At 36.9% G+C, this 108,494-nt stretch overlaps 1 protein-coding gene across 3 annotated transcripts; it reads right to left on the reverse strand.

Moving 5' to 3' along the window:
* Nucleotides 1-4,671: 4,671 nt before the first annotated feature.
* Nucleotides 4,672-69,623, reverse strand: YLPM1 (YLP motif containing 1). Of its 3 annotated transcripts, none has more exons than XM_017651737.3 (21): nucleotides 68,583-69,623; nucleotides 57,479-57,715; nucleotides 56,544-56,720; nucleotides 54,890-55,875; nucleotides 36,824-38,932; nucleotides 34,111-34,231; nucleotides 26,096-26,516; nucleotides 25,892-25,984; nucleotides 25,471-25,585; nucleotides 24,870-24,988; nucleotides 23,831-23,985; nucleotides 21,964-22,026; nucleotides 21,553-21,672; nucleotides 21,134-21,310; nucleotides 20,955-21,038; nucleotides 20,589-20,672; nucleotides 18,420-18,500; nucleotides 15,305-15,356; nucleotides 10,106-10,236; nucleotides 5,388-5,570; nucleotides 4,672-5,056 (listed from the first exon to the last, which is right to left on the reverse strand). In XM_017651737.3, the coding sequence occupies exons 1-20, from the start codon at nucleotides 69,450-69,452 to the stop codon at nucleotides 5,424-5,426; spliced, it is 6,342 nt and encodes a 2,113-aa protein (XP_017507226.2). In that variant the 5' UTR covers nucleotides 69,453-69,623; the 3' UTR covers nucleotides 4,672-5,056; nucleotides 5,388-5,423. The 3 variants fall into 3 exon arrangements, 2 of the variants coding, with proteins under 2 accessions (XP_017507226.2, XP_017507225.2); XM_017651736.3 differs by having other exon boundaries at nucleotides 25,471-25,666; XR_005053879.2 differs by lacking the exons at nucleotides 4,672-5,056; nucleotides 15,305-15,356 and having other exon boundaries at nucleotides 5,404-5,570; nucleotides 25,471-25,666.
* Between the last annotated feature and the right edge of the window lie 38,871 nt (nucleotides 69,624-108,494).

Here is a 108,494-nt window from a genome sequence, read left to right on the forward strand (position 1 = left end):
GAATATTTGGTAGAAAGTTCAAGCTTCTTATGTAGAAAACTTAAAATCACGCCTTTCCTTTTACAGCAAATTGAATCTACAGGCTTTTCATAGGACCACAAATGTAAGGTCCTGCTAGCAGGCACAAGACTGTGCATAACTATAGAAGCTCAGCCCCAGTCATGAGAATGCTCTCTGACAAGGGTCTATGTGAAAGCAATGAGCCTAAAACTGAGATCAGATCAGTCAATAAGGTGCAGGTGCATTAACAACCAGAGGACAATGACTTAAGGTTTTAACTGTCCGTTATATGTGGACGAGGGAACCATCAGAATCTCTGGCCCTTTCTCTCTATTGGCCAGTTCTCTCTTTAAGACACACCATGGTTCTTTGCTGTCAAGATCCTATCATGCTGGATTTTCCAAGAAACAAGATCTACTTTGTCATTTTATTACTGTCAACTCTCTCCAGAGTTCACCACTGTGCTGTGCTAGCTCTTAAGTGCCTGCAACCCTCTGAGGATGCCTATGTAAAGGACACCTTCAGTAGTATTCCTTCATTCCTAGAAATTAGGCAGGTATTGGGAAGTGGCAGAGTGATAATGATATATGAAATCCACAATGTTTAAGAGCAAAAGACAGCATAAATACTCATCAATAGAGACCTGGCAAATTATGGCACAAAGTAAAATATTCTGCTGCTGAAAAAAAGACTGGAACAGAATGCTCCTGAGTAATAAAAAAGAACAATACTGACACACATAACAACTTGAATGAACGCTGAGCATTATCCCAATCGAAGTAAAAAAGCCAATCCCAAAAGAGTATATACTATATGACTTCATTTATAAACCAGTCTTTAAATGATAAAATTATAGAAATGGAGAACAGATTAACGATTGCCAAGGGTTAGAAATGGGGGTATGGGTGGAAGGAAGATGGGCATGGATACACTAACCTACAAGTGTGATAAAACTGTATGGAAATACAACCACACAATATATTTTCCATGCTATGTAAGAACAGAAACATAGATGAAGCAATTCCTAAAAACTTTCAGTAAAGCTCCTACAATAAGAAGGTACTTTAGGAAATTTAAAGAATGAGAAAATGAGAAGGGAAGAAGAGCTGGAGAAGGGAATAGACAGGAAGAGAGGAGGGAGAGAAGTGGGGAGTGGGAATGGGAATGCTCTATGTATGACATGAATGGCCTCTAAGACATACTATTAATAAGAAAAACACAAGGTGGTATGTGTAGCATTCTACCAACTGGATAAACCTAAACAAAAATGTTAATATTTAACATTTAAGCACATAATTTTTCTTAAAGCACACGAAACAGGCAACACTGGTTGCCTCTATATAGATAGCACAGTAGGAGGCTGCAGGCTGGGATGGAGGGGAGACTTTTAGACACTTTTGAACTTTCTGAATTTATATGAAGGTATTACTTATTCATAAAATCTCCTATTTTCTTTTTGAATATGTGGAAATCGAGGTAAATCAATGCTTCAGTGCCATCACCTTGGTATACCCCTATGGTCTTGCAACTGCTTTCTGTTATCACTCATTCTTTCTTGGGTACTTTATTAAGCCTCCATACTCAGTTTGATTGGTTACCTGAAAATGCTTCTGAATTATTTTTCTTTCAGTGCACACACACTGCACCATGTAATACGGCAGAGCTCAGTCTATAGTAGCTGACTATAAAAGGTGACATACATTTTCAAGCCAAGTGAAAGTTTCGAATTTCAAGTTACATATGAGAACAAGTAGAAAAGTGATGATAGTGATCAGCTACCAATTTTTAAACTTTTACTATGTCCTTGGTACTGTGTCAAGCAGCTTACAAGCATTATCTCAACTTCTCACAGCAACTTTAACAGGTGAGTTTTGTTATTTTCACTTTATGTAGATGAGGAAACTTAGCTCAGACAGGTTAAATGATTTGGCTAAGGTCACATAGCTTCTAAGACAGGAGCCTGAACTTGTACTAGAGTTTGTCAGTACTAAAAATAAGGAATTATTCTTCTATGACTTAGTAAAGTTCATCTCAGTTTTGGTAACTCAAAACTCTAAAACCTTTCTGAAACAGCTGTATGATCTCTTTGTAGCTCACAACCTATTGCTTTTACAGTCCCAGCAGTAAGCCAGGCTCTAGACACCAGTTATAACCAAAATATTTACCACTTGCATAGTTAGCAGGATAAAATACTTGACAAAAAAGCTGAGGTGACTCCAAAGTAAGAAAACCTAGGCTGAAATTTCTAGTCAGCAATTTAGAATTTAATACTTGGTCTTCAGATGAGATGGCACGTACTTTGGTTTGCCCAATTGGCAATAAGAATTCTTTCAAAAGGTAAAAAATCCAACTAGAAAATGTAAGATTTTTATCTTTGTCAGTAAACTTCTAAATTAACCATTGATACCTGAAATCAATTTTGAACTTGTAGAAATGTGTATCGTGTCACCAGTTTACCATGTATCAAGCTTTTGATCTCTAATCAGTCACAATATATTTTGAATTATACCAGCTTAAACCTACATAAATGATTCACAAATGGAAAAATTTCTGCACCTCATCTATCACCAAAGTGAGAAGTTTTAGTTTAAAAGATCTGAAACGTGAAAGATATCAAAAACTTCCCCCAACATTGTATTATTTTGCTTAAAGACACAAGAAATACAAAATATTTTAAATAAACTTCATATGATTAAAGTAAAAAAATTTAAAACACATACCAAGAAGCTTTCTGAGATGATAAGGAAAGCAATGTAAATAAAACAACAGTAAAATCCTAGTAAATAAATGGAACCCAAGTTAGGTCCTCTGTATTCCAAGGACATCTCTTAATAAACTTAAAATATTTGTGTTATCAAGGCATTTTTTACCCACACCAAATTTCTCCAAGACATTCTTAGAATTTTTATTCTTTTCTGCTTCTAGTGATAATGCAAATTGAAGAATTTCTTATAGTCCCATAATGGACTAGCAAAGTCAAATACCGACTGACAGTCTCTATTATTTCCTTTCTGGCACCCAACCTTCTTTTTCATTGATCTTCTTACATTGAGGTTATTTGTTATATCGATTTCCTAAAGTAGGCAACATTCTATGTCCATTCCTGTCATTTCTGACTCTGTTCACCCTTCCCCATCCCCTCTTAGCATTAAGATCACAGACCCAAGGCCATGACTGCAAGGCAACAACATGATGGATTTAAAGTGATTAATGGGTGATTACTACTTCTCATTTCATTGGCATTCTGAATACTGTCAGTCTGAACATAAAAAGTTGAGAGAACTGAAGTTAAACATCCTTTATAAGAACATATATGCCCCCATTTTCTTCTGACCTGGAAAACACATTCTGGAAATTTTGTTTTTGATGAGAACAGACATTTGGTAAATTTAGTAACTAGTACGTGGGTCTTTGAACAAACAATAATTCTATTGGCTATCTTGTTATAGATTTTCACTCAACATAATGAAGGCAGCTGAGAAAGATTGGTACATAGAAATGTATTGTCAGCCAAAAAGCAACCAAAGTAGCTTGTCAAACACCACAATGGAAGTTATTAAATATAGCAAATTATATATTCAATATTGACTTGCTAATGAACTTAAAAGCCTCTTAAGTGTAAACATTCAGAATTTCAGGGAAAATAAAAGTATAGAAAGTTGTCGGGATATCCCATTAGTTTTCAGTACTATAACTTCAAGTTCTTTAACCCAAAGTGATACCATTTGATTGCTAATAAATATTATCTCTAGTCACACAGTATTTAATGTAAGTCATAAGACTAAGGTTTTTGTCTGTAGCTCAAAAGTGAACATTTTGAAATATTCAAGCTTTCTGGGAACAAACTTACAATTTGCTGAGTTGGATTACCAAGTGGAAATGGTGTTTGAGGAATAAGGCTCTTCTCTGTCTTCTCTCATGTTAGAAAGTAACTTTTCTTTGCGGAATGAATAAGAGAAAAGAGCTCTTTTCCTGTTTTTAAATAGGAATGATATTTGGATTTTAGCTCTGTACGTTTCTAGATTCCAGCTGGTACTATCCACAAGAGAGGAAATTCTGTGCAAAAGGCCATGTTTTCCAATAATGAGCAATCTGGCAAGAACCTGCAAATTTGACAGGCTTAAAGGCTGCCTGCCAGAGGGCTCTGCATCTCCAGATTCCTTTCCTGCAATCCTGATTTTTAAAAAATCAACAATCAAGTTCAGCAGTAAGGCAACAAACTCCTGAGTTCTACGGAGTACATCAGTTCTGTCCACAGGAGTCAAAGCCAGATTAGGGAAAAATCAGACTATAACATAGCATGAAGAGAGAAAGTAAAAAGAGGGAGGAACAGGAAGAGGATCAAAACAAACAAACAAACGAACAATAAAACAATAAAATACCTTGTTACAGAACAGATGTGCTCCAGAGAACTGATAAATACTTGGAGTTGTCTCTACTAGTTTTCAAGACGCAAAGACAGAGAAAGAAATCAGCTATAAAACAGATCACTGAGCCTTGTGTTTACAACGTGTGCTATGGAATCATTGAGCTATATGATCTTCAAGGGGAAAGAGGTTTAGGGATGTTCAGCTAGCACGTAATTAGAACACACCATATTAAAAAGAGCAATAAAAATAAAATTAAGAAAACAAGAGAAAGGGGCCCATGCTGTATAGCCCATGAATCTCATCGGCTTTATCATGAAAGTTTATTGTTTTTAATCCTAGTACAATCAGCTACCAGTTACATACAGTAAAAAACAAAAACAGCCATAAAGCAATGATGATATAGTCTGTGACACTGTACAGTGGAGGAAATTTTCTGTTGGAATCCTCCAGCACACACACACCTGGCTTCAGCAGTTAAGCTATCACTCCCTCCCTCCCCAAAATAGTTAAAAAGAAAAATTAATGTCTTGCTTGGGTACAGCAAGATTCTAATACCTCTTGGGGACACTGGAGAACTTTAAAAAACTAAAGCAGTAGAAACAAAACAAAAACTGAAACGTGGTAGCAAGGTGACACACATGAAGTTCCATGAGGCCTTGGCTTCAGAGCACCTCAAAGCGAACCACCTGGAAAGAAAAGAAAAGGCTGTCATGCAGGAAAGAAAGGTAGAAAGAAAGTTCAGTACCTTAGTATCTCACCACTCCACTCCTTCCCAAATCCACAGAATCCAAACTTTTCTTAAGTCTTATAGTTTCCTAAGTGAGCCAGGTTGCAGAAAATTGCTTCCTTTCCAAAACATTGTATTGTAAATGTTGACAACTAGCATATACTTACTCTTTTAGAACCAGAAAATAATATAGGAAGAGAAGCATTTTTAGCAAAGCATGCTGTCTTTTTTATTTCAAACCCTTTAGAACAATCACACAGTAGGCTATTTATATGACTATATACCCTTACCTTAAAGTATCAGTGACTCCATTCAAAAACTAAGTCTCATATATATTTGGTTCGATTGAGGGCTTTTTCAGCCAGGTGACCACTTTCATCTGTGATCTTCTCCCAATCAGTCTGTCCGACCACAAAACCTATGGCCCTTTTCCTATCTGCATCCTTCTTTTCTTCCAGATCTGCCCATCTCACCTAAAAAGAACACAGCATTAGGTTGGGCTTTAGGAAAAATAAATATGCAAAGGGCCTCTTTCCTCTCTGGATAGTGTAAGGGGTAGGATAACTAATTTGAAACCAGGAGTTAAAAAAATTAGACACTAACTGGGGAGAACTGGAGAAAGCCATAAATCCTACATCAAAAAGAAAACTCTTTAGTTAATCACCAAGTCCTAACCAATCCAGCTCCTGAGCAGTTCAGTACTCAGCTCAGTCCTGTCCCCTCCCCTTCCTCTGTCACTCCTTTTTAGTTCAGTGAGCTCATTTTTTACCTGAGGTAAACAATAACCTCTGACTAGTCTTCCAATCTTCATTCTCACTCTCTGCCATCCACTCTGGTAGAGTGATGTTCCTAAAATACACACAGCTGTGACTCTCATCTGTTTAAATCCTTCCCCTGCTTACATAATAAAATCCAAGCACACAGGTCCCTTTGCATCTGGCTGGCCCTGACTATTCTCCTGCGGCATCTCTGGGCAGTGCCTATGGCATTTTGTATAAGCAACACAAAATTACATCTAGCTCTCAGAGCACACAAGGCCATGTCCCATCTACATAACCTTGCATATACTAGTCTCTCTTCCTGAAACTTCTTTGCTCTAACCTTGTCCACCTGCCATGAGTTCTAGTCATCAACCCCTGCTTTATCCCTCTTATCCTTTGCCAGTCAAATAATCATTGCTTCTCTGGAGCTAATTCTGGATTTTGACATGTCTATTTTTGAACTTCTGCACTATATTTCAATTATCCATGTATTGATCTGTCTTCCCTAACACACTATTAACACCTTAGATGAAAGACTGACTTTTCTTTATCTCTACACAATAAATATTCCTTGAAATTTAATCTTAGAGAGAAAACAGGGAGCTGGTATTATTACTTGCAGTCATGGAATAAAAAGGCCAAGAGATGGACTTGACTGATATCATTTATGAGAAGATTATAACCACAAATATATACAGATAAGGGATATTTCCAGTTGGTGATTTGATATTTAAAAAATACAGTTTCTTACATGTTATATTAATAATTTAAACACAGTATTTAAAATTTTAATACATGAAATATAGATTCTTATATTAATAATTAAAAAAATATAAGTGGATATATCATACTTTATACAAGTTGAAATGCTTAAAAGAGAGACTATGAAATTGTGGTTTGCAGTATAGTACCAAAGTCTGCAGATATTGTATTTTAAATATGGCTTGTAATTTATTATCTTTGACAAGGAAAGGGAATCAGAGCATGCATACTCAATGCTCTTCACATTGCATCTACAAATGCATTACTGCTCCTAGAGGCACACTGACCTTCCCTATTACTATTTACAGGACTAGGCTTCTCCAAACAGCAACCACTTGGTCAAAGATACATAGTTCTAGGAGTGGGGAAAAACTGGTAACACCTGGCTCCTTTCAAAGTAGATATTTATTGTGTGGAAAACCTATGGCTCAATTTCCTTCATGCATCTTAGTAAAAAGCCTAATAAATAATGTGAGATCTTTTGCGTACAAAGATCTCTCAATGTTCTGCTCATTAATGCTGATGTACTTATTTTGATAGAGTCATACTTCTCTCAGTTCCCCTTGGAATCAAGGGGACACATTTTAGCAAAAATAACTATGATTAAGAGGGATGAAGGATGGACAGATGGACAGATATTATGGCAACTGAACAAAGAACAAGTAACGAGTCCCCAGTACATCCTTAGCACAGAGTTAAACACACTGATCAACCTCATCCTGAATAAATGGAGAGCTAACTTTTAAATCTGCAGTTTAAATCCTACGCCTCTAAATTCAGATAAAATAAAGAATATGGGATTTTAAAAAATATGTAATTATTTTTTAAATGAGCTATTTTAGCATATTCTCAATTTTAAAGTTGAAATTTAAATATTTCAGAAACTACTGTATTTTGTTCACATCTCTAATACATACTGATGCTGTATTAATTATTTATATGATGGACTTCTCCACTGGACTTCTTCTTTAGAGGCCTCATCCACAGACCTACCACACAGACACTGAACCCTGTAGAATGAGCAATTACCAAACACTAAAAATATAAGGAGCAGAATAATGACTTTTCAGCTAGAAATGGCTTCGTATGTCAGAGTCCCTCCTAATCTTCCTAGAGGTACTTTGAGATTTACAATCTCAATTGTTTGCCATTTATAGTAACTACAAAAAAAGTTGTAACACAAAAAAATCTTGATAACACTCAAAGGTGAGTTCAACAAACAAGGGAAATGTTCACCTTCTACAGTTATCAAAGAAACAGAAATTAAAGTTCATTTGAGTTACCACCTTATATCCAACTAAGCAAGTGAAATTTAAAAAAAAAGGAATTGTATTAAAAAACCCAGCCATTTTGGTAAGTATCTAATATGATCAACTCTACAGAGCTAGTTTTTTGTTAATACTGGAAGTTAATCTCAGAAACTCATGCAGTATTTGTAAAAAGCTGAACTATAAAAATCAAGAGACCCCAGGAAAGGAATTAGTAAGAAATCAGCACTCCTTGCTACCTGTAGGATCTCCCTGTGCTCTGATGTTGATTTTGCTGAGTGGTTTGAGGGTTAAAAATTACGTGAAATGAGGGTATGAAGCAGGGAGAAAAGTTAAAGAGGAGCCACTTTGAAGAACTAGGATGTGCACAGTTCAGTTCTCTTTGCCCATCCAGCTCAAGTAAATTATATGGAAGCACATACTCCTTATTGAAGAGAGTGATATTTATCTGACTAAAAATAAATTAGATGAAAAGATTTCTCATTTGGGATTATTCATTGATACTTAATTACACCAAATTATTATTCCCAAGAGAGAGCTATTTCTACTTCTGTTGCCCCAACCTTAAAACTGTACTAAGAGGTGTCAATACAAGCAGTCCCTGGGTGGAGCTGGGCACAAAAAGACTCATCAGATCTCTTCTCCCCATCCCCTCAAGCCACAAAGACAAGGGCAGGCCTAGGGACTGTCTGAAGAATTTCAAAGAGCTTTGAAACCTGGAGTTCTTTGTAATGATATTCACTGTAATGAAGTTTTACTGGCACTTTTATTCTTTTTAAAGTTCTGAGGAAATTCATAAAGAAATGATGTGTAAAGATGAATGATATGCAACCTCATTCTTAATTAAAGAAATGCAAAATGAAATACTATTTTTTTTCACCTCTCAGAGTGTCAAAAGTTAAAAAGTTTTTAAATAATAGCACTGCCGGTCTAAGTGTGAAAAACAGGAATTTGCTTACATGGGGTGTATAAATAGGTGTAACCTTTTTGGAAAGCTATCTCATAATATCTATCAGAATGATAAATCATATTCTATGAGCTTGCAGCTTTAGTGCTAAAAATCCACCCTAGGGATGTAATTTCACAAAAATGCCAAGACATATATACACCATGACTTCACCATAGTATTTATTATTAGCAATAAAATGAAAAATGAAACAGCATAAGCATCCACCAATAAGAGACTGGATAAATAAATGATAGTACAAAAATGATGGCATACAAGGTAGCCATTTAAAAAGAACAGTAGGTCTGTACATTCTGATACAGGAAGATGAAGACAAATTAACTGGGAAAGGCTTATGCGAATCATATATAATATGGTCCCTTTTGCTTTGTTATTTTGTTCTAAAGGATATACACAAATATCACTTTTCATTGACTATGACATCTATATGACATCCTGGCTTCATCTCTCTGCTTGTTTCTTAGCAAAACTTCTTCAAAAGGTTGTCCACATTTGCTGTTCTGTACTTCTTCATTTCCTATTCCTTCTCTAATATGCTCCAAACTGGCTTCTGTCCTTCAACTAAGAAAACTGGACTAATTGTTGATCAATCATCAATGATAGCCGTGTTGCCAAATCCAAAGGCCATTTCTCTGGTCTCAATTTATCTCCTCTGTACCATTTAACAACTGACTATTCTTTACTTCTTGAGACATTTACCTCTATCTGTATATCTAAATTTTGGAGTCCTGAGTCTTATTATCATTTCTAACTTAATTGGTCATTTAACTGAACTTCTGATTTTTCACTATCAAATTTATGACACCCCTTATCCTCCACCAGTTTTCTCTATCTCAGTAAATGGCATCACATACATGGAGTGCTTATGGCCAGAACCCCAGAGTCATCCCATCCACTCCTGGACCCTCTACATCTAATCCATTAAGAAGTCCTACAGATTCTCGTCAACATTCCACTCTGCACTTGGCTTTTTTGCCCCCAAGATAAAATGGCACAAGTGGCCACTCTACTCCTTCAATGTTGACAAAATGCTCATCATGTGAAGTTCTATTGTCCACTTTTTAAGTTCCTTGTACATTTTCACCTCATAAATTATAAAGTCTGACTCATTTTTTTTGGTGTGTAATATGATATAACATAAACTAAATCACTCTAAAAAACTAGCATTCATGTGATTATCTGCCTACAACTTTCTCAACCAGATGCCTACATGGGCCCTTTATCTGTTGGCAATAATGATAGTCTCTTACCCTTTTCTTCCCAGGCTCTGAAGCACGAGTATCATAATCATCAGGGAGCTGAAGATAATCCTCCATTCTGCTGGCAATTGCCTCCCAGTCACGTTTCCTTTTAGCACCAGTTCTCAAGCCATCCAACTTGTCTGAGGGACAAACACAGAGCCGCAGCATTAAGGAAGAGTGTGAGTTTGCATACAACACACAAACAGGGAAAAGAAGACTGGAGCACTGTCAGAGGGCACATCCATATTTTTGAGAGCAGCATCACTTGCAGATCCAAACTATCTTCTTGGCTGAGAGAGTATCAAGTTCTGTGCAATTTCCATTGTTTATTTGGTGTTCCTACTGGCAGCTATTACATTACAATGTTGGTTTAAGTAACAAATATGGACAGAGCAAGGAAGGCACTTGTCTCCTGGCCTCCCCACAGGCCCCCTCAACCCCTTCCAACCTCCCCCCGCCAAATCACATTTCAGGTTTCATGTTCTGAAGGAAAAGGAAAAGTTGGGTTTTTCTAAAAACAATTTCTTCCACCCCTCCACCCACCCCCGCTTTAAAACAATATTACCACCACCCATTTGACTGCAGTCATGTATGAGTGATCCTGTGTCACATGAAAAGTAGTATCAAGAACTTAATGAGCCAAACTAATGTTTTTAAGAAGGTCTTAGATTAACAGTTTCTTGGGATTTTGAACACTGTTAGAAGATCTGCTGTGAGTTCATGTTTATGAATAAGCTGATGGTACAAATCACCACTTTCTCTAGCTACACTATGAGGTGCCGTTGACCATTCTGAGGCTGAGTTAATTAGCCAAAGTGACCAGACCTGAAATTTCTTTCTGAATCCTCAATCTGAGAGGGCTAGGCTTTCTGAAGGCCCAAACTGTAACCAATTAAATGAGCAGGGATTGGTGATTCAGAAATTATGAGATATGAGGTTAGGTGTCTTTCAAGAACATGCAATGAAAATGTGTGGTCTTTTTATTGGTTGTTAGTACTGATTTTGAATTCTTATGTGTGAAATTTTATGAGTTTTATATATTTTTAGCTACACTGAAGCCCTAAGCTTTTGAATCATCTGTAGTTATATAAACACATAATTATTAAGAAGGTCAATAAAAGAAAACCTAAAAACTTCAGAAACATAATAACTACACTTCACTGAACTCCATAAAGGGTGCAGAGAGTATATAATAGAAATCTTTAGGCACCAAGTTGGAAAGAACTTGGTATGAAAAGAAAAGTACAATGGAAGCAGTGGCAGGAAGGAGGGTGAGTTTGTTTTAAATGTGTAAGTTTCACACACAACTAACTGTACCATACTGTACAGGCTTCAAAAACGAGTACGACGTTGCATACTTGGCAACACTTTTACTTCCTAAACCCCTCCCCTATAAAAGCAATATTAATGAAAAACCAGCAAGGCAAACTATAACACTTTACACCTCAAGAAATTGTTATCATATCACTTTGGAAAATTTAACATGGATGAGTTCAACAGAAACAGTCCTCTAATCTCTTCAGTAAATCACATGTTGTACCAAATGGCTCTATCTACATGTATACGGCAGGCCATATTATACAAGACCTTTATGAAGTGACCCCTTGATTGTACAGGGACACAAAATATGGTATCAGAAAATGAACAAAGTCCTACCAACAAAACCATTCTAGTTCAACAGGGTACAGTATTATCAGAAGAGTAGGAAGCTTCAACATACTTATTAAATAAACCTCAAAGGTTTTCCAAACTCATTAAGATCAACTTTGACATTAACATACTTAAAGGAAAACTTTCACATTTCAATTCCAAGAATAGAGTATGGCCAGGCAGCAATGCAGAGGGACAGTGTGAAAACTGCAAGGACTTTTCCTCATACACTGGGCATATGACAGAAGTTACAGACCAGGAGTCCCATATTTGCAATGGGAAAGTTCAGAAAACCATGTATTTCTAGTCTGAGCACCCTTTTTGTAATGTTTAATCTGAAATTTTAGTATGCACAACATGTTTAAAGTTTACTTCTTGGGGGTGAAGAAAGGTTTATACCTTTTCACATGGCATCCTGGAAACCCAAACACACAGATGTATGGCATAAGGTGAGGGAAGAGAAATCTGGGGTGTTAATTACAGAAGACGATTGGTGTCCAATACACTCATACTAATGATTTTCAAAAGTTTTAAGTTTCAAAAGATGAAGTTTAAAGATGAAGATGAAAGTTTAAATATCCAACTTGGCAATACACTTTACCACATCTTGAAAACAGTATATTTATTACAGTACAACAGAAACAAATTTTAGATACATCTATGTATTTTTTAAACATAAATGTCATTTCCAAAATTTTATTCATGGTGAACATACAAGGGTTATGCACCTATACAAATAATTGCATTCCAACTGTGAAGAAATGAAACTGCCTGACACACAGAAGGCCAATACACAATAACTCAAAGCAGAGACAAACGATAAAGATGAGAAAAGCAAAAGTACTTGATGTGGAGAAAACTAAATTAGGATAATAGTCTCAAATATTCTTTTAGTTTCTCAAAGTTATGTCATTGGAATTTAATTTAAGTAGCTTCATTGCTAAATCCCAGCATCTGATGTCGTATATACCACCTTTGTGTTTGGGTGTCTGTGTCCTAGCTGGGAAGGAACCAGTCAGGTGTGATTGAAGGTGGGCCAGCCACAGGCAGTCTTCAACTACTCCATGACACCCTTGCCAGAAACAGCTCAGGCCCATTCCAAATTTTTAAATTAAACCACTTCCAATTTAATATTCTGACATAGGCTTAATTGTATATAGTAGGCCTAATGAACACAAAGAATCTGCAGTGAGATTTAACCAGCTGCCTGAAAGATTATGGGCAAATGAGTATTTTCTCACTGGCAGACTCATTTGTGAATCAAAATTCCTCAGTTACAGATTCAGCTCTTCTAGCTCAATGTGTGACATTGCTAAAACTTAATGTTTCCAGCCAGCATAATCGTGTTACCAAGAGTAACTTAAGAATGTTGGTAAAGTACTCAGAAAAATAAGTCGTACCTCGTAGTCAAATCTACTGAATTTGTTATAAGGAAGGCAACATAACTAGGCTAATTCTCAGATGAAGATCCTCATATTGGAGAGAAGAATCTTCTTCTCAAGTGGCTCCATGGACCAATCTCAAAGAAACAAGTACTTTCAAGAATCCGCAAACATCCTGATACTTTCAAGAATCAATTTGCTTTCCACCACATGTGATTAGTTCTCAAGATAATTCAGTGGTTCAAGATGCAAGTGATTATATGAAATATCACTGTTACTCTTATTAAAAACAAAAATCCAACTGCAAACATGTTAGAATTTATTTTCCAACAGATGCATTACTAGATCTTCAGTACCTTTAACTGAAATGGTTTATTTAACAAATCCATTTCTGGAATTAATTGTCTAACATTCTGACTTTAAAATGGACTGAATTTGTATGTTTTTTCTGAGAAGCAAATGGTAGACAGGCTAGAATTTTTTTCCAGAAATTGATATCAAGATTGATATCATATTTTCTTGAATAATCATCACAACTAAATTCCATTTTTCTTTCTCTTCAGAAATTAAAAAGGAAAATAGAAAATGGCCTGGCTGAAGTTAAAAAAATATTATCCTAGGTTATATACTACATGAGGCCTCTGAAGATTATATGCTTAGCTAAAATATTTACCACTTTTACAACCCCCTTGTCTCTTTATGTATGATCTATTTGCCCCAAAAGACGATCACAATTTAGAGAAGCAGAAAAGAGGGCAATGATCTTATCGTCTTACAGGTTATTCTAAAAGTATAGAACTTCAAATAGACCTAATGACAAAAAAGCAGATCTAAAGCATTATTAAAAAAAAGTAATTTGTGATTATTTTTCTACATATTTAATTGCATTTAAACACATATAAATGCTTTAAGAGTTTAGGGAGGGAGATAATTGGTTATTATTAAGATTTCCCAGAGTGGAGGAATCTATCAAACTATCAAGTAACCACATATAATTTTCACATGACATATACTAGAAAAAACTTCTAGACTTTACAACAAAGCACCTATTCCAATAATAATATTACAATTTATGGTACTACCTTTTAACATAGAACCTGTTCAACATAAATTGCTATCACGATCAGTTGGGCAAAATAAAAGGCAGAGCCTATGCAAATATGTGTAAAATGCACCTCTCTGACGTCAGAAATACAGACAATGTGTCCCAAACAGTGAAGCAGCAAAATGACTCAAATTTGTTCTATGAATTTAAGGTATTTAGATGATTACTTCAGTTTTGGAATAACAGATTATCAGGAAGAAAAATGCAGAGACCAAGAGTCATACTTCATACATTAGTATGGTCAATCATCTCAGAAAGTCCTTTATCACATTTTCTTAGATTATTTATTAATACAGCTTAATCAGCATGTTAAATGCTTCTCTTTAAGTGAAATAAAAAAATAAAAAAATTAAAGAAAACTGAGAAAATGTTCTACAGTAAATCATGAAATACTGTAGAAAAATCTGCTGGATATGGGTGATTTTCTGCTTGACAGATAACCTCACATTAATCAACTCCAATTTTTGATTTAGACAATCTTTTTAACCAGTTAGTTTACCTTGTAGTATGGCACTAAAGACAAGCTGAAGGAAAATTTAAACAGAATCTTATAGAGAAGGCTCCTTGAAAACCTAAAGTATGTATCTACCTCCCCCTACCCAGAAACTCTAACTTACTATACAAGGAAAATAAATGCCTTTTAATTAATTTTTAGATTTCAATATTTATTATTATTACTACTATTATTACCTGAAGTATTCATAATCAGGTTCAACTTTGGACCACAGTTAAAAATTCTTTTAGAAAAGCAGAAATCTCATTGGTACCAACATTTCTGATTAATATAAAAGAGTAACAGTATTTACTACTAAATTTATCACAAATTTCTGTTTACTCTAAAAACCTTAAGTGGTATTGAAGGTAGTTCTTTTAAAATGTTCTTTTATTCTTTCACAAGATACACAACTAATTTAACTGAAAGCTAGCAAAATAGACTGAGGGTGTTAAGGTAGGCCAAAAATCTTGGTTTAAAGCAGAAATTTTAGGAAATTTCCTCCTCTTACAGCAGAAAGACCTATGACCATTACCAGCAGGTATCACATATAAAAACAGGAAAAAGGAAATACCCACCTAGCTTTGCCTCAGATGTGTCCATCTCCCATTTGCTTTTCGGAATGTAACCCTAAATCGTACACAGAGAGAAGCTCGAAGGGTTAGAAAGAGACACACATATGCATATCACTTTTGAACTGGAAAAGCATTAAAACTGGGAATGGATTCAGTTTCCACTCACTGATTACAAATATATCCTTAGGGAAAACACAGTCTCATTATCTTTGAAGAAACTGAATTACCAAATTCACCAAACTTCACTACCCAGATTTCAGAACAGTCACTTCAGAATAGTATCATGAAGGTGATTTGAGGCAGCTACAGCTCAGGACACACAACTGCAGTCTGAACAACAGTGTATTGGTAAGAATGTACTGTCGTGACTGTGCTGATATTAATATCATTCAGAGTAGCAGAGGATTTATAATACTAGCTAGGTTATTTTCTAAAAGTGATAGTAGTCATGAGTTACAAAGAGTGTTCTTCAAGACAGTTATTTTATATTCCAGTGTAATTTTAAATACTTGGAAGAAAGGAGAAAACTTGGTATCACTGAATACAACTATGAAGTTCAACTTCATTTTAAAACCACTCAATCCATTGTAAGTTAGATCTTACAAAGATTAGTTTTACTGGGTCAATTTCAGAGCATTTTCTTCCTCAGCTGAAAGTAGATTATTATTTCTGATGTCTTTTAAAATTATGTTTTCCTGTTATATGAAAACCCGAAATATCCACAGCCATTTTACATCTTATTTACTAAAATAACTGGGTGGTTTATTTCAAACAAAGCGTCACAGGTTTCAAATTTCCCAATGTACCTATTAAACTATGTAGTAATCCTTTCAGTTTATTCACCTAGCAAGTGTGAGTTTTTTCCACAGAATTTGTAATGAATCCCCTTTTCCTTCATTTGGACTCTGTTATCTCTTAAATCTTAACATACAGGATTTTAATATTAGGACTTAATATATAGGACAGATTCATCAAAGGTGTCAGCATCTTCTTTCAAGAATCAGTATACCTCTCTACTATAGGCAATATTCAAGTTCATGGGCTGGACTGACACACAGGTAAGCTGGAACATAGGTAACATTTCATGACAATACCTTATGTGGAAGACTTTACTACAGCATCATAATTCAATTTCAACTTACTAGGTAGTATTCAGTTTGTAAATTATAACATCTTTTCTAAATACAGTTTAGAACAAACCAAGACAGAGCTATGCTGAAGTGATGGTGCTAAAAGTTAAGTACTGATGAAATTTGTACAAGTTATATCTCAAACATCATCTGAAAACCTTAAGCATCACTAGAATAATATATTTATAAACTCTAAGTCATACCTACTAGGTTTGCTGAAGTGCTAAAGAAGGCAAAATATCATACCAGTAACCCGCCCCCCACAAAAAAGGATTCTCTTAACCAAGAAAAGTTTGGATTTCACCCAGCTGTAGTATCAATACAGAGCTGAAAATGCAAGGTTTATTGAGAATTCCATTAAAATGGTCTGAATGACATAAGACTTTCTCTTAACCCTTTGGTTAAAATTCTCCAACAATCTTTTACTCTTGGAATAGAACCCAATAGTAGAAGATCTGGATTCTGCATTTTTTAAGGGGTTAAGCGAAGTTTTATAACATAAACAAAACAAGTATGTTACTTTTCCCCTGATGAAACCACCCTGTTCTTCCTTAAACTATGTCATCATCTCACTGCCTGAAATGTTAGGCCACTTGGAAATAAAAGAGAGAGTCCAGCAAGGTAGACTTCTAAGGCCTCCTTGCCATGTTTGTGATGTAAAAACATAGTATTACAGTGTATTTTGCTTTTTAAAATACAGTACATTAAATTAAAAGTTCCAAGTTTTGACCTATACCTAAGCACATCAGATATTATGAACCATATCCTGAACTGAAATCTCCACAAAAGGAAGACGGAGCTTCAGAAAGCTAACATTATAGACTTCTCACGTGATCACTTTCTAGTACACACACTGCAAACGTCTAAAGAGATCATCAGCCATATTCCAGAACAGTGTGGAACTTTTAAGTGAATTTCCTGCCTGTGTTTTAGTTCATAAATGTCAAAATACAACCTAATTAAGAAAAAATACTTTGTTTAAAGAAAAAAACATACTGAGACTCAAATGCCATTAACTTTAAAGCTTATTTTTTAATCCACATATGAAATCTAGGAATGTAGAGGATAACACCATCTCTATATATAAACACACAGTTTCTTTCCAGAGTCCTCTATATCACACATGAGTCTGATGGAACTACTCCTTAGAGACTCTGTATTCTCTAAGGGGTAGGAATCAGGGTTCTTGCTTTGTACATTTTCAGAAGAACATGAGAAGCAGCTTTAGCAAGGGCTGATGTATTAAATAAACCAAATAATATTTTGAATTATAAAAGCAACATGATTCCAAGGCATTGCTAATCTCTGTACCTCATTAGCAAACACTTAAAACATAACTCTATAGGTCGCATATTCTTGAATGACAGGGTAAGGCAAACATCTCTACAGAGGTATGATCGAAAGCATTTACAGTAGGTACACGGGAACTCGAACTCCACTATATAAACCTCTAATCAGCCTAAACAAAATACATTGCCTACATAGTCAAATCATTTTCCCCATCACTTAATAGGATAAAATGCAGAATTAAAAATCCAGCAGTCAGTGGCAACCCTCTGCCTCCTCATTCAATAAGTTCTTCTGCCTCAATTAACAGAAACTCAATTTTGAGATCTTATAGCAGAAAAGAGACAATTACGAGTATGTTGGGTAGGCTGTACCACACATCTGCTGGAATGTAAGAAGACCCTTCCATATGTAATTGGTTTTCTTAAAAAGTATAATCCCCTAAAACTATCCACAAATAGTTGAGTGAATCAAGGTAAATTTCTTAGCATTCTTAAAATTTTCTTGTAACAATACAGTAGAGGGCTCTTTAGGTCAGGGGAAAATAAAAAGTACCCAAAAGTCTCCATGAAGATGATTATGGAAACTTTTACCATTAAGGTACACATCAACAGTAGTAATCTGACCACAGATTTGAATTTAAACCCTTGAGAGTTTTAATAAAGAGACACTTTGTTCAAAGTGGTTGGTCTGTCTCCTACCAGTTCGCTTTCCTCTTCCTCTGCATCTTTCTTTTCTTCCTTCTGTTCTTCAATATTTGCATCAAAATCTTCCATCTCTACCTACACCATCCCAATAATCATTAAAAAAAAAAAAAAGATTGAGTTAACAGGAAAATGTTGAGTCCTTCATTGAGACCTGAAATGAGTCCAATTACCAGAGCAGTACAGCACAGACTCACTGTTATATACTATTCACTTTTAACACCCTAAACTTTGCAACAAAACTGACAAAAGACAGAATGATATTCCTGCCTTTCATTTTCCTGAGGTAGGCATTTCATAGTTCCCTATGAAGTTGAGTACAACAATCTGTTCTAAGCTGATGGTTATCTAAGATGATGGAATGTCTATGGATTACTAGGATCTCTTTTTAAAACCCTTAGCAAGTATTTTTCCAATCAAGTAAAACATATAGATTCAAATTTCAAAATATAAGAAAGGCTATAGTGAAAAGTAAGACAGTATGTTGCTCTAGAATGGTAGCAATGCATATAGAAAGTAGATGGGTTACAGAAATATTTGTAAGGTAAAATTGACAAGACTTGTAGAAATGACTAGATGGTGGAGGAATAAATGGCAAAATTTATATGCTACCAAATATAATTACCAATTACATTAAATATAATTGGTAAAATGGAAAGTAAATAGTAAAGGAGAAGGGAGTAAAGTGTCCAGGTTTCAGTAACAAATGATTGGTGGATCTAATTACTAAAATAGAAAATGCTAGAGGAGAAACAGGTTTGGATGAATAACATATTGGATATGTTGAGTTTGAGATGCACTAAAGTAATATATGTTTTTGGTAGAGAATTTGGAATATGGCAGAATTGTAAAAATCATCCATAATCCCCACTCAGATAATAATTATTGTTAAGATATTGATGAAATTCATTCTAGTCTTTACAATTTATTATAAATGGCAATCCAAAAGAAGGTAGTAGCAAAAGCAGCCAGCAGAGGAGACTGAAAAGGGATGGCCAGAGAGATAGGAGGAAAACCAGGAGGACTCACGAAAGCCAAAAGAAAAATGTTTTCAAGAAGGTGAAAAATGTTTTCAATTATGTCATATGTGGCTGCAAAGGTAAGCAACAAAAGTGAGAACTGCCCACTGTCATGGAAATCTTCCATGAGAGTCTCCAGAGCCAGAGAAAAATGGCTTAAGGAGTGGCATAGGAGGTAGAAACACATACAAATACAATGTCAACAGCGAATGTAGAAAATTCTCATTCACAGGAGGAGAGCAAATAAAACAGATGTACACAACTGATTAAAAAACAAAAATCTCTCCTCTTCCATAAATAAAGATATACTTTCATCAAATTAATAATTGATTTAGGCAAGACTTATCAATGAGTGAAAATTAATTTGGGCATAGGAGATTAACAATTTCAAAGAATCTCCCTATATTTATTTATTTATTACAAAGAGAAAAAGGTAGAAAAATTTGATGGATACCACCTGCATCAAGTGATCAACACAAATCACCAATAATGAATAAACTGAGATCATATGGCTCCTGACATGATGCAGTGAGAACCCAACACCACTTCTGTAGCATTCCTACTAATGTTTAACCTAAAACTAATCATGTGCAAACAATCAGACAAACTCAAATTGAGGGGCATTCTAAAAACAACTGGCTATACTCTTCAAAAAAACTTTGTCTTTCGTGACAATGACAAGACTGAGAAAATATATTTTATATTAAAGGACTGGATCCTGGAGTTTAAAAAATTGTTAGAAAGCATGTTTTGGAAATGGTAAAATCTGAACATGTACTTATATATAAGATAATTCAGGAAATTTATATTACTTAATATAGTAATTTATCAATGTTAAATTTCCTGAATTTGATAATTGAGACTTCTGGTTTTGTAAGAGAATGCCCTTATTGGTGGGAGATACCTACTGTGAGGTCTGCAACTTAATTCTCAAATGGCTCCACAATAATAGTGAGATCAGTAATAAGATGTGTGTGTCTACATAGAGAATAATGTGGCAAAATATTAACAATTGGTGAATCTCAGTCAAAGTTGTACAGGTGTTCTTACACTATTTAAGCAACTTTTCTGTGATTTAAAAATGTTTCAAAGTAAAAGGTGAAAAACATGGTCATCTGTTCACTGCTTTGAACCAAAGGACACTCACCTCTTCAATAGCAGCATCTTGCAGCAAAGAACGAATGTCCAGACGCATCATATGACGAGGTGCAGTTTCCCAATGATCAGCCATCTATGGAGAAATTCAGGAGGTCAAGTTATCTCTGGAAGCTACCCAAAGAAAGACCAAGTGGGCATCCAAGAGAAATTTAACTAATATTGTGAAGCCAAACATGCCAGTTCCAGGAAGAGCTTGGCCACTGCTTCCACTTAGATACAAAGGATAAGAAATACTAAGGCATACAGAACAGATATTCTGGAAGTAAAGGGACAGACAAGAACTTTCAGTCAACAGTAATCAACAGACAAAATTAAGTTTAGAAAATATAACACCTTCTGTATTTGTAAAAATCACCTTATTTATTTCTTTAAGCTTTCTTCCATGGATATTTCTTTTGCCACAAGTCTGGTTATCTGCACTCATTTCAGCTAAATATACCTAAGAAAGAACAAATGATGATTAGGCAAACAAATGCAGTACTTACATGATAACACAAAGTACTCTAAAGTTTTTTTTTTTTTTGAAGTGTATACCTCAAATCCCTTGGTTTTTGCTGCACTCCAAAACTGGTCAAAATGTCTAACTCTGTCATTGATGGCATCCAGGATTATGAAGGGGAAAAAGCCATCATCCAGAGTCTTTTTGAAAGTTTTGAACATGCTGGTGCGGTAGGTCTCCTCCATCTCAGCTTCGTATTCATATTCCATTACCTAAGATCCCCCCAAAGAGACAGAGTTAGAAAAAGCGAAGAGTCATCCTAAACCTCTTCCCTGGTTAGCATCTGGATAGAGATGCCTTTGTAGTCTTTCCTTCACACCTGAGTACTAGAGTTTGTGTTCAAAAAAGAGAGAAGTCATTCTTTGTCTTCCAAAAAGCCACATTTCTTCTGAACATATTTTCCCTCCAATACTATTAATGAATCAGGATATAATCTGAGAGGAATATACCATACCTTCTTTTTCACTTTCTTTCCAGAATCTGGATCTTTCTCTTCTTTTTCTACTTCAGTGATGAAGTAATCATCCAGACTTAGAACTCTAGGTGCAGGTCCTCCAAATTCTACCTCCTTATCCTAAGAACCATATAGTTAACAAAGTTAAAAACTATAAGTTGTGGAATAAATTGATGAATGTTTGCACCAAAGTCTTTTGTGGCTAAATAATATGCAATTTTCTGGTGATTTTTAAATCAAGCAGAAGCAAAAATATTTGCTTAGCAGATCAAAATTTGTATGGGATGTCATCTACCACAGAGGTCAACTAGAATGGATCAAACAGGAAATATCTGTATTGATATTACACTGCTTGTTAAGAAGGCAAGTGGCTAACAGAAGCAATAGATTGTTTGGCTTTCCCATACTTACTCGAATAAGTTTTGCAACATGTGTCTTTCCACTGCCAGGCAATCCTCTCATTATAACAACAATCTGAAACACAATGAAAAAATAATACCCAGATAAGATTTTTTTATAATGAGGTCTTATAGTTAACAGTAACTTATTATTCTCCAGGATAGACAGTAAAGAAAAAAATAACTTAGACAGAATGCACAAATCCCTAGAAAGACCAAGACTATTGAAAATGATCAAGAAGAAACAATCTGAATAGACATATGACAAGTGAAGAGATTAAATTACTAATTCAAAACACTACCCACAAAGAAAAGCCCAGAACCCAGATGGCTTCATTGCCGAATTCTAACAACATTTAAAGAAGAATTGATATTAACTATTAACAAACTTTTCCAAAAAAACAGAAAAGGAAGGAACAATTCCCAACTTATTTTATGAGGCCTGCATTTCAAATCAAGCAGATACCCTGACGCCAAAACCAGGTAAAAACATCACACAAAAACTACAGATGTCTCAAGAATATAGATGCAAAAATTCTCAACAAAATACTGGCAAACTGAACCAGCAACACACAAAAAGAGTTATACACCATGACTAAGTGCGATTTATACCAGGGATGCAAATTAACATCTAAAAATCAATTAATGTAATACATCATATCAATAGAATAAGAAACAAAAATCATACAATAAAATAAAATCACACACAACACAGTAAAGAACAAAAATCACAAAAATCTCAGTTGATGTAAAGAAAGCATTCAACAAAGTCCAACATCCTTTTATCATAAAAACATTCAACAAACTAGGAATGGAAGGGAACCTCAACCTGACAAAGGACATCTACTGAAAACCCAGTTAACATCGTAACAGTGAAAAACTGAAAGTTCTGCTAAGATCAGGAATAAAACAAGGATGTTCACTTTCACCACATCTGTTCAACACTGTTTTGGAAGTTCTATCCACAGCAAGAAAAAGAAATAAAAAGCATTCAGACTGGAAAGGAAGAAGTAAAGCCATCTCTTTCTGCAGGTGACATGGAACTTGTATACAGAAAAATCTTAGGGAAATCTGCTAAAAATCAGAACAAGTGAGTTCAGCAATGTTGCAGGATATAAGATCAATACACAAAGATCAATTGTGTTCCTATACAAATTGAACAATCTAAAAATGGAATTAAGCTAGCTATATCAATAACATTAAAGGTGAATGGAATAAACAATCCAATTAAAAGGCAGAAATTGTCAGATTGCATAAAAAAATGAGATCCAATTACATGTTGTCTACAGGAGATATACTTTACATTCAAAGACAAATAGTTTATAGTTTGAAAGTAAAGGGATAAAAAAAATGTATCATGCAAACAGCAACCACAGGAAAGCTGGAGTAGTTACACTAATAGATGAAACAGACTTTAAAACAATGACTTACATGCAAAATATACAAGCCAAAATATCTGATGGAAATCTCCAGTACCTGTTTACTGAAATGGAATCTAATTATTCTGGAATATAAATTTAAGAATGTACACATTTGGAGGTCACTATGAAAATAAGCCTAAGCTAAGCAAGTCTCCTAATTCTTCCTCTTTTTGTTCTACATATTACAAAAGCAAATCCACTTTTCTCTCCTTAAAATGCAATTAACTGAGCTTTTATTAATTATCTTCTGAGTTTTCAAGATCTCTTTTGCCTGGCAATTAGCTTTAATTTTTTAGATTCTATAGGTTAGGCAATTATATGATCATTTGGAGATGGTAAGATGCCTTGAATTTGATAGTATGTCACAGAAAAACAGAGAAATTCTGTTCAGGATATTAAAAAGATCTCTTACCAGCTTTTCTGATTTGCAAGAAAACTAGTTAACTACATAGGACTCACTCTCTCAGGTCTGCTCTCTCGGCCAGGTGGTTTCAAAATATCATCAACATTCTTGGATTCAGGTTTCTTCTCAACCCGTGGAGCTGGAGGTGGCTGATGGCTTAGTGAAGGAGCTGGAAGGGGCATTCGCTCCTCTGGATAAGTTCTTCGTTCTCCTAGGATTTCAGCAGATGAACAAACTTACTATTTATATAGTAATTATTTTAAATTTGAACTTTCTCACCTCATCTGAAGGTAACATAGTTCATAATGATTTGGGGGCCACTTTTAACTGTAATCAGAGAAAGTTTAAAATAATGTAAATATACTGAAATCAAGAAAAAAAAGATTTATGTAGGATTTCAGGCTGTTCTGAAAAATCACTGAACTCATCCTTGTTTGTATTAAACTTAGGAAAAAAGTTAATCAACAGGACACAGAATAATATATACTTTGCTAGACAGTCCCAAGACTTAGAGTCATTTTGCAACTTCTGCTTTGCAGTTTTAAGAACAAGAGTCACTAGCTTAGGAAACCTTGCTTTTATAAACAGGTGTGAGTTTCTAATTTAAGTGTAATTTATAGCTGTGAAAAACTAAAAGCAACCTAAATGTCCAACAATAAGGGTTTTATATTTTCTCTACCCAATGGAATATTACAGAGCCATTAATATAACAGGTTAACATTTGGAAACGTATATGGTACAATATCAATGGGAACAAGCATGATAAAGAAACTGTATTTATACTTATATTGCAACCTCACTAGTGTTTGTGAAGAGAGAATGACAGGAAATATACAAAATTGTAATAGTTGTAGTCGAGTGTGTGGTGGAATTATAAGTGATTCTGTTTTATTTTCCAACATCTCTTTAATAATGTACAAAAGCAATTTGTTTTATTTAATTAATTACACTGATATTTTTGATGATAATGCTTCCATCTCTGAGAAATCTGTGAGTACATTTTACTTTGAAAAGTTTAAATCCATAGCTACAACAGAAAGGATCTTCCATTGTTAGCTTTCTCAACATCCTTATAGTAAATAGGCACTGCTCTACCTCCAAACATGGACGGTCCTTCGTAGGCTGGTCGGTCAGACTTCCGGTCATAGGATGGCCTATCAAATCCCCCTCTTCTGGATGAAGAATGGTCTTTTTTGTCTCGATATGACTGAGTCCTAGAAGGTGTAAGAGGAAGTGCAATGGTAAATAAAAATATCTGGAGGTCTTGCTTATAATTTAATACCATTATCTGCCCAATTTTCCCTACGGGTAGTTACTACATATAGTCAATATTTTTATTTTGCTTTTCATCTACATCTGCCTTGCATATACATATCTAAAGAGCTCACAAATTGCCAAAATAAATTGTTTGCCTACTAATTAAGTAATGACTACACCTTTATTGACAAAACTATTTCCCTTCTTTTCTGGCTATCTCCATCTCCAATTTAATTCTATGGAGTTTAAGCTCACAAACTCAAGCATCTAGTTTTCTGAACACTGTTCCAGAACTGCTCTTCCCCTTCCAAATTACACACACACATTCATGAAAAGAATATGTCATTACTAGACTTCCTTTAGATACATTGAATTTTGTGTAACTTAAGTATATGGTAATTTACACACCTGGCAAAGGTATTTTTCATAGCCTACATACCTATCATCTCGAGGTCGGCGTTCTCTATCAAATCGATCCCGGTCATAGTCAATAATGCCACGATCCCGATCTCGGTCTCTATGTGTCTCCCGATCCCTTTTGAAATCTCGATGATCTGCCATGACATTACTTTGACGATCAAAATAAGGCTCACGGTCTCTGTCTCTATCATAACGATCGCGCTGGCCTGCATGCTCTATAAAACAATTAGTACAAAATAAGACCTACATCTCTTTTCCTGAAATAAAGGCAGAGAAGTACAAATCTAACTTTAAAACAAGTATAAATTGTTGCCCTAAATGCAACTTATGAATCTTTTAGCTATATTAAAGGGAAACCCAAACAATCATACAAAAAGGAAAAACTTGTGATAATTAGGTCCTATAAGAATTACAAATACTGATCTCTCTGGGACTCCTACCTGTCTCAAAAGTTGATCTTTCAGGTAGCGGATCTGGGCGCAGAGTTATTCTTTCTCCATAGGGTATCTGTTCAACTTTATTAGTGGATATATCTGGTAAACAAAATCAGAATAAAACAGTGTAAAAGTGAAGCTTATGGAGGCCAAAGCTGAAGCTAATAGCTCTTTTACAATCCCAATTACAAACCTGCCACCATCACTCACCTCGGCCATGACCATAATCAACAGTCTGCTGCACTGGTGGTGGTTTGGACATTGGTGGCATACCCATAGGCATGGGGCCAGGAGGGGGAATGGAAGGGTGAACATGTGGTGGTGGTAATACTGGAGCTGATGGAATTGTTGCAGTTTCTGATTTAAATTCTGAATTCAGTCCTTGTTCATCATTTGTATCCCAGAGGCCATAGAAAGAATCTTCATCCCAGCGTTCCTGTTCCACAGCTGAAGTCTGTGGCTTTATCACTGGAGGAGGAGGTGGAGGTGGAGGAGGAGGGGGTGGTGGTGGTGGTATTGGGATGGGTGGCCTGGTCATAGGAACAGATGATCTTGCTGGTGGAGCAGAGGGTCTTACAATCGAACCTGGTGGTTTACCCATAGGAGGGGGTGGTCGATAGGACCCTGGAGGCTGGAGGACAAAATAAATGGCTTAGTGGACAAGCACACCACCATGTTTTCATATATCAGTAGAAATTAAAATCTGGTTCTTAATCCATAAAAGAAAAAGTTGATAAACTGGACTTTTTCAAAATACAAAACTTTAAATATATGCTTTAAAATACATGCAAATCATTTATCTAATGAAGGGAGAAAATACATGCAAATCATTTATCTGATAAAGGACCTGTATTCAGAAAAAAAAAAAAACTTCTATAACTTAGTACAACAAATAATAAAATACATACAGGCAAAAGATTTGAACAGAACTTCTCCAAAGAAGATATATGAATAGCCAATAAGCACATAAATAGATGCTCAACATAATTAGTCATTAGGGAAATGCAGATTAAACCCACAATGAGATACCATTTCATATCCAGTAGAATGGCTATAACAAATAAAACAGACAATAACAAATGATGACAAGGATGTAAGAGAAACAAGAATATAAAGTGTGCATGCCTACTCTGGAAAATGGTTTAACAGTTTCTCACAGTTAAACATAAATTTACCACACAACTCAGCAATTCTTTTCCTAGCTATCTATTCAAGAAAAACATGTCTACCCAAAAGACTTGCACAGGAATATTCATGGCAGCATTATTCAATAACCCGTAAGTCCATCAAGTAGTGAACAGATGAACAAAACAAAACAAGGTATGTCCATATGAAAGATTATTACACACCAACAGAAAGAAATGAAGTAGCAGCGAAGGCCGTGCTAAGAGGGAAATATATTGTAATACAGGCATACCTCAGGAAAGACGAACAATCCCAAATGAACAGTCTAAACTCACAATTAATGAAACTAGAAAAGGAAGAACAAATGAGGCCCAAAGTCAGTAGAAGGAGGGACATAATAAAGATTAAAGCAGAAATAAATAAAATTGAGAAGAATAAAATAACAGAAAGAATCAATGAAACCAGGAGTTGGTTCTTCGAGAAAATAAACAAAATAGATAAACCCCTAGCCAGACTAATCAAGAAAAAGAAAGTCTACAAACATAAACAGAATCAGAAATGAGAAATGAAAAATCACCATGGACACCACAGAAATACAAAGAATTATGAGAGAATACTATGAAAAATTATATGGTAACAAATTGGATAATCTACAAGAAATACACAACTTTCTAGAAAAATACCACCTTCCAAAGCTTACCCAGGAAGAAACAGAAAATCTGAATAGACTAAGCACCAGCAATAAAATTGAATTGGTAATCAAAAAACTACCTAAGAACAAAAGTCCTGGACCAAATGGTTTCATTGCTGAATTTTATCAAACATTTAGTGAAGACCTAATACCCATCCTCCTTAAAGTTTTTCAAAGTGTAGAAGAGGAGGGAATACTCCCAAACTCATTCTATGAGGCCAACATCACTCTAATACCAAAACCAGGCAAAGACACCATAACAAAAAAAATTACAGACCAATATCCCTGAACATAGATGCAAAAATACTTAACAAAATATTAGCAAACCGAATTCAAAAATAAATCAAAAAGATCATCCATCATGATCAAGTGGGATTCATCCCAGGGATGCAAGGATGGTACAACATTTGAAAATCCATCAACATCATCCACCACATCAACAAAAAGAAGGACAAAAACCACATGATCATCTCCATAGATGCTGAAAAAGCATTTGACAAAATTCAACATCCATTCATGATAAAAAACTTACAACAAAATGAGTATAGAGGGCAAGTACCTCAACATAATAAAGGCCATATATGACAAACCCACAGCCAACATTATACTTAACAGCGAGAAGCTGAAAGTTTTTCCTTTAAGATCAGGAACAAGACAAAGATGCCCACTCTCCCCACTTTTATTCAACATAGTTCTGGAGGTTCTAGCCACTGCAATCAGACAACACAAAGAAATAAAAGGCATCCAGATTGGCAAAGAAGAAGTCAAACGTCCCTATCTGCAGATGACATGATATTGTACATAAAAAAACCCTAAAGAATCCACTCCAAAACTCTTAGATCTAATATCTGAATTCAGCAAAGGTGTGGGATACAAAATTAATACACAGAAATCTGTTGCATTCCTGTACACTAATGATGAACTAGCAGAAAGAGAAATCAGGAAAAAAATTCCATTCACAATTACATCAAAAAGAATAATATACTACCTAGGAATTAACCTAATCAAGGAAGTGACAGATCTATACCCTGAAACTGTGGGACACTCTGGAAATTCATCCCACGCTCTTGGGTAGGAAGAAATAACATTGTCAAACCAGCTATCCTGCCTAAAGCAATATACAGATTCAATGCAATTCCTATCAAAATACCTACAGCATTCTTCAATGAACTAGACCAAATAGTTCTAAAATTCATATGGAACCACAAAAGACCCCGAATAGCCAAAGCAATCCTGAGAAGAATAAAGCAGGGGGAATTATGCTCCCTGACTTCAAGCTCTACTACAAAGCCACAGTAATCAAGACAATTTGGTACTGGCACAAGAACAGACCCATAGACCCATAGAACAGAATAGAAAGTCCAGATATAAACCCAAGCATATATGGTCAATTATTTTATTATAAAATAGCCATGGATATATAATGGGTAAATGACAGCCTCTTCAACAGCCAGAGTTGGCAAAACTGAACAGCTACATTTAAGAGAATGAAACTCTATTGTCTACCCTGTACACAAAAGTAAACTCAAAATGCATGAAACCATAAAACTCTTAGAAAAAATATAGGCAAAAATCTCTTGGACATAAACATGAGCAACTTCTTCATGAACATATCTCCCTGGGCAAGGGAAACAAAAGCAAAAATGAACAAGTGGGACTATATCAAACCAAAAAGCTTCTGTACAGCAAAGGACACCATCAGTAGAAAAAAAAGACATCCTACAGTATGGAGAATATATTCATAAATGACAGATCCAATAAAGGGTTGACATCCAAAATATATAAAGAGCTCACACACCTCAACAAACAAAAAGAAGCAAATAATCCAATAAACAAATGGGCACAGGATCTGAACAGACACTTCTCCAAAGAAATTCAGATGGCCAACAGGCACATGAAAAGATGTTTTACATCGCTAATCATCAGGGAAATGCAAATTAAAACCACAATGAGATACCACCTCACACCAGTAAGGATGGCCAACATCCAAAAGACAAACAACAACAAATGCTGGCGAGGATGTGGAGAAAGGGAATCCATCCTACACTGCCGGTGGGAATGTAAACTAGTTCAACCACTGTGGAAAGCAGTATGGAGGTTCCTCAAAAAACTCAAAATAGAAATACCATTTGACCCAGGAATTCCACTTCTAGGAATTTAGCCCAAGAATGCAGCACTCCAGTTTGAAAAAGATAGATGCACCCCAATGTTTATCGCTGCACTATTTACAATAGCCAAGATATGGAAGCAACCTAAATGTCCATCAGTAGATGAATGGATAAAGAAGATGTGGTACATATACACAATGGAATATTATTCAGCCATAAGAAGAAAACAAATCCTCCCATTTGTGACAACATGGATGGAGCTGGATGGTATTATGCTCAGTGAAATAAGCCAGGCAGAGAAAGACAAGTATCAAATGATTTCACTCATCTGTGGAGTATAACAGCAAAGCAAAAACTGAAGGACCAAAACAGCAGCAGACTCACAGAACCCAAGAATGGACTAACAGTTACCAAAGGGAAAGGGATTGGGGACGATGGGTGGGAAAGGAGGGATAAGGGGGAAAATGGGGCATTATGATTAGCAGACATAATGTAGGGGGTTGGGGACATGGGGAAGGCAGTATATGCAGAGAAGATATGTAATGATTCTATAGCATCTTACTATGCTGATGGACAGTTACTGTAATTGGGTATGTGGGGGGGACTTGATAATAGGGGGAGTCTAGTAACCATAATGTTCAAGTAGTTGTACATTAAGAATATCAAAATAAAAAAAAAAAAGGGAAATGAAGTACTATTCATAATTATGACATGGATAAACCTTGAAAACATGCTAACTAAAAGAAGCCAGGCAGAAAAGACCACATATTGTGTGATTCCATTTAGGTGAAATGTCCAGAAAGGCAAATCCACTGTCAGAAACTGGATTAGCTCTTGCCTGGGACTTGGGATAGGAATGAAGGTTAACTGGCCTAAGTATCTTATCGAGTTGATAAAAATGTTCTAAAACTGAGATATAGTGAAGGCTGTGTAAGTCAGTAAATTTACTAAAAAATCACTAAATTACACACTTACAATTGGAAAATTGTATGGTGTATAAATTACACCTCAATTAGGTTATTAAATAAAAAGGGAAAAAAGTTGTCTCCACAGTATCAGTCCTCCCACAGTGTACCACTCTCTCTTTCTTCTTTGTCCAGAAAATCTACGGTGCTAAGCCACTTAGACAAAATGTCCAGGCCCATCCCAAACCTACTGCATTTCTGTGGGAGAGGTCCTGAAATTAATTTAAAAAAACCAAAACCAAAACCAAACCCTTCATGAGTAATTCTGATGTTCACCATTTGCTTAAGAACCTCTGCTATAAACAATCTCCCCACTCTGGTGACCCATCTCCTTCATAAAAACAGTGAATTTCCTGTGATAGAAACGAACTCTAGCTAGCCTCCTCACTTCTATTCAGTTGTCTGGTTGACAACAGTAGTTTGTGGCAAGGCTGGTACCAACACATAACATGTGCAGCAGGAAACAACAAAACAAAGAAATCAAGTGGGACATTCAATGATCTCTTCAAGAAGGATGCCACTGTAGTGTGCAATGTTAACATTATTTCTCCCAAAGCAATCTGGGAAACCTTGACAGAAATACGTATTAGAGAGGTAGAGAACCCTGTGGGAGATGGGTGCTATGTACTTAATATACTGAAACCCAATTGTCAAATTTTATTTTAATCTTTGTAAGCCTGATTCAAACACTTATTGCCCATTTCTCTTACTTCATTGTTTCTAGTTTCCTTGTTCTTCACTGACAGCTATTTCAGATGTTGGAGAATCAACAATATACATTATTTATATATTTACTCACATATAGGCTATGCTTTAAAAACAAATTTTTTTGAGTAACAAAATGGATTTGACTAATATGTAAAAACATTACTTAATGGCCACTATAGACTAGAGACATATGGCTTTACCTAAGGTAAACTTTAGGTTATGGCACTTTGAAACTTTAAGAAAATGTCTATATAGAACAAAGCTATTATGTCTGGAACACAGCTATCCAGACATGTTTTCAATATCTTAAGAACTCTTGGGATTATGTGTACAAATAAAACAAAACGTGTCTTCTTCATACTACACAGTGAAAGCAACAGTTACAACTGTAAAAAAAAACAAAAAAACAAAAACACCCCTACAGTGTTTATATGAGAAAGGATTAATATATATATTAAGGATGATATAAATTAGTAAGAAAAACTGTAACAGTCAAAAAGATCAATGGCTAAAGAAAAAAGAACTTCCATAAGAAGGAATATAATGAATAAATATGGAAAAATATTCATGCTTACTAATTATCAAAAATGAATGTTAAAACATTTGATTAAAACTATTAAATCTATCAAGAATATTAAGTAGCTATTGCTTGCAAGGCTATTGTACAGATGTACAACTACCTTAGAGAGCTGCTGGCTATATTACAGGAATCATTAAAAATGTCCTTATTCCTTAACTGAAATATTTCATTTTGGGAATTTAATTACTTTTAAGAACTTATCTAAAATAAGAACTTGATTCAAAGACACTCATTGAAGTTGTAATAATAACACTAGTGAAAGATTAGAAACAAATGTCCAACACAAATGGAAGTTTTAATAAATTATTATGCACTGAAAGTAATACAGTATATGGCAATATGGAAAAATGTTTATGATTTGTTAAGTGAATAAAGCAGAAATGTGGATCTATAATCTGGAGCTTCTACTATTTGCCAAGAGATGCAAAAATAAAAGACATAATTCTTATCCTTAGAAGGAAAGACAGACAAGAAAACAGACAATCAAAATACAGTATGATAAAGGCTATGACAGAAGCCCTAACAAGATGTTACGGGGTACAAGTGCAGGCTGTCATCTTACACATGTGAAAGAGAAGATACAGAGCTGAGTTCTAGTAAATGAACAATAATGAACTAGTTAAAGAAGGGGATAGGAAGAAAAAGAAAACAAACTCCAGGTTTAGAGAACAACATGCATGTGTAAAGGCATGGAAAAGCCTGGCACCCTCACAGAATTGTAAGAAGCTCCATGTGGAGGGAGGCGAAGTAGGGTGTAGGAGAGTGGAGTAGCAAGTAATGATAAGCAGAGGTCAAGCCAACTTGCTCAGGAAGAACATAAAAGGCTACGCATAAGAATCTAAATTTTATCCTGAAAGCCATGGGAGAATACTAACAAGTTCTAGAGCCAGGGCACAACATGGTAAGATTTATGTTTTAAATGTCCATTTGGGCCAGAAATCACATCAGTGCTGCCTAAAGTGGAATGTTGGGGTAGTCTTGACTACAAAGTGGCATGACAGAACTTTTTTGGGTGATGGAAATTTCTTTATCTTTTGGTATAAATTTGTCAAAACTCAAACTGTAGGCTTAAAATGGGTTATGGTATATAAATTATACCTCAAATTTGATTAAAAAATGCAATAAGATAATTACTCTGGCAGCAGAATGGAGAATGGATCAGAGGGGAATGACATGGAAAGAAATGAATTATGAGGCTTTAGAAATAATCTAGACAAGAACTGATGGGTAGAATTGAGGTTGTGGGAAGGAGAAAACAGAATATTTGAACCATATTAAAAAGGTAGCCAAATCAATCAATAGAATGACTGGACATGGAAGGGTAGGACAGAGGAAAGAGTTAAGGTTGACTTCCAGGTTTCAAATTTGGGTGACTAGGTGATGGGAAGAGAAAGAACAAGTTTATTAGAGAATGATAAGAGCTCCATTTGGAATATGCTGAGTTTGACTGGAGACACATCCAGAGAGAAACCCTGCAGGCAGATGGGTGTATACACAGGTCAGGAGATACGATTTGGGGGATCAACATCATGATACGCGTTGATGTCAACAACTATGTATGAGTGTTATATATCAGACTAGGATAGAAGGGAACTTTGAAATTAAAAGGGTTAATTTGATGAAATGGTTCAATAGTGTTTTTTCTCTCTTACTGTGTTTTTATAAAGTTATTTGCATGGAAACATTTTTAAAGCCCATCACTGGCTTAAAGGTACAACAAATAACAATGACGACAAAAACAAAACAAAGGGAGAGTTTAATCACAGTCTTTAACATAACTTTACTGCCTAACCTAGGGCCTGATGTCTGACCTCTTCCATAGCTGAAGGACAAGCAACCTGAAGAGGTGGGAGACTATGAGGCTCACATAAGGGTTTGTCACACTTTTGACCTTTTTCAAAGGTCAACTGCCATTAGCTTTTTACTTTTCCAAATTTCACATTTTTTGTAGAGGAAATTTATACTTATTGTAATACAAGAAAATCAAACAACATACAAATATACAAAGTAGGAACCATTTCATTTTCTGAGCACACATTTTTCCATACCAGATACATTCCAGGTCTTGAAGTTGTGTTCTGCAATCTAGAATCCTGAGGTGGTAAGTGGTCAGGCATCTGTGGCTCAGGCCCAAAGTCCTTCATCTTTTGAAGCTGTTCTTTCTGTTCCCTGTAAACAAATAAAATTGCCATTGTACATAAGGCATGCCTACTCCATTCCTAAATGACTACAATTAATATCGAAGAAAAAAGACCTAAAAAACTTGTTCATTTAAAACCCTCTATGTTGTCCACACAGCACTTCTGGGCTAACACACTCTTCTCTTTATGTAGCTAACAGGTCATCTACATCTTACAAATAATTATAAATTACTGAAGATCTTCAAGGACAGATTCTACAATCTGCCTCACTAGTCTATTCTAGTATCTCATTTACTTGTCATGTTTTTCATTCATCCAACCAAAAGCTCCCCTGGTATTTTTGTGGTCGTTCAGTACTCTTTAGCCCAGAGATTGCAAAATCGTAGCTATTATAAGCCAAATATGGCCTAGAAAGGTTTTTTAAATTTGATTTTCACGTCAGTTTTAAAAATCTGAATTAATTGCAGTTATTTATAAAGCAAAATATCTCATATAAATTCAAATTTTAAAGAAATTTGCTAATATTGGACCTACGTTCCACATGTCAACTATCAGCTGAGTGTAGTAGTAGTTGTCCACTTTAGATGAAGCAATTTGCCACAATCCACACCACACTCAGTAGTTATACTGGTCCACTTTTCCTTATTTGAGGTACCTGTTTGGTTCTTGTGGGCATTTTAGCTTATGGCCCTTGCTGCATATATGGTAAGAACAATTGTCAGTGTATACCTTTAAGAATAACACTTAGTATTCCTAAAGCGTAATTATGTCACTCTGCAAGTTTTTCTTTAAATCTCTGGTAAAATTCCTTTTACCTTTCCTTACAGTGACCACCTTAAACATGTGTAACCTCTACTGCAACCTCTTCAGACTTTTTACAATTGTCTCCCTATATTTTGTAAAGTGTAGTGACCCAAACGGACACAAAATAAGATCTAAGTATATAAAAAGATTATTTTTAGCCTCATGTAAATCATATTACAACTTTACACCAATACAACAAAGCTTACTTGTGTTCAGCTATGACCACTCTTATCTACCACTTCATATATTTTAATTATGTTTATGTTTGCTTAATTATATTAGAGCTTTAAAAAAGGGATGATGAAGAAGAAGTACCTTTTATTGAGCATTTCTACACAAAGCATAATGGATAAAAAGGAAATTTCAAAAAGAAAAGTAAAGAAACCTTGGCAGCTTAGCAACACCAATTAGCTTGGTGTTTTCCATAAACAAAGCAGATTTTAGAGTTAGACAGACTGGGTTCAAATTCTGAGTTTGCCACTTAGTAGCCAAGTGGACTTAACCTTTCTGAGCTTTAGTGTCACTTGTGATTTGGGGGTAATACTACTTATTATTGCAGGCCTTTGAAATATAAGGATTTGAGACAGGAGGATATAAATAATATATGCTTAATTATGAGCACACAGATGTTAAATTAAAGGCATCTATAATTGAGAAGTGAATTAACTGTTGTATGGCATGCTTTCCCCATCTTCTTCATGAGTAATCTGGCAAAGTCAAACCTCTTAGAGCTTATCTTCTATAGACCACAAAAATTTGTTTTGCGACTGAGACACTTGATTTGTCATCTTAACCTACAGGTATTTTCCCTCATATTTTTCTAGTCATAAAATTCAGTTATTTTAATTGTATAATCCACAAATGCAGACCAAAATTGGTAAATGAAGGAAACATAATGTATTGGAATATATCAAAACCTAAATATTAGTTTATTTTCTCACAACACTGCTAATTTCTAGGAAATTACTCAAAAAGCTTGCAATTTGCCAATGACTCCTCTATATTTTTATCTCAGGATATAACTGGTTTAAGGACTAAATGAATTAATATACAGAAAGCACCTAGTATAGTTCCTGGCACACAGTAAGCATGCAATAAATGTTAGCTTTTATCATTATTGCTACTACATGGGAAATATTATATAGATACCTACACACAGTAAGGTGATTTTAAGTCAAGAAATCCAAATTCTATTCTCCATCTCACAAAGAAAATACTTGATTATATGGAAACAAGTAACATCCTCAAGTAGAGGTATCTGCTTCTAGTTACACAGAAAGATAAAATATCCCCAAAATAAAGTGTCAGTGGTTAGACAAATCTGAGGCTGCTTCCATCTAAACCATTCTGAGCTTCAACAGAGAAAAACATAAATCCTCAAAGCACTTTCCAAAATCATATCAAAGACTGGTGAATAGAAAGTCTATCAGATCTAGTACCAAAACACAAACTTCCCCCTTGGTGGGGGTGGGGTGGGGGAGTTGTTACACACAAGCTCTGTGAAATCCAGAGTACTTGGAAAGCTTGAAGTTTGACACTTAAAACATGCACAGGTATGGCATGTCAGCAGCACATCTATAAAGGCCAAGAATGGCTATTAAATTTTCACAACCCAGGACAAAAATTTATAATTAACACACTTCCTAAATGTCCATTCTAACCCTAAGGCAGCACTGAGTGACCAGAAATATAAACTAAAATTATTTGCTAAGACCTCGAAGTAAAATGATTCCACTCAAATATATCACATCACTTTAAAAAGAGCAGCCTGAATGTGGTCTTGGCTAAAAGAAATAATCTTAAGCAGTCAACTTACCGAAGCATTTTCAGTTCTTGTGCAGCTTTCAAAATGATTTCATGCTGCCTTTGACTGAGAACCATTACCCCTCCAAGGCCTTGGTCAGAGTCTAAGTTTGTATCCGACCCCATCATTTCAGAAGAATGATGTGAGGAGGCCATATGTTCCACCATGGGGGAATGTCTATCCACATCAGATGGGTACCATCTGTCTGACAACCGTTCTCTTTCCCAGTCCATTCTGTCAGGAATATAATCTCGTTTTTCCTGCCATGTATCTCCTCTTTCTGGATACTCTCGGATCCTCAACTCACCCCTATCACGGAAATCTCGATCATACCCATGGTCTCGATTTCTTTCTTCTCTCCATCTATCATCCCGATATCTATCCAAAGGTGGAAGAGGTGGGAGGGGTGGTAAAGGTGGAAGAGATGGAATATCCCGTTCATGAAACTGTGATTCTTGTTCATCCAGTGGTCTCCCATAATCTCTGTCCCATTCATTATCCAAATTTCTATCATACATATCCATGGGTCTTCCAATCCGATCCACATCCCTGTCCAAGTCCCTGTCCATTTCCCTGTTGTAGTCCTCATCCATATCCTGATCTCTTTCCCAGTCATCCCACCAAGGGCCTCGTCTATCCCCATCATGAGACCGAGATTGTGGTGCTGAGAATCTGTCCTCTCTGTTATACGGATCTAGTGTATCATCTTGATAGTCACGTTCACATTCTCTCCAGTATCTTTCTCTATCCCAGTCATCAAGTCTTTCTCGTTCCCCCGGAGCATTTCTACCATCTAATGGGAAATCTTCATGCCCTCTCTCTTCTCCATGGTTCCATGGAGCCCTAGGCTCATCTCGGTGATATGGATACATTTTTTCACCACCATCCCCTGGTTCTGGTCTAAATGGACCTCTGTCACGACCAAAATCTGGTCTTCCCTGTCCCCTTTCCCGACTGCCAGGTGCTCGAGGTGGTCCCCTCTCCCTGCTCCCAGCTCTTCGGGGTGGTATTCTCTCCCTACTCCCAGCCCTTCGAGGGGGTCCTCTCTCCTGACTGCCAGCCCTCCGAGGTGGTCCCCTTTCTCGGCTGCCAGCTCTACCCCTGTCCTGGCTGCCTTGCAGGACACCTGACACTTTCTCCCGACTGCTCCCTGATCTCACCAACCCTCTGTCCCGGCTGCCTTCTCCTCGGCTCATCTTCTCTCGACTGTCTTCTCTTCTACCCATCATCTTTTCACGAAAGTCTTCTTGCTTGACCAACCCTGGGCCACGGCTGATTGCCTGGCCTCGACCTCTATTTACTAGTCCTTTATCCCGTGTGTCTTCCATCCTGCTTTGTCCAGGACCTTTGTAAGAAGAGTTGCTGCCTCGACTGCTTTCTAATCTATTATCTCTGCTATCTGGCTGAGGTAGCCCTTTATCTTGGTTGTTTTCTGAGTGGGGCAGACCAATACCCAAAGGTTTAAAATCAGTATCTGCAGTTAATGATGATGATGTTGCTACAGTTGCTCCTCTCTCCATCCCCCCTGTTTCTGATGAAAAAGTAGACTGAGTAGGTACAGGTTTATTTGCAAGGGGTACAGGCTGAGTATCAGCTTGGGCTTTGTCCATTTGAGTCTCCATACTTTGAGAATTCTGGTCCCAGTTAGAAGGCTCTATGGGCCCTTCTGAGACTTCGCTTTTAGGTGGCTCTTGTTGAGAGTCACTTAGATTCTCATTTGACTGAGCCTCCTTGGCATCCTTTACATCTGCAGCAATGGAAAATGCAGCTGACTGCATTTTAAAATTCTTCTGCTGGTTACTACTAGTGTCTGCTGACGAGTCTTTGTTTCCTGAAAGAGGTTCTGCTGGAGACTTAGACTGCTGCTGTCCATAAGCTGGTTTGGGGCCTTTCCACTGTGGTCCACTCTGTCGAGGACTGAGGGGTGTATTGGGAGTAATATAAAACTGAGACGCAGGCCCCCGGGGAATCATTCCCCATTTGCTTTTAGTGCCCTCTGCTGGGTGACCTTCATATCTGGGTCTTGGCCCATCAGGGCGATTTCCTTCAAAACGAGGCCCTTTGGGTCTCGGTCCTTCACACCTTGTCCCTAAATCCTCAAATCTTCGAGGACCATCAAATCTACAAGTAAAACAAAATATATTACTCAAGACAGAAAAGCAGAAAATTCTCCATGTAAGAATACTTAAGGCAATCTTGCCTTAATATCTGTTTACAACAATGACTCTTTCAGTCATTAAACACATTCTGAGTTATCTACGTCTTGCAACCAGTACACTAAGGTGGCAGTGCTCAGGTCTTAGGACAGACTTTGGAAATCATGTCAGTATTAGATCTAATTCACTTCAACATATCGCCTGCAGCAAATCACTGATAAACTGAATTGTTAAAAAGCAATTATAAACATTGTGCCTTAGCAGACAGAAAAACCCACTCGTTTTAAACAGAAAAAAAATCCCATAGTGAACTAAGAGTACTCTTGGAATGAAAATATAACTAAAAACTAAATATGAAACAATTAAGATAATATAGGATGATTATTACATTGTTGGAGCTAGCATTATCATCTTAACTAATTGATGAGGTTTAAAAAAGAAAACAGCCAGCTGAATCTTTGAAGTGTGCCCGGACATTTTTAAAGTTTGGACAGAGATATTTCTGTTAGAGACCCATTTGCTCATTCAGTAAATATTTAGCACATATCCCCTGTCTGTCAGACACCATAGTACATCCAGGGGATATATGAATAAAATGTTATCTGTGCCCTCAAAGGATTTACAATCTAGGAGAAAGAGAATCTAAGTATAAATTAGTACCAAAAGGTGCAATTATTAAAGTCTATCTGCATATAATAAAGACAACAAAGGAGGGAATGGTCAATTCTACCAAGATGAGGGGAGTGCTGTCCAACAAAGGCTTTACACAACAGAAGATGGTTAAATTAAGTCACCAAAGACAAATTCTCCAAAGGCTAATAGAGTGTAGTGGAGCTGAGGGGAGTAGATGGCAAGGACATCTCAAGCTAAGAAGGCATTATGAGGAAAGGCAGAGAACTACGTACCAGCACAGCATATTTGGAAGTACAAACAGTTTAGCATAGCTGAAGCAAAGAATAGACAGAATCAGGAGAGCTGGGGAAGAGGTCGGAATAGAAAAACAGGGCACTAAGAGATAAGGTAAAAAGGCAGTCAAGGGTCATCTCTAGAAGACCTTGTATGTCTCATGTAGTAGACACTCCTCCAATATCCATTCCCCCTTTTCTTACAGTAATTGAGCCTCTATTTTTAGCTGGACACAAAGCCAGCCAGACTTATGGCTCTTTTTCTCAAACTCTTGTAGCTAAAACTTGCAGCCATGTTCTGGCCAATGGGTTGAGAGTGGGTTCTTAGGGTTGTATCTTAGTCTGGGTTGTACCCTAATTTAAAGGGAACATTGCATCCTCCTCTTCACCATTTCCTTTTTCATGCTGGCTTTGACATGGTGGTGAAGCATCCTGAAACACGTAGATAAGAGCAACATACTAAGGGATGGTTAAGCTACAAATTAGAAGGAACACGTGTTCCTGACACTGTAGAGCCATCACATAAGTCCTGAGGGACAATAAATCTCCAACTTAGTACAGCCATGTGACTTTGGATCTCTGTTACAACAGATGAATCAATTTAGCCAGGTAAGAAGTTAGGAATTACCTTATAAACACTTAGAGCCATTAAATATGCTCTAACAGAGAAGTAGAGATGCCAGGTGGGAAAAGTTTATTGCAGATCATTTCTACAATGTGGGTAAGTGAAGGTGAATGCTGTTTTAAGGCAGTGACTGATATGAGGATGTAGAGAAAGAGATAAAAATTAAGAGATGTGAGGGAAGGTAAAACTAATAGGATTTTCTAACAGGTGGGATAAAAGAATCGAGGAAAAGGGAAGAATTTAGGATGATTTCAAGGTTTCTGGCTTAAGTGACTGAGTGGATGGTAATACCTTTCATGTCTTTAATGAGAAATAGAAGGATTTTTCTTTCATTTGTTTGGGAATTCAATGACTAGTAATAAATTCAGTTTCACCAAAATATTTATTTCCTAGTCCTATGACACTAGGCTTTGCTGGTTTTAGTTTCAAAGAGAAGAATGCTTCCATCCAGGAACACAACTATGACTGTATTAAACTTAAGTTGAGACTGCCACCTGGCCACTTTGGGTTCTGAATCAACAGGCAAATAAGGGAGTTACTATTCTGGATGAGGGTGACTGATTGATCCTGACTTTCAAAGGGAAGCTGAGTTACTACTACACAGTGAGGGTAAAGAGGAGTATGTCTGAAATGCAGGGATCCTCTAGGACACCACTTAATATTTCCATGTACTGTGATTACATCAATGGAAAACTACAATAACTTAGTTCAGCAGGAATTTGAAAAGCCCAGACCTTCCAATAATGAAGGTTTAGGTCACCAAACAAGGAACCAGGCCAGCTGAGGTGCTTGCTCAGAGCAAAGGAAATATAGAAAGGGTTGCGGAAAAGATAGTTATAAGACCTGTTGCAGAAATAAGGACTGACAATTATGAATATTTCTTCCTTAATTTGACATGTTTAAATATATACATATGTATTACTGAAATATTTTTGGTTGACTTTTCTTCTTGTCTAACACAAGATAAATTCATAAGAGTTAGTTTTATATCTCAGAATTTAAGTTACAGAATATCAAAGAGGGAATGTGAACCACCTAGAAGAATGAAAATTTCCCCAAGGGGTTAGAGTGTTTTGGTTGTTTGGGATAAATGTTTCATGTTAGATGCAAAATCTCCCTTGTGACCCACCCTGAGCAGAAACATAAGAAAGGGACTCTGGGAAATGTACTTCAGCCTAGTGAGGATGACTTTAGAATCATTACATGGAATTTAAATATAAATAAATCCACTATAAACAGAGAGGAGCCACCAGCAGATGAGGATTTTGTTTTTAAATTCTGGAAGACAATGAACAAACATGAGTGGTAACATATGGAGCAGGAAGAAGCTGCATTCAGAGTGCTGGTGGCAGAAGGAGATACAGTCAAAAAGTGGCTTACTCACAAGAAACCCACAGAAGGTCAGGATTCTCTGTGCCAGGGATGCTGGGGATGGACAGGAGAAAGACTTGGGGCTAAAAATATGTAAATTAAAATCTTTATTCAGAACCATCAACCAGACTTTCCCTAGGCCAACAGTTTCTAAGTTCTTGAATCTGAGGGTCCCCTAGCACTAGCAAAGTTTATTGTTCTATAACGTGAAGCAAATCCACACTACCATACACAGAGGTCCCAATCAGACTTCTCCCACTTTTACATATAAATGGACAATCAAGGAACACTAGATATTTGAGGAATGTCTCCAAAATGAAAGAAGAGATAAAAAAAAAAAAACCAGAACATGAATCTGGAGCAAACAGATAATGTAAAATATAGAAGACAACTTGAAAAAACAATCCTCAAATAATTACCCTTAGAGAAATTCTTATAGGTATAAATGAAGAACAATTTTCTATATATATAAAGAGGGATCAGAACCAGAAGAACTGTAGAAACTTTAAAAAATTCTCCAATGCAATAAAAGCATTAGAAGTCTCAAAACTGGACAGCTACATGCAAGAGAATGAAACTGGATTATTGTCTAACCCCATACACAAAAGTAAACTCAAAATGGATCAAAGACTTGAATGTAAGTCATGAAACCATAAAACTCTCAGAGGAAAACACAGGCAAAAATCTCTTGAATACAAACACGAGCAACTTTTATCTGAATACATCTCCTCAGGCAAAGGAAACAAAATAAAAAATTAACAAATGGGACTACATCATGCTAAAAAGCTTTTGTACAGCAAAGGACACTATCAGCAGAACAAAAAGGCATTCTACAGTATGGGAGAATATATTTGCAAATGTCATATACGACAAGGGGTTAATATCCAAACTATATAAAGAACTCACAAGCCTTAAGACCCAAAAAGCAAATAACCTTATTAAAAAATGGGCAGAGGATCTGAACAGACAATTCTCCAAAGAAGAAATTCAGATGGCCAACAGGCACATGAAAAGATGCTCCACATCACTAATTATCAGGGAAATGCAAATTAAAACCACAATGAGATATCACCTCATACCAGTTAGGATGGCCAACATAGAAAAGACTAAGAACAACAAATGTTGGCGAGGATGCAGAGAAAGGGGAACCCACCTGCACTGCTGGTGGGAATATAAACTAGTTCAACCATTGTGGAAAGCAGTATAGAGGTTCCTCAAAAAACTAAAAATAGAAATACCATTTGACCCAGGAATTCCACTCCTAGGAATTTATCCTAAGAATGCAGCAGCCCCGTTTCAAAAGGACATATGAACCCCTATGTTTATCGCAGTACTATTTACAATAGCCAAGAAATGGAAGCAACCTAAGTGTCCATCAGTAGATGAATGGATGAAGAAGATGTGGTACATATTCACAATGGAATATTATTCAGCCATAAGAAGAAAACAAATCCTATCATTTGCGACAACATGGATGGAGCTAGAGGGTATTATGCTCAGCGAAATAAGCCAGGCAGAGAAAGACAAGTACCAAATGATTTCACTCATCTTTATTTGTTTCTTTCATAAGAACAAAGAAAAAATTGAAGGAACAAAACAGCAGCAGACTCACAGAACCCAAGAATGGACTAACAGTTGCCAAAGGGAAAGGGATTGGGGGGTGGGAGGTGGGAAGGGAGGGAGAAGGGGAATAAGGGCATTATAATTAGCACACATAATGTTGTGGGGGGGGCACAGGGAAGGCAGTACAGCAGAGAAGACAAGTAGTGACTCTCTATAGCATCTTACTACGCTGATGGACAGTGACTGTAATGGGTTATGTGGTGGGGACTTGATAATGAGAGGAATCTAGTAACCACAATGTTGCTCATGTAATTGTATATTAATGATACCAAAAAAAAAAAGCATTAGAAGTCTCTCAGCAAGTACAGCAAAATGAGAGAGAAGAGACAAATATAATCAATCTAGCACAGCCAAAATCCTATTAATGAGGAGTGCCAGAAAGAAATCAACAGAAAAGAAGAGAAAAAATTAATAAAGAAATAGTACAAAGAGATTTTTCAGAGTTAAGGGACTATAAGGGCCAGACAGAAGGGGCCCAGCTCATTAAGTCTTCAATACAATTTATAAAACTAAACAAATGAAAAATAAGCAAAAAAACACTATTAAGTTTTGGAATACTAGCGATTAAAAAAAAGTTTCTGGCAGTAGGGAGAAGGCATCTGAAAAGGAAAAGAAGCTGAATATCACAACAGCTATACAAGGTGACAGAATAAAATAAAACAATGATCCTCAAACCTTGAGGAATAATTATGTCCAACTTCAATAAATGTCATGTAAACAGTTTAAACAGCATGGTATTGTCATAACAATAGACACATAAATCAGTGTAACAGAATAGAAAGCCCAGAAATAAACCCACATATATGGCCAATTAATTTATGACAAATGAGCCAAGGATATATCACGAGGAAAGGACAGTCTCTTCAATAAATGGTGCTGGGAAATCTGGACCAACACATACAAAAGGATGAAAGTGGACCACTGTCTTACACCATACACAAACATTAACTCAAAACGGAGTAGAGTTGAATGTAAGACCTGAAACCATAAAACTCCTAGAAGAAAACACAGATGGTAAGCTCTTTGACATAGGTCTTAAAGATGTCTTCTTGAATTTGACACTGGCAGCAAAAGAAACAAAAGCAAGAATAAACAAGTGATACCATATCAAACTAAAAAGCTTCTGCACAGCAAAAGAAAGCATCCACAAAAATGAAAAGGCAACCTACTAAAAGGGAGAAAACATAAGGGGCTAATATCTTAAAAATATAAAAAACTCATACAACTCAGCAGCAAAGAAACCCAAATAATCCTATTAAAAAATGGGCAGACTAAACTATGTTTTCTATCTTTATCTTGCATCTACCCACCACTTCAGCATTTTATTTAAAAAAATAATAATAATAATAATAAAGGGAGAAATGTGGGATTCACATATAAATCAAGTATAAAAATCAAACAAATATTCCTATTTGACCTGATTGTTTATAGTTCATAATGAGTGATCAAAACCAAAAGTTTTTGTGACGACTGCCCTTGTACTGTTCACCATGTAAGAACTTATTCACTATGTAAGAATTTGTTCACCATGTAAGAACTTGTTCATTATGCTTCAGAAGATTGGAGACTGACGAGAATTAGGCTGGGGGTGGATTAACGATTGTGCATTGAGCATTGACTCCCCTATACAGAATTTTATTGTTGTTAACAACTATTTGATCAATAAATATGAGAGATGCCCTCTCAAAAAAAAAAATCGTATCTTCAGTGTTAAATAAAAAAGCAGAATGGAAAACTTTACATTTCAATCTTGTCTAAAGAAATAACTACTCTTTTCTTTAGATATATTACTCAATAGTGAAAGTCAGGATGATTTAAATTTTTAAAAAAATGGGCAGAAGATCTGAATAGACATTTTTATAAAGATGGCCAGTGGGTACATGAAAAGATGCTCTATATCAATCATCAGGGGAATGCAAATCATAACCACAGTGAGATATCACCTCACACCTGTTAGAATGGTTATTACCAAAAAGACTACAAATAACAAGTGGTGAGGATATGGAGAAAAGGGAACCCTTGTTGTGCACTGTTAGTGGGAATGTACATGGGAGCAGCCATGATGGGTAAGAATATGGAAATCACTCAAAAAATTAAAAATAGATCTACCATATGATCCAGCAATTCCACTTCTGGGTATTTAGGCAAAGAAAATGAAAACACTAACTGGAAAAGATACATGCACCCCATGTTCACTGCAGTATTATCTTCAACAGTCAAGACATGCAAAGAGCCTAAGTGTCCATCAACAGATGAAATGGATAAGAAACTGTGCTGTGTGTACACATATACATACATACATATAAACAATGGGATATTATTCAGCCATAAAAAAGAATGAAATCTTGCCATTTGCAACATGGATGGACGTTGAGGGCATTATGCTAAGTGAATTAAGTCAGACAGAGGAGGACAAACACTGAATGACCTCTTATATGTGGAATCTAAAAATAAATAAATAAAAACCCAAGTTCACAGATACAGAGGACTACTGGTTGCCAGAGGTAGCAGGTGGGGAGTGGGAGAAATGGGTGAACTGTTTTTGTTTTATTTTTTACTTAAATAAATTATAATTTTAAAAATGACTTCAAATTCTATATCCAAATTATTAATCAAGTGTGAGACTAGAATAAAAATATTTTCAGACAAGCGTGGACTAAGAAAACTTATCTCTAACCCACAATTTTTTAGTAAGTTACCTGAGCATGTACTCTGGCAAAAAGAAGCAGTACACCATAAACAGGAAGCTATAAGATTCAATAAACAGTGAATCCAATTCAGGAGGACAGCCAAGGGAAATGTTGGAGTTACAGACACATGGCAGATCTTGAAAGCAAGCAACTAGCCATACAGACCAGGCAAAAGCAAGGAAATACATGAATTTGGAAGAGATCTCCTCAAGAGAAAAAGAAATGATGCTTTTGAAGGAATATTTTAAAGACTTTGCAAGAAGAATGACAACTAGAAATTCTAAAAGAAATTACACTAAAGAAAATGTACTCATAGTCCACTGCTTACCTCTGTAAAGAACAACACTGTTTACTGATTTATCCAAATGTAGTGATATAAGTACATTGGATGGATTGGGTTAGAGAGTAGTGTAAGAACTAAACTTTTATCTACAGAACAGAAGCAAATATACAGTTGTACCTCATTTTATTGCACTTAGCTTTATTGTGCTTTGCAGATATTGAATGTTTTACAAATTGAAGGTTTGTGCAATCCTACCTTGAGCAGGTCTATTGGGGCCATTCTTCCAATAGCATTCACTCACTTTGTGTCTCTGTGTCACATTTTAGTAATTCTTGTGATATTTCACATTTTAAAAATTATAATTATGTCTGTAATGGTGATCTGTGATCAGCAAATACAACTCATTCAAAGCTCATATGGACAGTATTTTTTAGCAATAAAGTATTTTAAAACTAAGGCATTTGATTTTTTTTTTTTTTTAGACACAATGCTATTGCACATGTAACAGACCACAGGATAGCAAAAACCTAACTTTTATATGCACTGGTAAACCAAAAAATTAATTTGACTTGCTTTATTGTGATACTCACTTATTGAGGTGGTCTGGAACCAAACCTACAATATTGCCAAGATATGCCTGTGTAATATCTAAAACGTGTAAGTCAGGCAAGTAGCCACATATTATTTAGTGATATAAAGATAACTATCCAAAGAAACAGCTAAAGAATTAAAAGAAGATGTCAATAGGAAACACATCGAGGATGGCTTGGGGTAGTGGGTGCCTGTTTTTCTTGATTTTTTAAACTATGTGTATAAATCACTTTGATAAAAATGTGAAATGTGTTTCTTTAAAGGATACAGAGAAAGGATTAGCCCTAACCAGAAGAAGGGCTGCTTCTGAGACTACAAGAAAGAAGATAAGGATGGTAAGGTAAGGGGAAAGGAAGAAAGTGAATTTTACTGGGCTTAAGGCACCTTGATTTTCTCAGTGAGGCAGAAAGCTAAATTAAAGATATAAAGCAAAATTAAAGTGTTTGCTAAGACAGAGAAAGCAGCATTAGCATAGACAGTCTATGTAACAGTAGTGAAGGCTTGGCACAGCTGGGCAAAGCAAAAATGAGTTGGCCAGAGATTTATTTGTCTTGAGATCAGAAGGATCTCAACACATAATTACTGAATTGCCACCTGTGGGGCAGGAAAAATAGAAATTTGAAAAGCAAAAAATGACAGGAAAAGGATTTCAGACAGAGAGGAACATGTGTAAAGGCCCGAGGAAAGGATAAATGAAGCAGGAGGCACTAGGTGTGCAGATAAAAAGGAAAAATAGAACATAGCAAAAAGGTTGTAAAAGGTAATGAATTCATTACTGCAAGCCTCAGGCCTGCACATACAATGTGAGGTTTCCATGAAAAGATAGGGTGTTTGCTTTCAGATTAAATTGCTGATCAACAGCTAGAGTCATCACATTATTCTTATTTTAGGGGTCAGAAAACTTCAAACCAACTGAAATATACTTTCAATACTACATATAAATGGCAATTATCAATACTTCACTTTCATATTTTCAAAGTTCAAGGATGTTATGAAATGTTAGACTATCAAAACCTTTTTGAGATATAAAAGTAAAGAGTTTTTAGGACTTTGAAATAAGTATATTAAGAGAGACTCATATTAAAAATATGTACAAAATAAGTCATCTTTACATCAATACAATGAAATACTATGTTCTTTAAACATATAATAAATGTATTTGAAGTAAAGTACAAACAGTATAAATTCACTAAATATAATCATAAATAAAATGCATGCATTGCACACCGGTTGGATGATAACAAAAGTAAACAATATTTGGTGTTTAACTATTTAGAAAACTTTGTACAGTTAAGTATTTATAAACCTCTAAAAAATAAACCCCCTAAAACTAGGTATGAAACCATTAGAGCTTGGTATAAATATTTCAGAATTCAATATAAAAAATATACTCCAAATTCAGTATTAAAATTAAAAAGGCATGAGAAGTACCCTTAAAAAGGTAATGTTTGATTATCACAATATCTACATAAAAATGCTCAAATCAGCAGGCCATGGAAATTACAAGATATTAAATTCTGGAATCAAATTCCTGACCTTTTAGTTTTCATATGAAATAATGCCCATTTTCTAATATGTATAATGGAGATCCTAAAATCAAAATTCCCAAAGAGAAGTAATCACTATAAACAGGAACAACCATGACAAAAGGAAGCATAAAGTAAAACTAGTGTTCACAGTCCCTTCCTAATCCTAGTAAGACAGCTATAGAATGGAAGAGGCCCACATTACCAATCCTAAACCAATAGGAAAGTAAGATGTGACCAATAAGGAAGCCTTGATACTATAGAGGTCAATTTCTCAAAATGGTCAATAGATTAAATCAATGCTCATCAAAATTCGATCAGGCTTTTTAAAATTGACAAGCTGATTCTATGAGTTGTATGGGAAACAGAAAAGGACCAAGATTGGTCAAGACAATCTAGATTAGGGGCCAGCAAACTATGGCTCACAGGCAAAATCCAGTTAAGAGTGATTTTCCATATTTTTAAAGGTTAAAAAGAAAGGAAAAGGAAGAAAACAGTTGAAAGAGACCAAACACCCTCAAAACTTTAAAAATATTTACCATCTGGTCCATCACAGAAAGTTGGCCAACCTCTGATCTAGAAACAGAATTGGAGGACTTACACTAAGATATATCAAAATTTACTATGAAACTACAGTGAGTAAAACATGACACAGGATAGGGACAGACAAATAAACCAAAGGGAGAGAACCCAGAAACAAATCCACATATATAGTCACTTGGCTTATGATACAGGAAAAACCACAAAGTAGTAATGAAAGGATGACTTCAATAAATAGCAGAGGGGTCAATTGGATAACCATATGGAAAATCATAAACTTGACCCCTACCTCACAGCATATATTAACAAAAAAATCAATTCTATATGGATAGTTGATTTAAAAATAAAAGGTAAAACAATAAAAGATGGAAGATAAAATAGGTTAATAGGGTAATTGTTATTTATGGCCTTGGAGTAAACAGAAATTTCTTAAACAGGACACAAAAAAGTATTAACTATAAAGAAAAATACCACTTAATTGGACTACTAAATTAAATCAAGAATTCCTATAAATCAAAAGGCATCATTAACCCTTGTGGTTCTCCTGGGTTCACTAGATCTAACTATAGTTTTTGAGTCTTTTTTTTTTTTAAACAGTTCTATTTGTAAGGATTGACATTTCATGACTTCTTTTCTTACAGGCCTTCTCAAGAACACATAGAAAAAAAAGAAAAAACCTTATATTATCTTGCAACTACCACATAGGTCCACTGGATTCTTTCATAAATATAAGACACATTATGGGATAGTAAGTGATTTTTCCCTTATATCTTAAAACATCTTACAATTTCTTTATCCTAGAAGTATTACTCATCACTACTTATCAATTATCCCCAACTATGCTTAAGAAGATTAAAATATGAAAACAAAAGAATGATGGAAAAACCTAGAAGGATGAAGCAAAACTGAAATAAGCTGTCACACCCCTTGCATTACCCAAAATATTGCTGCCCGCTTTTAGGCTTCACTTAGCACAACTGAGAATTCAGAAATTTTCATTTCCTGACTGTGATGACAAAGAAAAGTGACAGAGAAAGTTGTGTCAATATCAAAAAATAAATGCTGAGATAGCAGCACTCTAGGCTCTAATAAAGATACGAAACTGACCACGTAAATGAAATCTCAGACTCTAAGTCCTCAGATGACAACATCCTAGATAAATATTCATAAAGTTAAGATGAGGACAGAAAGGAAATGTCATCCACTTAATTATTACACAGGAAGGACTTCACATAATATTTTATGGCAAGAAGCTGGACCATCCTGCATTGCAAAAAGAATATGAGAATTATTTCATCTTTTATGATGTTTGCATGCCCAACTTTATTTGACACAGTTTCCTCTCTCAAAACTTTTATTGAAATTTCTAATAAATTATTTTAAAATTTAAAAACTAAAAAGGGTCCACTGGAAAATGATGAAACTTACTTTTCAGGAACACTGAAGAATAAGAAAGGAAAAAGAGCTGCAAAGTGAGAAATAGTCAAGGCAATTGGGACATATAATGGCAAAGAATGATATTTATAAAGTTATATCTATAACTGATACACACAAAGAACTACAAATCAGTAAGAAAAACCATAACCCAATAGAAAAATAGGCAAAAGACTTAATAAACATTTCACAAAACAGGAAATCCAACTGAACAATAATCAAGTGGAAATGAAGTCAAACGCATTCATCACTAGGGAACTATAAATTAAAACCACTAGACATCCACCAAGATTGCTAAAATTTAAAAGTTTAACAATAACAAGTGTTGAGGACACAAAAAAACTGAACAAGGAACACCTGGTGAGAATGTGAACTGACACAACCACTTTGGAAAACATAATACCTATCAAAACAGAACATATACATACCCTATGATCAAGCAATTCCAATCCTTGGTATGCATCCAAACAAAATTAAATACACACACACATATGCATCTGAAGGGACACAGAGAGCATCAAGACACAAGCAGTTTATTTCATAATAACCAAAAAACTTAAATGACCATCAATATCAGAATGGATAACCAGACTGTGGTATTTCATACAATAAAATGTTGCACAGGAATGAGAATGAACAAACTACAGCCACACACACAACATGGGACAAATCTCACAATAATATATGTTAAGTGAAAGATGCCAGACTCAAAAGGGTATATATGGTATGATTCCATTTTTATAAAGTTCAAAAACAGGCAAAACTAATCTATGGCATAAAAGATTGGTATAGTGGCTTTCTTTGGGCTGAGGGAAAATGGGAAGGGACATAAGAGGGATTTCTCAGACACTAGTAATCTCTATGTTTTGTTCTGAGTAGCAATAACATGGTGTGTCTACTTTACGAAAATTCACTAAGCTGTACATTAATGATTGTGCACACCTGTATGTTACCTTTTAATAAACAAGTTTTATTAATGAAAAATATAAGGTTCTAGGAAACCAACACTGACTGATAGTTCATTGGAATAGTAATAGCCTTCTAGAAGACTTGATGGATCAAAGGGAGACACAAACACAAATACATAGTTTCAAAACAGCTGCCCTAGATGTCCAACAATGTGGTATACTATTTACACATGATGCAGTTATATCACTTGACTTTTTGGAAACCTTCAGTTTTTAGCAAGCAGCCTAAATCTGGATTTTGCAGAAACTCCAAGTAATTTACAATACTTTATTTTATAGCATATTCCTGGTAAATTAGTTTGCAATTCTTGTCTTCATACCCATCTTTGTTTAACAAATAAGAATGGTCTTACCATATCAGTTATTCATTCATAGCAAACTATGAATTCAACCAATAAAGGAAATTTACAAGTTCCTTAATAGCGTGGATTACCTCAGTCTCTCTCACTCACTAACCAGCTTTCTATTAATGTTTTTTATTTAGTTACATGGGAGAAAAAAGAAATATGCCTGGAGTAACAGTCATGAACTACACTTCTTATGGGTTAAGTGAGCAAAAGACATACAAGGTTAATAGAAATGACAATGACATAAACTAGATTGGGGAAAGGTTTTTAAAACAAGGTGGATAATGTGAGCAGGATCCAATTCCAGGACAGAAAAAAGCATCCTTATTAAAGATGCAGGTGAAAAAGCTGGGGAGGGATATCTCATACCTCAGAATGATATAATCAACATCCAACAAGATTTCAGCAGACTAGAATTTTGGCCCAAATTTAACTAGATGAAATGTAAAAATTAGGTAGTAGAAGAAGAAAAGAGCAAAACAAAACAAAAACAATTGTATAAGTTCAAGATGAGAGACTTGGCTTAATAACAACTAATGCAGAAAAGACCTGGGAAGCCAAACTGAAATCAAGCTCAACATGAGTCAAAACGGTGAGTATGCTAATCACCACCACCACAAAAGCAGTTTGTTCAGCTATGTAAGTACATTTATAATGAACTTGGTAATAGGTCTGTGGTCCTATGCATCTTAAGTGTCATTCTGAAGGAGATTGACAAACCAAGGCCCTTCAAAGGATAGTGAGCAATACAATAAAGCAGGAGGCAGCTAGAACCAACATCAGTGTGAAAAGAAAGGAAGAAACCTGAGCTTATGTGATGGCAGAGCAGAGTAGGTAAGGGAGGGCCAGGGAGACGAGAGGGTAGTGTTTAAATAACTGCAGGGACAAACTGCAAAAGAGGTATAAGATCATTCATTATGTGCTGCACCAAGAGGCAGAATCAAGTAGAAGTTACAGCAACACATTTAGGTTTAACGTAAGAAACGAACCTTCTAGAAAACTGTTAATATCTTAAGTGACAGTTTTCCTTTTCATGTTCAATGTTCAAGCAGAGGCCATCAACTGCTTGCCATAGGAAGTACAATAGACTTAAAAGTAGATAAGAAGGCCTTGGATTCTAATCCCATCTCAACCACTTACTAGCTATGTCACCTGAGGTAATCTATAATCTTTCTAAATCTCAGCTTCCCTTATTTGCTTCATGAGGTCACTGAGAGGAATAAATAAGGTAATATGTGCAAGATCCAGGATGACAAACTGAAGTGCAAAAAAATGTGAATTGCAATAAATAATTGCTCGGATCCTCCTAGCACTGAAACCTTGAGCCAAGAAAAAACTTAAAACTGGTCCTAAATTTATGAAGTCAAGATTTGGTAGGTAGGTAAATGACAGAAAAAAAAACAAAAAAAAAAAGGAAGGAGGAAATCTATGCTTCATGAGGTGTTAGGAATGTACTTTTCTGATAGCAAATTAGTCACCAGATCTAAAAGGCAACATTCAATCCAGAAGACAAGCAGGAATTCAAATAAAAGATACACATGCCAAATAAATCAAGACAGAAGAATGTATTTTCAATCACTGACAGTACAAGTATCACTGAACCATGGCAATAAACACAGCATTTAACACTCTGGGGAGTTTGCTCTGGGAATCTTCTGGACTGAGCACCCACTGGGTGTAGACTCAGGCTCTACTGTCCCAGTTACACAATCCTGAGCAATTTATCCAATCCTTTTAGCCCCAGTTTGTAAAGGGTATATGTAGGGTATGAACCTGCCTACTTCACAGCCTGTTGAGAAGACTCCATGAGATAATGTACATAAAGCCTTGGGCAAAGCGTCTGGTACCCAGAGGAGTTCATGTTAATTGCCTCTAATCAGCTTTGATTTTGGATGGAGTTTTGTGCCATGTTGTTTTCAGAATTACAAACTTGGGGAACAATAAAAGATGTACTTTGCTTTCAAATCTTGAAATTAAGTCTGAATTAAAAATTATATAGAACCACTGACATCGGTGGAAAACTAACCAACGTACTGACAAGTGGAAAAAGCAAGTTAAAAGACAATATACTAAGTATGATCTCATTTTTACGATATATATATTATAAATTATCTCTATGTGGCAGAGTTAGGCGACCTACTTTTTTCAGTACTCTTCTGTACGGTCTGAATTTTGCATAACAAGTATGTATTTCTATTACAATTTCCAGTTCGAAAAAAACCTGATTGAAAATGCTTTTCTATAGGAAAATTATCATTTAAGTCAACTTGGGGAGAAAATATATTATTTTTACAAGCTTGGAAGAATGAGTTAATGCTTTTAAAAGGTAAAGAGAAAAAAACTTAGAAACTGCAAGTATATTTTTTTGTGTGCTTTTTCTAAATAAACTGTGGTTCAGACCAAAGAAAAACATCTCCCAAATTGAGGAAAAGAATCCATGGGGCAGAAACTTTCTGTTTTATTATATTCACTGCTATAAGCACAGAACAGGAACTTAATATTTCCTGAACAAATGAATAAAATAAAAGTCCTATTTACCCTTACACTAAACTTAATTGCCTTATTTCACTAGCAGGTACTTGTTATTCATCTTTATCTTCCAAATAGCTAGCATATTACCTAACAAAAAGAAGGAAGTTACTAATTCAGTTATTTGTAAAATAAATGAAAAGCAGAAAAGACAAATAGAATAATTATTACTTCTGAAGCTGAAAAGACAGTAAGAAATTGATAAGCATTACTCTAAAATATAACTTTCATCCTGGACTATAATCTCTACATATAGAATAAAAGCAATGATATCAAAGAAATGGGGCCAAGTTACCATTTCTAGATTTCATTATGTCATGTCTAAAGAGTGAATAATACATTATTAATTATAAACCAGCAATGTACATAAAAGCACAAAGAGAATATAAAAGTTGTTAAATTAAGTTTTTAATACTATTAGGGCCTACTCAGCCTAGATCAATAAAAAAGCCAAACCAAATCAAACCAACCAAACAAAAGGCAGACCTACCTTGGGCCTCTTGGACCTTCCAAGTAACTGCTTCTAGGAGGATCTGGAAGTAGTCCACCTGACCTCACTGGCAGGTCCGTGACTGGCTGACATGAAGCAGCTGAAGACTCCCCAAGTCCTTGCTCAGATGAGAACGAACCATATGGCAGGGCAGACTTGCTCCGAGGAGCTTTAGAATTCACTTGTTCTGATGGGCCAAGAGCTGACGGCACTGGAGGATGGTAAACGGAGGGAGGGGCTGAACCAAAAGACACAGGAGTAGGAAGCAGTGCTGGTCTAGGTTTTTCTGGAACTTGTGAGCTCTGAGAAACAGAGGCTGGTGGAACTGGGGCTGCTGCTAACTGTGGAGGCATCCCTTGTGGAACCCCAGGGGGAGGTATTCCTGGAGGAGGTGTGGCTGAAGACAATGGTGGGAGGGGCAGGACAGGTGGAGGTGCTGTTGAAGAGAGGGAGGGTGGGGGAAGGACTGGTGGTGGCCCTGCAGAAGAGAGGGAAGGTGGGGGAAGAACTGGTGGTGGCCCTGTTGAAGAGAGAGATGGAGGCATCACTGGTGGGGGCACAGAAGTTGGCAGAGCGGGTGGCATCACAGGTGGGGGCATGCCAGGCGGTGGCACTGTTGCAGGTAGGGCCGGGGGCATCACTGGTGGTGGCAAGGATGGAGGCAGGACCGGGGGGGGCATTGTTGGTAGAGGTGGAGGCATCTGAGAATATGGAACAAAAGGAGGTGGCATTGACATGTTCCCCATATACTGGTTCTTCATGTTCTGAAATGAATTGACTTTTTCCTGGAGATAGGTCTGAGTCGCCTTCATATGTCCCTGCCATGTCTTCCATTGCTTTTCATACTCCTGAAGCTGATCTTTATGAGGATAGGAGTGGAGCTGTTCCTCCCATAGCTGAAACTCTCGCTCCCACTCTTGGTAGAGATGCTGAAACTGCTGGTGCTGCATTTCGTAATGCCGCAGCTGCACATCTACAGACATGGTCTACAAAGGAAGGGACAAAAATTACTTCAAGGTATTCGTCTAAGAGAATCAATCATAAGTTCATATATTAATGAATCAAGGGCATTTGAAGCCTTAGGAAAACACTAAAGACACTAAGGATAAGTTTGTTAAAGCTTTCTTTCTTTGATTTATTTATATAAGTTATCACAGAGTTGGAAAATGCAAATATTAAAGCAAATAACCTATCTCAGGAATAAGTACTTTTCAAGTTTTTAATATTCTATGGATAATTTTAGAAACTTGAAAAATGATTATTATAGACATATACACAAAAGGTTTATACCTCAAAGATAAAAGACAAACAATATGTAAGTCACTTCCTCTTTTATGGTATATTTGTTCAGGTTTTGTGGTGGCTGCTTTGATCTTTCTGGTTGTTACTGTAGTGGTTTGCAGGTGAAACTCGGGTTAACTTCCAGCTACACAGTAAGAACCCCTCGTTCTCCAATCCCTTAGCAACAGCACTGTAACATTTGCCTGGGTTGACAGGATCCGGAGTTGCCACCATACCTGCCCGCCCCCCGGCCCTCAAGAGAGCTGTCAGCGTCACACTTCCCAGGTAACGCGACAGACAACTATGCGTCACCCCTGGGCAGCCTTCCTTCTTCACGTGATCCTCCTGGTGACAAGGTCCGTGGGGCACTCGCCTGCACAGGCGGTGGCTGCACCACCTGCTGGTACCGCTGCAGGAGGCGCTGCAGCTGGCCGTGCTTCTGCATGATCCCCTGGTACTGGACGCCTACGCGCTGCTGCCGGTGCTGCTGCCAGTGTGCCGCCGCCGCCTGCAGCTGCTTCAGCCGCGCATCCTCCTCCGGGTCCTCGGACTGAGCATCAAATACAGGGTATGCTTTTAAGTAGTCATAAAACAACCAATTTAACAAGAAGTCTAAATATTTTACAAAGTATTAGGCTGTCCTGTATTACAAAGTCCAGGATTCCCATGACTCTGACAGAAATACTCTTCTGCCTTCAGGTGAAATACCTCACTCTATCTTTACTGTGATCATGGATACAGTACAAAGGGGTTTATAAATCCACAGACTTCACTGGAATAACCACCTCACTGTTCCTAAATAGGAAAACCATTTCCCCAACAAAGTCAATCTACAGTTACTGTTCTTTTCACCCAATGAGCAATCTCTTTTCACCAGTCACTTTTCACCAACAGACTACAGTGTAATCATTACAGTTCAATAGTGTTTCCACATTAGGCTCTTGGGAGAACAACGACCTTTGGACCAATGTGAGAACTTCCATGTACCCAGACTATAACCTGGACAGTCTGACATTAAAAGCTGAAGCCCTGAGCCACCAAAATGAAAATTCCCAGCATCCCCTTCGTGCTTAGAGACACTCAATTCAGAAGAGTGTGTAATTCTTCACTCTCACTTAAACGATGAAAAAAATGCCTTTTCTAAACCAGAGAAGGCAGGCAGCTCATTATTCCACAAATGGAATTGTACATGTACTTGAAAAAAAAACATGAAAATACACATCAATTTATGACAAAAGTATATATAAATAAATCAGGAAAAATAGCTGAACAATTTAATAAACACCGAGTAATTAATTTTTTGGTTACCTGGGGTTCCTCAGGTGGGAGAGGAGGTGGTACCTCCTCATTAGGAGGTGGTAATGGAGGTTCCTCAGATGGAGGGGATTCTGGTACTTGACTGGTGGCAGGTACTGTGACTTCTTCTTTTACAGGCTCAGGTGTATCCTTTTCTACAACAGGAACTTTCTTGTGTCCGGGCAAATGTACTTTTGTCCTCTGCTGCAAACTAAGCAGGTGCTGCCGATACCAGTATTGCTGCTGTTCCTACAACAGAAGCCATTTTTAAGAAGTTTAACTGACAGTCCTATATATCTGCAACGTGGTGTTGACAGAGAACTACGTTTGTTTGGTCCATATGTAACAAAAGGCAAAGCTGGACTGAGAAAGGCAAATAAGTAAACAAATCTTTCAATTCCTCCCCCAAATTTACACATTTAAGTTAAACCATACATATTAATTCAACATACTTCTCTACTCTCTTAAAACACATGCTTCTGGAGGTAAGAACAGTCTTTTTTGATACGTGCTCAGAGTAAATCAGTATTCACAGCTACTTGTTTTTAACCTGCCTTTAGTTGGCTCAGATTTATCTGCAAGGGTCTTGTAATTAATGAACGTAAGCAAATAGTCCTACGTCTTCTCTCTGCCTTCTCTCTCCTCCAGTGCTCTTCCCTCTTTTAAACACTGCTGTGTCACCAGTCTGGCCATACCCAGATATGTACTCATAAATGACAATATACTGTCTTTAAAATGCTTTCTACCTATTTTTTAAAGTTTCAGCTTTGACTTCCAAATTATACTGTAATTTAATTCTCTGGAAGCTTGTTTTATGCTTTCACTTCAAAAAAATTACAATAATAATAAGTGTTACGTGGAAAAAAAATCAGGAAATACAGTTGATCCTCATTATTTGAAGATTCTGTATTTGCGAATTTGCCTACTTGCTAAAATTTATTTCTCATTCCAAAATAAGTATTTGGGGAGCTCTGGTGATCATCATGGACATGAACAAGGTAGTGAAAAATCTGAGTCACCTGACTTGTACGTTCCCCACACTCTGCCTTTTTGTTTAGCTCTCATACTGTAAATAAGTGTCCTTTTCATGGTCTTTTTAGGACAACGTTTTTCACATTTCTGTGTTTTTTGATGGTGATTCTGCTCTTTAAAATGGCCCTCAAGCATCATGTTAAAGTGCTGTCTAGTGTTCCTAAGTGCAAAAGGGCTTCATGTGCTTTTTTGAGTGTGTATTAGATAAACTTCATTCAGGCATGTATTACAGTGCTGATGGCTGTAAGTTCAATGTTAATGAATCAACAATGTATATTAAATAATGTATTTTTAAATAGGAACATATAAAAAACAAGGTTATGTATTGATTGATTGATGAAAATGTGACCAAAGGCTCACAGGAATCTAACCTTGTATTTCCCCTAGGAGCAATGGTTCAGTATTTACTATCTCAGCACTCCTGGTGACTTTCTAGAACACAACTACCTCAAATACAGAAAATAAACTCTGCAAATAAGCAATAACTAATTATTTAAAATTAATAAAAAGTATCACCACTCAGAAATAACTACAGGATCTTCAGTATCCCAGTATTGATTATATAATTTCCCATGCTTTGAAGGTTGCATAAAGGAAAAAAAAGTTGTCATAACACTAAATTATTCACTAATGAACTGCCCTATGTATTTCTATAATGAACAACAACAGTATATATTTCTGCCACAATTACAAGGATGCAGGATTTTATGAAAGTGACATTGGAGAATTTCAGAACTCATTACTGATAGCTGAGGATCTAACAGAACTCTGACCAATTAACAACTAAAGGAATTTTTATATTAGGAATTACGAAAGAGAATGATATATCAAAGGCCAAAAAATAACCCCTGAGAAAATTGCTGAATCCCTAAAATATTTTTTGATATATCCAAAAACAAAGAAAAGATTATATATAATGCTGCCATAATTTTGTCACAAAAATTACGGTACAGAAACCCAATCTACATCTTATTTATTCTTTGTTTATTCTAAGACTCAGCTATTTCTTTATGATTTTGAGATTCGTTTTTCAAGATTGTGTCCCAAATCAAATTTTTTTTTTTAGTATTTACAATAAACTTTTGGTCCCTGTGTTGAAAGACTTATTTCACTTATTGGGATTCATTATCTTTGAATAACTAGGATTTCCTATATTAATATTTTGCATTCTCTCCAATTTTACATATGCAAACAAATGCATAAAATACATATAATAACTTTTCTCATTTAACATAATATTTTATTATCTGTTCTTTCACTTGAAGAATGTAATTTTCTTGGGAGAAAGATGTCACATGCTTTTTTTATGTCCTATCTGGTACTTCAGTATAGTGCTGGAGCACACAGTAGAATATCAATAAATGCTTATTGATCAGCTGAAGACTTCCCTCTTAGGCCACTCATTTCTATGACCTGAAAACCTGCTCCAAACCATTGAGAAGAATAAATTCCATCTCACTAATTACATCTTGCAGTTTGGGTCATGATTGGCATTTTTTTGTCTTTTAATTATCATGTACATAACCATCAGCTCCCAGGATATAATTATTTTTACTATTCAAAATAAAAAAACACCAGCACACTGCCCATGATAGTCAACAATAATGTAATATTAAAATATTTTCAACTTTGTTCCATTATTTTAAGGAAATACTGAAAATAGCAACAGGTATACCTTTCAGCTTAAAAAAATTAATAAACTCAATCTCAGGCAGAAGTTAAAAAGTTTCCTTTTTTTCAAGTTGCTTTAAAAGCATCACTAAAAGATACAAAGATGCAAACTATTTGCATAAACTAGAAGCCAATGGCTACAGATATTAAGACTATACAAGTCTAGATGCTTTACCAATTTGTATTCACCTTATTCTCATGCCTCCCATCTTTGTCTTAGACCTAGTCTAATGTTAAGAACCTTGCTAGGAACTCAAAATACTTGTTGATTTACTGACAGTATGAACTGTAGGTCAATTTTCTATTTAATATGAACCCAACAAACAGAAACCAGATCTAATTCAATCCTAGGACTAGGCTTCGGCACATTTTTAAAGCTCTACAAGTGAATAATGACATCATTCAGAAATGTCCTCAGTGACCCCAAGAAAAGAGTGATTTATCTCTATTTTAGAAAGGAAAAAACCTGCCTGGACTTGCTAATGAAGCTGAACTAGCAGCCAGTTCTTCAGAATGCCCCATCTTATCAGACAACTCCATCTCATGGGATATTAGTGCACAGGTTGAGGAAAATCATGGCAAATGTCACATTCAAGAGACTGAATGAAGGGAATTAAAGAGGAAGGATGTAAGAACTATTTGTCACAAATATCATTACAAGAAAAGATGCTAGTTTATTCAGCAAGCCCTTACAGATCACTTGCTACCAGTATAGTAACGAACTAGGTTCTAAATGATTTTCAATTAGGGAAGTATAAAGGAGGAGAGAGGGAGAGGGAGAGAGAGAGGGTGAGAGAGGCAGAGAGAGAGTGTGTGTGAGTGATATTTAAAAGATTATTTCTGGAAGACTGCCTTTTCTATCCAGGTCGATTATTATGAATGCCTGTAATACTAAATGTTCTATGTCTTATAATGTTCTAAAGCAAGGTGGTGGCAGTGGGGAACCTAGTAAAATAATGAATTGGATTTCCATATTTTAAATTTATTTAAAATATATTTACCTTCAATATTTTTGAGGTTCACATTCTACTTCAGGAATTAAGGTCACCAGATAAACTTAGTCCCATTTAAAAATAAAAAAACCTCCTTTACTTCACCTCTTCCTCCAGCTCCTGCCCTCATTCTCTCTCTCTCCTTCAGTCAAACTTCTTGAAAGAGTTGTCTATACTCACCATCCCCATTTCCTCACCTTCCATCACTCCTCAAATCAATGCAATATGGCTTCAGTCACTATGAAACTGCTCCTGCCAAGGTCAACAATAATCTACATGTCAGTAAATGCAAAAGATAGCTCACAGTCTTTATCTTGCTTGACCTCTCAGCAATACATGACACAGCTGACCACTCCCTCCTAGAAACAGTCTTCCCTTCACTTCTGTGGCACTGCACTGTCCTGATTTTCTATCTGCCCATTTGGTTCCCTTAGATACTGCAATTCTGCAGGGCTAGGCTCAACACCCTTTAAACTCTATTCCTGTTCTACACACATTCCTTGGGAGACTTCATCTATTTCTGTGCCTTCAAATACCATTTTTATGCTGATGACTCACAAACCAATCACGTCTCCCAGATCTCACTTCTAGACTCCAGACCTATTATCTAACTTCCAACTGGACATTTCCATTTGGAATCTTAGGTCTCAAGGACCTCAAACTCAGTATGTCTAAAATGTAACTCATTACTTTCTCTTCATCCTCAGACCTGTTCTTCCTCCTCAAGATTTTCCCATTTTATTCAAAAATGGGACTCTATCCCAGTAACCCAGGAATCATCCCTGACACCTCCCTCTCCACTACTGCTCAATCTCCAACTGGATTCTAGCACTTAAATATTTCGCCAGTCTTTCCATCTCCAGTATTTCCATCTTCTCTCCATCTCCACTATCACCATCCAACTGCATGCCACTATTATCTCTTGCCTGGATTAGTCAATTAACTCTTCTCTCTAAATCACTCTTGGTTCTTTCCATTCCACTTTCCACACTGTAAGCACAGTGAGCTTTCAAAAATGCTAATCTGTCATATTTGCCTATATAAAATTCTTCATTGACTTCCTACTGCCCTTAGGATAAACTCCTCACAGGCCCTCCCTGATCTGGTTTGTGTCTACTATTCTCACCCTAAGTTTCTAGTAAGCCTTACTGAACTTAACTATTTGAACTCTATCTGGTTAATTCCTACCCATTCTTCAGACTTCATTTAAAACACTACCTACAAAGGGAGGCCTCTTCAGTTGGTTAGAGCTCCCAGCTATATCCAATCATTTAAAAAATATTCATTCTTCAAATACTTTGTGCTAGACACTGAGCAAGGCACTGTGAATACAATGGTGAGCTAAACAAAATACTCATCTTTTCCCATTCCTTATGAAACAGTCTAGTGATATTTTACATTTTATAATCCCATAGCACCCTGTACTTCTCTTACTTACTTATTAAATATCATTTCCCCCCATCAGAACAAGTCAGTGAGGGCAGGTACCATGTCTATCTTGTCCCCTATTTCATACTCAGTACTCAACTAAGCACAGAATTTGGCACATAGTTGCTATCGAATACATAATTGAATATTAAATAAAAGACTAAAAACTCTAATCAAAGTCAACAGCTTTTCCTCAAATACGTTTTGAGAAGAAAAGGATAAATAAAATCATAATTCATGGTAGAAAGGCTAGTATGCACTTTACCATGCCAGTCCATTAAACATATAGAAAGTAAATTCTTCAAAAGAGACATAGTGATCTCAGGGATGCAAGGATGGTACAACATTCAAAAATCCATCAACATCATCTACCACATCAACAAAAAGAAGGACAAAAACCACATGATCATCTCCATTGATGCTGAAAAAGCATTTGACAAAATTCAACATCCATTCATGATAAAAACTTACAACAATGGGTATAGAAGGCAAGTACCTCAACATAATAAAGGCCATATATGACAAACCCACAGCCAACATCATACTTAACAGTGAGAAGCTGAAAGCTTTTCCTTTAAGATTGGGAACAAGACAAGGATGCCCACTCTCCCTACTTTTATTCAACATATTACTGGAGGCCCTAGCCACAGCAATTAGACAACACAAAGAAATAAAAGGCATCCAGATTGGCAAAGAAGAAGTCAAACTGTCTCTGTTTGCAGATGACATGATATTGTACATAAAAAACCCTAAAGAATCCACTCCAAAACTACTAGATCTAATATCTGAATTCAGCAAAGTTCTGGGATACAAAATACACAGAAATCTGTTGCATTCCTATACATTAATGATGAACTAACAGAAAGAGAAATCAGGAAAACAATTCCATTAACAATTACATCAAAAAGAATAACATACTACCTAAGAATAAACATAACCAAGGAAGTGAAAGATCTATATCCTGAAAACTACGGGACACTCTTAAAAGAAATTAAAGAGGACACTAATAAATGGAAATTTATCCCATGCTCTTGGCTAGGAAGAATTAATATTGTCAAAATGGCCATACTGCCTAAAGCAATATACAGATTCAATGCAATCCCTATCAAAATACCTACAGCATTCTTCAATGAACTAGACCAAATAGTTCTAAAATTCATATGGAACCACAAAAGACCCCGAATAGCCAAAGCAATCCTGAGAAGGAAGAATAAAGCAGGGGGAATTATGCTCCCTGACTTCAAGCTCTACTACAAAGCCACAGTAATCAAGACAATTTGGTACTGGCATAAGAACAGACCCATAGACCAGTGGAACACAATAGAGAGTCCAGATATAAACCCAAGCATATATGGTCAATTAATTTATTATAAAATAGCCATGGATATATAATGGGGAAATGACAGTCTCTTCAACAGCTGGTGTTGGCAAAACTGGACAGCTACATTTAAGAGAATGAAACTGGATTGTTGTCTAACCCCGTACACAAAAGTAAACTCAAAATGGATCAAAGACCTGAATGTAACTCATGAAACCATAAAACTCTTAGAAAAAAATATAGGCAAAAATCTCTTGGACATAAACATGAGCAACTTCTTCATGAACATATCTCCATGGGCAAGGGAAACAAAAGCAAAAATGAACAAGTGGGACTATATCAAACTAAAAAGCTTCTGTACAGCAAAGGATACCATCAGTAGAACAAAAAGATATCCTACAGTATGGGAGAATATATTCATAAATGACAGATCCAATAAAGGGTTGACATCCAAAATATATAAAGAGCTCACACACCTCAACAAACAAAAAGAAGCAAATAATCCAATAAACAAATGGGCACAGGATCTGAACAGACACTTCTCCAAAGAAGAAATTCAGATGGCCAACAGACACATGAAAAGATGCTCCACATCACTAATCATCAGGGAAATGCAAATTAAAACCACAATGAGGTATTACCTCACACCAGTTAAGATGGCCAACATCCAAAGACAAACAACAACAAATGCTGGTGAGGATGTGGAGAAAGGGGAACCATCCTACGCTGCTGGTGGGAATGTAAACTAGTTCAACCACTGTGGAAAGCAATATGGAGGTTCCTCAAAAAACTAAACAGAAATATCATTTGACCCAGGAATTCCACTCTTAGGAATTTACCCTAAGAATGCAGGAGCCCAGTTTGAAAAAGACAGATGCACTCTTATGTTTATCACAGCACTATTTACAATAGCCAAGAAATGGAAGCAACCTAAGTGTCCATCAGTAGATGAATGGATAAAGAAGATGTGGTACATATACACAATGACACAATGGAATATTATTCAGCCATAAGAAGAAAACAAATCCTACCATTTACAACAACATGGATGGAGCTAGAGAGTATTATGCTCAGTGAAATAAGCCAGGCAGAGAAAGACAAGTATCAAATGATTTCACTCATCCGTGGAGTATAACAGCAAAGAAAAAACAGAAGGAACAAAACAGCAGCAGACTCACAGAACCCAAAAATGGACTAACAGTTACCAAAGGTAAAGGGATTGGGGAGGATGGGTGGGAAGGGAGGGATAAGCGGGAAAACAGGACTTTATGATTAGCACACATAATGTAGGGGGTTGGCAGTATAAACAGAGAAGATAAGTAATGATTCTATAGCATCTTACTACACTGATGGACAGTGACTGTAATGGGGTATGTAGGGGGGACTTGATAATAGGGGGAGACTAGTAACCATAATGTTGTTTAAGTAATTGTACATTAAAGATATTTTTTAAAAAAAAGAGAGAGACAGACATACTGCATTAAATCACCAATATTTAGTCTGAAAATTGGAAATTAAATGGAGGAATATCCAACATTTACCCTGTCTTTCCTATACTAACTGTATTTACAGTAACACAACCCTAGTTCATGAGTAAATGGTTTTCTTCACAGAATTCCATGTGGTAAATGTAGAAGAAATAGAAAAAAAATTACCATGCTACAACGTCTAATGAAGAATTCACTCACTCAGGCAAAGACTATCAATGGATGACACTAGATGAAACCTCAGATGCGAGACTAATGGGAGGCTTCAGAGTAGAGGAACCAGACTGTTATCCCTGATCAATGTTAATGTTGGCACCAATAATAGGACAACGAGGCATTGCATGTCTTCTGTCGGCATGCGAAAGAAGTACACACCACCACCGAGGTTAGGAAGTACACTTGCCAAAAGAAAGGTATGCTTAAATCTAAGTTTTCAGACTTAACTTCTAGTTTACAAAACACACGGAGGATGTGGAACAAGTCAAATGACCCCATGAGAAAGGAGATGTAACTAGACATTCCATTGGACAAATGACACAGGTTTTACTGGCATGGGGTAAAAAAAGAACAGGAGAGACTGAACTAGATCAGGAGTTCACAAATGAGAATGATTTAGCCCCCAAGGGACAATTTCTAGAAACATTTCTGGGTGTTACAACTGGGGGCTGCTAGTAGCACCTAGTAGGTAGAAGCCAGAGATGCTGGTAAATGTCCTATGATGCACAGGACAATGCCCCCCACAACAAAGGATTGTTGTTCTCAATAATGTCTCTGTCGGGTCCTGATTTGAAGAAACCAAAAACATAATTAAGTCCACTGGGGAATTTTAACATGGATGCTGTCAAGGAATTATTTTTAATTCTATTGGTATGATGAGACAATGCAGAAATTTTGAATGGAGCAGGAATTAGATGATACAAAGGAACTGTTGTTAATTTTGTTAGGTGTTATATTTACCTAAGAAAAGGTCTATTTCTTTTTTTTAAAGATGTCTAATTAAGAATGTGAGGATGAAATGACATGAGAGCCAGATTAACTTTAAAATATTTCAACAGCAATAATAATAAAGGCATAGGTGAAGTAAACATGGCAAAATCTTGATAGCTGTTGAATCTGAATGATGGTTACATAGGGGGAATCATACCATTTTCTCTACTTTTGTGTATGTTTAAAATCTTTCACCATAAACATTTTTAATGACATTCCAAAAATAAATAAGAATCAAAGAATAATAAATACACAGAAGGGTTCATTGTTAGAGATTGACGTAGGCATGAAGAAAATATTCATCATCTAATAAACCAAAGTATCCTAAACTTAGAATGTGACAACTCTTGTATCTTATTCAACAAATCTTCCTGGAGAGTTTACAATTTGCAAGGCACTGTCCCAGGTACTACAGGGGATTTAAAAAAATGAGTGAGATAGTCCCTGTCTGCAAGGAATTTACAATTGGACAGAACCAAACCAGACGAGTGAGCACAGGCATGGCTTCACAGAGACCAGATATTTGAGATGTGCCTTGAAAACAATACAACTGTAAGTGGGGAGAAAGGGTTGAGATGTTGGGATATGAATTCTAAGAATGCCCAAACAGGCTTATAAGGCCGTTCTTGACCTGGCCCATTTATACCTCTCAAACCTCATCTTCCAATACTTTTCTTTCCTGCTTTCACGGAAGAATTGGAGGCAATGAATATTCTAAGCACTAAAAAAAGTTCACTATGAACAAGAGTACAAAGGCAGAGAAGCAAAAGCAGTGTTCATTTTTAAGTGTTTATATTAAGGACCAGTCTGTTTCCTCCTCTTTCCCTCAAAAAACAACTCATTTGTCTTTATAAAAGGCCAGAAAAACAGTCTAGGAGAGATGAGGACATAAATGTTGTATTTTGGCTTGGACTAATTCTGAGAGTGTTTGACAACAAAAGCACTGGGAATTTCAGCATAGGATGGGGAAGAGGACATAAATTCTGTGTCTATAATAGAAGAATATGAGAAAATAACCTGGTGGGATGGTACTAATTAGGTGTAAACCAACAGAATCACTTATTCTACTACTTTACTCCAGCATCTCAAGTGTTTTCTCCTGACGAAGGGCCAAGTACATCACTTTGCTTACTTAAAACAACTTGTTTCTGTTCCTAATTTCGAATGCCAAACTACTATGAAATTAGAGTACAACATCCCTACATTTTGGAAATCTTTTGTATGTAAATCTGAACTTGTAGATTAAAAGATTATTTTTTTGTTAGTGAATCTAAGGTCGATTAGTAATTGTTAAAAGTGTCTATTTTAAGAAGCTATAAAAAATTATTTATTCCACCTTAGTTCTATCTTTCTTAATGGAGGTAATCACTTACTACTGCTACACTATCAATCTCTGACCATTCTGTGAGAAGCAGAAGTTTAGATAAATGGCTCTCTTGTGAAGGAAGAGATATCACAAACTTTTTTTTACCCTGGCCAAATTCCAGTGCTGTTACTCTGGAGTGAATGGTAACAATAATGCAATGCAGCATGATTGGTCACATCTTAAAACTATCTGTAAATGATGTGAGGAGAGGATACTGGGTCAATCCCTTAGATGACCCAAATTCCCAAAAGGGTTAAATGTGTACAGACTCCCCCATGTATTGTATATATATAAACATAATTAGGATGCTTCTGATTAAGACCAGGATTTCCATCCTTCACTTTGCTGACATTTTAATTCAGGAAGCTGACAGCTATCAGTGGACTCTAAATAATGTTTATAAAAAGCTAATTAATTGGTCATTAGGCTTATATGCATTTCAAGTGTCAGCCGTTTGAGAAGCTTCTTTTTTATGCTGGTTCTCAAATGTAAATTTTAGTTTAAAAAACAATTTTAAAACAAAGCCATTTGCAACAGCAACAAAATCTGGGAGGCTCATCAAAGGAAACCAAAGAATATACATGAGAAGTAACTCTTGAGCCACTCCACTATTATGTAGTGTTTAGAAACACCTTCTACTACTGTTCTTTAATAATCCACATTTAGCATAATTAAAAAGTTGGGATGTTAGACTTCTGACTCTTAGGCAATCCTTTGGAGTGTAAATAAGCTAGTCATTGTGTGCTGGAATTAGGCTAAGCAATGGTTAAAGCCCGGAGGCCTGCTTACTTAGAGCCCTCTAGGTGAAAGATGTGGCTCAGGCAGATGCTCTTACCTGTGGAGTCATTGTAGAGGGATCTGGCTCAGGGGCAGCTTGCTGCTGTTCAGCGCTCTTGCTCTTGGCTCCACTCTCCAAAGGTTCTTGCTGGACAGTTGTCTTATTCCCAGAAGGGACAGACGGTGGTGGTGGAGCTAGTAGTTGGGATTTAGAATGGCCCTGGGAGGGGCGGGAAGGAGATGCCTGAGAAGGGGGCAAGTAGGACTGGGAATGGCTCAAATAGGATTGCGAGGACGAGGAAGAGGAAGAATAAGAGGTGGGCGCCAGATAGGACTGGGAAGGTGGGGACTGGGAAGGGGAGGGCTGAGCAGGAGGAAGGTACGGCTGAGACGAGGTCGGGGGGTAATACGAGGGTGGCGGCTGAGGTGGGGGCATGTAAGATTGAGACGGGTGCATATAGGACCCCGGGGGTACAGGGGGAGATTCAGGGGGGGAATCCAGCTCCATGGGGACCAAACCAGGAGGCCCGTCTCGTTGGTGATGGAGCATCTGGTGTTTGTACTGCTGCTGCTTCTGATAGCTGAGGGTCGGCCCGGGTGGCGGGGGCATTGGTGGCGGCGGGGGCTGCCATTCGCCGTAGCCGCCCCCCGGCATCACCGGCGGGGGCGGCAGGGGGGGCGGAGGAAGATGATGGGGCTGGAGCACGCACTGCATTTGCTTCTGATGCATCTGCTGCAGCTGTTGGAGCTGCGCCAGGTGCTGCTCGCGAAAGCTCATGAAGCCTGAGGAGGAGGGAGCCGTCGGAGTCGTCGAGCTCGAGTACCCGGGCCCCGGCGAGGCCTCAGGAAGCGCCACCGGCGGCGGCGGTGGGACCGGTGGTGGCGGATAGTGGCTGCTCCCGCCATACCGGCCCCAATTAGGGTACATATCGGAGAAGAAGGCGCAGGGCTCGTCCCGGCGCCGTTACTCGTCGCAACCGACCTCCAGGAGCCGCGGTGGCGACGGCGAAAGCCGGAACTCTCGGCGCCTATAGGCCCCGGAGCGTGTAAACGGAGCACGCCAATGCGCCGGCGCTACCGAGCTGGGCCCACGACCGGGAAGGCGGGGACCGTACTGGGATGACTACGCCTGCGCAGTAGCCACAGAGAGGAGAACAAAGGCGAGATAGAGTGGCCCTTTGCTTGACGACTCCCGGTTGCCATCTTTCCTCAGGTCCGGATAATGCAAGTATGAGTAGAAAGTTCTCATGGAACAGGGAACCATAGAGTCTCACAGCGGAAAGGAGTGGTAGAGATCCTACTGCTGCACGGGTTCATTTTTGAATGAAAAAAAAAGGGGAAAAAGATTCCATTCACAACAGCAACAATCGCAACAACAACCAAAATCCATGAAACAAGTGGAATAACTCTAATGAAAAATGTATTGAATTCATATGAAGAAAACTACAGAGCCATACTGAATCACATCTGAGTGGAATAAATTAGATGTGAAATAATGGAGATGCTTACCATGGTCTTGAATGAAAATAGGAAAAATTGTAAAGGTGTCAGTTCTTCTCAAATTAAATGAATAGATTTAATTTAATTCTAAAAAAAAATCCAACTGAGAACAAATCTGTGAAAAATGGAAACGTATTTTGAAGATGTAATTTTGAAGACAGAATGTAACACTACATAGATAACAGGCGTATAAATGGTAATATCTGCATGTATTGTAAAAGGAAAGAAATGGAATTCTTTAGAATAACTCAACATATAAAAGTTCATGTTGGAGAATCTCAGCTAAAGGAAAGATACGGAAAAGCAGATACAAAGATTGTTTAGAGAGGATGACTTAGAAAATAATCCAGTACTAAGTCTAATACAAAACATGAACTCCTTGGGCTTGAATGAATCACTGGAAAACAAAGTTGATACACACTGACTTCTGAAGAAAAAAAAAGCCAAACTCTGAGAATATTAAGTGTGTCAGTGTGTCAGTTGTGCACCACTTAAAGATTTGACCTTGCTTGTGCCTCAGCAACCCAGATCTTCACCTCTCTTAGGAGGGGGGTGTGAGTGGAAAGTGGGGCATCTAAGCATTCTACAGAGGAAGAAGCCTCTCATTCTCAACTAGGAATTTAGTTGGTTTTAAAACTTTTTATTGAAGTATAATATATATATATACATAAAATTTCCATAAGTGTACAGCTGAGTGGATTTTCACAAACCAATCATACTTATGTAACCAGATCAAGACACAGAACATTATCCAACTCAGAAATCCCATTGCCTTGTAATTTTAATATTTTCAGTTGAAGTTCTCATTTGAAAAATATAAAAATAAATGTAATAAAGTAATAAAGTAATAGTCCATGGGGTAAAATCAGACAACCATCTTATTAGATGCAGAAAAAGAAAATGATAAACTTCAACATATAGTCATAATCTTTAAAAAGCTTAGCAAACCAGAAATAAAAGGGAACTTCCCTTAATAATCTATAGAGTGTTTACTTAAAAAACTACAACAAACATCACACTTAATGGTGAAAAGTTGAAAGTTTTCCCACTGAGATCAAGAACAGATGTCCACTACCATCACTTCTGTTATGGGTTAATTATGTGCCCCCCAAAAAGATGGTTAAGTCTTTGGACCTTGGAATGTGTCCTTCTTTGGAAATAGGGTTGCAGATGTAATTACTTAACATGAGGTCATACTGGTCATAGGGTGAGCCCCAATCCAATATGACTAGTGTCCTTATAAAAAAGTGGCCATGTAAAGATGCAGACACACAGAGAGAATGCCATGTGCCACTGAAGGCAGCTGCAAGCCAAAGAATGGAACAAATGAAATTCTCATACACTGTGGTGGAAGTGTAAATTGGGACAACCACTCTGAAATACTATTTGTCAGGATCTACTAAAGCTGAGCAGACCCACAGCCTATGACCCAGGAATCCCACTCCTAGGCTTATACCCAACAGAAATGCATATATGTATTCACTAGAAGGCATGTAGAAGAATGTTCACAGCAGCACTATTTGTAATGGCTGAAAACTGGAAAACAATCCACATGTTCACCAATAGTAGAATGGATAGTCAAATTGCAGTACATTTAAACAATAGAATACAAAATAGCAATGAGAATGAATGAATGATAACTACATGCAACGACTCAGATGGATCTCACAAACAATGTTGAGCAAAAGAAGCCAGGCAAAAAAGAATATATACTTTATGTTTTCACATATATATGTTTAAAAATAAGCAAAATTGATATACAGTGTTAGAATTCAGGATTGTAGTTACCCTTGGTGTGGAGGGATAGTGAACAAAAGGGGCACAAAGAGAAATGCAGGTAATGTTCTGTTTCTTGATCTGGGTGGTGATTACACAGGTATATTCAGTTTGTGAAAAGTTCATCAGACCATACCACTCATCATTTGTGCACTTTTCTGTTTGTATAATTCAATAAATGTACCTCCAAGAAAATTTTGCAAGATGTCTGTTCAAAAGAATATTTACTGTATAACTGTCTTTGAGTATAGTTCAAAAATGAAATCAGAATGTTAAAAGTGAGGGTAGTGGTTACCTTTGGAGAGAAGGAAAAGGGTAGTGACTGGGAAGGGGCATGAGTAAGGTTTGTGAAGCACTAACAATGTTCTATTTCTTTAACCAAGTGGTATTTACAGAAATATTTGCCTTGTCAAAACTTATTTGAACTGCACATTCATCATTTCTGTTTCCTATTTATATGCTGCACTGAAATTTTTTTTAAAAAAGTTAAAAAAAACAAAGGTGGAAAGGAGAAAAGTGATGGTAGTCACAAGAAAGTAGAGAAAGATAAGATCAGGTGGGGGAAGGTGAAAAGTTTCTTGTTGCTTTTTCCTTTCCCACTTGGCATGTAGGTTCTAGCTGTCAGGTCCTCTTACCCAACCCTCAGTGAGTATTTCAGCACCTACTTGAGAGACAGCACCTCTGTTTAAATAGGCCTTCCACATTCCCCTCATTGTTTTAAATAAATTTCAAATTGGGCATTGTTCTAGAAGCTATAGGGAATCCTACCTGCTAGAATCTTACTCAGGGAACTAACATGCAAACTGGCCACTCAAATAATCTAGCCTGTACAATTTAAATAATCACAGCCATCTTCATTATATAGAACCCATCTCCAGAAAAAATTTTAAAAGACGCCTCATTTTGTAATGCTCTCTTCATGACGTCGTTTTAGTAACTAATTTCACAGTACATGACCAATCACAGGCACATTTTTTTTTTCGTTTAGTCAAAACTTTACTGGGCATCTTCTCTGGGCCAGGCACAAACTTAGGTTCTGGGGATACAGGACAGATGCAGACGCCGCCCTTCTGCGGCTTAATGAAAAAGAAATAAGGCTCTAATGCGATGTAAGTGTAAAATGCTATGGGGATGTTAGTTACTAGGTCGCTCTGACTACTTTTATTGTTCTTCACTTTTACTAACTGTTGAGATTTATTTGCAAATTTTTTTTTGAGAGGGCATCTCTCATATTTATTGATCAAATGGTTGTTAACAACAATAAAATTCTGTATAGGGGGGTCAATGCTCAATGCATAATCATTAATCCATCGCAAGCCTAATTCTCGTCAGTCTCCAATCTTCTGAAGCATAACGAATAAGTTCTTACATGGTGAACAGTACAAGGGCATTCATCACAGAAACTTTCGGTTTTGATCACGCATTATGAACTATAAACAATCAGGTCAAATATGAATATTCGTTTGGTTTTTATACTTGATTTATATGTGGATCCCACATTTCTCCCTTTATTATTATTATTATTATTATTTTTATTTTTAATAAAATGCTGAAGTGGTAGGTAGATGCAAGATAAAGGTAGAAAACATAGTTCAGTGTTGTAAGAGAGCAATTGTAGATGATCAGGTGTGTGCCTGTAGACTATGTGCTAATCGGAGCTAGACAAGGGCAATAAAACATCCACGGATGCAGAAGCTTTCTCTCAAAACAGGGGGGGTGAGGTTCTAATCTTCACCACTGTTGTTCCCCGATTTCTCACCTGATGGCCCCCCTGCGACTGTGCCTGTCTTAGGTTGTTCCTCTCTTGAGGAATCTTACCCGTCTCTGGCTAACCAGTCATCTTCCGGGGCACAGGCACATTTTTTAAAGAAACTAATTTTACTAATCTAGAATGCAAAAAGCAAAGAACAATGACAATATAAAGTGACCTGATTCAAAATGAGCTAAGGGATGAATTAAAGCACAAATTACACAGGTTTTCTATGGGAGTCTACAGAGGGGCTCCTTTTATCAGGTGTTAATTGTCAGTACTATCACAGTCAACTTGCATGAGTCTTCACTGGACTGTGTTTATGACCCAAATGTACTTCTCTCTTATGTCATTCCTGCAGTTACTAGGGGGACTTGGGTGAGGGGTCGGAGAAGAAGGTGGCATTTGATTGGTTAGTGGTTTGAGGCCATATTCTAATTGGCTGGCGGCTTGCATACCATTTTGTGCAATGAAAATCCCTGCTGGCTCTTGCATCCTAAACAACAGGATCTAGAGGCATATTATATACTATTGGGTCTATGTACATTTGGCAGGCAGTACCTCAAGATTTTGGATGGATAATGTCTAGACTCAGAGTAACCTGTTATACATAACCTTGCAATATAAGTGCTTTGTCCCCTTTCTATTACCATGGAGTCACGTTCTCATTATACTAACACATAGGTGTTCATAAGCAATCTCCCTTGCCATGTAGTCAAATCCTTCCAACTGTTCCCAATGGATCTGCACAGTTTAGGAGAGCCTGGCCTGGCACTTGAGGGTGATTATATCCATTACAATTCTTTGGATGTTATCCAAAGCAACAGCTGAAACTTAAAATGTATTGGAAAAATATTCTGGAAGTCACAAAGTGGACAAGAAGGCCATGTAACTACGTATAAAACTGGAAAAAGCCGAGGCTGGAGCTATTTTACCATCAAAGCTCTGCATGCTCTAAGAAACAAGGTTCAACTCTTTTTTTCCCCTCTTCAGCCACTCAGTATCTTCTCAGATATACAGGGTGGTAGGAGGAAGAATTTGGAAGAAGGAACCTTCAGTGCTTTCCTCAGCTTCTACAGTGAAAGGGCTGGGCACTCTGATCTAAGTCCTGATACAGCTGCATACAATCTGGGAAAATGTAACATTCCAAAAAAAGTCTGGGTGCTATTAGGAAGGAGTGGATGTGGACAAACAAAAACAACAAATATCTGCTATCCTGAGGAAGGGCTTCCTTTGTCAGGTAAATGTACTTTTTAAAGACAGGGACATAAAGAGGACTTTAGCACTATAGATCAAATGCAGAAAACATAATCAAAAAGATCTTGAGAGAGAACAAAGTCTCTCTGAGCATGGTTAAGTTGGTAATAACTTTAAAATTGAAGAACTAATGTATTAATCAGGATGCCATCTAAGTCTCTGTAACAATGAGACTCTAAAGTACAGTGGCTTTAACAAAAGTTCATTTTTCATTCATAAAACAATTCAGAAGCAGCCCAAAACTGTCATCTTCAACATAGACCTTTCATCTGTTCATCTGTGAGTTCAAGGTGATTGCTCTGTCTCCTACTGTCAAATCTGCATCTAGCCATGGGGAGGCAGAATGGGTTAGAGGAGCCTAACTTTTAGGGAGCATGCCTTCTAAGTCAAGACCCAGAAGAGATACATATCATTTTGTTACATCTATTGGCTGCAACTTGGTTGGCCATGCCTACGTGCAGGAAGGCTTGGAAATAAAGTTTCTACCTGGGCAAATGACCTAAAACATATGAGATCCATTATTAAAGGAGGAAGAGAAGAGTGGATACTGGGAACAACCGACAGTATCTGCCACAATGACAATGCCAAGTTCTAATGAGGCTGTGGAGCAACAGAAAGTTCCATACACTGCTGATGAGAGTGCAAATGTGTACTTAAAGAGTAATTTGACAGTATCTGCTACAACTGAAGAAACACAATGCCTTATGATACTTTTCAATTCTACTATGCATGTTGTACCAGAGATACTTTTGTATATATGTACAAGGAGGCATGGAAAAGAATGCAGCCCTGTTTGTAATAGCAAAAATTGAAAACTTTTTTTTTCAATAAAGGACCACCTATATGAGAATGGATAAACATTTTTTAATATTCACACAATGAAATATCATACAACAATTAAGGAGAAAATCAGCCACACATATTAACATGGATGAATCTCATAAACATAACTCAGCAAAAGCTTGAAAGTCAAAACTTGAACAGTTATTTGTATACCCATGTTCATAGTAGCATTATTTACAATAGCCAAAAGGTCGAAGCAGCCCTTGTCCATTGACAGTTGAGTGGATAAGCAAAATGTGGTATATCTGTACAAAGGAATATTATTCAGCATTAAAAGGAAATAAATTCTGACAAATCTTACAACACAGATGAATCTTGAACATTATGCCAAGAGAAATAAGCCGTTCATGAAAGAAAAGGACTATACTAATCCATTTACATAAAGTAGTCAGATTCATGGAAACAAAAAATAGTATCATGATTGAAAGGGTTGGAGGAAGAGGGAATGGGGAATTATTGTTCAAAAGGGGCGGAGTTCCAGTTTGGGAAAAGGAAAAAACTTCTAGAGTTGGATGGTGGTGATCATTGTACACTAATGTGAATGTATTTAATGACACTGAACTGTATACACTTAAAAGTGGTTAAAATGGTAAACTTTATGTTATGCATATCTTCATATGATTTCATTTATAGGCAGCTAAAAAACAGACATTACAAACATATTGTTAAGGTATACAAGTAATGGGTAAAACTATAATGAAAATCAAGAGGACAGCAAATACAAAATGCAGGATAGTGATTACCTCAGAGTGGGGCTGGAGTTGAGGGAAGAATATATAATCATGAGGAAGGATTACATAGAAAGCTTCAAAGTTATGGAAAATATTCTTTTTCTTAAATAAAGTTATGGGTGCAAGGGTGTTTATTTTAGTAATATTCTTTATGCCTTAAAATACTCTATATATGCAATGTTTTATATTATCCAGATATAGTATACAATATTTTAAATTCAAAGGCATACATGTGAATATATATAATATATATTTAAATATTTAATATAAATCTATACCTTCAAATGCATAAAGTATTACCTCCTTTTATGTGAGAAAAAGGCAAATGGAGAAATATTCAAGTGGGTTGAGGAAAAATTAGAAAAATTACTGTTAAGACACTTTTTCTACACTTGCAAACATAGATTTAACTTGTGCAATTCCACCTTAAACACTCAGGTTTGAGTGTTTGAGAATGAGGTGTAGTGAATACTATTGTTTGCTTAAAGAACATCCACTTCCTTCCTTCTTATTAAAATCCCAGTTTTGTTCAGGTGTGGACATCTCCCATGTCACTCAGAAAAAGCTAACCATCTCCAGCTCCAAGGAAGAGTAGGTCCCAATTAGTTTAAGTCAATCATGGTTATATCATTCCCTTTGCCAGTTATTGGTTCAGAGATTCTGGCTTGACCTGATCAACAGGCGGCATTTCTTTGGCTATCTAAGAGTTGGCATCTACCCAAAATTGGCACAATCATACTGAAGAGAAGGGTTTTCATTACATGGTTAGGCAAGAGGTTCTCTTTCTCTTCTTTGGATATGAACAAGGAGTACACTGCTGTTCACAACCAACTGGGGGCTTTGATGACAAAGTCAACAGAGGGCAAAGGTCAGAATTGAGAACATGGAGCTTTGAGCCTTGATTGTACAGTACAGAGAGCTGCACTACCTTTGAAACTGCTGTTATTTGAGATGAATTTCCTTATAGTTCAAGGCAGACTGAACTAGGATTTTTTTTCTACTTGCACTGAAAGCACCCTAACTGAAACCTGGAGATATATTCAAAAGGATACATATGGAAACAGGAACCTCAGACACATAGTTGGACTCCATGAAAACTCAGGAACCTCAGTAGGTACTACAAAAGCGGCATATTTAAGCCTCACAGAGATTGTAATGTGGTTCAGGACCTGGATGGTGCTTAGGACCCAGTGTAGATCTAGCTGGCCCTCTCTCAACTTTCAGAGTTCTTGACTAATTCCTATATGATGACTCTGCCATCGTGGTACTCTGGTGACAGGTGCACCCCTGCTTTTCTTTAGTATTGTTTCTACTCTGGCTATAGAGGTTCAACTCTTCATGACTTGAGATAAAAATTCTCCAAAGAGGATCTATTTCCTTAGGACAGAACTTTCCTAACAGTTCACTTCATGATCTCCTGGCCAATCTTTAGATTGAATGTTTGTGGGGAAAGATGCCCCTACCTTTGACTCAACTCACAGAGTCAAGTTTGCTGATTCTGAAGTACCGATTTGGCAATTTATATGGAAGGAACCTCCTAGAACTGGCCTATGGGTGTGCCATTCATGCTGGGCTTCTGTTCAGTATGCAGATGGGTGAATTACTGGGCAATTCAGGATTAAAGTTCTTTCATCACATGTATCTCAAAATCTTATCTACAGTTGGTACCCATAGTAACACCAGCCCTTGTCTTTGTTAGAATGGTTCCACCTCTAATATTTTCTGTCTGAGTCTTTTATATCTACAGCCCTCTCACTTCCTAATTTTTAATATATCTGTTGGTCAACCTCCTTGAGCCTCCAGTCCTGTGACGGATCCTTTCCCTCATGTTCACCACTCCTTTCATGATTTTACTTCACTTCCTATCAATTCCTGAACCTATGATCCACCAATCCAACCTCACTTGCATGCACCCTCAACTCCTTGTTCTATTGTGGTACTTGCCCTGTAAATTCCCAACTATAACTCATTCCATGCATCTATTTTCTTTTGTTGAATGGTTATGGAGAAACCGCACAACACAAAATTAGTCTCACTATTAATTCAGGTTCTGCAGTCCTGTCTGGGTTCTCATCATTATTTTGCCATCATTCTTTGTCCTTGACCTCCTCTACTCACGAGAGTAGCTCCTTCAATCCTTCACCACTACCCCATGACTTGTCTCTCAATAAATGGCCTTGCTTTCAATTTCGCATAGAGTTAAGGCCAGTAGACACAAAAGTCTACTTTTGTGTCTACTGGGCTTCAACTGCTGCTCATACACCCAACACTGAACTTTACTGGCAGCCACCCCTGCTTCTCGTCTTCTAGTGTTTAGAGTGGCTCTTCTCCTGTCCCAAGTTAATCCTGGCCTTCATGCTCTAGATCCTATCTCTTTACACTATTCTGCCAGTTATATTTTCTCTCTGTTTCACTTATCTTTTCAATTGATTTTATTTCAAAAATTGCCAAACCTACTGAAAAGTAAGAACAGTAAATAAACACCCCTCTTACCCTTCATTTAGGTGTATCATTTATCAATGTCTTGCTACAGACTCTCTCTCTCACCATCTATCTTCTTTTTCTTTCTTTCCCTTCCTCTCTCTCCCTTCCTTCCTTCCTTCTTTCTTTCTCCAAATCATTAAAGGTATTTGAAGATATTGTGACCCTTCCTATCTAAACATTCAATAAGTATTTCCTAAGAAAAAGGATATCCTTACATAAACTACAATATAATGTTCATGCTGAAGAATTTAACATAAATGCATCAGTTTTTAAAAATCCCCAGTTGCCCCAAAAATATCCCTTATAGTTCCTAGTTATATTTTAAATTTATAGTCCAATCAAGAATCACATTGCATTTAATTGTCATGCCTTGTTAGTCTCCTTTAATATAAAACAGTTCTCCAGCGTTTTTTGACTTTCATGACATTGACATTTTTTAAAGAATATAAGCCAATTCACAAGAATGGTAGTACAACATGGAGAATATAGTCAATGACTGTAACATCTTTCTACGTTGATAGATAGTAGCCACACTAGAGGGGGTGAGGATTTAATAATATGGGTAACTGCTGAACCACTGTGTTGTATATTTGAAACCAATATTAGATTATGTATCAATGATACTTGTATTAAAAGAGACAAACCATAGTCTGGCAACCAAAAAAAAAAAAAAGAATATAAGCCTATTATTTTACAGAATGTCCCTCATTTTTGGATCCTCATAACTAGATTTAGGTAATTTTTTAAAAATTCGTGAGGACAAGAATACTACATAGGTAATATATCCTTCTGTACATCACATCATGATATACATTATGCTAGTTTGTCCCCTCAATAATGATATCAAGTTTGATAATTTGTTTCAGGCAGTGTCTGCCAAGTTTCTCTAATGTAGAAGTATATATACTAATCTGTGGAGTGATACTTTGAGGCTCTGCAAATATTGTGGTCCTCCCAGGTTTTCACCAGCGGTTTTAGCATTCATTGATGATTTTTGACTGAAAGTTATTACAATGGTGATTGTAAAACTTAATTTTATATTTCTATCATTCATAATAGTTGTCATATTTTTATATAAAAAAGGTCTTCAATCTCTCTTATTTTGCTTATTCTTAGGCTTATATCTTATATACTCATGGATTCTTTATTAAAAATCAATGTGTACCAACATATTGTATATCTTGAATTTATATATTATGTTAAACATATAACAATAAAAATCAATATGTGATAATCCACTACTGTTATTAATTTTGATGGCTAAATTTTCAACAGTATGAGCCTTTTCAAGCTGTTTTCTGTTTCTTTTGAAAGTCCCCATCTATAATTAAAAGTTTTTCTCATTATGGAAAGAGACTAAGATGGTGACATAGGAGGCTCCTGACCTTCCTTACTCTCATGACACACAGAATGTATAGCTACACACACAGCAGTTCCCTCTGAGAGAAATCTAGAAATTAACTGAGTGATTCCTACACATTGGGTGAATGGAAAATTACCTCAAAATAGGTAGGAAAGGCTGAGACACACTCTCACCATGATCCTCACAGTAAGCATACAATTGGGAGGGAATCTCCAACTCCCATCTTCTCCCTGAGGAGCAAAGTTTGGACCACACATCTAGTACCCCGCCTTTTAAGGCACCCACACCAGGGATGGGTTCCCAAAACACCTAGCTCTGAAAGCCAATAGGGCTTGTGTCTATGAGTCCCACAGGACTACAGCAAATAAATGGTTCTTTCTGGGCATCTGACTTCCTTTGATATTTACATTCATTGCCCACTGTGCATTGCTTTGATCTTGCCATGTATATTTTTATTATAGTAAAAGAACATCACATTAAATTTACTATATCATTTTTAGTGTAATTAGTAGTGTTAAATATATTTACATGGTTGTGCAACAGATCTCTAGAACTTTATAATCTTGCAAAACTGAAACTCTATATCCACTAAATACTAATTCCCTCTCTCCTCTGCATCTGGCAATTACCTTTCCAACTCTCTGTCTCTGTGATTTTTGATATGTAGATACATCTTATGAGTGGAATTAAGCAGTATTTATCCTTTTGAGATTGGCTTATTTCGCATAGCATAATATCCTTAAATTTTATCAATGCTGAAGTATGTGACAAAATTTTCTTCCTTTTTAAGTCTGCATAATATTCCATTGTATGTACATACCATTTTTCCTTTCATTCATCAAATCGATAGATAGGTTGTTTCCAACTCTTGGTTACTGAGAATAATACTGTAACGAACAAAGGTATGCAAATATCTCTGAGATCCGGCTTTGAATTCTATTTGATATATACACAGAAATGGGATTGCCAGATCATATGGTAATTCTTTTCTTTTTTTTTTGAGAGGGCATCTCTCATATTTATTGATCATATGGTTGTTAACAACAATAAAATTCTGTATAGGGGGGTCAATGCACAGTCATTAATCAACCCTAAGCCTAATTCTCAACAGTCTCCAATCTTCTGAAGCATAACGAACAAGTTCTTACATGGTGAACAAGTTCTTACATAGTGAATAAGTTCTTACATGGTGAACAGTGCAAGGGCAGTCATCACAGAAACTTTTGGTTTTGATCACGCATCATGAACTATAAACAATCAGGTCAAATATGATTATTCATTTGATTTTTATACTTGATTTATATGTGAATCCCACATTTCTCCCTTATTATTATTTAATAAAATGCTGAAGTGGTAGGTAGATGCAAGATAAAGGTAGAAAACATAATTTAGTGCTGTAAGAGGGCAAATGTAGATGATCAGGTCTGTGCATATAGACTAAGTACTAATCCAAGCTAGACAAGGGCAATAAAACATCCACGGATGCAGATTTTTCTCAAAACAGGGGGGGTGTGGTTCTAAGCCTCACCTCTGTTGATCCCCAATTTCTCACCTGATGGCCCCCCTGCAACTGTGCCTGTCTTAGGTTCCTCCTCCCTTGAGGAATCTTACCCGTCTCTGGCTAACCAGTCATCTTCCGGGGCCATACAGGGAAATGTAAAGTTGGTAAGTGAGAGAGAAGCAATATTCTTTGAAAAGGTTAGCTTTTTACTTCTTTGCAGATTTATGTCCTGTGGCTTCTATGCCCAGCATTTGTCTTGAGGTATCTTTACCACTTGGAAGAATTATGATACTTGGTAATTTTCAATATGAGGCACAAATTCTACTTAAGGGTTGTAATTAGGAAGGAAGGAGAGAAGCTATAGAAGTAGCAGATGGAAGAAAACATGGGAAGCTTGATTATTTCTTTGACATATCTTCTTGTAGAGTAACATAAGCATGTATAGGTTTTAAACTACTAATTAAATTGCATACACACATAAACATAATAGGAATACAGCTACATAACAAAAGCAGACCTACAATTACCAGCCATATCCAGTGAAACCAAGAACACCAGTTAGGTACCCTAGGCATTTGTGAAAACTTATCAATGATATGATGGATATTGTCTAACTGAATTTGAATAGTTTGAGAAAAATCAGACAAATTAAAACAACACATTCCTGGGAACTGATCACATCCTGTATGTTCTTTTAACAGTAGATAGTCTATAGTCGCATGATTTTGGAGTGCTGCAACTTGCACTTCTCCTAATTCTTGGTTGAGTTCCAACAGTATAGATCCAGTCAAATTTGTTGTTTTACTGTGTGCACAGGCCAGCTTAGATATCTCCTTCTTCATTCCAATGGCAAGTCCAGGAACCGGTCGGATGAATGCAGCTACAACTGCAACAGTGCCATGATCCTTGTTGAAGTTCTTTGATGATCATCTTCTGGAATGACTCTTCCATAAGATGTTGATGTCGGAAGTTCTTCTTCATATAGTATCTTAATTCATTTTCTGGGTAGCCAAATTAGGCATTGATCCTCTGTATAAACACAAACAAACCCTTAGCCCACACTTTGATATGACCTTTATACCATTGTGAAGAATCTATTGGAGATCACCACACAGGAACTGCTTTTATTTTTAAGAGAAAGGAATATTATCAGAAAAATGTACTTCCATAGCTGATCATCTGACACCCTTTATTTTTTTTATTTTTTTAAATCTTATTTTGGTATCCTTAGTCTACAATTACATGAAGGACATTATGTTTACGAGGCTCCCCCTTCACCAAGTCCCCCCCACATCCCGGTTCACAGTCACTGTCCATCAACATAGTAAGATGCTGTAAAATCACTATTTGTCACCAAGTTCACAGTCACTGTCCTTCAACATACAAAGATGCTGTAAAATCACTACTTGTCTTCTCTGTGTTGCACTGACCTCCCCATGCCCCCCCACTATACATGCTAATCGGAATGCCCCCTTTCTTTTTTTCCCACCCTTATCCCTCCCTTCCCACCCGTCCTCCCCAGTCCCTTTCCCTTTGGTAACTATTAGTCCATTCTTGGGTTCTGTGCTTCTGCTGCTGTTTTGTTTCTTCAGTTCTCTTTTGTTCTTATACTCCACATATGAGTGAAATCATTTGGTACTTGTCTTTCTCCACCTGGCTTATTTCACAGAGCATAATACCCTCTAGCTCAATCCATGTTGTTGCAAATGGTAGGATTTTTTTTCTTATGGCTGAGTAATATTCCATTGTGGATATGTACCACATCTTCTTTATCCATTCATCTACTTATGGACATTTAGGCTGCTTCCATATCTTGGCTATGGTAAATAGTGCAGTGATAAACATAGGGGTGCATCTGTCTTTTTCAAACTGGAGTGCTGCATTCTTGGGGTAAATTCCTAGAAGTGGAATTCCTGGGTCATACGGTATTTCTATTTTGAGCATTTTGAGGAACCTCCATACTGCTTTCCATAATGGTTGAACTAATTTACATTCCCACCAGCAGTGTAGGAGGGTTCCCCTTTCTCCACAACCTCGCCAACATTTGTTGTTGTTTGTCTTTTGGATGGTAGCCATCCTTACTGGTGTGAGATGATATCTCACTGTGGTTTCAATTTGCATTTCTCTGATGACAAGCGATGTGGAGCATCTTTTCATGTGTCTGTTGGCCATCTGAATTTCTTCTTTAGAGAACTGGCTATTCAGCTCCTCTGCCCATCTTTTAATTGGATTATTTGCTTTTTGCTTGTTGAGGTGTGTGAGCTCTTTATATATTTTGGATGTCATCTCTTTATCAGATCTGTCATTTACGAATATATTCTCCCATACTGTAGGACACCTTTTTGTTCTATTGATGGTGTCCTTTGCTGTACAGAAGCTTTTCAGCTTGATATAGTCCCATTTGTTCATTTTTGCATTTGTTTCCCTTGCCCGGGGAGATATGTTCAAGAAGAGGTCACTTGTGTTTATGTCTAAGAGATTTTTGCCTAAGTTTTTTTCTAAGAGTTTTATGGTTTCATGACTTACATTCAGGTCTTTGATCCATTTCGAATTTACTTTTGTGTATGGGGTTAGACAGTGATCCAGTTTCATTCTCTTACATGTAGCTGTCCAGTTTTGCCAGCACCATCTGTTGAAGGGACTGTCATTTCCCCATTGTATGTCCATGGCCCCTTTATCGAATATTAGTTGACCATATATGTTTGGGTTAATGTTTGGAGTCTCTATTCTGTTCCATTGGTCTGTGGCTCTGTTCTTGTGCCAGTACCAAATTGTCCTGATTACTGTGGCTTTTTAGTAGAGCTTGAATTTGGGGAGTGAGATCACCCTCACTTGATTCTTCCTTCTCAGGATTGCTTTGGTTATTCGGGGTCTTTGGTGTTTCCATATGAATTTTTGAACTATTTGTCACAGTTCATTGAAGAATGCTGTTGGTAGTTTGATAGGGATTGCATCAAATCTGTATATTGCTTTGGGTAGGATGGCCATTTTGACGATATTAATTCTTCCTAGCCAGGAGCATGGGATGAGTTTCCATTTGTTAGTGACCTCTTTCATTTCTCTTAAGAGTGTCTTATAGTTTTGAGGTAAAGGTCTTTCACTTCCTTGGTTAGGTTTATTCCTAGGTATTTTATTCTTTTTGATGCTATTGTGAATGGAATTGCCTTTCTGATTTCTCTATTAGTTTATTGTTAGAGTATGGGAAAGCCACAGATTTCTGTGTGTTAATTTTGTATCCTGCAACTTTGCTGAATTCCAATATTAGCTCTAGTAGTTTTGGAGTGGAGTCTTTAGGGTTTTTTATGCACAATATCATTTCAACTGCAAATAGTGACAGTTTAACTTCTTTACCAATCTGGATTCCTTGTATTTCTTTGTTCTGTCTAATTGCCATGGGTAGGACCTCCAGTAATATGTTGAATAACAGTGGGGAGAGTGGGCATCCCTGTCTTGTTTCCAATTGCAGAGGAAAAGCTTTCAGCATCTCGCTGTTCAGTATGATGTTGGCTATGTGTTTATCATATATGGCCTTTATTATGTTGAGGTACTTGCCCTCTATACCCACTTTGTTGAGAGTTTTTATCATGAATGGATGTTGAATTTGTCAAATGCTTTTTCAGCATCTATGGAGATGATCATGTGGTTTTTGTCTTTCTTTTTGTTGATGTGGTGGATGATATTGATGGATTTTCGAATGTTGTACCATCCTTGCATCCCTGGGATGAATCCCACTTGGTCATGGTGTATGATCCTTTTGATGTATTTTTGAATTCGGTTTGCTAATATTTTGTTGAGTATTTTTGCATCTACGTTCATCAGGGATATTGGTCTGTAGTTTTCTTTTTTGGTGGGGTCTTTGCCTGGTTTTGGTATTAGGGTGATGTTGGCTTCATAGAATGAGTTTGGGAGTATTTCCTCCTCTTCTATCTTTTGGAAAACTTTAAGGAGAATGGGTATTATGTATTCTCTGTATGTCTGATAAAATTCTGAGGTAAATGCATCTGGCCCGGGGGTTTTGTTCTTTGGTAGTTTTTTGATTACCACTTCAACTTCGTTGCTGGTAATTGATTTGTTTATATTTTCTGTTTCTTTCTGGGTCAGTCTTGGAAGGTTGTATTTTTCTAGGAAGTTGTCCATTTCTCCTAGGTATCCCAGCTTGTTAGCATATAGGTTTTCATAGTACTCTCTAATAATACTTTGTAGTTCTGTGGGGTCCATCGTGATTTTTCCTTTCTTGTTTCTGATTCTGTTGATTTGTGTTGACTCTCCTTTCCTCTTAATAAGTCTGGCTAGAGGCTTATCTATTTTGTTTATTTTCTCAAAGAACCAGCTCTTCGTTTCATTGATTTTTGCTATTGTTTTATTCTTCTCAATTTTATATATTTCTTCTCTGATCTTTATTATGACCCTCCTTCTGCTGACCTTAGGCCTCATTTGTTCTTCTTTTTCTAATTTCGATAATTGTGACATTAGACCATTCATTTGGGATTGTTCTTCCTTCTTTAAATATGCCTGGATTGTTATATACTTTCCTCTTAAGACTGCTTTTGCTGTATCCCACAGTAGTTGGGGCTTTGTGTTGTTGTTGTCGTTTGTTTCCATATATAGCTGGATCTCCATTTTGATTTGGTCATTGATCCATTGATTATTTAGGAGCATCCATGTGTTTGTGAGCCTTTTTGCTTTCTTTGTACAATTTAGTTCTAGTTTTATGCCTTTGTAGTCTGAAAAGTTGGTTGGTAGGATTTCAATCTTTTGGAATTTACTGAAGCTCTTTTTGAGGCCTAGTATGTGGTCTATTCTGGAGAATGTTCCATGTGCACTTGAGAAGAATGTGTATCCTGTTGCTTTTGGATGTAGAGTTCTGTAGATGTCTGTTAGGTCCATCTGTTCTAGTGTCTTGTTCAGTGCCTCTGTGTCCTTACTTATTTTCTGTTTGGTGGATCTGTGCTTTGGAGTGAGTGGTGTGTTGAAGTCTCCCAGAATGAATGCATTGCATTCTATTTCCTCCTTTAATTCTGTTAGTATTTGTTTCACATATGTTGGTGCTCCTGTATTGGGTGCATACATGTGTATAATGGTTATATCGTCTTGTTGGACTGAGCCGCTTATCATTATGTAATGTCCTTCTTTATCTTTTGTTACTTTCTTTATTTTGAAGTCTATTTTGTCTGATACTAGTATTGCAACACCTGCTTTTTTCTCTTTGTTGTTTGCATGAAATATCTATTTCCATCCCTTGACTTTAAGTCTGTGCATGTCTTTGGGCTTGAGGTGAGTCTCTTGTAAGCAGCATGTGGATGGGTCTTACTTTTTTAATCCATTCTATTACTCTGTGTCTTTTGATTGGTGCATTCAGTCCATTTACATTTAGGGTGATTATTGAAAGGTATGTACTTATTACCATTGCAGGCTTTAAGTTTGTGGTTACCAAAGGTTCAAGGTTAGCTTCTTTACTATCTTACTGTCTAACTTAACTCGCTTATTAAGCTATTATAAAGACAGTGTGATGATTCTTTATTTCTCTCCCTTCTTATTCCTTCTCCTCCCTTCTTCATATGTTGGGTATTTTGTTCTGTGCTCTTTTTAGGAGTGCTCTCATCTAGAGCAGTCCCTGTAAGATGCCCTGCAGAGGTGGTTTGTGGGAGGCAAATTCCCTCAATTTTTGTTTGTCTGGGAATTGTTTAATCCCTCCTTCATATTTAAATGTTAATCGTGCTGGATACAGTATTCTTGGTTCGAGGCCCTTGTGTTTCATTGCATTAAGTATATCGTGCCATTCTCTTCTGGCCTGTAGGGTTTCTGTTGAGAAGTCTGATGATAGCCTGATGGGTTTTCCTTTGTAGGTGACCTTTTTTTTCTCTCTGGCTGCCTTTAATACTTTGTCCTTGTCTTTGATCTTTGCCATTTTAATTATTATCTGTCTTGGTGTTGCCTTCCTTGGATCACTTGTCATGGGAGTTCTGTGTACTTCTGTGGTCTGAGAGGCCATTTCCTCCCCTAGTGTGGGGAAGTTTTCAGCAATTATTTCTTCAAAGACACTTTCTATCCCTTTTTCTCTCTCTTCTTCTTCTGGTACCCCTATAATGCGGATATTGTTCCATTTTGATTGGTCACACAGTTATCTTAAAAATATTTCATTCCTGGAGATCCTTTTATCTCTCTCTGCATCAGGTTCTCTGCATTCCTGTTCTCTGTTTTCTAGTCCATTAATGGTCTCTTGCATCTCGTCCATTCTGTTTTGAAGACCTTCCAGAGCTTGTTTTATTTCTGTAATGTCCCTCCTTAGTCCTTTCATATTTCTCTGCAAGTCCATCAGCATGGTTATGACTTTTGTTTTGAACTCTTTTTCAGGAAGACTGGTTAAATCTATCTCCCTAGGTTCCTTCTCAGGGGAAGATGTAGAAGATGTCGAAGCTGTCTGGGTCAGTCTTGTGTGGATCAAAATTTATTGCCTTTTCATGTTGATAGGTGCAGTGGAGTGCTATTGTCATGTCTATCAGCTGGGAGAGTCAAGCCTCTTTGCACTTGGCTCTTGGCCTTTCTTTACTGGGACAACTGCGATCCCTAGTGGCTTGTGTTGGGCAATTGCGTGTAGACTGGGTCTCTGTATCTTGCCCGGCTGGTATGGAGGAAGCTACCTTGCTGAGGGTGTAGCCAGCCTCACGCTGCTGTTCTGCTATGGCAGGGCCCTGGAGGGGTAATGGACAGGGGGCTGTTTGGCTGTTTACCTCCGTGAGGGGTCTCAGAGCTGTTGCCCAGAGGGTTAGTGCGCCCGGAGTTCCCTGGAATTTCCAGCTGCTGGACTGTGACCTGGGATGATTCCGTCCAGACATAGGGTACCTGTCCCTTTAAGACTTTCAAAAAGCACTCACTTTTCTTTGTCACAGGGATGCTGGCTTCGGAACCTGCTCACAGGTTCTAATGTCCTGCTTCCCTAGTTTCCAGCACCCCACGCATGCATGGTGTCTGTGCTCTGGTGTGGATGGCTAGGGCTGTGTGTTTAGCAGTCCTGGGCTCCCTCTCCCTCCATGCTCTGACTCCTCTCCTCCCACCAGGAGCTGGGGTGAGGGGCGCTCGGGTCCTGCTGGGCTGCAGCTTGTATCTTACCCCTTTCACCAGGCACTGGGTTCTCGCAGGTGTGGATGTAGTCTGGCTGTTGTCCTGTGTCTTCTGGTCTCTCTTTTAGGATTAGTTATATTTGTTGTATTTTCAAAAATATATATGTTTTTGGGAGGAGATTCCCACTGTCCTACTCACACTGTCATCTTAGCTCCACCTCCCATCTGACACCCTTTAAAAGATCAAAATTAAGGATATGTAAAGCATGCATTAATTGTTGATTTGCAGTTAGTTTTATCCTATAAGGGAGTAATCCCCCTTTTCTTTCTCTTTTTTTTCATTATCATTAATCTAAAAATTACATGAAGAATATTATGTTTATTAGGCTCTCCCCTACACCAAGTCCCCCCCACAAACCCCATTACACTCACTGTCCATCAACATAGCAAAATATTGTAGAATCACTACTTGTCTTCTCTGTTGTACAGCCCTCCCCTTTCTCCCACATCCCACATTATGCATGGTAATCATAATACCCCCTTTCTTCACCCCGTTCTTCCTCCCTACCCACCATCCTCCCCAGTCCTTCTCCCTTTGGTACCTGTTAGTCCATTCTTGGGTTCTGTGATTCTGCTTTTTTATTTTTTCTTGAGAGGGCATCTCTCATATTTATTGATCAAATGGTTGTTAACAACAATAAAATTCTGTATAGGGGAGTCAATGCTCAATGCACAATCATTAATCCATCTCAAGCCTAATTCTCGTCAGTCTCCAATCTTCTGAAGCATAACGAACAAGTTCTTACATGGTGAACGAATTCTTACATAGTGAATTTTAGGATTCAAATTCATCCTAAAATGGTGAACAGTAGAAGGGCATTCATCACAGAAACTTTCAGTTTTGATCATGCATTATGACCTATAAACAATCAGGTCAAATATGAATATTTGTTTGATTTTTATACTTGATTTATATGTGGATCCCACATTTCTCCCTTTATTATTATTATTATTTGTATTTTTAATAAAATGCTGAAGTGGTAGGTAGATGCAAGATAAAGGTAGAAAACATAGTTTAGTGTTGTAAGAGAGCAATTGTAGATGATCAGGTGTGTGCCTGTAGACTATGTGCTCATCAGAGCTAGACAAGGGCAATAAAACATCCACGGATGCAGCAGATTTCTCTCAGAATGGGGGGGGGGTAGGTTCTAAGCCTCACCTCTGTTAATCCCCAATTTCTCACATGATGGCCCCGCTGTGACTGTGCCTGTCTTAGGTTGTTCCTCCCTTGAGAAATCTTACCTGTCTCTGGCTAACCAGTCATCTTCCGGGGCCATACAGGGAGATGTAAAGTTGGTAAATGAGAGAGAAGCCATATTGTTTGAAAAGGTTAGCTTTTTACTTCTTTGCAGATTTATGCCCTGTGGCTTCTATGCCCAGCACTTGTCTCGAGGTATCTTTACCACCTGGAGGAATTATGATACTCGGTAAATTCGATATGAAGCACGAATTCTATTTAAGGGTTGTAATTAGGAAGGAAGAAGAAAAGCTATAGAGGCAGCAAATGGAAGGAAACATGGGAGGATTCATTATTTCTTTGACATATCTTCTTGTAGAGTACCTTAAGCATGTATAGGTTTTAAACTACTAACTAAATTGTGCACCCATATTAACATAATAGGAATACGGTAACATAAACAAAGCAAATCTATAATTACCCGCCATCTCCAGTGAAGCCAAGAAAACCATTTAGGCACCCTAGGCATTTGTGAAAATTTGTCTCTGATATGATGGATATTGTCCAACTGTACTTGAACAGTCTAAGAGAAATCAGACAAATTAAAGCAGCCCATTTCTGGGATCTGTTCACATCCCATATGTTCTTTTAACCATAGATAGTCTATAGTCGTAAGATTTTGGAGCGCTACAACTTGCACCCCTCCCAACTTCTGGTTGAGTTCCAACAGTACAGATCCAGTCAAATTCGTTGTCTCACTGTATGCACATGCCAGCCTAGACATCTGCCTCCTCATTCCAATGGCAAGTCCAGGAAACACTGGGATGGACGCAGCCACAACCGCAGCATCGCCCAGATCCCTCTGGAGGCTTTTTGATGATCATCCCCCGGCACGAGTCCTCCAGAGAGTGCTGATGCCGGAAGCTCCTCCTCTTATCATATCTTAGTTCATTTTCTGGGTAGCCAAGCTAGGCCTTGATCTTCTGCATACAAACAAACAGACCCTTTGCCCACACTTTGACATGCCCTCTATACCACTGTGTAGAACTCATTGGAGGTCACCACACAGGAACTGCTTTTTTTTTTTTTTGAGAAAGAAATATTACCAGAAAAGAATATCTCCATAGCTGATCATCTGACACCCTTTAAGTGATCAAAATTAAGGATATTTAAAGCGTGCATTAATCTTTGATTTACCAATAGTTTTATCCTATCAAGGAGTAATCCCCCTTTTCTTTCTTTCTTTCTTTTTTTTTTAATCTTTAATCAACACTTACATGAAGAATACTATGTTTACTATGCTCTCCCCTATATCAACACCCCCCTAAAAACCACATTACAGTCACTGTCCATCAGCATAGCAAAATGTTGTAGAGTCACTACTTCTCCTCTCTGTGTTGTACAGTCCTTACCTTTCTCCCTCCCCCTCATGCATGCTAATCTTAATACCCGCTTTCTTCTCCCCCCACTTCTCCCTCCCTGCCCACCCATCCTCCCCAGTTCCTTTCCCTTTGGTACCTGTTAGTCCATTTTTGGGTTCTGTAATTCCACTGCTGTTTTGTTCCTTCAGTTTTTCCTTTGTTCTTATACTCCTCAGATGAGTGAAATCATTTGGTATTTCTCTTTCTCCGCTTGGCTTATTTCACTGAGCATAATACTCTCCAGCTCCATCCATGTTGCTGCAAATGGTAGGATTTTCCCTCTTCTCATGGCTGAGTAGTATTCCATTGTGTATATGTACCACATCTTCTTTATCCATTCATCTACCGATGGACATTTAGGTTGCTTCCAATTCTTGGCTATTGTAAATAGTGCTGCGATAAACATAGGGGTGCATCTGTCTTTCTCAAACTTGATTGCTGCATTCTTAGGGTAAATTCCAAGGAGTGGAATTCCTGGGTCAAATGGTAGGTCTGTTTTGAGCATTTTGATGAACCTCCATACTGCTGTCCACAATGGTTGAACTAATTTACACTCCCACCAGCAGTGTAGGAGGCTTCCCCTTTCTCACAACCTCGCCAACATTTGTTGTTGTTTGTCTTTTGGATGGCAGCCATCCTTACTGGTGTGAGGTGATACCTCATTGTAGTTTTAATTTGCATTTCTCTGATAATTAGCGATGTGGAGCATCTTTTCATGTGTCTGTTGACCATCTGTATTTCTTTTTTCGAGAACTGTTCAGTTCCTCTGCCCATTTTTTAATTGGGTTATTTGTTTTTTGTTTGTTGAGGCATGTGAGCTTTTTATGTATTCTTGACATCAAGCCTTTATTGGATCTGTCATTTTCAAATATATTCTCCCATACTGTAGGGTTCCTTTTTGTTCTATTGATGGTGTCTTTCACTGTACAGAAGCTTTTCAGCTTAATATAGTCCCACTTGCTCATTTTTGCTGTTGTTTTCCTTGCCCGGGGAGATATGTTCAAGAAGAGGTCACTCAGGTTTATGTCTAAGAGGTTTTTACCTATGTTTTTTTCCAAGAGTTTTATGGTTTCATGACTTACATTCAGGTCTTTGATCCATTTTGAGTTTACCTTTGTATATGGGGTTAGACAATGGTCCAGTTTCATTGTCCTACATGTAGCTGTCCAGTTTTGCCAGCACCATCTGTTGAAGAGACTGTCATTTCGCCACTGTATGTCCATAGCTCCTTTATCAAATATTAATTGACCATATATGTTTGGGTTAATGTGTGGAGTCTCTAATCTGTTCCACTGGTCTGTGGCTCTCTTTTTGTGCCAGTACCAAATTGTCTTGATTACTATGGCTTTGTACTAGAGCCTGAAGTTGGGGAGTGAGATCCCCCCTACATTATTCTTCTTTTTCAGGATTGTTTTGGCTATTCGGGGTCTTTGGTGTTTCCATATGAATTTTTGAACTATTTGTTCCAGTTCATTGATGACTGTTGCTGGTAATTTGATAGAGATTGCATCAAATCTGTATATTGCTTTGGGTAGGAAGGCCATTTTAACGATATTAATTCTTCCTAGCCATGAGCATGGGATGAGTTTCCATTTGTTAGTGTCCCCTTTAATTTCTCTTCAGAGTGACTTGTAGTTTTCAGAGTATAGGTCTTTCACTTCTTTGATTAGGCTTATTCCTAGGTACTTTATTCTTTTTGATGCAATTGTGAATGGAATTGTTTTCCTGATTTCTCTTTCTATTGGTTCATTGTTAGTGTATTGGAAAGCTACAGATTTCTGTGTGTTAATTTTGTATCCTGCAACTTTGCTGTATTCCGATATCAGTTCTAGTAGTTTTGGAGTGGAGTCTTTAGGGTTTTTTATGTACAATATCATATCATCTGCAAATAGTGACAGTTTAACTTTTGCTTTACTGATCTGGATTCCTTGTATTTCTTTGTTTTATCTGATTGCCGTGGCTAGGACCTCCAGTACTATGTTAAATAACAGTGGAGAGAGTGGGCATCCCTGCCTAGTTCCCGATCTCAGAGGAAATGCTTTCAGCTTCTCGCTGTTCAGTATAATGTTGGCTGTGGGTTTATCATATATGGCCTTTATTATGTTGAGGTACTTGCCATCTATTCCCATTTTGCTGAGAGTTTTTATCATGAATGGATGTTGAATTTTGTCAAATGCTTTTTCAGCATCTATGGAGATGATCATGTGGTTTTTGTCTTTCTTTTTGTTGATGTGGTGGATGATGTTGATGGACTTTTGAATGTTGTACCATCCTTGCATCCCTGGGATGAATCCCACTTGGTCATGGTGTATGATCCTTTTGATATACTGTTGAATTCTGTTTCCTAATATTTTATTGAGTATTTTTGCATCTACATTCATCAGGGATATTGGTCTGTAATTTTCTTTTTTGGTGGGGTCTTTGCCTGGTTTTGGTATTAGGGTGATGTTGGCTTCATAGAATGAGTTTGGGAGTATTTCCTCTTCTTCTATTTTTTGGAACACTTTAAGGAGAATGGGTATTATGTCTTCTCTGTGTGTCTGATAAAATTCCGAGGTAAATCCGTCCGGCCCCGGGGTTTTGTTCTTGGGTAGTTTTTTGATTACCGTTTCAATTTCTTTGCTCGTAATTGGTTTGTTTAACTTTTGTGTTTCTTCCTTGGTCAGTCTTGGGAGGTTGTATTTTTCTAGGAAGTTGTCCATTTCTTCTAGGTTTTCCAGCTTGTTGGCATATAGGTTTTCATAGTAGTCTTTAATAATTCTTTGTATTTCTGTTGAGTCTGTCGTGATTTTTCCATTCTCATTTCTGATTATGTTGATTTGTGTTGATTCTCTTTTTCTCTTAATAAGTTGGGCTAGAGGCTTATCTATTTTGTTTATTCTCTCAAAGAACCAGCCCTTGGTTTCGTTGATTTTTGCTTTTGTTTTATTCTTCTCATTTTTTTTTCTTCTCTGATCTTTATTATGTCCCTCCTTCTGCTGACTTTAGGCCTCATTTGTTCTTCTTTTTCCAGTTTCGATAATTGAGTGTTGTTAGACTATTCATTTGGGATTGTTCTTCCTTCTTCAAGTGTGCCTGGATTGCTATATACTTTCCTCTTAAGACTGCTTTCGCTGCGTCCCACAGAAGATGGGGCACTGTGCTGTTGTTTTCATGTTTCCATATATTCCTTGATCTCTATTTTAATTTGGTCATTGATCCATTGATTATTTAGGAGCATGTTGTTAAGCCTCCATGTGTTTGTGAGCCTTTTTGCTTTCTTTGTACAATTTAGTTCTAGTTTTATATCTTTGTGGTCTGAAAAGTTGGTTGGTAGGATTTCAATCTTTTGGAATTTACTGAGGCTCTTTTTGTGACCTAGTATGTGGTCTCTTCTGGAGAATGTTCCATGTGCATTTGAGAAGAATGTGTATCCTGTTGCTTTTGGATGTAGAGTTCTATAGATGTCTATTAGGTCCATCTGTTCTAGTGTGTTGTTCAGTGCCTCTGTGTCCTTACTTATTTTCTGTCTGGTGGATCTATCCTTTGGAGTGAGTGGTGTGTTGAAGTCTCCTAAAATGAATGCATTGCATTCTATTTTCTCCTATAGTTCTGTTAGTATTTGTTTCATTGTGCTGGTGCTCCTGTGTTCGGTGCATATATATTTACAATGGTTATATCCTTTTGTTGGACTGAGCCCTGTTTCATTATGTAATGTCCTTCTTTATCTCTTGTTACTTTCTTTGTTTTGAAGTCTATTTTATCTGATAGTAGTACTGCAGCACCTGCTTTTTTCTCTCTGTTGTTTGCCTGAAATGTTTTTCCATCCCTTGACTTTTAAACTGTGCATGTCTTTGGGTTTGAGGTGAGTTTCTTGTAAGCAGCATATAGATGGGTCTTGCTGTTTTATCCATTCTATTACTCTGTCTTTTGATTGGTGCATTCAGTCCATTTACATTAAGGTTACTATTGAAAGATATGTACTTATTGCCATTGCAGGCTTTAGATTCATGGTTACCAAAGGTTCAAGGTTAGCTTCTTTAGTATCTTACTGCCTAACTTAGCTTGCTTATTGAGCTGTTATATACACTGTCTGGAGATTGTTTTCTTCTCTCCCTTCTTATTCCTCCTCCTCCATTCTTTATATGTTGGTTGTTTTATTCTTTGTTGTATTTTCAAAAATACATGTGGTTTTGGGAGGAGATTTCCACTGCTCTACTCACGCCACCATCTTGGCTCCGCCTCCCATCTGGTAATTCTATTGTTGATTTTTTGATGAACTACCATACGGTTTTACATAGTGGTTGCACCATTTTTGCATCCCCACCAACAGTGCTCAGTGTTGCAATTTTCTTTGCATCCTCCCCAATGCTTGCTATTTTCTGTTCTTTTGATAGTGGTCATCTTAAGAGGTGTGAGATGGTATCTCACCATGGTTTTGATTTTCACTTCTCTTAACAGTGATGTCAAACATGTTGTAATGTGCTTGTTAGATATGTATATCTTCTTTAGGAATTGTATATTCTTTTACCTCTTTTTGTTTTTCAGTTGTAGAAGTCCCTTGTAAATACCTGATTTTAATCCCTTATCAGATATATGATTTTCAAATATGCTCTCCCATTCTGTAGGCTACCTTTTCACTCTGTTGTTTACTTTGATGCACAGAAGCTTTTAGTTTGATAAAGTCCCATTTTGTTGCCTGTACCTTTGGTATCATATCAAAGAAATGATTGCCAAATCCAATGTTTTTAAGTTTTCCCATGTTTTATTCTAGTTTTATAGTTTTAGGTATGATGCTTAGGACTGTAATCTATTTTGAGTTAATTTTTGTATATGGTGTAAGGTAGGAGTCAAACAACATTCTTTTGACTGTAGTATCAGTTTTCTCAATATCACTTGTTGAAGAGACTATCTTTTCCCCATTGTGTAGGCTTGTCACCTTTGTCAAAAATCATTTGGCAATCAATGGAAGGGTTTATTTTTGGGTTCTTTTCTGTTCTATTGGTATATATCTCTATCTGTGTCAATACAACACTGTCTTGATTACTATTGCTTTGTAGTATGTCTTGAAATCAGGAAGTGTGAGGCCTTCAACTTTGTTCTTAAGATTGTTTGGGCTATTTGCAATCTGTGGAAATTCCATATGCATTTTATTACTTCTTTTCTGTTCCTATTATTTCTGCAAACAAATGTTCATTGGGATTTTGATAGAGATTGCATTGAATCTATAGATCACTTTGGGTAATTTGGACATTTTAATGATACTGAGTCTCCCAAACCATTAGGATAGTATGTCTTTCCATTTGTTTGTATGTTTTCTGATTTCTTTTAGAGTTAGTTATCTTCAGTGTACAAGTCTTTCACCTCCTCAGTTGAGGTTTACTCCCATTTTATCCTTTTTGATGCTGTAGCACATTGTTTTTTTGATAGTTCATTGTTAGTGTATTGAAATGCAACTAATTTTTCTGTATTCTTCGCCCTCCCCCGAAAATTCCTGTTACCTGTACACAGCCAATTCCTTTGGCCCCACCACAGGCAATCAATGACCTACTTTCTATCACGATAGATTAGATCTGTCTTTTCTAGAGCTTCATATAAATGGAATCATGTAGTATACATTCTTTTGTGTCTGACTTCTTTTGCTTAGTAGTTTCAAGATTCATCTATTTCAGCAGTTCAATCCTTCTATGGCTACATAGTATTCCATTGTATAACTAAACCAATTTGTTTACCCATTTACTTGATAGATACTTGGGTTGTTTCCAGTTCTTATCTATTATGAATAAAGATAATATGAACATTGATGTACGAGTCTTTGTGTGCATATATGTCTTCATTTCTCTTGAGTAGATTCCCTACAAGTGGAATTGCTGGGTTGCCCTACAAGTGGAATTGTTGGTTTGTATGATGTATTTTCCCATTATTTCCAACTGTTTTCTATCATTCTATTTTAGGTATGTCTTGTAAATACTATACAGCCACAAGATTTAAAAAATACTCAATCTATGCATTTGTCTTTAAATAAGAGAATTTACCTAGTCATATTCATCATGACTATGTTTGGACTTTCCCCTATGATGTTGTTTTCTGTGTACCATTATTTCTTCTTCCCTCTCCTTTTTGCATTTCTTTTTTCTTTTTACACTTATATATAATGAAATATACAATCTCTAGTGGTGCAGTTCAATAGGTTTTAAGAAATTCTTTTTTCTTAATTGAGTTTCCCTTTTTTATTTCTTCTGTTGGTTTAGGAGATGTGCATCCTATATTAGGATTAGATTTAGATATACAATTAAAGTAAAACACAGGTAGGCTCTTCCAATGTAACAGCAAATACTGTCATTCAAATTTGAAGCTTACATTAAAGAATAGTATTCCCACAGAGAAAGAGGGCAAGTCTACAGTCAAAGCTCTGGTTAAGACTATTTGGCTTAGCTTTGATCACCCAAGTCTTAAATACTCATAATGGCAGAGAGAATAAGGATATTTTGATTGGTCCAATCCGGAAGATGAATCATCCATATTATGGGCTGGAGAAGGAGTAAGCCACAATCTGTTCTATGACAATGGTTTTCTCTAAGAGGAATTCTGTTAGCAGAGAAGGGAGGATTAAATAAACATTTTTCAGAGAAAGAATTATTTTAAAGCCTTTTTTTGGTCTATTTATACATGTATATACTTATGTAAACAATCGCATATTTTTGTGGCTTAAAAAATGTAAAATAGGTATTATGCTGTACCTAATTGTTCTACAAATTGTTTTCTCTAACAGTAGGACAGAGTTATTTCCACGTGTGTAATATAGCACTACCCCATTCTTTCATTATTATTAATTGTGGTAAATACACATAACATAAAACTTATCATCTTAACCATTTAAAAATGTGTAGTTCATAAGATACGATATGAGGAGGAGTTCCGGCATCAGCACTCTCTGGAGGACTTGTGCCAGGGTGATGATCATCAAAAAGCCTCCACAGGGATCTGGGCAATGCTGCGGTTGTGGCTGCATCCACCCCACCGTTTCCTGGACTTGCCATTGGAATGAGGAGGGAGATGTCTAGGCTGGCATGTGCATACAGTGAGACAACGAATTTGACCGGATATGTACTGTTGGAACTCAACCAGGAGTTGGGAGGGGTGCAAGTTGTAGCACTCCAAAATCTTATGACTACAGACTATCCACAGTTAAAAGAACATATGGGATGTGAACAGATCCCAGAAATGGGCTGCTTTAATTTGTCTGATTTCTCTTAGACTGTTCAAGTACAGTTGGACAATATCCATCATATCAGAGACAAATTTTCACAAATGCCTAGGGTGCCTAAATGGTTTTCTTGGCTTCACTGGAGATGGCGGGTAATTATAGATTTGCTTTGTTTATGTTACCGTATTCCTATTATGTTAATATGTGAGCGCAAATTAGTTGGTAGTTTAAAACCTATACATGCTTAAGGTACTCTACAAGAAGATATGTCAAAGAAATAATGAATCCTCCCATGTTTTCTTCCATATGCTACCTCTATAGCTTTTCTTCTTCCTTCCTAATTACAACCCTTAAATAGAATTCGTGCCTCATATCGAATTTACTGAGTATCATAATTCCTCCAGGTGGTAAAGATACCTCGAGACAAGTGCTGGGCATAGAAGCCACAGGGCATAAATCTGCAAAGAAGTAAAAAGCTAACCTTTTCAAACAATATGGCTTCTCTCTCACTTACCAACTTTACATTTCCCTGTATGGCCCCGGAAGATGACTGGTTAGCCAGAGACGGGTAAGAGTCCTCAAGGGAGGAACAACCTAAGACAGGCACAGTCGCAGGGGGGCCATCAGGTGAGAAATTGGGGATCAACAGAGGTGAGGCTCAGAACCTCACCCCCCGTTTTGAGAGAAATCTTCTGCATCCGTGGATGTTTTGCTGCCCTTGTCGAGCTTGGATTAATACTTAGTCCATAGGCATACACCTGATCATCTACATTTGCCCTCTTACAGCACTAAACTATGTTTTCTACCTTTATCTTGCATCTACCTACACTTCAGCATTTTATTAAAAATAAAAAAAAATAATAATAAAGGGAGAAATGTGGGATTAACATATAAATCATGTATAAAAATCAAATGAATATTCATATTTGGCCTGATTGTTTATAGTTCATAATGCGTGATCAAAACCGAAAGTTTCTGTGATGAATGCCCTTGTACTGTTCACCATGTAAGAATTTATTCACTATGTAAGAATTCGTTCACCATGTAAGAACTTGTTCGTTATGCTTCAGAAGATTGGAGACTGACGAGAATTAGGCTTGAGATGGATTAATGATTGTACATTGAGCATTGACCCCCCTATACAAATTTTATTGTTGTTAACAATCATTTGATCAATAAATATGAGAGATGCCCTCTCAAAGAAAAATGTGTAGTTCAGTAGTGTTAAGCATATTCACATTGTTGTGCAGTCCTTATTTTAATTTTGCACAACTGAAACTCTATACCCATTAAACTCCCCACTTTTCACCCCCTCCAGCCCTTGGCAACCACCCTCCCACTTTGTCTCTATGAATATGACTATTTTAGGTACCTTTGTCAGTGGATCACAGTACTTGTCTTTTGGTGATTGGCTTATTTCACTTAATGCCCTCAAGGTTTATCCATGCTGCAGCATATGTCCGAATTTCATAACTTTTTAAAGTGGAACCATTTTCCATTATATGATATACCACATTTTGGTTATTCATTCATCTTCCATTGATAGAAGCTTCACTTGCTTCCATCTCCTGGCTCTTGTCAATAGTGCTGCTATGAACATGGGTGTGCAAATATCTCTTCAAGATCCTGCTTTCAATTCTTTGTAAACATGCCCAGAACTGGAATTGCTGGATCACATGGCAATTCTATTTTTAATTTTTTGAGAAACTACCATACTGTTCCACATAAAGGATGTACCACTTTACATTTCTACCAACAGTGCAGAGCAGGTCCAATTTCTCAACATCCTCTCATTTATTCTTGACAGTACCCATGCTAATAGATACGAAGTGGTTTTGATTTGCACTTTTTGCAGTGATGTTGAGAATCTTCATGTGCTTGTTGGCCATTTGTACATCTACAGAAAGCTGTCTATTCAAGACCTTTACCCATTTTAAAATCTTATCCTTTTTGTTATGAAGGTTATCATGTGATAGATGTGAAGATATTTCTACTGATACTTGTATTTTTAGTTTTTTGAGGAACTTCCATATTGCTTTCTTCAATATACAATCTTATGAAGGTTTCACACAATCAACATTGTGCTTACTACATTCAGTCATATTATCAAGTACCCCCCGACACACTCCACTGCAGTGACTGTCCATCAGCACAGTCAGAGGTCACAGAGGCTACTTGTCATCTCTGCTACAGTGTCTTCCCTGTGACACCCCCCCATACCATGTGTGCCAATAATAATGCCCTTCAATCCCCGTCCCCTCCTTCCTGACCCACCCTTACCACCCCCTTCCCTTTGGTAACCGCTAGTCACATCTTGGAATCTGTGAGTCTGCTGCTGTCTTGTTTCTTCAGTTTTGGCTTGTTGTTATACACCACAAATGAGTGAAATCATTTGGTATTTGTCTTTCTCTGCCTGGCTTATTTCACTGAGCATAATACCCTCTAGCTCCATCCATCCATGTTTTTGCAAATGGTAGGATTTTTCTTTTTATGGCTGAAAATATTCCATTGTGTACATATACATCTTCTTTATCCATTCATCTATTGATGGACACTTAGAGTGCTTTCATATCTTGTCTATTGTAAATAGTGCTGCGATAAATACAGGGGTGCATATGTCTTTCTGAATCTGGGATCTTGCTTTCTTCGGGTAAATTCCTGGGAGTGGAATTCCAAGGTCAAATGGTATTTCTATTTTTAGTTTTTTGAACAACTTCCATATTGCTTTCCTCAAATGGTTGAACTAATTTATTCCCACCAGCAGTGTAGGAGAGTTCCCCTTTTCCGAATCCTTGCATTTGTTGTTCCATTTCTTTTGGATGTTGGCCGTCCTAACTGGTGAGAAGTGATACCTCAATGTGGTTTCAATTTGCATTTCCCTGATGATTAGCAATGTAGAGCATCTTTTCATGTGTCTGTTGGCCATCTGAATTTCTTCTTTGGAGAAGTGTCTGCTCAGATCCTCTGCATATTTTTAAATCATGTTATTTGCTTTTCAGGTGTTGAAAAGTGTGAATTCTTTATATATTTTGGAAGTTAACCCCTTGTCAGATATGTCATTTACAAATATATTCTCCCATACTGCAGGATGCCTTTTTGTTCTGCTGATGGTGTCCTTTTCTATAAAGAAGGTTTTCAGTTTGATGTAGTCCCATTTGATCATTTTTGCTTTTGTTTCCCTTGCCTGAAGAGATGTGCTCATGAAAAAGTTGCTCATGTTTATATTGAAGAGATTTTTGCCTGTGTTTTCTTCTGAGAGTTTTGTGGTTTCATGACTTACATTCAGGCCTTTGATTCATTTTGAGTTTACTTTTGTGTATAGAGTTAGACAAGAATCCAGTTTCATTCTCTTATATGTAGCTTTCCAGTTTTCCAACACCAGTTGTTGAAAAGGCTGTCATTTCCCCATTGTCTATCCCTGGCTCCTTCTTCATATATTAATTGGCAATATATATTTGGGTTTATATCAGGGCTCTCTATTCTGTTCCACTGATCTATGGGTCTGTTCTTGTGCCAGTACCAAACTGTCCAGATTACTGTGGCTTTATAGTAGAGCTTGAAGTTGGGGAGCATAATACCCCGACCTTTATTCTTCCTTCTCAGAATTGTTTTGGCTATTCAGGGCCTATTCTGGTTCTATATGAATTTTAGAACTATTTGTTCCAGTTGGTTGAAGAATACTGTTGGTATTTTGATAAGGATTGCATTGAATCTGCAGATTGCTTCGGCAGGATGGCCGTTTTGACAATATTAATTCTTCTATCTATGAGCATGGGATGTATTTCCATTAATTGGTGTCTTCATTAATTTCTCTTATGAGTGTCTTGTAGTTTTCAGGGTATAGGTCTTTCATCCCCTTGGTTAGGTTTATTCCTAGGTATTTTATTTTGATGCAATTGTAAATAGAATTGTTTTCCTGATTTCTCTTTCTATTAATTCATCACTAGTGTACAGGAATATCACAGATTTCTGCTTATTAATTTTGAATCCTGCAAATTTGCTGAATTCAGTTATTAGTCCTAGTAGTTTTGGGGTGGATTCTTTAGGGTTTTTTGTATACAATATCATGTCATCTGCAAACAGTGACAGTTTAACTTCTTCCTTACCAATCTGGATGCCTTTTATTTCTTTGTGTTGCCTGACTGCTGTGGCTCGGACCTCTAGTACTATGTTGAATAAAAGTGGAGAGAGTGGGGAACCTTGTTTTGTTCCCAATCTTAAGAGGAAAAGCTTTCAGCTTTTTACTGTTAAGCATGATGTTGGCTGTGGGTTTGTTATATACAGCCTTTATTATATTAAGGTACTTGCCCTCTATATGCATTTTGTTGAGAGTTTTTATCATGAATGGATGTTGAATTCTGTCAAATCTTCTTCAGCATCTATGGAGGTGACCGTGATTTTTCTCCTTCTTTTTGTTGATGTGGTGTATGATGTTGGATTTTCTAATAATGTACCATTCTTGCATCCCTGGAATAAATCCTACTTGATCATGATGTATGATCTTTTGGATGTATTTTTGAATTCGGTTTGCTAATATTTTGTTGAGTATTTTTGCTTCTGTGTTTATCAGGGATATTGGTCTGTAATTTTTTTTGTGGTGTCTTTGCCTGGTTTTGGTATTAGAGTGATGCTTGCCTTATAGAATTGAGTTTGGAAGTATTCCCTCTTCTACTTCTTGGAAAACTTAAAGTTGGATGGGTATTAATTCTTCACTAAATGTTTGATAAAATTCAATGGTGAAGCCATCTGGTCCAAGGATTTTGTTCTTAGGTAGTTTTTCTTTTTTATTACCAATTCAATTTCATTGCTGGTAATTGGTCAGTTCATATTTTCTTTCTTCTTGGGTCAGTCTTGGATGGTTGTATTTTTCTAGAAAGTTGTCCATTTCTTCTAGGTTATGCAATTTGTTATGATTTTTCGAAGCATTCTCTAATAACTTTTTGTATTTCTGTGGTGTCTGTAGTGATTTTTCCTTTCTCATTTCTGCTTCTGTTTGTGTGTGTAGACTCCCTTTTTTCTTGATAAGTCTGGCTAGGGGTTTATCTATTTTGTTTATTTTCTTAATGGACCAGCTACTGGTGTCATTGATTCTATTGTTTTATTCTTCTCAATTTTATTTTTTCTCTGATGTTTGTTAAGTCCCTCCTTCTACTGACTTTGGGCCTCATTTGTTCTTCTTTTTCTAGTTTCATTATTTGTGAGTTTAGACTGTTCATTTGGGATTGTTCTTCTTTCCTGATGTAGGCCTGTATTGCAATATATTTCCCTCTTAGCATGGCCTTCACTGTGTCACACAGATTTTGCAGTGTTGAGTTGTTTTCATTTGTCTCCATATAGTGCTTGACTTTTATGTTTTTATTTGGTCATTGATGCATTGATTATTTAGGAGCATGTTGTTAAGCCTCCATGTGTTTGTGGGCTTTTTCATTTCCTTTGCATAATTTATTTCTGGTTTCATACCTTTGTGGTCTGAGAAGCTGTTTGGTACAATTTCAATTCTTTTGAATTTGCTGAGGCTTTTTTGTGGCCTAGTATATGATATAGTCTGGAAAATGTTCCATGTGCACTTGAGAAGAATGTGTATCCTGCTGCTTTTGGATGAAGTGTTCTGTAGATGTCTGTTAGGTCCACCTATTTAAATGTGTTGTTTAGTGCCTCTGTCTCCTTACTTATTTTCTGTATGGTTGATCTGTTCTTTGGAGTGAGTGGTGTGTTGAAGTCTCCTAAAATGAATGCATTGCATTCTATTCCCCACTTTAATTCTGTTAGTATTTGTTTTATATACATAGGTGCTCCTATGTTGGGTGCATATATATTTAGAACGGTTATGCCCTCTTGTTGGACTGACCTCTTTATCATTATGTAATGTCCTTCTCTGTCTCTTGTTACTTTCTTTGTTTTGAAGTCTATTCTGTCTGTTACAAGTACTGCAACTACTGCTCTACTCTCTGTACTATTTGCATGAAGTATCTTTTTCTATCCCTTCACTTTTAGTCTGTTTATGTCTTTGGGTTTGAAATGAGTCTCTTGTAGGCAACATATAGACAGGCCTTGGTTTTTTATCCATTAACTCAATAACTTTTGATTAGTGCATTCAGTCCATTTACATTTAGAGTGATTATTGATAGATACATACTTACTGCCATTGCAGACTTTAGATTCATGGTTACCAAAGGTTCAAGAGCAGCTTCTTTAGTATCTAGCAGTATAACTTAACTCACTTATTATGCTATTATAAAGTCTAAATATTCTTTTTCTTCCTCTTCCACTCTTTATGTTAGGTATCATATTCTGTACTCTTTGTGTATCTGTTGACTGACTTTGTGGGTAGCTGATTTAATTTTGCTTTTGCTTAGTAATTAATTGGTCTACTTCCTTTGCTGTGGGTTTATTTTTTTCTGGTGACAGCTATTTAGCCTTAGGAGCACTTCCATTTAGAGTAGTCCCTTTAAAATACACTGTAGAGACAGTTTGTGGGAGGTGAATTCCCTCAACTTTTCCTTATCTAAAAATCATTTAATCCCTGTTTCAAATTTAAATGATAATTTTGCTGGGTAGAGTATTCTTAGGTCGAGGTCCTTCGGTTTCATTGCATTAAATATATCATGCCATTCTCTTCTGGTCTGTAAGGTTGCTGCTGAGAACTCTGATGACAGCCTTATGGGTTTGCCTTCTGTAGATTATCTTTTTTCTCTCTCTGGCTTCTTTTAATACTCTGTTCTTGTCCTTGACCTTTGCAATTTTAATTATTATACATCTTGGTGTTGTCCTCCTTGGGTCTCTTGTGTTGGGAGATCTGTGAACTTCCATGGCCTCAGAGACTATTTCCTTCCCCAGACTGGGGAAGTTTTTAGCAATTATTTCCTCAGAGACACTTTCTATCCCTTTTCCTCCCTCTTATTCTTCTGGTACCCCTATAATGTGAATATTGTTTCATTTGGATTGATTGCACAGTTCTCTTAATATTGTTTCATTTCTAGAGATCCTTTTTTCTTTCTGCTCCGCAGCTTCTCTGTATTCCCATTCTCTTATTTGTATTTCATTTACTATCTCCTCTACTTCATCTAATCTGCTTTTAAATCCCTCCATTGTATGTTTCATCTTAGATATTGTATTTTTCAGTTTGCATCTTATTCCTGACTTCACCTTGAGTTCTTGAATATTTTTCTGTAGCTCTGAGCATGTTTATGATTTTTATTTTGAAATCTCTTTCAGGAGAATTGATTACAGTTTCACTTGGCCCTCTTTCTGGTGTTTGTTGGATTTTGGTTTGTACCAAGTTCTTCTGCCATTTTGAATTTGTAATGAATAATATGGAATAATAACTGTGTAGGTGGTGCCCTCTAGTGCCCAGAAGCTCTATTTTCTGGAGCTGCCCAGTACCTGGAGCGATGGCAGAGTTTGCAGGCGAGTAGCGCTGGTGCCTGCCAGGAGGAAGGAGCTCTTTACTGCTTCCCAGCTGCAGTGCCTGCTTCCATTGCCAGGGCCAGTGGGCCAAGTGTGCAGGGAGGAGCCTCTGTGTTTCACCCCTGTAGCTGCTGTAGTCAGGGCTGCCCTTTGGCTGGCCTGGCACAGTGGTGGGGGCAGTAGGTTTGCGAACTGATGCCAGCCAGGAGGAAGGAGCGTCAGGCTGTGTTATCGCAGTGGGGTGCCTTGGTGTTTGTTGCCAGCCAGGAAGCTGGAGCACTTGAAGCTCCTGAAAGTTCCCAACCTGCTGGGCTGAGTGTGCCTGGATGATTTTGTCCACCTGTCCTTTCTCCTGAGCAGCAAGCTCTCTGTAATCCTTGCTCTTCTATCAGCCCTCTCACTGCTGGGAAATCTTTCAAAGTGACCACCTTTCTTTTTTCCCAGAGTGGCTGGTTGTGGGTACCTGTTCTCTACAAGTGGCTAGAATCTCAGTCTGAGTATTCCGCTGGACTTTGCTTTCCAACTCCATTAATCTCTAAAACACCATGTAATATAGGTTTGTGCTCCCAGAGCAGATCTCCAGAGATGGGTGTTCAGCAGTCATAGGCCTCCACCCTCTCCCTGCTCCATTTCTCTTCCTCCCACCGGTAAGCTGGGGTCAGGGGTTCGGCTTGGGTCCCACCAAATTGTGACTTTGCTACTTTACCCTTTTCTGTGAGATGTTCTCTTTTCTCCAAATGTAGGCAGTCTGCTGCAGTCTTCTTTCCAGTTGCTCTTACAGGATTTGTTGTATTTGCTATATTTTTGTATTATATGTGGTTTTGGGAGGAGGTTGTCTCACTTCTCACACCGCCATCTTTAAGCCTCACCTCTTATTCTTTTTAAATGCTCATGACATTCCACAGTATAGACATAATATAGTTAAGACTCTTTTGATGGACATTTACATTCTTTTCAACTTTTCTTATAAACCGGTGCAGTGAACATCCTTGTAAACATGTGTGAATGATTCTGTACACATTTATATTACACTTATCATGCATTTTTCTCACACTGATCATATGTTTTAAAGGAAATCACCTTTATGATACTATTAATAACCAAAAATAGAATTGGGCTCACAGAGTATCTTCAATTTTTATTTTAATAGATCCTGCCAAACCGCTGTCTAAAATGGTTATACCTATTTGCACTCCTGTCAGCATTACAGGACTACCCATTTCCTCACACCCCTGTAATATATATTAGAAATCTTCTCACACCCCTGTAATATATATTAGAAATCTTCTCATTTTAATAATTTTTTATTTGTTTTTAATATTTTATTATTAATTTTTAATGATACAAATCAGTCAATTGTATTAATTTTTTGGGAGGTTGCTTTGCCCAGAAATTTGTAATTTTTAATACAGTCACATTTATCAATCTTTCCTTTTAGGGCTTTTACAATTTTCACCTTATTTAAGAATTCTACCCAAAGGGTGAATTCGGTGAAGGTGGGAGTGAAGAAGTCTACTCAAAGGTTATATACATTTTTTTATGTGTTTTTCGTAATACTTTCATAACTTAAAAAACAAGTTTAGATCTTTGATCCATTTGAAATACATTCCTATGAAGGCTATGAAGTAGGAATCTAAATTTTTCAAATGGCTAGTGAACTTGCTATTATATTTATAACCATTAATATTTAATGACCAACACTTACTTGTGTCAGCTACTATTCAATTTAATAACCCCATCTATTAGAGTTGTTTTGAGGATTAAACTAAACATTTTAAATAGGAAGCAAGGAAGGCACCAAATGGTTATGTGGTTTTCTCAATTCAGATACTAACTGGTGGACACAGGATTCTCACCCTAGCAAATGATATCTCCACACTACCTGGCCTTCTAATACAATTTCCTTCTCCCACAGATTTGAAATACCACCTTTGTAATATACCAAATTGCCATAAATATATAGTTCTGTCTATGGATTTTCTACTGGTTCAATTATCTGTCAATTTTCATACTACCTTGTGATTATTTAAGATATCTAATCTGACTGCATCATCCACCCTAATCAGAATTTTAGTAACTCCCTCTGGAGCACAGGGTTAAGTCTGAACCCTCTAGTCTGTTATATAAGTCACCCCATGCCCCAACTCCTACCTCTGGAGTTTTACATGAGGGTACAGACCCCTTCCTCCCATGTTCTAGTTATAAAAACCTTCTGGCAGTTGTCTGAACAGGCTGGGCACATTAATTCCATGTCTCCCTGCTTTTGTTCATATGCTTCCTATGCCTCATTTTCTTACCTCATTTACTGGGCAAGCATCTACTCATTTGTAAAGATTACTCAAACATTACTATCTCTAGCCTTTCTTCCTTCCCCATCCCAACTAAAGAGAAACAAATCATTCTTTCCTCCTATGTGTCCACTCCCTCATACTTTTATCCTAGCATTATTATTT

The sequence above is a fragment of the Manis javanica genome, chromosome 8 (assembly GCF_040802235.1).
Source record: "Manis javanica isolate MJ-LG chromosome 8, MJ_LKY, whole genome shotgun sequence".
Classification (NCBI taxonomy): Eukaryota; Metazoa; Chordata; class Mammalia; order Pholidota; family Manidae; genus Manis; species Manis javanica.

What these genes read in the sequence shown, in the direction of transcription:
- YLPM1 (XM_017651736.3), bottom strand. Translation starts at nt 69,452, where the DNA reads ATGTACCCTAATTGGGGCCGGTATGGCGGGAGCAGCCACTATCCGCCA. An exon ending in AGGACCGTCCATGTTTGGAG is followed by an intron (nt 23,986 to 24,869) that starts GTAGAGCAGTGC and finishes CTGAAATCCTAG; the next exon opens with GAGAACGAAGAACTTATCCA. An exon ending in GAGAGAGCAGACCTGAGAGA is followed by an intron (nt 22,027 to 23,830) that starts GTGAGTCCTATG and finishes ATTGTGTTTCAG; the next exon opens with ATTGTTGTTATAATGAGAGG.